Genomic DNA, 144,179 nt, shown 5'->3' on the forward strand with positions numbered 1-144,179 from the left:
CCAGCACCCTGAGACTGTATGCAAGCCGAAAGGAAGGAGGCCAGGGACGAGTGAGTGTGAGAGCCACTGTCCAGGATGAAACATCCAAGCTCCATGAATACATCAAGGAGAAGGCTCCAACGGATGACGTACTCAGAGAATGTCTCAGACAATGGGGAACAGAGGATGAGGTGCTGGAAGAGGGACCATCATGGGAGGACAAGCCGCTACACGGGATGTGGCTAGATCAGTGGCTAGAGAGGGCTGGCCTGAAGGACAGCACAGAGGCACTCATCCTGGCTGCTCAGGAGCAGGCCCTGAGCACCAGAGCCATTGAGGCCCAGATATACCACACCAGACAAGACCCAAGGTGCAGGTTGTGCAAAGAGGCACCTGAGACGATCCAACACATAACTGCACGGTGTAAGATGCTGGCAGGGAAAGCCTACATGGAACGCCATAACCAGGTGGCTGGCATAGTCTACCGAAACATCTGTGCGGAGTATGGACTGGAAACCCCAAGGCCAAAATGGGAAACACCTCCGAAGGTAGTGGAGAATGACAGAGCGAAGATCCTGTGGGACTTCCAGATCCAGACTGACAAGATGGTAATGGCGAACCAACCAGATATTGTGATCATAGATAAAGGGCAGAGGAAAGCTGTTGTAGTGGATGTAGCGGTCCCAAGTGATGGAAACATCAGAAAGAAGGAACACGAGAAACTCGAGAAATACCAAGGGCTCAGAGAGGAGCTGGAGAGAGCCTGGAAGGTAAAGGTGACAGTCGTGCCTGTGGTGGTCGGAGCACTCGCGGCAGTGACCCCTAAACTAGATGAGTGGTTGCAGCAGATCCCGGGAACAACATCAGACATCTCAGTCCAGAAATGTGCAGTGCTGGGAACAGCAAGGATACTGCGCATAACCCTCAAGCTTCCTGGCCTCTGGTAGAGGACCCGAGCTGAATGAGGGACGGACACCACCCGAGGGGTGAGACGAGGATTTTTATATATATATATATATATTTTGTAACTAGCATCTTTATTATTTCAACCACACATAGGACCATACAAATCTGAACATATGAATACAGAGGACGTCGTACATTTCCGCCCGTGTTCAGTTTCCACAACAACCCTTTAACATAGGAAACAGCAAATGACGTACAAACATATTTGGGGAAAAAAGGAAAAAGAAAGAAAAGATAAAAAAATAAAAATAAACAACACACCTACAAATAAAAATAGCAGAATATTGTGAACAACAGTGACAAGTGTCCCTTTTAATGGATTTATATCCGTAATCTATAGTGACCTCTCCCGACTTGTGGTGTCATTCCCTCCTTCATTTGTTTTTGTACTCCTCCCATTTTTCCCATCTCGTTTTAAACTTCCCTACTTGGACCCTTAATATGTATGTGAATCTTTCCAACTCAAATATTTCTCCCACTATTTCCAGCCATTGGTTCTTTGTTGGCGGGTCAGTTTTAAACCATGTTCTTGTTATGGCTTTCTTGCTGGCACCCAGCAACACTTTTACCAGGTACTCGTCACTCGTCAGTACATTTCCTTGATTTATATCGCCCAGATACATCACTAAGCCGGTCCTTGGTATTTCATATCCGAGTATCTTCTTCAGTTCTCTCCAAACCCCTTCCCAATAACCTTTCAGCCTTCGACATTTCCAAAATATGTGTGCATGATCTACAGATCTGTCCTGTCCACATAACCGCCAGCACTCACTCTGCCCTTGTTTGTATTCCTCGGTCATCTCTGGGGTTATAAAAAATCTCATGGTATTTTTCCAACCAAACTCCCGCCAACGTCTCGAAGCGGTTGTTGATTGTTGTATCCTGCACATATTTAACCATTCTTCTTCCGTTATCTCGGTTTGGAGTTCTTTTTCCCATTTCTCTTTTACATACAGAGTCGAATTCCCCTTGTTCAACAGGAGCCCTTTGTAGAGGGACAAAATCACGTTACTCTTGCCCCCGTTATATGCTTCCATCATTATCTGTATCACATCATGTCTTTCAGTTGTCGTACCCATTTTTATTTCTTTTGTATAGTAGTCTCTAACTTGTAGATACCTGAAGAGGTCGCTCCTTTCTAGATCAAACATTTCTTTCATTTTTTGAAAGGTTGGCATCTCCCCCTTCTCTATCATCGTACTCATCGCTGTGATACCTTTTCTTTCCCATCTTTTGAAACCATAATCTTTCCCTGGTTGAAAGTCCTCATCATGTGATAGCCACCTTAGGATTTTCACCTCCTTTTCTAATTTATTTTCTTTTACTATAGTGAACCACGTATTTAAAGTGAATTTTGTTATTTGATCTACCAAAATACTGTGCATGGACCAAAATATGAAAAAAAGAAGCAAGCCTGTGTCCATGTGGAATCAACCTGGCAATACCCCTAACTCAGCAGGTGCAGTGTGGCCAGTAAAAATGAGCACATATGGCCTTTGAAAGGAGAGACGAGCATCATTTGCATTGACTATAACAAAATGAGATCTATTCACAAACACTCACTGATGACACATGTTGAGATATTGTACATCAATGGTGTCAAACATACGGCCCGCAGGCCGGAACCAGCCCCAAGGAGGTTCGATCAGGCCCGCGGGATGATTTAAAAGTGAAAAAATGCATAGAAGCCACGGAATTAATAATTTTAATAAGGTGCAATTAATGGAGTAACCTCTAGGGGACACAGTTTTGACCAGAGTAGAAGACAACATTGTTTTGATCAGAGAAGACAACAGCAGTCTCAGTCTGTTACTTAGACAGACCCAACACAGCAGACGCTACCAAGGACATGTGAATACTTTATTCTTTGCACATTTAATAGCAATCTCCTTACTTTGTAGGGAGGGATTACATTTATATTTTATATGCACATGTTAAATGGTTTGAATATTCCTTTCTTTATAAATCTCATTTCACCTTAAAGTGCATTACTATATTTTTCAATACCAATTACTTGTTAAAGTTTTGTACCTTTGTACAATCAATGGGGTCAGTTGCAATGCATATACGTGAATGATAAAAGTAAATTGCACATTTGATTCAGGAAATCTAAGGTGCTTCATGAAATGTTTTTTAAAAATATATGTTCATTAAACTTGAACATTTTCCTCATGTTATTTTGCTTCTTTCGACCAAAACAAAGGAAAGACCTATTATATCAACACTCAGACTCGGACTGTGCTCAACCACAAACTGTTGCGGTTTTGGAGCGTCTCTGCAAGATGGTCAAGAACTTGGAGAAACTGGAAACCACAAACTGTTGCGGTTTTGGAGCGTCTCTGCAAGATGGTCAAGAACTTGGAGAAACTGGAATCCGTGCTCAAATATTGACTGAAATCACGGATTTGGCTGATCGACGCCACTAAAGAGACATAAGCCACGGACTCAAGGCTGTCTTAAATTCTTGGGCAGCCTGCTACCAAAACAACATCTGCTATCTCGACCTTCCCCTGATGAAAGTATGCACGGAAGCTAGTCCCCCACCATCACCCCCTCCTTCATACATTTCCTTGTTTCACCGTCTTCATTGTTTATGTCTTGTGACCTGTTGTAACTGTCATATGCTTGTGCAGGAGTTTTTTGCCTAACTCAAATTATCCTCAAAATGAGGGTAGTTCGAGCGTGGTTTTTTTTCTCCCCCTCTCCCTCCCTTGTGGTTTCTTTCTGACTTCCGGGTTGAGTGAACGCTGGCGCGTTTTGGCTGCCGCTGCTCAACCCGTATTGTTTTGTGTTTTTTGTTATTGTAAAGTGTCATTGGGTGTCTTGAAAGGCGCTTATAAATGAAATGTATTTTATGTTATTTATAGCAGAGTGTGGTATCATTTTAATGGTCCGGCCCACTTGATATCTACCGAGGCCGTATGTGGCCCACAATGTGAAATGAGTTTGACACCCCTACATGCTAATGTAAGATGTCTGCCCACTACACTACTTTCAAAGAGTAAATCCTGTGTGTGATCAGATTGATTCGGATGTCTTTTTAAAAGCCTGCTGATTAACAGGACCTGCTTTGTTTGTTTCATTGTTCTTCACCATCCGACACACTTAGCAGCGTCCAATGATAAAGTAAACAATGTACTGTTTTTGTGTGTTAACTGATGCTGTTGGGGAGGGCAAAACACATGGCAGTCTGGGATCGAGCATTTAACGCCACGCCAAGCTAATCACTCACCAACAGCAAAGCAATATGATCGGAATCCATGATGAATTTGGATGATTATAGCAATTACTATGTCAGTAGTTTTGATAGATGCAGATGCAAAATACTTTGTGAAAATGTCTTTAGGATTCTGGCGCAGTGGTCAGCAATGATCTTGATGATTGCATTATCATTTAAGAAGCGATGAGTATTTCATCAATGTTGAGGAAGGAGAACGGGCCCTTACTACGTGTCAGTGCTTCTACCCGCCTACTGTCTGTTTGGCACCGGGCTGATTAATCATTAATCATAGAATACATAGACTTCTCACCAGGGAGCTACATACCCTCAATGCGAATAACTGCAGAGGGACGTTCAAGGTCAAATAAAATGGGTTGCGAGGAGAAAGACAAAGGGAAATTACCTATAATTGGTTTAAAAAGACTGCCTTTGTGAAGGCGCCGCACACTCGCCCTGCAGCCATTTTCGCTTCTTTTTCCGGTTGAATTTCAACACCAATAATCAAACTTCACTAAACCATCGGGGATACATCTTACGCTCAATCAAAGGCTTACCTTTCTAATCTATTTTGAAGCAGCTGAAAATCAGCAGAGCCAATTTATTCCACTCCCTTCTCAGCAGTCCATGAATACCACATGGCCATCGTTCCAGCCAATGCCCTTTCATCGTCTCAAACTGAACATTTTTAAAAAGGGGATGCATGCGACCTCGCAGGAAACACATCGTGCTGTGCTGTTCTGTCTTTTCTTTTCCTTCTTTAGGCTTTCTTTTCCATTTGTAGCATCACAAATACACATGGTAGACCCGAGGTTCTGCTGGTTAATGGGATCTGACCCCTGATGGTTAAATTATTTGAAGAAAGAAAGCTACCCTAATTAGTGTGGCCATGCACAAACATACTGACCGCTGTGTAAAAGGTGCGTGGACCCTCACGACTGCAGCAGCAGCCTTGTAGCTTCATTGTCATACTTCTCCAGGCACAGCAGAGCTTTTTAATGAGCGACCGCCCTGGCTGTGGGATATTATGTGCTGCACAACTTGTCACAGTTTGACTAACATCAGAAAAACCTTTTCAATAGAATTTACCAGTCAATTAGAGAAGCTGCACTGTGATAAGTTCTCTTCTTTTTTTTTGCCTATCAAATCAGCTAAAACTAGCGTCAATGCGCACATTCACACTTATGGAAAATGTGGAGTATTCATTAAACCTAACAAATGTTTTTGTAATGTTAGAGGAATTTTAAGTCCCGCGAGAAAATTGACAATGCAATATGCTACCATGCTGCCACTTTCCAAGCCAACATGAAAAATGTAAATCCAACTCTACGGGGGGGGGGGGCGCACACATCATAAACGAGCACAGGGTATGTACTTACCAGCATACAATGGTTTTGTTGTGTTTTCATGCTGATCTTGCTTGTCACCAGCAAGACTGGCATGCTGCTGTTGCCCCTCCTGGTAGCTGGTGACACCAGCAAGACCAGCACGAAAAGACATCACACTCTGGCCGAATCCTCATACTGTACTGTCAAACTACTTTTCAGGAAAAAATAAAATGATGCTTGCTCGAGATGACAAGTTGTATTAAACCTTATATTGGTATGGCATTGCACACTCACATCAACACAACACCAAACGAAAACAATACTTTCAATCGAGAATTTATAACGCGAAAGAAAAGTGCTATTTATGACGCTGGCCCTGATTAAAATAACACAAACAGAATCAGTGGCAGCCGTGCACTTCAAAGTCCGCGGTCATGCTGAGCCACCACCATGCAAAAAGCTTTTTAATACTTCACAAAAGCAAACGCCTGTCCTATGTCATCTTCACAAACTCCTTATGAGAGGTCTTAAGCCCTGCGCAATGCAATAAATAAATCAATGAGCCAACTCACCTTCTGTATTAAGCGCATATTACTATGCAACAGAGACTTACCTTCCCGGCTCATGAGCGTCCTTCTGTACGAGTCATTACAGCCATTGATTTTAATAAAATAAGCAAACTCAAAATATTTCCAACCTTACAATTTTCATTTATCTCGTCTAAAAAATTTCCAGACTGAAAATACAGGTAAGAATTACATCACGCAGCTTTTGCAGAAAAAGGAAATTGGTGGCGTTGCAACACCTTTCAGTCATTAATTGCGTTGAAGGTGGCAATTCATATACACTTTCAAGCTATTTTCACCACTTCAAATTGGTGAGGGGTGTGCCGTTGTTGGTCATGCTGTCAAATACCACTCACTAGAAAATCCATAAGATCTGACTTCAAGACAGGCTGTGACTAAATTGACCATGACATCCATTAAAAACAATGAGATCTGACTTTAAGACACTGTGTGACTGAATTGACAATGACATCCATTAATATATCATACATGTCATAGCAATCGTCAGATTACATGCAAATATCCTCTGTAGGAGTATTATCAGGGATGACATTACAGCAAAATGATAGCACACTTAGGTATTGCTATGACATCAAAGCTTTTCTATCTTTGACTTGGCCTCTGATATTCTTCCTAAAAATCCATCAGTTTGGAATGGTCGCATTTGGGATAAGTAACTCATCGATGCGGCTCAATTTGGCACTGCCGAATTAACATGAGTGGATTCATATTTGTTAGTGCACATAGTGGTAATGATTTGAATTCCTGTTGAGAAATACTACAATAATAATCAAGCAAGCTCATGTGTGGGGAACAAAATGCTGTTTCATTCTGTTTTTTTAAGCAAACAGAGAAATGGATAAATTATTAATCACAGAATTCCCAACCATCTCAGTGCTCTAATCTAGAGTTTTGCTGGACTAAATAAACGTCTAATGACTTCAGTGCATCCCACTGCCATTTTATAAAATAGCTTGGTCTTGGAAAAGTGAAGTGCTGAAGGTGGCGATTGTTCCCACTTGAAAGCCGCATTATGTCATCAACAATAAATCAAATTAGTCTGACACAACACTGTTATTCTGCCTGATCGTTTGTCCAGATGAAACACTCAAAAACGAGCAGCGAGCTATAGTGAGCCGGATGCTCTTTGTGAACTCCTTGGTGCAGAGGTAATGACATAATAGCATAATAGCTACAATTTGGGGGTGAAGGAGTGTGTGTGTGCGTTGGGGAGGGAGTGTGTGTGGGGGGCGGGGGGGGGGGGGGGGTGAAAACACAATGTTCACATTGTCATGTTTGACTTTCGAGTGAATGCTCGAGGCATTAAAGAGACCAATTTGGAGGTTTGGCCTCTAAAACTTAATTTAGTACTTGCATAAATCTGGGTGTATAATCTGTAAAAAGATCTGTATAACCTTGGATCAGTGTGCTTTCTCAGCTGTGCTCATTTTAATCATTTAACGTGTCAATATGAACCTCTCAATCATTTGTCTTGATCGTATAGTTTCAAAATACATATAATGTGTTGTGAAGAATCATCACATTGAAGTACATGCTACTTCCTCAGGCACCTTAATTGACTTAAAAAAAATGAAACAAAGCAAACATCACATAATTTCTTGAAATCACTAATTACTAAGGGGCATATTCTCCCATTGGCAGGTATGTGAATTCCTTATGCGCATTTTTTACATCTGTCCCATATATGCTCGCCAACTGCACATCGGCTGGACCTGTGTCCCTACATTACAATGACAGGTGAGAGTCGACATTATATCACATTATGGTGAAAAAAAAGGATCATTGCCAGTGGCTTTTTGGCATCAGGAACTGCTCCTCACAGTTGAGGAAAACAAGTCTACTGGCGCTGATGTATGGCCATCACTGTATTGTCGTGGCCAAGTAGGCTATTGACAGTCATTAGGTCGCTGTGAGATGACTTAAAACTTGCAAAATGATGTTTTGCATTCGACTGACGTTTGACCAGGGGTAACCACCGTGGTGCCTGGGAGCACCTGGTAGCCCATAAGGACCATATGAGTACCCTGCTGGACTGTTCTAAAAATAGCTCACTAGTGAGTGGACATAGTGATTTTCAGGTAATCTTTTCGAAGTTATCATTTAAAAATGTGAACACTAACAGAGATTTATGATTATTGCGAGAAATCATTAACATGGATAAAAAAATGGAGCAGCAATTTGGCCCACTGGCTTTCACATACAGCAATTTTGTTTTTCATGGACTCCATTTTGACTCCAACTGTCAGGAGTTCTGAAATACTCGGACAAAATGTTTATTTACAATATTGCAAGACTGAAAAACTATAACACAAGGCACCGGCAACAAAGAACCAGGATGGAACAAGACAAAACAAAAATGCTTGCAAAAACTACCGACAATTATAAATCGCTTGTCAATAATGGGCAAGTACATCCAATAAGATAATAAAACCTTTATTTGTCTCACAAAATCGTGAAAGTCCGAATTTGCAACAGCAAAATTATGAAAGGGAGAATTAGACGAATAAAAAGTATATATACTGTATATAAATATAAATGATAAAATATGGGCGGCCCGGTAGTCCAGTGGTTAGCACGTCGGCTTCACAGTGCAGAGGCACCGGGTTTGATTCCAGCTCCGGCCTCCCTGTGTGGAGTTTGCATGTTCTCCCCGGGCCTACGTGGGTTTTCTCCGGGTGCTCCGGTTTCCTCCCACATTCCAAAAACATGCATGGCAGGCTGATTGGATGCTCTAAATTGTCCCTAGGTGTGAGTGTGGGCGTGGATGGTTGTTCGTCTCTGTGTGCCCTGCGATTGGCTGGCAACTGATTCAGGGTGTCCCCGCCTACTGCCCGAAGACGGCTGGGATAGGCTCCAGCACCCCCCGCGACCCTAGTGAGGATCAAGCTGTTCGGAAAATGGATGGATGGATGGATGATAAAATATAAATATAAGCAATACTCGTATAATACAAACTGAGAATCATATAACTGCTGACAAAATACTACAAAAACGAGACGAGAAAACACAGGCACATGGAAACGAGAGTCGTGAGCAAGGCTGAATAATCCGACATCAAATTGTTTGCGTCGCTGAGCTTTCAAAGGCAGATGGATAACGAAGAGATTCATGACTGTTGCGGCTCTGGAGGGAACACCCTCCAATCTTGCCAGAGACTAAAACACAAACAAGAAAGGATCATGACACCAACAATGCACGTTGCACACACGTTTTTCTTCTTTCTTAAATAAAAGCATTTCAATATGAAGATATACTTTCAAGGACCAAAATAAAATCAGAGAAATAAAAATGTCACTCATCATCAGCTACCCTTCACGGAGCAGTGGCCATTTGGCTATTCCAAATTTGTATGCTGACACTGACAGTATAACAACACAGTGCAGCGTGATAGCATTTTTGTATTCTATGATGGGTAAAGTTGTCGTTAGTACACAATTGTTGTCTTAGCATTAATGGACATAGTAATTTGCCATTTGCTTAAGAGTGGACATTCTTTTTTTTTTCAATGCACATGCAATAATTTTAAAATTCAATATAAGGACCATTGACGGAGACCGGCGCCAACATCATTGTTTGTATTGTCGATAGTATGTGACATCTGAATGTGGTTTTGTAGTCCAAAAACTTTACTCGGTTTTCAAGTCAAGTGAAGAGCAAGGTGGTGGAGAATAAAATCTATCATAGCTTTCATGTGGGTTAAAAACATAAAAGCATCATGAAATCCCTGAAATGATTCTCCAGCACTTTTTTTGTTTTGTTTTTGTTTCTTTACGAAAAAGTTTTGGTCCGTCATCAGGTTAGCTGATCAAATTCAAATGTTTCAGCTCCCAACTCTCTGTGGTTCTCTTTCCGCTGCCAACTTTTTCCTGCAGCGTGGACACTTCCACCGTGCACTGACTCCCCACTATCAAAACAACTGTCACAAGGCAAATTTGCTTTGGTGTAGGATGATATTCATTATTCGCGAATTATTACTTCATTAAATCAGACAGAACTATATTATCCCTGATGAAACGGATGCAAAATAAGTATGTAAGGACTACGACCCCCCCCCCCCCCCCCAAAAAGAGGAATAAGTAAAGTGAAGCATTGCGCAAAATGAAATCAGCGAGTTTCATAGAGTTAGCCCCTCAGAGACATTATAGCACCACATATGACAGGGCAAGTTTGGCGCTCTAGCAAGGGAGACCACCTACCTCTTTTCGCAACTCAGTCCAATTATACTCCCCAAACCAGAGGTTGTACATTTTCTCTCCAAATTGCAACAATCATTAATCATGCCAAATACCAGTTTTAATGAATGTCTGCATCTTCGCATTAATGCCACCCTTTCCCCAGGCTTCCGTGTGTGCATTCTCAAATGATAATGATTAAAACACGCTGAATCTAGTTTTATGGTGCCATGCATTGTTGCTTGGAAAGCACATTTGTACTTGGGAGAGAAATAAAGTCAGATCAGTCGTGCAGACAGATCTGCACAAATAACAACTCTCTCTTCTATGCCTCGATATAACTGCAGAAACCAGGCCTCCCGTTGCCCCTAAGCCACCTTTATGAGCAAATTGGGAATGATTCAATCTTTGGGGTGTTCAAGCAAGCTTACTCACTATTGCACATAAAATAGTTTCTCACTCCATTTAGTTGTTAGTTTGATTCAAACAACTGGTGTGTATTACTGAGCGTTGTCTGCTACAGCAGTCAATGCTTTTAGGAGTCCGAGCTGCTTGGAATTGATTGAAGCCTCCTTGCTTCAAGTTCAACAATCTGTCAGAACCTTTTAATCAATGATTGACTTTTGGTAGACACGTGAAACATATTTCTTTTGGGGGACATCTTAAAAAAAGGCACTATGAAAATTGTTTTCAGTTCCCAGGTATGTTCATAACATGTTTATCACGTGATTTCATCAAAGGATCAAGAGATTTTTTTTTCTCCAACGGGATATCCACCTGGTTGGGACGACAACAACCTCCACCCTTTGCCCCCCATCACCCCCTACCCCCGATTGACAGAAAAAAATCACTGAGCTGCAAAGTGTTTTTTGCCAGGCAATTAACAAGACAATCATTTATTGGGGGGCATGAAACCATATGAAGGGGCATCCATATTGGAGAGATGAGCATTAAGTCCGTTATTCGAGGTATTGAACAACGAAGTGCAATACTGAATAAGTGAAATCCATCCATCCATCTTCTACCGCTTATCCGGGGCCGGGTCGTGGGGGCAACAGCTTTAGCAGGGAAGCCCAGACTTCCCTCTCCCTAGCTACTTCTTCCAGCTCTCCCCGGGGGATCCCCAGGCGTTCCCAGGCCAGCTGGGTGACATAGTCTCTCCAGCGTTTCCTGGGTCTTCCTCAGGGTCTCCTCCCGGTGGGACATGCCCGGAACACCTCACCAGGGAGGCATTCAGGAGACATCCGAATCAGATGCCCAAGCCACCTCATCTGGCTCCTCTCGATGTGGAGGAGAAGCGGCTCGACTCTGAGCCCCTCCCGGATGACCGAGCTTCTCACCTTATCTCTAAGGGAGAGCCTGGACACCCTGCGGAGAAAACTCATTTCGGCCGCTTGTATCCGGGATCTCGTTCTTTCGGTCACGACCCATAGCTCGTGACTATAGATGAGGGTTGGAACGTAGATCTACCAGTAAATTGAGAGCTTTGCCCTTTGGCTCAGCTCCTTCTTCACCACGACAGACCGATACAACGTCCGCATCACAGCAGACGCTGCACCGATCCGTCTGTCGATCTCTCGCTCCCTCCTGCCCTCACTCGTGAACAAGACCCCAAGATACTTAAACTCCTCCACTTGGGGCAAGATCTCCCCCCCGACCCGGAGGGGGCACTCCACCCTTTTCCGACTGAGGACCATGGTTTCAGATTTGGAGGTGCTGATTTTCATCCCAACCGCTTCACACTCGGCTGCGAAACGCTCCAGTGAGATTTGGAGAGCCCTGTTTGAAGGAGCCAACAGCACCACATCATCTGCAAAAAGCAGGGATGCAATACTGAGGCCACCAAAACGGACCCCCTCAACGCTTCGGCTGCACCTAGAAATTCTGTCCATAAAGGTTATGAACAGAATCGGCGACAAAGGGCAGCCTTGGCGGAGTCCTACCCTCACTGGAAACGATTCCGACTTACTGCCGGCAATGCGAACCAAACTCTGACATGAGTGGGATGGTGACCGAACAGCCCGTATCAGGGGGTTCGGTACCCCATACCCACGAAGCCCCCCCCCCACAGAACTCCCCGAGGGACACGATCAAACACCTTCTCCAAGTCCACAAAACACATGTAGACTGGTTGGGCGAATTCCCACATACCCTCGAGGACCCTCCTAAGGGTGTAGAGCTGGTCCACTGTTCCACGGCCGGGACGAAAACCACACTGCTCCTCCTCAATCTGAGGCTCGACTTCCTGATGGACCCTCCTCTCCAGCACCCCTGAATAGACCTTACCAGGGAGGCTGAGTGTAGTTGGAACACACCCTCCGGTCCCCCTTTTTAAAAAGAGGGATTACCACCCCGGTCTGCCAATCCAGAGGCACTCTCCCTGTTGACCACGCGATGTTGCAGAGGCGTGTCAGCCAGGACCGCCCCACAACATCCAGAGCCTTGAGGAACTCCGGGCGGATCTCATCCACCCCTGGGACCTTGCCACCCAGGAGCTTTTTAACCACATCGGTGACTTCAACCACAGAGATAGGAGAGCCCACCTCAGGGTCCTCAGACTGCTTCCTCCAAGGAAGACGTGTTGGTGGAGTTGAGGAGGTCTTCGAAGTACTCTGCCCACCGGTTCACAACGTCCCGAGTCGAAGTCAGCAGCGCCCCATCCCCACTGTACACAGTGTTAGTGGTGCACTGCTTCCCCCTCCTGAGATGTCGGATGGTGGACCAGAATTTCCTCGAAGCCGTCCGGAAGTCGGCTTCCATGGCCTCACCGAACTCTTCCCACGCTCGGGTTTTTGCCTCGGCGACCACCGAAGCTGCGTTCCGCTTGGCCAGTCGATACCCGCCAGCTGCCTCTGGGGTCCCACAGGCCATAAAGGCTCGATAGGACTCCTTTTTCAGCTTGACGGCATCCCTTACTGCTGGTGTCCACCAGTGAGTACGGGGGTTGCCGCCACGACAGGCACCAAACACCTTACGGCCACAACTCAGATTGGCCGCCTCAACAATAGAGGCACGGAACATGGTCCACTCGGACTCAATGTCCCCTGCCGCCCCCGTAACATGGGAAAAGCTCTGTCGGAGGTGGGAATTGAAACTTCTTCTGACAGGGGATTCCGCCAGACCCTCCCAACAAACCCTCATAATACGTTTGGGTCTGCCAGGACGGACCGGCATCTTCCCCCACCATCGGAGCCTACTGACCACCAGGTGGTGATCAGTTGACAGCCCCGCCCCTCTCTTCACCCGAGTGTCCAAAACATGCGGCCGCAAATCCGATGATACAACCACAAAGTCGATCATCGAACTACGGCCTTGGGTGTCCTGGTGCCAAGTGCACATATGGACACCCTTATGTTTGAACAAGGTGTTCGTTATGGACAGTCCGTGACGAGCACAGAAGTCCAATAACAAAACACCACTCGAGTTCTGATCGGGGGGGGGGGGGGCCGTTCCTCCCAATCACGCCCCTCCAGGTCTCACTGTCATTGCCCACGTGAGCATTGAAGTCCCCCAGTAGAACAAGGGAGTCCCCAGCAAGAGTACTCTCCAGCAGCACACAGGACTCCAAAAAGGGTGGGTATGCTGAGCTGTGCCATGCGACCCTTGATTTTTGCGATATAGCATTTTTTTATTTATATTCCCTGAAATGTGCATTTCATTATGCCTCACCCTCTTAGGACTGTTTTAGGCACATACAATAGAAAACCCTGACGGTGAACAGATATACGATAAATTTCTCATTTTATTTTTCTCCCCTCAATAATGATGTAACCGCCTGGAGCGCTGGTCCCCTTAATTTTTAATCATTGAATAAATATATTTCGATGGCAACATTATGCAGTCGTGAGGGGGGTCTTGCTCTCCATTGCTCAGCATAATCCACAGATGTGCAGTCGGAAATAAAGTGCCCCTATTAATACTGCTTGGAAGAGAGCATTGTGGGGGAATTTTGATTTGCATCTTTTTATGTAGCAAATTGTGCCTGAGCTTTTATCTCCTGAATAATGTATTCCATCCCACATTCTGTGTCGTGTGACAAAAACAATGAGCTTTTTCCCCACCACCCATTTATGTTTGAAGTGTTTGTTGATATGTTGCTTTGATTTTTTTTTCTTTAGGACTGTCAGCGATGTCATGCTGATTGACTTAATGAGGTCTGACATTTTTTAAGTGGTAATATTTGCCTGTCAGACTAACATCCTGTCTCTTAATGCTCTGAAACAATTGTTAGATGCATCATATTGTCACACAAAAGCAGAAAATCTGGCTTTTTAAATGGATTGTTAGTTTGTATCGCATGGTCTGTTTGCAGTATTTGTGAAGTAAAGCCTCCAAGTACTTTATAATCATAGTGTTGTTGTATCTTTTTCTGGTCTATGATCAGAATATCACCACCAAAAAAAAAAACCCACCCAAAAAAAGATGTAAGTCAAGCCAAAACTGCTTTGTTTTTGTTGTTTTTTTGTGTGTGCAGGTAATCCACAAGGGCTAAATTTGAAGATGACATTTGTATCCATGTAGACATGGATCCATGGAACAGCTAATATATGTGATTCAGCAGCAATACTTTGCATTTTTCATGACTCAAAAGGAAGCTCCGATGCTCGCCATCCTGGTAATGAATGCCGTTGGCCCAGCAATAAAGGGGGCAGAGTGAGCAGTGGTTCATTTGCATGAGTCAGGAATACCCTTCCAAAAAAAAAAGTATTTTCAAAGAGGCCTGAAAAAGAATGTGCGAAAATTCCTGACCTTTGGGTTATTTTGACAAAAAATATGCCACAGGTCATCTTATTAGTCTTAAAAGATGAGTGCATAATGCAAAGGAGATTCTGAGTGTACAAAACTCAATTTTAAAACACTATTTTAACATCAATTGCCAAAACGTGATTGCGTAATTGTTTAAAATGTTAACAACTGTAAAGTGTAAACACAGAAAAATTTACTTCCCTAACAAGAGAAATGTATGCAGCATGTTCATTAACTCATCGGCCCCTATTTCATCGACACAGACACATCTTCAAGTTCGTGCCTGGCCAAGTCAAGTTTAGCATGTTTGGGAATTTGGCAGACCGCATTTTGCCTCGCTGGACGTTCTGCCAGATGGATCTGGCAGCTTCAGGCACACCTGACAATTTGGTGACAGACTGCGCTCGGTGTAAAAATGGGAACGCCATTTTTGTGGCAAGTCTAGTTCAGCATTTTTATGAATTTGCTCGACCACTTGCACGTCCCTGGCGCATCTGAAAATTTGGTGACCTAAGGTAGACTCCATTTTAGACTACTTAAAGGCAGGTCTAAGTTGTGGCGTGGGTGATGTAATGCAATTTTGGTTGATTTGATCAGGGTTAGGCAGACCAGCTCTGAACTCTGCAGACATGTGTGGTGGATGCCATTAAATGTCATTCATAAATGTGACAACAGCGTTCATCAATCCCTCTGAATCATAGTAGAAATCAATTAATTGTCAATTGTTATCATTATCATTTTAAACATGTTTGTAATAGTACCTCCATGTCTGTGCAGCACAGCTACGGGTGGTGGCGGGGTGGGGTGGAGCACACATTGATACACGATCAGGGGTGGAATACGGTTACCAAGTGCTAATTCACAGCTGCAAAGTTTATATCATCCGCAAGTGAAGATATTATTGATGTTCCTTTTACATGTAATTTGCCCTCGCCAATTTCCTGCATCTACATCCCATGGAGACCCCGCAGCTCTCTCTGAGCTGAATTTTATGACTATGTTCCACTTTTTCACTGTGCAGTCTTGACACAGTATGCTTACCTTGTAGTTGAAACGTAATTCCTGAGAGAAAGAAGGTCTGTTGGAAATTATGAATGATTTCATCTGAACCCCTTCCTCGGCTATCCTAGACAGGAACGCTTTAAGATATGTACTTGTACTGCATTGTAGAGGAAAATATTCCTCCAAAGTTCCTTTGTAACTTGTGTCCAACAGTTTGTTGACTAAGGTCAGGGTAAAATAAATAAATAATAAAATAAAATAAAAAACTATTCATAGCATTGCACTGCAAAAACTACAATACCATAACCTCCTCCTCCGCCTCATGTTGGATTGCAACATGCTGCTGGTCCTCTGCTTGTGTGCCAGTGGAGGGTTGTTATGAAGTACACCATTGAAGCTTGTGCAGCACTAAATCCCATGAGGAAGTACTCGTTATGGTGGCATAAAGCTCCATAAACATGCTCCTTGGCTTTGGAAATGTTGCAAGCTGTAGCTTTATTACAAGCCATCCTGTTGAATTTGAGAGGCTCCCCAGTGTGTCGGCAAGAGCGAGGTTCACAGTGACTTACATCCTCCCCACAGTCCCCTATTGTTGGCACCATTACTAATGCCTTCTATTGTTCGAGTTTTCAGGGGCACAACGTCACACCGGGCTACTTATTCTTCATGAGGTCACTACACGTATTCCCCAAGGTCTCGCTTGGACTCCTCAAAAAATTGTATGGTGGGGCCGCAGTGAGAAAGGAAGTGAGAATGCAACTTTTCAAAAACATTGGAAAAGAGGGGGATGGAAAGGTGGTTTAACTTAACGTATTTTTTTTTAACTACCCGTATTTTCCGCCCTATAGGGCGCACCAAAAAGTCTTCAATTTTCTTAAAAGCTCACCGAGCGCCTTAAAATCCGGTGCTTCTTTTGTATGGTCATTACGGTAATACATTGACTCCAAGATGGCTCCTTCCTGGAGACATTCTTCCAATGTTATAACTTGCTGTTGGTTCAGTGAACTGTGTTGCTGCTTGATTAAATAAGTTTTTGTTGCAGCTCCGAAAAAAGGAGAGCTGTGGTGTTCATTTTTTAAAACAGTCACAACAAATACAGGTACGTCTTTGTATGTCTACGTGCCTTCTTCCGTTCTACTCGAGAGGCGTTCAAGACCGCCTCCGAAAAACGTAAACTCATGATTACTTCAATGAAACAACGAAAATTGAAAATAATACATTATAACTGAAAAGTAAGCGAGGATATCACAAAATAAATTCTATAGCCACCCCTACAGAATTTATATTGTGATTTCATCTTTTGTGAATACACAAAGGAATAAATAACTACTACTGACATCTGATTGTCATAGTCGTGGCGCTATGATCAAGGAAATGCCAATGCGTTTTTCGGAGGCCGTCATGAACGCCTCTCGAGTTGAACGGAATAAGAGAAGGCACGGAGACGGACAAAGACTCACCTGTATTTGTTGAAAAAAGGAGAGCTGTGTTTTTCTTTTTCTTTTTTTTTTTTTTTTTATGCAGACTTTATTAATGGTTTTCACAGTCTCAACAAATACGGGCGCTGTACGTCTTTGTCCGTGTCCGTGCCTTCTTCCGTTCCCCTCGAGAGGTGTTCATGGCTGCCTCCGAAAAACGTAAATTAATTATTACTTCAATGAAACCACGAAGAAAATCAAGCGAGGAAATCACAAAATAAATTCTGTAGGGGGGATATAGAATTTATTTTGTAATTTCCTCGCTTGATTTTCTGTTTTGATGCATTATTTTTCGTAGTTTCATTTAAGTACAGTAATAGTTAATTTACATTTTTCAGAGGCGGTCATGAACGCCTCTCAAGTTGAACGGACACCCCTCGAGTTGAATGGAAGGAGCGTAGCACCATCTAGTGGAGGCATTGTAGATTGCGCCTTTTAATGCGAAGCGTCCAATGTATGAAAAAAAAAATGCAAAATAGACATTCATTGAAGGTGCGCCTCATAATCCAGTGCGTCTTTTTGTGCGGAAAATACGGTAATCAATCGATGAGAAACTAGATTTAGAATCAAGCGGGAAAAAACGGGTGGCCAACAAACATTTGGTATATTTTTTTGGAGACCCGTGACTTATGCATGGACTACAATTTTGCCGAAGATAATGGAAGGAAGGGTGGATCGATGGATAAGCATATGTATACCACTACAGCATGCACAGTATTTATCACTTTAGAAAATAGAGATTTTATCTTTGGAAAAGAGGAATTCTGAGAACCATTCCTAACTTGATTTACATGCACATAACTTAAAATGAGATATGTTCTTCCTTTGTTTTGGAAGTTTTAAGATATAAATGACATCTTCAAAACATGTTCCCATCTTGTCAGACCTGCGAAAATCACACTGAAATATGCACGCAAAGCCAAAAGATGTTGATGTTACTCAACAACTCAAAATCTTTTCTTCTGGCCTTGAACCATAACAAACTTCCCAAACACAAGGTGGAAGGAATTATCAACAGTTCGACATGGCTACAATGATAGCAAGAAACCTTCATGCTCCTGCTAGAAAGCCAGAAGAATGCCAGGAAAAGTTTTTACATACAATGGTATCGTGATTATGTTGTACTTTCTTTGCTTGGCTTGTTTCTCCGAGTATTCATGCTCAGTATTTGTCATGGTCAGACAAATCACATGCGCATGACCGGCAGTGCAAGTCAGAGTGAGCAATGGAGCATTGGCAGGAGCCAAGACAGCCCCAAATATTTGCTGCTCTGAACAGGGCTGTTTAGAAAGCGCGATGAGCATGCTGCAATTATTGATTATTTTGACCAAAGCATTTCGCAGACACTATATGAAGACACATGTTTAAAATTGTCAAAAAAATGGCATAATACTGTGCGTCAGCTTTCATGCTTACCAAATGTGTTCTGCATTTTGCCAGATTCGATTCAATCTTAAATAGAGTTAATTATGTCGCATTGGAATTGAAGTGATTCGAATCCTGTCAGAATAGCTTAGTCAGAATTTAACGTTCAGCCCTACCTCACGGGCAACTTCATTGAAAATAAGCATTTTATGTCAGTCTAAAATATTTAAACAACACAATACTCAGCATGAGTTTACACTGCAGTACTGTGGCATGCCTTGTACAAAATTACATAATCCGCCTCCAAGTGAGCAAGTGAAAATGTATTTGTGCTGAAAAAGCCATAAGCCAACGTGGCCGGAGTAGAGTTGTTCCCTTACAACACAATTCTATGATTTCCCTTTTGTGTTGTGGAAAAAAAAAATCTGTCTCGTACGATTTGGACAATTTAGGCGAAACAATTTTTTTTTTTCCACCAGCTGCACTGAAAGCGCGCACACACACACACGCACGCACACACAGACACCTATAGTTGAAGCAAAGCTCTGGGCAATCCATTCATTTTTGTTCAGTGATTTAAATAACATACAGAACAATAAGTTGCACACTTTCAACACACAGACTGCTCCAGTTTCTGCATAGCATAATCTCTTATTCTTCTCTGCAGAGTGAAACCCATTCAACACTCTTCTTTTTCACAGCCTCTTATAAAGACAACAATAGCAGTTATTTACAGAACTGTTGTATGGTGTGATTTTACATGTAACTGTGTTACTGTTTGAATTTAGTGTTTTTGGTATGACTTTAGAAATGAAGATTAAATGAGTGACAATTTGTACATTTTTCATTGTAAAATGTGTCCTGAATACGGTCTTCTCTGTCCAAATCCAATAATGATAAAATGCCACTGAGCAATGCTTTGAGGAACGAATATATATCGAGTATACTAGCTATACTATCCATCCATCCATCCATTTTCTAATCTGCATATCCTTACAAGGGTCGTGGGGCATGCTGGAGCCTATCCTAGCCGTCTTTGGGCAGTAGGCGGGAGACACCCTGAATTGGTTGTCAACCAATCGCAGGGCACACATAGACAAACAACCAGGAACAAATAGGGACAATTTGGAGTGTTCAAGCAGCCTGCCATGATGTTTTTGCAATGTGGTAGGAAACGAGTACCTGGAGAAAAATCCCACGTAGGATTTTATATATATATAAAAAAAAAAAATCCTCGTCTCACCCCTCGGGTGGTGTCCGTCCCTCATTCAGCTCGGGTCCTCTACCAGAGGCCAGGAAGCTTGAGGGTTCTGCGCAGTATCCTTGCTGTACCCAGCACTGCACATTTCTGGACTGAGATGTCCGATGTTGTTCGCGGGATCTGAACCACTCATCTAGTTTGGGGGTCACTGCCCCGAGTGCTCCGACCACCACAGGCACGACTGTCACCTTTACCTTCCAGGCTCTCTCCAGCTCCTCTCTGAGCCCTTGGTATTTCTCGAGTTTTTCGTGTTCCTTCTTTCTGATGTTTCCATCACTTGGGACCGCTACATCCTCTACAACGGCTTTCCTCTGCCCTTTATCTATGACCACGATATCTGGTTGGTTCACCATTACCATCTTGTCAGTCTGGATCTGGAAGTCCCACAAGATCTTCGCTCTATCATTCTCCACCACCTTCGGAGGTGTTTCCCATTTTGACCTTGGGGTTTCCAGTCCATACTCCGCACAGATGTTTCGGTAGACTATGCCAGCCCCCTGGTTATGGCGTTCCATGTAGGCTTTCCCTGCCAGCATCTTACACCCTGCAGTTATGTGTTGGATCGTCTCAGGCGCCTCTTTGCACAACCTACACCTTGGGTCTTGTCTGGTGTGGTATATCTGGGCCTCAATGGCTCTGGTGCTCAGGGCCTGCTCCTGAGCAGCCAGGATGAGTGCCTCTGTGCTGTCCGTCAGTCCAGCCCTCTCTAGCCACTGATAGGACTTCTTGAGATCAGCCACTTCAGTTATGGTCCGGTGGTACATCCCGTGTAGGTGCTTGTCCTCCCATGATGGTCCCTCTTCCAACGCCTCATCCTCTGTTCCCCATTGTCTGAGACATTCTCTGAGTACGTCATCCGTTGGAGCCTTCTCCTTGATGTATTCATGGAGCTCGGATGTTTCATCCTGGACAGTGGCTCTCACACTCACTCGTCCCTGGCCTCCTTCCTTTCGGCTTGCGTACAGTCTCAGGGTGCTGGATTTGGGATGGAACCCTCCATGCATGGTTATGAGCATTCGGGTCTTAACGTCTGTGGTCTGAATCTCTTCCTTTGGCCACCTTATTATTCCTGCAGGGTATCTGATCACTGGCAGGGCATAGCTGTTTATTGCCTTGGTCTTATTCTTGCCATTGAGCTGGCTTCTTAGGACTTGCCTCACTCGCTGGAGGTATTTGGCCGTAGCCGCTTTCCTTGTTGCCAGTTCGAGGTTGCCATTGGCTTGTGGTATACCGAGGTACTTGAAGCTGTCCTCAATGTCTGCTATTGTTCCTTCAGGGAGTGAGACCCCTTCAGTGCGGACTACCTTTCCTCTCTTAGTCACCATCCGACTACATTTTTCTAGCCCGAATGACATCCCGATGTCGCTGCTGTAGATCCTGGTTGTGTGGATCAGGGAGTCTATGTCCCTTTCGCTCTTAGCATACAACTTTATGTCATCCATGTAGAGGAGGTGACTGATCGTAACTCCATTTCTAAGGCGGTATCCATAGCCTGTCTTGGTGATTACTTGGCTTAGGGGGTTCAGTCCAATGCAGAACAGCAGTGGGGAGAGTGCATCACCTTGGTATATGCCACATTTGATGGACACTTGGGTAAGTGGCTTGCCATTGGCTTCAAGTGTGGTTTTCCACATCCTCATCGAGTTCGCAATGAAGGCTCTTAGGGTCCTGTTCACCTTATAAACTCCAAGCATTCAGTGATCCATGTATGTGGCATCAAGTCATAGGCTTTCTTGTAATCAATCCAGGCTGTGCACAGGTTGGTACGTCGGGACCTGCAGTCTTGTGCGACTGTTCTGTCAACCAGGAGCTGATGTTTGGCTCCTCTGGTATCTCTACCAATGCCCTTCTGTGCTTCGCTCATGTATTGATCCATGTGTCCACTTATCTTAGCCGCAATGATGCCTGACATGAGCTTCCATGTTGTGGAGAGACAGGTTATTGGCCGATAGTTGGATGGGACTGCGCCCTTTGAGGGATCCTTCATGATCAGGATTGTTCGCCCTTCGGTTAGCCATCCTGGGTGAGTCCCATCCCTCAGCAGCTGGTTCATTTGTGCTGCTAGGCGCTCATGGAGTGCTGTGAGTTTCTTTAGCCAGTAGGTGTGGACCACGTCCGGGCCTGGTGCTTTCCAGTTCTTCATATCTGAGACTCTTACCTGTATGTCTGCCACTGTTATGGTAACTGGGTTCTGTTCAGGGAGGTTGCTGTGCTCCTCTCTCAGGGTCGCCAGCCATTGTGCACTGCTGTTATGTGCAACCTCCTTCTCCCATATGCCTTTCCAGTACCTTTCAGTTTCCAGTCTTGGTGGGTCAGCTCTGTTGTTAGCACCCTGCCACTGAGCGTACACTTTCGCAGGTTGTGTTGCGAACAGCCTGTTTATTCGTCTGGCCTCATTCTCTTTCGTGTACCGCTTTAGGCGGCTGGACAGGGCTTGGAGCCTTTGTTTGGCAGTTTCGAGTGCTTCAGGTATGGTCATCTGGATGTACCTCTCGGGTATCGGCCTTTTCATCACACCTCTCTGGGCCTCCGTCAATTGACTCACATCTTTCCGACCCGCCTTGATCTTAGCCTCCAACTGTCTTTTCCATGGTGGGTAATGTATCTCATGGCTTCCATGGTTGCTCTTATAGCCAAACATCTCTAGGATCGCTGATGCTGAAGCGTATATCAGCTCATTGGTTTCCGTGATCGTTACGGTAGGGATCACCCTCAGTGCTACATTCACACTTTCCATGAGACTTTCAGGTGGTACTTCACATAGCCGTTGTAATCGGTTTCTAGGTTGCCCAGCTTTCATTCTCGCCATGATCTTAGCTTTCAGGTCAGTTGCTGCCTCGCTCAGCATTTCATTCATTGGGGCTGGCCTTCCAATCTCATCATCTGCATTCATTGGGGCTTGCCTCCCAATCTCTGGTATGACCTCCTCCTCTGATCTGGCAGCCTGGGGCCCTTCACCATGGAACCTGCGTTGTACCTCATCAATCTCAAGTTGTGACAGCAGTTGCTGTTTGTGGATGTTGGAACACTGAGCTACTAGTTGTTTCGTGGTCAACCGTGACTGTGGGTTTCGAAGTAACCATTTAGCCCACATTCTCTGCATGTAACCCATCTGACTAGGGTTGCTTGAGTAGTAGCATTCCAACAGAGCCATGTTATTGCATCTCGCCCATCTCCGCTTTGTTCCAGTAGTCCATTTTTCATCGAGGTGCTCTGGTTCCCCAGCACCTGACGCAGACCTTGTTTGGCCAGGCGACGTCTGAGCCGGCATGTCATTCATTTTATTGTCTCTCATCATTGCATGAGGTAGGCATTAGCGTGAGGGATCTTGCCCAAGGACCCACACTGGATGGTGTTATGTGCTCATTTTTTTTGCCCCAAGCGGGATTCAAACCACCGTCTCCCAAACCGATGCAATATATATATATATATAGATATATATCTATATATATATATATATATATACAACTGATTCAGGGTGTCCCCCGCCTACTGCCCGGAGACGGCTGGGATAGGCTCCAGCACCCCCCGCGACCCTAGTGAGGATCAAGCGGTTCGGAAAATGGATGGATGGATATATATATATATATATATATATATATATATATATTTTTTTTTTTTAAATATACTGGCTGAGCACTGCCGGTGGCCATGTTTTTTGTTTACATTTGACTGACATTTGAAAGCTTTGTGTAAGATATTGCCCATTTCTCAGCAGTCAACAATGCAGCATCAGTATCACAACAGCAATTTTTTTTAATGGTTTTTAAATTTTGTCTAACCGAGAACCTTGTTCAATTTAAATATGTGATCACATATGAGGTCTGCGGTGGTTGAAATCATCTTCTTCTCCTTCTACTGCTCAAATAAAGATGAATATAAATTAAGTAAGTGAAGCAGATATTGGTTTCTCTGTGCAGCTTTTGTCAGGATAAGCCTACCAAATACGCAACGGATGTTTTGTTCCCAAAAAGCTCTCATGTTGTGTAACAACGGAACATCACAGGCAAAGTAATAAGATGAAATTCATAGCAGTGACATTGGTCTTTCTTTTTTTTGTCTTCCTTTCATCTTCCAACTGTCTATATTACTTTGTTTCCTCTGTTGGACGGAAAATACAATTTGTCATTTATTAACCACCCCTATGTGTTTTTCTCTCCACTATTAGGCAAGCAAATCAGTGCCACTAAAACAAGATAGATGTGCGAAACAGAATTGCACGGAACAAATGATGATATGGCAAGAAAACCAAAGCCTCATCTGGTAACCACGGACAGACATGACTTCATTTTTTGGTCCACATCATAAATGAATCCACCACTTAACCTCTAATTTGGCATGAAATAAAAACTTGTCTTCAATGATATCTCATTCCTCACCTGTTTTCTGAGTTCGTGAAATTTGCCGTGGCTGGTCATTTCATCAGCAGTGACCACAATATTAAGCAGAATGTGTTAAGACTAATGTGCTGCATATTTTGTATCGACAAATTTAATTTGCCAAAATATTCCATTGAATTTTCAGTAGGATGGTGTCTCAAATACTGAAATATTCAATAGCCGCAGCCCTACATTCAAAAAACCTTTGCTTCAGGTCCCTGGGATTAATCTGCAAAACGTTGCTCCGTAAAATTAGTAATTTGATCCTCAAATGAAGTTACCGATTAGCAAAATTGTTCCTCTAAGAGAAAAAGTTATTTTGATCACTGGGCTTCAATTACACATGGAATTTTTCTATTCACTTATCAAGGTTAGATTTCCTAAACGTGACATATGCACGGTTTAATAGTTAAGACTTTGCTGCTGTGAATCGTGAATTTCTCCATTGCGAGACTAATAAAGGTTTTCTTATCTTATCTTATTATTCTTTTGGTCATCCGCCATTTTGAGCATTTGTGCAAGTGTACACTTTTAGTTAGAATCCTGTGCACGATTTGCTAAGCAAGGTTCCAAAACCTTGAAGATAATCTTCAGAGACTGTGCAGCTGAAGGGAATGTTCTTTATGAGTGCATATCTACTAGTGCTGCTTTTTTCTTCGACAAGAAGCAAAATAAGGGCGAAGTGGCCCTGAATGTGTATTCACTGATTTGCTTGGCTGAACAGCAGACTGCACAGCTCTTTCATTGACTCCCTGCGAGTAATTCAATTGAACACGTTGAATAGGCAGGACGGCTGCTGATGAGGGCCAGCGACAGCCAAAGCTGTCATACAAAAAACAAAACAAAACAAAAAAGCCTTGCCTTGTGATGACCTTGAGCTCATTATCATTCACTGTATTAGCGTCTGTATTTGTCATTGTATAGAGCTTTACTAGCTTTGTGGAGAAGCTTTTTTTTTTCTTTTATTACTGTGGCACAATATTTAATGGAATAATTTGTAATGCAATGAAATATATGAGTCGTTTGAAATATATTGTGCGATAAGTCCAATTTCAATGTTTTTTTTAAAAGTTTGGGACCATTTTACATTTAAATAGTTTTTCATGTCTGTAACTGGCTTTGAGCTTGATTGTTTTGAGCTTTTATAGACAGTATTTCTTTCAAATTGAAGTGCAATGTAATATTTGCTGTATGTGGGTTCACATTTGAAAGCTATAATTACTTTGTATGATGTGGCCCTGGACAAAAATGATCTTTGACACACCTGATCGAAACTTTAGGTTTTTTCTCAGCTAAACATTTAATGTTTAAATGCCGCTGGAATTTGCTTTTGCACGGCACAACATGGTTTTCTTTACGTTGGACTCATATTTGCAATTGTGTGATGCTGGGTCAACTGTTCAAATTCACGCAGTAGAGCCCAAGGTTGTTTCTTACAGGTACGGCCGCTTTTTATTTATTTATTTAGTTATATTTACGCCCCCCCCCCCCCCCCCCCACTCCCACCCCACACAACCCTTGGCAAAAATTCCACCAGCCGCCGCTGATGAAGACTGTGCCTTAACAGACAACAATCTGATACGCGGTAACATCAACATTTTCCAAGTGCATTGCTTCCCTGTCTTTTCTAGAGCAAAAGGAGCGAAGAGCATATACCTGCATCAGGGTGAATAAAATCAATGGTGGGTCCAATCATCACCAGTTCCATAATATACGCCCATGGTGAGATCCAGGGCTCCTGTTGACAACAAAACAGAGGATTTCAAAGGCTGCCACACTCCCTTATTTCTTCTTGCCATCAGCCCATTTATCCCCCTGTGATTAGTGTGTGTGTGTGGTTGGGGGTGGGGTGGAGTGAGGGGTGGGGGTCATATGCCCCCATATCGGGCATCCGAGGCTGAGGTCAGGCTAGTAGCCCTAGGGGTCCCTGTTGGCTCTTCAGTCCTATCTCAGACAAAGCTGCTTTATGGTGCTGTGTTCTATCAGGGCATCACTAATGGTTATGATATGATCTGTCCAGCATCACATCTAATTAAACACTGCTGAGGGAATGCTGAGGCAAAGGCTGCTGCTGCTCCACCATTCCAGTGAGGCCTTGGTGGCCCAGTGTGAATGAAGACTATTGTCTGAGTTACTCATTTCACTAGTGATCAAAGATCCTTTGTGGTCGCCACAAAAGGAAGTGGTCAGTAACCGGGACGGGCAGATATGTAGCTGTGGTTAGAAGATGGAGAGCGTAATCAGTCTTCTTGCTGATAGCTATGAGCAAGCCACTTCGCATTGTGACAAAGACTAACCTTTTCAATACAAAACAAAGGTCTGACAAAAGGCAATTCTTCTTGTGTGGAAAGTCTTGCCTGTCGGACAGCAAGAATCCATCCCCAAGAGTCTTCATAATTTCTACCAACTTTCTCCTCCATCGCCTAATAAGTCATCCTTAGTCATCCTTTCCAACACAGAGTGTAGCTACGCTGTGGGAGTACCAAAGTGTTGTAATCACTTGCTGGTCCAAACTTGACTGGGTCTCGGTATTGGAGCTGTGCAGTTGAAGTGTGAGGACTCACGCGTTTCTCGGGAGACAATTTGATTCCCATCCAGAAGGCATGATAATCGCTTCGCTTTCAAGGTGTGGAAATATGAAGAAAACTAAACCACAGTGTCTTTTGGGCTGTGGCGGATATTATTATCCCTGTTACAGCTTATGGAGGTTGCTGGTGAACTAGCTAGAGTAGATAGATCCAAAGTAGCTTGTTTTTGTGTTTTTTTTTTGTTGTTTTTTTTTACCACAAGAAAATCAGCTTTAGAGAGGTGGCTGGATAGCTTGTGTAGATAATGCAGGTTGCTGGGTAACAAGATCGATAACTAGTTTTGTATTCAATTTTCTTTGCGAGCAAGACAATTGGCCGAGTTCTTTATTATTCCATTGGTTATTAGCTTCGATAGTTTGATGGATGATTTTGTTAGTTAGTTTGATGTTTATGATATTTTTGTTTCTTATCACACCGGAAAATGACTTGTTTGTTTTTAAATGTGTTTATCAATCCATCCATTTATCAATTTTCTTATCTGCTTTATCCTCACAAGGGTTGCGGGGCAAACTGAGCCTATCCCAGCTGTCTCCAGGCAGTAGGCGGGGTACACCCTGGACTGGTGTCAAGCCAATCGCAGGGCATGCATAGACAAACAACCATTCGCGCTCAAAATCACACCCAGGTACAATTTAGAATGTTCCATTATCTTGCCATTCATGTTTTTGGAATGTGCGAGCAAACAGCAGTACCCGAAGAAAACCCACGCAGGCACAGGGAGAACACAGGAAGGCTGGAGCTGGGATCGAACCCTTGCACCTCTGCATTGTGAGGCCGACGTGTTAACCAGTTGACCACCGTGCCACAGTCAATCTTTGTTTTTAAATGCTTTTAAAAGTTGTGTATTTAATCATGGGTTGTCTGAATTGAATTGTAAACAAGAAACTTCTGTAAACTGTCACTTTGACTTTTGGATTAAAAAAGTTTCTGGCTTGCAAGCTATTTTTGATGGGCCAGTTCTTTTAAGTGTACTGAATCATCAGAATCAGTTCATTTAAAAGACATGTTCCAAAGATGCGTTCAATGAATCATTTATTTTTCTCTGAATTGTGTACTGTTCCAGTGGTAATTGAACAAATGTAAAGGACCAAATCTCAGATTTTCCTTTATTGTATTTTTAATTGGAAATTTTTTTGTGGATTTATGAGGGCTCTTAAATGATGAGCCTTTTCATATCGCACTAAGATTGCAGTGGTATCTCCTTTCAAGTCGCCGGGCGGGCTGTTATTCTGAAGTGAATCGGGTTGCTGGCTAATCGTTTAATGTGCAGTGCTGAAAGAGCCTTCAAAGAGATGGTTGATGTGCTTAAAAGTGGAAGAATCTCACATCCGCTGAAGATTTAGAGCTCGCCAGTAAATCTCCACTAATTAATACTCTTAGGTATTTTTGTGTGGGGTGTGTGTGCGTGTGTGTCTGCTGCCCCCGCGACGCGACCCCGGACAAGCGGTAGAAAATGAATGGATGGAAAACTGAGTATGGCATGAATTAGAGTTTTCTTTGACTAATGGTACCAATGGTAGATAAGCAGTGCAACCTCTGTCAAGCATGCTGTTATTTAAATCTTCAGTAACCGGCCATCAGCACCGAAAAGTTGTTTTCTGTCAGGAAGGAGCAGCTGCGAGGTCTTTTGAAAGAATGAGTTCACCAACGAGGCAGAGATCAGTGGTTTGAGAAAGGGGAGGGTTTGGTTGAGTTTTTATTATGTGGGGTCTTATTCAAAAGAACCTTCAATCTATTCCGTGTTGAAGGAATGGCAGGCTGCAGTATGCTCCGCTTGTGCTTGTCCCGGTCATAAATAAATCACCCTAATTGTTCTCTGATTCCCCCTCATAACACGTGATAATTAAAACATTAATAGGACGTTAATAGGATGTGTGTCCCGATTACCTTTGATATAAATCTCACTGTAATGGGGGGAATACTCTCCATGACCATTGTGAAATAGGAGCGATTAAATGTGCAAGCACCGTTTTGCTGGGGCTCTGTAACATGAACGCAGACCTCCACCAAGGTGGAAAGACTGCAATGTGATTCAATAAATATAAAAAATACAGTACAGTACATATTTTTTTATATAGGGCTTTCACAAAAGTTGCAGCAGTAGCAAAGTGCTTTGTAGAACATTTAACGTAAAATAATAAAAATAATACAACAGAAAGCATAACTGAAAAATACTAGAATTGCAACAACTCTCCTGTCATGCAAACACATTTTAAAGAATGTGAAATACTTTTACCAGTTTCTAAACAGATTCATAAATGGTGGAGAGTAGGTACAGAAAAAAAAGTGTCTTGATAAACGTGTCTTGGCAAAAAAAACAAAAAACAAAACAACTAAAATATTCTTTAAGACACCGTGTTTAATTGTGTAAACCCTTGCCTATTGGCCGACAGCATTTGCTTTCATAAAAGTATTTTGCATTACATCATAATTTGTATTGGAAACAACTGAGAAGAAAAGCCCTGAGCAGTTTTCTGTTTCGATATATCAAGTGCCAACATTGGATTAGTTACGTTATGCTTTATAATTCTATTTGTTTTGGAGTGTGTCAAAGGTGTTTTTGTATTTTAACATTGTAATTTTTTTTGTTCTGTCTTGAAATTAATTTTAAGACAGAACCTCCCCCCTACCTATTTTTTTTTAAAATACTTAAACGCCATGACACATGTTGACCCAAATGATTCCTAGGAACACATTCGTATTCTCCATGTCAAGGGAAGTTATAAAACTAAAAAAGAAAAATAAATGCACACAAGATACCACAAATGTAAGTAATTTTTACCTGGAAGAGATGTGTGTCGAGCCAAATATCAAGTGTAATTGCTCAGTCAGACTGAACCATTTGCATATGATGCCAGGTGCAATTTCCATTGAGAGCAAAATGGTGGAGTAATAATACACATGTATTTTTGGTTTGTTTCCCCCCCCTACTATAATTTCAAATCACCTTTTGCTTGACCACTCCTCTGAAGTGGCAACTTTATCAGCTCCAAGAGGACAAATAAACAAACAAACAAATAAATAAATAGATGTGGGCGGCCTGGTGGTCCAGTAGTTAGTGCTTCAACCTCGAAGTGCAGAGGTTAAATTCCAGCTCTGGCCTCCCTGTGTGGAGTTTGCATGTTTTCTCCGGGCCTGTGTGGGTTTTCTCCGTGTACTCCGGTTTCCTCCCACTTTCCATAAACATGCATGGCAGGCTGATTGAACACTCGAGATTGTCCCTAGGTGCGAGTGTGAGCGTGGTTGGTTGTTTATCTCTGTGTGCCCTGCGATTGGCTGGCAACCGGTTCAGGGTGTCCCCCGCCTACTGCCCGAAGACAGCTGGGATAGGCTCCAGCACCCCCCGCATCCCTTGTGAGGATAAGCAGATTGGAAAATGGATGGATGGATGGATAAATAGATGCTTTCAAAGTATTTAAAAAAATGCTTGCTTATGCTGTTGTTAGCTCATTAACAAAATTGGTAAGGTTATGCTGCTGATTTGAAGCCTTGTGACCATTTGTAGCACTAGCGACCTTCACCAGCTAAGCTAACGAGGTGAGCTACATGCTTCTGTTGCAATATTTCTTTCAGCCTACTGCCTTTGGATAACTGTCATACTACTTGAAAGATAGCGAGCTTCAACAATGTTGGGCCTTCCAGGTTGTCAATCATTTGTTAGTTTCCTATGTGCCAGGTTTAATCCCTTTTTTTCTGTCCATCCCTCCAATTTCTAGTGTTAGTCCTTCTCACTTGGGAGGAAAGTGGAGTCTACATCTCCTGACTGTGAGACGAACATGCCAACTAATGCCATTGGGCTGCCCACTGAAATGCCCCTTCCCCCCCAAATTTGATAACATTTCCTCCACTGGAAGCATCTTGTGTAGCTGACACACAAACAGTAACTAAAGGGGGATAAATTCTGTGTGGCTAAGTTATTTTTCCAGCCAATCATAATGATATTTTTTTAATGCACATTTTGCCCTTTAGCAGGAGGAGCGGGCTATATATTAGTTTGTTCTGTCTACTTGGGAGTCTCAGCCCTCCAGTGGTAATTCATCTGTGTGGTCAAATGTAGCCTACAACTTAGCTGGGAGAAACAAGATCCGCCTTATGGATTTAATGGCCGCGTTATGGCAAGAGGGCTTTCAGACCAGCTTTCATGTTGGCTCCACCAGAGGCTATATAGAGGCAATGGCAAATTAATTATAGAAATGAAGAGAGCCTCTTATCAGACAGGGCAGCTTCACGTTTCCTGTTGCTCATTCTCCTCCTGCGTCCACTCACTAGCACTGGAATCTGCTTCTTCGTATACATATATATATATATACATGTATATATATATACAGTATATATCCTTCATAGTTGCGCTGTGTGTGGGAGAGAGGTGAAACTTGGAGCATTTATTGAGTGGGAGCATTATAGAAAAGGTAGTAGACTCCTCCACCCTTCCACTCAAAGTCAACAAATAAATCAATAGTGTACAAGAGTCATTAATGACATCATACTGCTGGCTGAGAAGGAACATCAGACTCAACACAACACAGGCCTCATCAGTTACTTTGTTGTTTAGTCTCAGAAATGGCACCTTGTGACCTACTTTGGGAAATAAAAAGAACACTTCCCACCATAAATAGACACACGCAAGCACTCGCCTCACTTGTTGGAACTTTCCCCCAAAGGTCCGCTAAGGAAATAATGGGAAATGGCAACAGCGAGTGCTGTGAATAGTAATGGTGAATTGTGGAGCCAAGTGCCGACTCCAACTGTTAATTTCCATTTTATTATAGCAAAGAGAATGGCCTATTTTACCGATGATTTCAAGGTGGCATAGGTGTTACACATTGTCAATAAATTGTGCCAGGATGATGTTCATTTGGAAAGTAGGTGCAAGTAGGTGGAAAGTAGGTAATTTCTTAAAATGAGTTTGATTTCAGCACTTGTTTAGAACCTGGAACCTGAATGAACAAAATATGAAAACGTTGATAAACAATTATTGCCTTACATTCAATCTTTGAAAGATGAGACATTTGTTGTTCAAACTAGTTTGAACTGCTCTGATACAGGTCGTGCATACACATACACAAACACGCACACGCACACACACACACACGCGCGCGGAGAGAGAGAGAGAGAGAGAGAGGGAGAGAGAGAGAGAGAGAGGGAGACACTGACTGGCGACCAGTTCAGGGTGTAGTGCGCCGTAGCCCTGACTACAGAACAGGGATGCTGATGTGCTAAGCCTGTGCTGCATGTGTAAAAATACAAACAAATGGATTAGTAAAAGTATTGTTTGCCCTTATATTTGACCCTGTATATACACTTTGTCTTGTACACAAGCTTTTAAAAAAATCAACAATGTTCTTACTTTCATATGAAACTTACTGTAATTCCCCAAAAGAAGATAGAAAAGAAAGCAGACACGAACAAATGAGAGCATTTATTTTTTTTCCTTTGAGGGGCTACAAATCCGAAGTAAAGTAACATGACAAGCGAGTTGAATATTTGTGTACATTTAGCTGTGAGTAAAGTGTAGGCCTACAGCAGAGGTGATTGCTCTAAGACTGCAAGGGAAGCTCAGCTTCCCCTAAAATGTCCTAAAATACATGTGTGTACATACAATAGTGTGGACATGTCATTGACTAAATATGCGCGACAACGCGCTCAACTTTTTTCAGAATCAGCTTGTTATTACTGGTTACGACGCGACTGTCATCTCATTCATTCCCGCAGCTTCACTGTCCTTTAAACTGTGTGGACGCTGAGCGTCTACAGCGTGGACGCTGGGCGTCTAGAGAGTAGTCCCAATGCATTGAAACGAGACGAGTCATTGGATAAATGCTGGTTTGTCCTGCCCATCAGACGCTCAGCGTCTCTGGGAGTCTATGGACAGTGAGCGTTTATGGTTTGGCCCGGACGCTCAGCTTTTCTGCATGATGATTGGATGATCTGTCTGAGGCTGAATCTCTTTTTGATTGACAGCAAAATGAGCCAATCACCGATCTCTTGCTGTAGGCATCGTGGGAGCATTTTTCAATTCTCATTCTGTTCTGAGTTGGACTGGAGACATCTTCCAATCACCTGAGCGACACTCTCTTTGTTGAAAACGACTAGCGACAAATTAATCTTTTATTTCTGGTGGGTTTTATTGTAGTTGGTGTAGTTGTAAGACACTAGTTAAGTCTGGAAAAGACGCCTTGTTGGTATAACAGGGTCACAGATAATTTTCTTGAAAAGGAACAGAGAGTAGAATCCACTAATAAATAAACTGACATTTTAAGATGTAGGCCGAAATTGAGCTTCCCCTCCTTGACAGACCAGCATCCACCACTGGCCTTACAGTAGGTCCAGTGTTATTAAGATGCTTGAACCACAACACAAAGACACCAACATATTTCAGAATTGTCAACATGAGCTTCTTGATCATCCTCACGATTTGGTTGCCTTTTATCACAGTTTGCTGGCGAAGCAGAATTCATGCACTGCTCTCGTAACACCACCAAATTTGACTGAAAGATTCTTCCATGATCAGCTCCCTTGATGTACACTAAATCAAAAGTGTTGCCAAGCCAAAATCCTCACTCGGTGACTTGACGCTCAGACATTGTTTCCTAATGATCAAGTGCAGTTTGGGACTTGTTTGTGCAAGAAAGATCAGGCAAAGAAGCAGAGCACATTTAATAGTTTAATCATAAGCTGCTGTATACATTCAGTGATTATTCTGATGTTCATTTTGCCAGAAGCCAAGGGTGAGACCAGCAAAACATTCAGTTACAAGATCTAGATTTTTTTTTTTTGTATGCAGTCTGTCCACTTTCATTCACATGATCCACATTGTACATAGTTTACTGCAAAGCAATATAAAACAACATTGCTGATGTGCCTCAGATCTTTGTCATGTCAAACATGAGTCTGCTGCTTGTAGGGGCTGGGGGTCCTGTCTTATACCACTGTGATCAAAACCTAGTGTCAGATCAATAGATGTGTGACAAAGGTGCTGGGTGAGCCCAAACTCTCAGTGAAAGATTTGTGTAGCTGAAACATTTTTGGCCCAGTATAATGCCAGGTGGAACCCCAATTATCAGCTTGCCTTTGAAATTACACATCTTTTGTTCGCATCGTGACTTTTTATTTTTATTTTTTTGGTTTCTTTTTCTATCTCATTCTAATGCTCATTGGACGGACACACAAATGTTGGTGTTGAAATCTTTTTGGTAATTTTTTTTCTTCTTCTTTATTTATTTTTTTATTATTTTTTTTGTTGTTGTCCACACTGAAACTTGATGGCACAAGAACAGACCAATAAGAAACTCTTTACAACAAGGTAGACCACAAGTTAACAGTTGCCAGGGGAAACACAGTCAAAGAAAAATAATAATCCAAGTTCATTTTGAAAATTAAAAACAAAAAAAAACAGTTTCGATATAAAAAGCAAAAGACAAAAAAACAAAAGCAAGTTAAGTTCAAGTATAACTTACTCATAGAATAACTACACAGCATTAAATATTCTCATTATACATTTTTAAATTATCTATAAAATATATTTTGGCATGTGATTTTTTTTTCATTTTTATGTTTGTGTTACAAACGCTACTGTAACTTCAGTTGAACACCAATGTTTATGTGTATTTGTATTTTTTTTTTTAAATCTGTTGAAACAAAACATTAAAGGGATTGTCACATAACAACAGGTTAAGAAAAATGATAATAGTAAACTCTATACAGAGTTCCACAGAGCAAGACAAGAGTGACGATCCCTTCTATCCTAGCCCCATAGTCAAAAGTCAGAAAAAAAGGTACAAGACTCCACGGAGCACAGGATCCTAAATTGTGCTCCGCAGGCTACAATCAAGGTTGGGTGTCGCAGAGGCGACATCATACAACCGGGTGTGAACGCATGGCTCTGTCTGCTCCAATTCCATTTTTTTTATTTTTTTTTTTCAGCGATGCTCAGGCAGACAGCCACAGTTCACTTAGCTCCATCTGTGACAGAGTATAAATATTGTAAAGAGGTCACAGTCTGGTGCCGCTCGTAGATCCAGCGAAAGATCCTCGCAGTAGTCTGGGATTGGTGCAAACGAGTCGGATAGGTCAGCATTTTACATCTCACCCAAATACATTTTGAGATATATCCTGTGTATCTTGTTTATTACACGAATGGAGCTCACTGTACAAAGGAACAAAGAGCAGATTTTGGCAGCTTGAAACAAACTGCGAAAACCAGAGAAGGCAAATATCGAATGGTGATACAAAAAGTCGTCGAAAAGGCAGAACTGTACTCTGGTGTCAGCACCTCGGGTGTCGGGTGTCCCATGTGTCTCGCTTTGGCGTGAGAGCTGGAGTGCTCCGCTTAGCCATGTCCGTGCAGTCAACAGTAACCCACCTGTCCTCTTGCTGCTTATAGGAAAAACAAAACAGAAAAATAAAAAAGCGAACAAGGAGAAAAGACCGCGACTACAACAAAGCCACATCCACTACCTTGGCATGAGCACACGACTAGCTGCAGCACACTCTTGAATATTGCTTACTGCAAATGGGTGTGCCTGTTCAAGTCCCACGGCCGGACTCTGTTTGTGTGAACGCACAGCTATTGCAGGATAGACTGTATATGTATATATGGTATGTGAGTTTCACGCTGCATGAGCTGTTTGCGTGTGGCGGAGAAGCTCGTTAAAGCACAATGTCCTTCAAGCGCTTGCTGCTGGGGGACTCTTTGTCACGGCCGTCGTGCAGAAGCGTATTGAACTCCCGCACGGAGGGCTCACTGTCTTTGCCCTCCGGTTGCCGGAGCAGACTATGGTTGGCAATGCGCTCTGCATCGCGGCATTTCAGTGTGTTGTAGGCGGACGAGGGCTTGGACATAGGGCTTTTCAGGTGCACAGGGGACGTGATGGGACTGGCCGCCTCTCGCCCGTTGCCAGCTTCGCGTACGGCACCGCCGTTGGCCTTGGGGCTGCACACCTGAGACTCGTGAGTCCGCTTCCCCTTTACGTCGGCCCGCTCCACGTCCTCTGGCCCATCCTTGCCGAAGGTGGCAAAAGTCCTCTTAGTGGTGCCGTCCTCATAGTGGGGTACATCCACTGTGGTGGCCTCGATTGACAAAGCGATGACGTTGCGGGAATGCTCGGGCGATTTGACGCGTGCAGGCAGGGGGACGCGAGGCATCCAACAGCGGTCGGAGTGTCCAAGGATGCGGCACTCATCTTGGCAGTGGAAGCCTTCAGCAGGCTCTCCAGCTGGAGACACACAGGAGAATTGATTGTTATAGAATGTTAACGTCTTATGTAAATAACCAGAGGAAACAAGACTGTAATTTGTAATTTAAATGTTTTTTTTTTTTTTTAATCAAGCTGTTATGTTGTTTCTTCGGGCAAATGATCACAGAGTACTTCCTCTAGAATGCCATCACATTTCATGAATATAACAAAAACGCTATGCAGTTTCAAAACGGATTAAGGTGTATCATTTTCATATTAAGTGATGAAACTATACTCCGCTATAATTTGTTTTGGAACAAATTATACAAAATATCTTGTTCAGTCTATTTTTTTTTCCGCCCAAACAACAATACCGTAGTTTAGCGCAAGGAAAATCCAAAACGCACTTTAGGAATGGGATATTCCAAGTGCTGCAATTTTCCATGTCACAGCGGTCAAATCATACAATCTTTTAATTATCAAATATATACTTGTTCATCCAAATCATTTTCAAGTAACTGAAACCATGAGTCGTTCAATCAGGATGGTGTCGTAGTTGGCCACTGTCTGGAAGAGCTCTTCAAGAGCTCTGCTTTTTTGGGTGTTGTTTTGTCATATTAAGGTGTTTGTTGTCCTTCCTGTTGTGCACTGTTTTCAGCGTTTTGGCCACAACATTCGTCGAAGAAGAAGAATCTGAGCTAGATGGTTCCACCTTCCTCGGCAGCACACGTGTACCAGCACTGATTTTAATGGGGAGGAATGTTGGCACTATTTGACTGTCGCCGCTGGAGTGCCCCGGGGCGCCTGTGTTTTTTGTGCCTGTAAAAGAGAGCATTTTTCACAGCCTTGTTTTGTCCAGCGCAGATGTCGGCGCTGTTGTGTTAGTGCGGCTGGATGGGTGGCTGCTGGAGCTGATGATGAGGAAAGAGGAGAGTCGGCGAGCAGAGCGGATGCGTATTTGGAACTGAGAGTCGGCGCTTGGAATTGGATTTACTGTACATGGGACAGGAGAAGTGAACCAATCTCTTTTTTTTTTCTCCAATGGACACTAAACTGTAGCTTTCTTGTTTACTTTCAAACTTAACATGTAAAAGACGTGTGCACAATTTGACCATGATGCCTCTGATCCACTGGAGAAAGGACACTTTGATTTTCACCTTTCATCTTTAACTGCTTCAAACAACAAAGTGTACGCTGGTATTTGGTTATCATTGCATGGCCATCAATGTCTTATGTGTTTTGTTATATTACCGTTTGTTACCCACCTGATACCGGTTCTGGATCAGTACTTGCTGCTTAACAATTTCGAAGGAAATGTTTTGCCGTAAATATGCTAACACACCCATAAACATAGCAGAAAGGCACCTCATTTGAAAATGCATCTTAATTTTTTGCGAATTCAAAGCTTTTTCAAATCATAAACCACATTTCTTCTAAAGACTATCCATCCATCCATCCATTTTCTAATCCGCTATCTTCACAAGGGTCGCGGGCGTGCTAGAGCCTATCAAAGCTGTTTCTTGGCAGTAGGCGGGAGGCACGCTGAAGTGGTTGCCAGCCCATCGCAGAAGACGTGCATTATTTGTGCAAAGTTTACTACATTCGTGTGACAAACAACCCATGCAAAATCGTTTCTAGTCCAGTATAATCTTTGACGAGGTGATCCAAAATCTCTAACACACATCATAAAACCAGAACAAAAATACCATATTTTGCTACCAGGCACTATAATTTTTTTTTTAAAACGGGCATAAAGAAATAGTTGTACATGATCCAAAACAGTGAGTTCAAAATTATGGTCACCACAAGACTATTTTCAACCACATGGGCATTAATCTTAAAACCACGGAAGAAAAAAAAAATGGAGTGTAATAAATCTAAATTCTTGTCAGAAAGAACTTGTTCCCACTTTAGGGCTCAATGTCAGAATCTGTTGAGGGCTGCGACAACTGCTGATTAATGTCATATTTGCTTGTTTAAAGTTTAAAGGATGGGATGCATCATTTCATTTTCAAGGGGGTCCTCCTGTATGCTGTTAATCAACAGTCTTTCAACACTTTTGTGTAATTCTTTCTTTTTTTGCGGTGGCAACACGAGACCATCAGAGGCCGCTTGAAGCAGTGCGATCAGATATGTCACAGAGACACCAGAGAGGTTCCGGTGTTGTCGCCCTGGTTCCTCCCTTTCTGTGCGCCTGTCATCTGGCACCGATTCATAAATATGTAATAATGTTTTACTCTGTAGTGAACATGAGATTTGTCTGCAGTCTGTATGGACGGACTTTCTCATCCTTTTCATCTTCAAAAAAGGGGAGGAATTTCAGAGTAGCTCTTCAGCGCAAAGGTGTCATGCTATTCCGCCGTCTGCAGATTAAATGACCTCATAGGAGTGATGACAGAATGTTGGCCGCAGCATGTCTTTTCAAAATAATTGAACCCTATAATAGATGACAATAATCTCCAGTGGGCTGCAGTTCGCCGTCCTGCCACACAGGTATGCGCTGACACATTTTCGCGCTCCAATCTGCTCATTGAGCATGAGCCAACCTCCATTTGAAGAGGCCCAAGGTGACAAGGCAGGATCTTAGAGGGGGGCGGGGGGTGTTGCAATTAATCCAAATACATTCACTTACATCTGACAATCACCGCCTGACAGATCATCAAATTAAATTCATTAATGATCAGTTTTTCTTCCTTTGTTCCTTGCACCTCAGCAGAGGCTCTGGGATTGATAACTGAAGATTGGAGATGTGACTGTGACAGTTTGCAGTTTCACACTTACATTACTGTCCAATCAAACTGACAACACGGGAATGTGCAAGCAACTCCTACATAAGTAGAAATGTCACTTGTGGAGTGACGGAGTTACCGATAAAACCAGACTAGCACTTAGAAAGACCATGAGTGACCATTGTCCAAAAGATTATGTATTTAGATTGCGTCACCTCCATATCCGCAATGCACCAGGAATAATGTAATACTCACCAAAAGTGAAAAAAAAAAAAAGGTGCAGAATGAGAAAATTAAATACATTTTTCACAACTTGCACTCTTAACATTTGCATGGATGCTGATTGGGGCTGCTGCATTGGTGGCAATCAGGGCGACGAAGATGGGGTTGTTGTTTCGCAACGCGGGATCCAATCAGAACATAAAAATGTAATCACAGCCAAAAGTCTCTCCAGTGTTGCTTGAGCTACAATAGCGGTTGATTCCTAAAGCCTTGATCAGACAGTTCCTTTAATTGGCTATCTGGCTCAAAAAAAGCAACCCTACTCCTTGGAGGGAGGTTTTGTTGGATGATTAGCACTTTGTCTATTGGCAAGACCAGTCAGTCACCCACGAGGCTGTTGTTAAGGTCTTAAACAAATAGTGGTGGGGGCTAAAGTAGACTTAACCCTGGTTATCTAAACTGGTTGTTGTCAGGTTGTTTGGGCAGGGGCTGGTATGCCATGTGGAGATACACTAAATGAACTGGATAGTTGTGTTTCTTAACGCAAGGTTCTTGATCTTGTCTTGGGTTCAGGATGACGGGTTCAATGTTGCCGCTGCAGGGAAAAGGCATCTGGACTGCTGGCCAGTGTCTGCTGTGTTTTTGACCGCATTCAAATAGTAGGGGGTGGCTGGCATGAATGGGAAACGACATGCTGATATAGCCAAAATAGAGTCTCATTTGAAAAAAGTCAAAATTGTTCGAAACATGTGCGGGAATATTCGTGGATGTTTTTTTTGTTTTTTTTCCCCCAACCCTGTGACAATAACATCACCCAGTTCATTGTTTTATCCAATTCAAGGTCTACCTTTAATTATGAGAAATGTCTTTAGAAAAGTCTCCTGTGACATGGTTGACAAGGTAAATCTCTCAGCTGCTAAAAGATTTGCAAGCTTCTTAGTAATTAATGCCGCATCCGCCGGCGACTTTGGCTTTTTTCAACAGCCTGAAGCATTTTCAAAAGCATGAAAAGCCTTTGGGGCACAAAGAGAAACATACAAGTTGGATGCTCCTTACTGAGCAGTGCATGCATTTACAATGAATGTTTTCTTTTTTTTAACCCTCACTCCCATGGTTCCTTTGGGGTCTACGGGAGAGCAACTGGGCTATAAATGGCATTGTGAAAGCCAAGTGCTATTAACGCTCACAGATGCCGTCTCTGCATGGAGCTTCATAAAACGCAGATGTTGTCCTAAAGAGCCGTGACAAATTTGAAGAGGCAGAATTTAAATTTAAAAAAGTGACCTCTGACAAAGCACAATCTTCTCCTTCTCTCACCAATAAACGTGCTTATCAGCGATGAATTTCAAGAGTCAAAGAGCGGTGCTCAACTTTGAAAGCCAACCGGTGCAGAAGCATAGATGGTGAAGGCAGCTCCTGCTTGGATTTTTGAGAAATCAGATCAGCTACAAGTTCAAATTTGTTAGGAGACCACAAATCACAGCATTGGAAACTACAATAATTTCACAGAGACCTCTGACGGGAGCAGAGGGACTGTTGTCGAATGGCCACTTAATACTAAAGCGCTCTTAATGCAAGTGCATACAGTAGGTCGCATATAGTATGGCATCAAACTTTGAAAGAACTATCGTTCATTGAACCTCTCACAATTCATTCTGGATGAAAGGCAGACTTCACACTGCAATGGTCATTAGCCAGTCAGGGGGCACATTAGGACAGAAGGCTTTTCACAGGCACAGTCACACCGTCACTGAGAGGGAACTCAACATGTGGTGTTTTAACCAAAACCGGGTGAATGGACAACTTGCACCATCAGCAACACCAGAAGAAACAACTCAATGCAAATTGTAATTCTAGTTCTGGCCAAGTAGAACAGTTTACGGTGGCTTAGAAGAGTATCACATGAACATTCCCGAACTATTTCTTCCTCGTAGTTTGCCCCCATGCTCATTAAATTCTGAGCCTCCCTCTGTCTGATGAAGACGTCTTAACTTCCTGGCACAGAGATTTGAGGAATCCCTCAGCCCCGACAAGCTCATCGCTAAATTTGCCGTCGCCTTGTGCGGGCACATAATGATCCCCTCTTGTCATACAGCTGGAGGTGATGTTTGTGTGTGGCTAATGGAGAGAAGCGAGGGGGAAACAGAAAAAAAAAAAAAAAAACGAAATCAGCAAAAGACTAGAAATCCCCCCTGACGGGAACAGCAAGGGGATGCGTTCACTGTCAGGAGGATCTCGTCAAAGAAACTCCCAGAGCTTTTGCAAGTTATTTTACATCAACTTTGGCAAACACACTGGAAGATCTAGATCCGTGATGGCATCCTATAAAATACACCAAAGAGACGGGTGGTCATTTTGAAGGTCGAATTGAGATACTAACATTTTATTTTAAAAGAATCCACAAGGCAATTGGGTGATGCAGGAGGACACACTTTAGTCAGTCTGCTCTCACAGCTTGATGAACCCAAAGGGAACCTGAAACAGCACTGCGGTGAGATAAATCACTTTATGAGGAGAATGGCTGCCACATTGGGCTCTAAACTACCTTTTTGTCTTCCCCACTTTGCACTGACACTTTTGTTGTTGGCGCGGCGAGTGCCCGCTTTGTGCTTGTCATATGAAAATACATGCTTCGCAACTGACAGGCAGACATGTTGATGCCACTGTGATGTCGGCGCTATGAAAGGGAATAATTAAGCGCAATTTACACCTCGATATCTTATACGTGGGGTGAGAACGAAGCGGCACTTTGCTTTGATACGCCACTTTTCTCTTCTGCCGTCGGGGCTTTTGAAATTAAACTCTGTCAAATCAAACTGCTTCGACAAATCTATCGGACCATTTGAAAAGACAATTATTCGACAGAGGGAACAAAAAGCTCCCCTGTCAACAGGTAATATTGGCTGCATTTAAATTGCACTTTTTGAAAAACAACCTCATCATCGACTGACAGTGGTCCAGGCGGCCGGTCAGGCTTTCCTGAAAGAGAAACCGAGCATCACGTAGCATTTAGCCACATTGAGAGCGAATGCATTTCTCAGCTTGCCTTCTTTAAATTTTTGAACTTTTTCGATTATGCTACGGCAAGCTTGATTTTGATTCTAAAAACAAAATCACTGAGATGAAAAACAATTTTGGTACATGTTCCTGAGCGGTCTACTGCATCGAGCTTTCAAACCACCACCCTTAAATTCCCAGGGATGATGGTGTCCATTAGTATTGAATGATAGCTGACACAAGTTGGTCAACACTTTCAAGTTAATGCTCAGCTAGATATGGGATAATCACATTTACAGTTCTCAGTTTTCAAGTCAGCCTCTCAGGAATGAGCTAATACTTCAACTCAAATTGCACCCAACACAAGAAGGCCACAGTGGTGGAGTCAAGGGACAAATCTGTCCGTGCCGCCCCTCTTTAATATTCTTACATATCCAAACTGTGGTGCACCTCATTTGAAGTGCAATAGGGGGCTAATACCATCATTACATAATATAAATATTATCAAACACATACTGAAAACTTGCCATATATTGCTAGATTGTTCACATGAAGTTAATGAGGCCTCTGAAGCCAGGTGTGTTATTGTTTTGCTGGTCGGGATGTGCAATGTATCTGGGCAGTTGTGAGAGTGCACCAGCTCTGCTGGGATTGGAAGGGTGGGTGGCTTAAAAGGTTTCAGTAAGGCATATTTCATGGCACGAGTGAAGTACTTCATAAGGTGCTTTTATTCAGTATCTGATCCCTTCATTTGATAGCTTGTAATTTTTCCTCCCAAATCAGTCGATGAACTGGGACCGACTTCACTCTGTTGTATTGTTATTTGAAGCTGTGTAGAATCCCTAAATCTTTTCAAAGAGTGTGTCTTGCGGTGCTCGTGGTTCTTATGAGAACATGGCAGCCGGCATTCGCTGCCATGTCTCCATGAAAGGGCTAAAATTTGCTGCTCGACAGCATCCACTCGCTGGTCTCATCACGTCGCGGCATTGTATTTTTGACAGTGAAATGGCTGTTTTGTAATTGCACTCCGTATTAATTTTCCATTCTGGCAGCCGCACGGCAAAGATTGATTAAATCCAAATTGTTACTACAGGGCCTTGATGAAGCTGTTACTGTACCACAAAAGCAGAAAGAAGAATCATATGGGAGAACAATTCAAAGGGGGGTAAAAAAATGTCAGCAGCAGCGCAGAGACAGGAGAGAGTGGTCACCAGTTTTGGGAGTCGAGTACACGCTATAGTCAGTCCTCACCACAGCGGTGGAACCGGTGCCAGCTTTGTCTCGGACAAACAGCCTCATCCACCACTCACCCGAGAGAGAGTCCGAGCCTTGCTGTCATCCCAGCGAGCCAATTCAGTGCGCGCGCCATAAATCAGCCCGCAGGCTCGGCTCCAGCGGGAGCGGCAAGATGGAGTGTGATGGTCTTGTTTTTACAAACAGTAGAGGGGCACCCTTACTGCGCCGGGCAAGCCATCACTCTCCGCACAGCATCAAGCCCTCTTCTTCTTCCCATAGCATCTGCTTCTTTCATACGAGGCTTAACCCACCAGCACCACCAAAACACCCCCCAAGATTCATCGCTGGCAGCTCCCCCGCCAAAGCCCATCCTTTATACATCTCCTCCTCCTGTCCTCCCCTTTCATCTCATCAGCGCTTCCGTCTGACATACATTGCTGTAATTAAATTTATCCCTCATCCAAAATTCTTTTCATTTTTGCCTTGTATGACTTCAAGCCAATATTAATTGTGAAAGAAATTGGAATCTCTGGGCGGTCTTGTTAGCACCTCGATATGAGCGGCGAAGCCAGGGGTTCACGCGCTTCTCGATTTTCACGTAAGCAACAGTCACTTGATGAAGAACAGATTCAACGTTGAATCCATCACATGGCAGAATGTCTGACAGCTTGTCACTTGCCGCACGCATGGCTGTGACCTCCCCATGGCTATAAAAATATGTCACTTCAGCTTAATTCCACGACATGCATGCCGTTCTATGGCACTTGCAGGATTGCTTGAAAAGAAACGGGACAAGCCGTACTTGAGGTTTTGAACTTGGCCGCCGGTAATCCCGAACCAGCAGGTTGTGGTGTGAGGAATGAATGACCTAATCCCTGTGAACAAACAATGCACTCGCGTCTAAATCGGTACAAACAGCAGCTGTTTAACAGCTGTGTAACAGCGCCGGGCGGGTGAAACAAACACCCAACAATGGACGCGCTGTTAATAAATCATTATGTCATTGTTAGGTTCAAAGGCAGGACCGTTGGCTATTGAACTGCTATGTAGAGTATAAATGACATGTTTTTTGCAATGATACGTGGATGGGCGCTTTCTAATGTTCAGGCAATGATGGGATTCATTATTATACCTAGTGAAGACCATCTGTAGTGCGGGCCCGGAGTAGCTTTTGTTCAGTAAAGAAGGTATTGCTAATAAATGGCTAATAGATAACCAGAGAACAGTGCAGGTCATGTAGCTATTTGAATTTCCAAAATTAAGATGTTAATTATCTTTTTTAAAAAGAAAGGTAACAATTAACTGTACATAGTTCAAAGGTCTAAAAAATGCAACACTGCTGCCCAGTTGTGTCAAGCCAGCTAAAGAAGAGAAAAATAATTTCAATCAGCATAAGGGTTTAGTCCCAACATATGATATTTAGTAATTACGAATGGCGCGTAATGCACTGGTTTTGCAGAGCAGCTTTACAATATGTCATCATGCGGCACAAGAAGTCATGCTCAGTTATGGTTGTACCTTCTGTTTTTCATCTTCATTAGGGTCAGAAGGTGAGATGATGGAGCATATTCCACCTGACTTTGAGCTAGAGATGTAGTCCACTCTAGACTGGTCACCGGCCGATGGAAGGGCACATCGTCAAACAATTTAGAGTCTTCAAGTAAACGAGAGTGCAAGGCGAAAACAGACACAAGCGCAAGGAGAACATGCAAAATCTAAACAGGATGACCGTTCAGATTCGAACCTAGAATCTAAAAAAATGCGAGGCAGACCTGCTAACCACTAGTTCAACGTGCTGAAAAGAAATCCAATATAATTTCGTCAGAGATTCCAAGTCCATATAAAATTAACATTTTGGGTATTTTTGACCCTGCAGTGAAACGTCATTCACCGTGGGAACATTTGCCCAGTCGGATTTTTTTTTTGTTCTCTTTATCACAATCTTGGCAACTTGTGCACGACAACCAAACTTTTGTATTGACCAATCAAGGCAACGAATGAAAATGTCCACGAGTGGAGCAAGCTGGTACATCAAACTCTTGCCAAATCCTGGAGGTAAAAAAAAAAAAAAAACACAAACATTTTTACCAGCTAAAAAGGCGCCAAGCGCCTCTCGATTTTTGGTTTGTTTGGTTCCTCTGGGTTTTGCGAACCCACAAATACCACAAGAATTCAGCTTTCAGGCAAAGTTACCGTTTAACTTCTACCAACAAATTCTGTTATTGGACAAGATCTGCGTTGATCAGCCCAGCTGCGTTATTGACCTTAATGATACATTCAAACAATAACATTGAAAGTTGGACAAAAAGATCATTGTGAACATAAACGTTTTCTGTGCTTTTTAAGGGCGAGTGCACAAAATAGAGAAATCCATCAAAATTAATGTTAGAAGCTTTCTGTATACTGTAATTCGTTTCCAGCTTTTGCAATGCAATATGCAATGTGGTGTTTGTTTGCTAGTCTAACTAAACAAATGTTAGTTACCCTTGCCAAATGACAGCTTTTCCAAATTGCCCCCCAAAAAGTAAGCTTCGCAATTAACCCATGTTCTGGCTCTCCTGGTCCATGTCGAGAATACAGTACAACACCCTCCCTCAAAACTCCCCACAGCGGGCGCCTGGCATCCCAGCTGCGCACCTGCCAACCCCACCATGACAGCAGAGCAGACCGCCCGCATTTTAACTCCGCACAGCTTTTGGCGGAGGACATCTTTAAATAAAAACAAAAAGAAAGTGTTCAAGCCACCCTCGCAAGCTCCTTTGCTCCAAAACCCCTGAGTCTGAGGGAAAACATAAAGGAAGGTCAGAACCAGAATTTTAAATCACATCAGTGGCCAGCATTGAGATGGAGATGAAAGCCAAAGGAGGTCTGTAAATGGGCTAAATCACCTGTGGAAATGTTTGACATTCAGACAACTTTGTCAAAATGGCTTGAAATGCTGTCATATGTATGCTGGACCAGAGGTCGGCGATGTCACTTTGAAAAGAAATGGTTCTTATCCTAGATGGTCTTTTGAATCCCCTTTCTCTGTGTATTTGAGTGGCTTTAGGAATGTGCGCCGCTCCCAAACTTATGTTCATGTAGTTCCTGTGAGAGGTCAAATTGTGTGACGGTTTTGACCAGGGTCATACAAAGGGAGGGCCGTGGTGGTGGTGCGGGGGAACTACCCTAGGGGAGGGGCAATCCCCATGCCCCCCCCCACCCTTCAATGTCATGGAGCATCAAAAAAAAAAGGGACATTGTGCTGTGATCCACTGGCATCAAGGTAGGAAAAGTTCCATCCGCAACCACCCTTCGACAATAAATTTCCAGGTCATGGTCTGTGGCAACCGTATATTCACGGGCATGCTGAAGTGCCTTACCAATGTGACAGAGGGGCAATCAACCTTGGAAAATGTATTTTTCAGTACACAAAACCAAACCAAACACATGTTTGTGCTTTCAAGGAGTGGTGCAAATTTAAATCCGTTAAGCCATGATCCATCACGTATATGACAGCCAGCAAGAGCAACATATCCATTTTCTTTCCTTTCTGATTATTTCATTGCTTTGTGGAATGTGGAATAAATGCGCACAAAACCTCAGTGCCACGAAGTGTCTGGACTTCACGCTAAGCAAAAATCCGAACCTTTCTCTTTCTCTCGCTGTCTTTCTTTCTGTCTCTCTGCTTCCGACTTGCCTCAAAAAAGCGGCCTTACATAATTAATACAATGTGCCTTCTCATTCAGTCACATTCACTTTGTGTCAGGCAGGGCTATGCTTTTAATATTCCATTTTATCTTGTCACCGAGCCCCGGTGAGGTACCCGCTCTCTCATTTCCCACTCTACCTTCCGCCTTTTCTTTCCTCCGCCTTCCCTTGAAAAGTCTCTTCGAGGTAATTTTAACAACCTCGGCAAGTAGGGCATTGTAATACGGTGAGTGGCAGTATGAAGTATGAAGGGCAGCTTGAGCTCTGTGAGCAGAAAGGTACACAATGAGGTGGAGTGGTCCACTCTGGATTAGCCATCAGGGCTCAGGAAGATACTTGGACTGTTTCTTCAAGAACTCTGAGGCAGACAAAGCATGTTTGGACGGCAGAAATTGCATTGCTCCAGCCTTCTGGATATTTACATGCCGCAAAAAATGCATCCATAACTAAGACTTAATTTAGGAGGGAGGAGCAGGATGAACTTGGCAAACTGTATTCACAAAACACGGAGAAAACTAAATCCAGAATAAAGTCCTGAAAACAACAAGAATCCAAAGGAACGAACAAAAACCCATGGCAGACACAAAAAAGAGGTGGAAGTACGACAAACAAAAATCCATGGCAGTAAGGCAGACATGCACCAATAGAAGCAGTGACAGCAACCCTGACACTGAGTGGTCGGGCCAGGGGTCCTTTGAACAGAAAACCTAATAATGACATGATGACCAACAGGTGTGCCGCTGTTGGAGGAGCCCCACAGAGCCACCTGTTGGTCCCAAACAGATCAACCATGACAATCGGAAATACCGGGCTGAGATTTAATTGGGTCAAGGCTCAAACTGTGCAAGCCTTTTTCCAAGAAATGAAAACTCTTATTTGTCATATGTGCTTTTGTTGACACTTGTTTTGATTTGAATTGATTTCATATTTTCCCCGTGTCCCTTTTTCATTTCCTGTCAACTCATTTTCACTCCACCTGTTCTCCTCAGCCCTCTTTTTTGTGTCAACCGTCCGCTCCCTCCAGCCACTTGTGTGTTTTCCAGGTGTACTGTATGTCTGGTTCTAATGACTTGGCTGTACAGAATAATCCACTTTTCTCTCATGCCATGTACACACACCGTCTTAGCTCTGAATGAAAAAAAAAGATATACAGTTCACAACGTGCAATGATTTCTCATCAGAAAGGCTGTCCTTCCCCATGATGTCTGTCAAACAGCAAGAACCATGCTGAACTCTCTCTGCCTCCACATTATTCACCACAGCGAGAGCGGCTCCACGATACCACTTAATATGAGTCAGAATGAATAGCCGCGGCATTACCACCTGCCATCTACTGCTGCACTCTACAGTGTCCGGGTCCACAAAAAGATCTGCACATGTACATAGGGAGCAAAAGGGGGTGGCGGCCAGTAGGAGACGGGGAACTAATCGGCACATCTTTTTTAATTTCAGTTACATACATAAGCATGATTGCAGGGGTCTGACAGAGTGGAAGTAATTGGATTTCCCTGCATGCGCCCACTCATGACAACATGCTGAGCTGTGACACGCAAACGTCCTCATGCATGGCGATGGGTGATGGGTGGGCAAGAAGGAGGGGGTGGGGTGATGGGGAGGGATGGGTGAAGCAAGGTGCAGCAGAGTGGAAGTGGCAGGTGTCAAAGATCCAATTCCCGCCATCCGCTTCTTTCTCTCGGAAGACGAGAGAGACGAGCGGCGACCTTCCCTCACACCCCCAGCAGTAAAGCCGCGCAAGAGGCTTTGCGTGAATTTCCAAATGCAAGGTGGCTGAACCTGTGTTGAGGAATGAAGAGGTCATGCCTGATTTATTTATTTCCTGATGTTAATGTAAGCCGAGTTGGTGCACACAACACACAAAAGCCCGCAGATCCTAGACGGGGGGTTGGAGGGGGTAGCAGAGCTGTGGGCCTGTCCTCTTCATGCATTTTGGCCTCGTCTTTAACAAGCGCGGCATGAGAAGAGGCACATCATTAAATAGCCCCCTCTGAGACTTGCCTGTCTGCCATTAAACTTAACAGCCGACCTCTCCCATTACCTTTTATCCTTCCCTTTAAGAGGCAGGGGACAGAGGGCCTTTGAAAAGTCAAATTTGGCCACCATCGATTGAGTCCCCGGCTTAGTTATATGAAAGAAAGGACAATAAAGCCACTGCAGTGCACTTTTTTCCCTTCACTAACTCCTAAACCAAGACTGTAAATAACCAGCAACTGATCTGCCTGATTTTACATTAATGCGATAATTATGCTCATGCCCAGAAAGATTTGCCTAAAGGAAATATCCCTTTTTTATACAAATGGCTCTTTGTGAATAATGTTGTTAATGTTGATTAATTCACTTAATTTGCGTATGCACCACCGCTGGCCACGATGCAGAAAACACATCCATGCGTCGCATTCAGCCGCTGACCTTTTTTCACGCTTAAGTGGGCGAAAAACAAGCGCAAACTAGCATATAGCACAACACACTTCAGAGCGACTACTGGTAGTACTCATCCAGGCGGGGTTACAAGCATTCACGCTGCACTTCAGATGTGTATCATTTGCATGCGGCAACGCCAACCACAACAAAGACACTTACGTTAGGATATAGCAACCCCAGTTTTCACTGGACTGAAACCAAATCAAACAAAATGTCTGGTTTGTTCAAAACAGATGTGTGATTTTTGCCAGCCCGAACACATTGCTTTCAAGACTACTGAGTTTTTCTGCTGGACGGCGACAGAAAATTGTGTCAGGGCTTTGCAAAAAAGATCAAAGCAAAGACTGAGCATCCAATCTGATTGCACTGATATTGTCCCCGACACGACGCACAAGTGGAAGGGAGGGTTGTTGTTTTTTTTTTTTACGTGAAGTCCATAAATACAAGCTTGAATAAGTATAGTGTGGGACGAAGGGAATATGTTCATTCAACATTAATGTTAAAAAGAACGTGACTAAGGCAGTAGTCACAAAAATCCAAAGTGAAACAAACCCCCGCCCATTTTCATTAATTATGATGATTCCATGTTTGTCAAGCTCCCTAACTTAACAGCAAAGCTTGGAATTCTACATTTTCAAGGCGCTTCATTTTCAATGATTGAAGTATGTGATCAAAATATGACATTTTAAATACATATTCCCATGAACAATGCAAGGCTTTTTCCGATACAAATTTCTGAGTCAACTGCAATTTGTAGTTCACGGTGTGAAGCGGTCCACTTCTGCGTCCGTCTGTGACTTGAGTGAACATTCAAGGTTTCTTGAATAATCTCGACCAAGAAAAAAAGGTCCAGGCCCATCAATAGTATATATTGCTTGCTGCTGAGACCGAATGTTGAATTCAAGAATGGCTCGCCAAGGTCACTTGGGGGACAGCGGGAGAGCACAGACGCTGATCACTGAATGAAAGCCCGTCAAGATTGGATGGCTTGCTTTTCACCTCCCATTATTGTCTTCACGGCTGTGCTGAATAGTTAAATGTGTTAGGTCAGTGATGAAATTAGGTTTCTCAAATTGTAATGATTACTGAATCAACATGAAAGGAACAAATTACAGGGGACCTCGGTGACTCTTTGAGGTTTGAAACAGCGTGTGAGGAACTAGCGTAGGAATACTTTGTTACGACTGGACTTCTATTTTTTTTTATTGTTTAATATGTACAGTATGTATTCTGCAAGTGTTTTTCATCCAAATATTGACTGTATTTATGACTTTCATATTGCGTTAGTTAGTTTTCAAGTTACGTTAATACTTAATTGGAGATGAATTTGTCTGACTGTTGTCTGACTGACAACAGTCAGACATCACAACTGCTGAACCCAAGAGGCAGTTAACAAGACTACAACCGTATTGTGAATAATAATAATAATTAATAGAATCACTGAACAGGACCTACAAGGAACTGTTTCAATTTACTGGTCGGATGGTGTACAGGTATGCAGTCGATACTATCGGAGCGACGCAAACTGTTGGTTGCCCAATGGTCAGGCAGATTTGTTGTCATCTTGCCCTTTTGCCGTGGCATAGCTCCACAGATTTATACTCCGTAATGTCCACTTTGCTGCAGTGCTTCCCTGTGTCTCCTCTCGGATAACATTTTCCTCCCCATGAAGAGCAAAAAACAAACAAAAAGAAACCCTTGTTCTCTGTTGTTTGGTTCGCTCCTCTCGGCTGAGGCATTCTTGTTCATTTTCCGTCCCAAATCGCGGCATGAACTGCGCAGGAGAAAACACGGCACTTGCTACTCCATCCGGACAGATGAAATGGGAAAAAAGTCAAATGGATTAATGAGGATAGAGGTGTAGCTATTTTTTTCCCCCACGGTAAAGGAAAGAAAGTGTGAGGGGTTAAAAATGCCTGAAGGATACCCCTGACACCCCTTCACTCAACCCCTCCTTCCTCCTTCCAGCTGCAGTGATAAGTGTCTCTTTGTATTCTGGCCAGAAATCTGCGAGCTACAATGTACTTATCTGCGGCCGATGATTCCTTTTGATTTCAAGAGAGCATTTAATTTATATTCTTAGGAGATAAAATACATGCCTTTTCTGTGCCTCTGAAGAGTGCAACTCTGGGCGTGCATCGGCTTCTCGCGTGTTAACACTACTCCGGTTCATCCTTGTCTCATGACTTCACCATGAGAGCTCCTAAATGTGAGTCAGTGCTACAGGTAATGGAGCTGATTATAGCCGGCTGGGCCGCCAGCCAGCTGCCTTGAGGGAGCGCAGACCGACCGGTCAGTGTCTCATATCCTGGGATCCCTGTAATACAAGCCTGGCTTGGCAGTCTCTCGGCGGCTATCCTGCCCACTCACGGGTCTCCTCTGGACCATGTGTGCCTTCATATCAGTTTGTTTACTCCTCCAGTAACAATGATGCCACGAGTCCATTGTGACTCTGTTTACAACTCAGCTTTGACTCCAGAGTCAAACAAACTGCTATTTTCTGTCCTCACGGGAGGTGTAGGCAGCGAAGGCGCTCCCCAACCTTTTTTTTTTGCGGCATGGACCAGTTTCACATGAAGCAAATTTTAGCTCAAACAATGGATTATGCTGAATGTCGCTGCAATTACTGAGGTGCCAAATGTGAGACAATGCCACCAGCAGTCAGTATTGACGGAAGTTCAGTCAGCCTATTTTGTTGCTGATTGACGAATGATGGGATCCAGTTAGTGACGATTACATTGACGGATAAAAATTCACTTCTGTCAGTCTTTGGTCTATCTGTTTTCAAAGATAGTCATCATTCGTCAAAAAAATCAGTGACGGACTGACATGCCTTCCATCAGTACTGCAGCCCTCTGTAAAAAAAACCTGTAACTACAATGTGACCTGTGACAATCATTTGGCACCCCTGCTCTGTTGTTGTTTGGCCTTTTTCTCATTCGGAAGAATCTCTCGGAAGTTGTGGTCTTACCTCTTGATGACCATATCGTGTGTCGTTATTCACGTAAAACTTTTGGGGAAAAAAAATGACCTTTGTGTTATTCTAAGAGAAAAGAAAATGGCTTAACAACACTGTTTTGTTGCTGGAACCACTACCTCAAGTGCTAAGCCTCCAGCCCTACTCTCATCCTTTGTATTGCCTTTGCTCTGACTGTCTCTATTATAAGCCGCTCTCGCACAACTCTAATTGCCCCATGGGGAAAAATAAAGTTTTCTGAATCTGAATCTGAATTAACTGAATTGCATGTTCGTCGCTTGGGTCCACCACAGTGTCCCAAAGAGTAGAATAGAAAAGTGCGCTCACAGCTTCCTGTGACAAGTAGGTGGGCGGGAATCAGGTAAATAAGCCGCACGGCACGGCCTGCCATCTTAACCTCTCCTTATGCTGAATGTGCATCACGCAGAGCATTCAAATCGCCACCCGGAAGTGGCAAACATTGCTCCGCTCCCCCAATGACCCAAACTAATGTAATCGTACTGTATGTGCACAAGACGCGGCACATGAGGCTGGGATGGTAGGTGTGAGCATCTCTAGGATGAGGAAACATGAAACAGCAAGGTTATGGCTTCGTAGAGTCCACGTATTAGCAATACATGGCAATTTGATCTGAAAATAACTTTAAAATCATGTTGCCGCTCATGTTACAAATGATGAAATAAATCAGTGAGAATAAGCATCTAAATAATCAATTGGAATATACTTGTCTCTTATTTATTGATTTATTTGTATTATTATTTTTCTCCCTGTAGCAAGACATGTTTTGACTTTGACGTAGGAGAAGGCCTTTTTCTGTGTTCACAAATCAAGATCCATAAAGGCATGCTTAGATGAGTGTGGTGTGGAAGAACAATGCCAACGTTTTTACAGAGCTGTGGAAACTATCCACGGAAACATGGGATTTATGGGAATCAATAAACGGGAGAGGTATGTGTTCAATTCACCATTTGTGTTTTTGGCCATAAACTTGATTTATGTTCAGCGTTGTCATTTAGTATCTCCTGTTGTTTCTTGGGTGAGTCCTAAACTTTGCCTGCTAACTATAATTGTGGACTTCCTTTTCAATTTTGGGCATGGGTCGTTGAGACATTTTTTTTGTTTGTTTGATGATAGATTCACACACAAGTTAGTGTTTTCAATCTACTTTTCAACATGGTGCTAATTAAAAAATAAAACGCACTTACGAGGACACACAAAAATTGGTGAGTTTTCGGGCATGTTCAGGCCCACAAAAGGCCTGATTCATTTGCCGCATTTGAACTGCTGCAAATCCCACTTCTCAATCATTCCTCTATCTCCTCATCTTTCTGTGATTAACCTTTAAAAACAGACTCTCCAACACTCCAGGCAGTGTTTGCGCACTGGCCGTTTTAACATTCCGCTGCCGGCTCCCGTCTTCTAATCCAATCAACTCCTTCCCATCAAACTCCAGACCCTTACCTGTTTTAATCCGCCCCCCAGCCCCCGATCAAGACTCGTTTCCCCACATGCCATCCACCGGGGCCCGGCTTGACGAGGTGTTCGACAAACAAGTGTGATTCACTTTCTTTCTGTGTGGATTATTAACACACCTAGCATGCCACAGCATCATGAATAAGCAATGGAGATCCGGTAGCCTATTTTCCCTCTCTCTCGCTCCCTCCTCACACTCACACAGCGAGCTGAATACCAGGATTGTGTGGAAAATGAGCTGTCAGCACAGGGCCCTCTACAAGATACATCAGACTCATTGTGAGACCGAGAAAATAATGAACTATTCCCATTTCTCACTCTGATATGTTCGATACGCTATCCATGACAAGTGCATGGAGATAAGCAGTTTCTTCTTGAGCTGAGTAAAACACATGGGCTTTATTCAGGGGAGCTTTGCGTGGATCAGGTAGTTCTCCCACCGAGTTACGACATTTTGTGGCCGAGACAAGACCGACAGTCTTTGTTTGTCCCCGTGTGCAAAACCCAGCAGCAAAAGACGCTTGTAAAACTTAATGCGGCATCAAAACACATCAAGTTTGTTTAAATCCATCCTCACATCCTTTGACTTATTCCCGCTTGGAATTAAGCCAAGAAATAACGGCAAAAGGAGGGGGGAGATTTTATTTTTTTTTTTTAAGAATGTTTTGATTTACTTATGCAAGTACAGCAAACAAACACTACTACCAAGAGACTGTGGCTATTTTTAAACATGAAAGCAGTGTACACGCTTGCTTAACATATTCAGATGTGTAAAAACAAAGAAAGTGATGGCAGCCTCTTTTCCACAGGGTAAAATAAACGCCAGTCAGCTTTTTGTTTAATAATGAGTTATACAGTTCACGATTTACATCAAGAGATGGGTAGCTCAGACACATCCTCATGCTGTTAGCATAAGCATGACACTAGTGTTACTGTTTAGAGTGTCTTGCAATGCTGTACAAAAACATTGCTACATATGCGGGAATGGGGGTAGAAGTTGGTGAATTTGCAGAGTAGCAACGCTGCCAAACGTGTTTAACAAAGCAGAGTGCCTGCCAACAAATGTTTGCATTGAATGCACTTGTCACCACGAACTCAGCATGCATTTATTTGACAGCACAAGCTGCAACGGTTGTGTGAAAGCACAGCAGCGGTGTGAAAATGCACTTCAGCTATTTAGTAATAAACAAAAATGCATATGCCTGAATTTGTTATAAAGCTCGTGCATTGTTTGATGGCCTATTCGGAAAAAAAATATATATACAGTATATATACCTCAAGCTTCCTGGCCTCTGGTAGAGGACCCGAGCTGAATGAGGGACGGACACCACCCGAGGGGGGGTGAGACGAGGAATTTTTATATATACCTCACAATGCCTCAAAATGTATGTTCATTACATGATCCAAAACAAAATTCATTGGGTTTGATGCCCTCCAAGTAGATTTTGCCTAATCCTCACTCAGACGCAAACATTACCCGCTTATCCGAAGTAAAAATTGTCACATGCTGTACAAAATGTGCATTTTCAAGCCCGGTTTTCAGTCGTCTAACTCACTTTGGAATTGGGTCTGATTTCAGTTACATTCAGTGTGTTGTTAGTCATTAAAATCAGGAGTGAGTGAGCAACTCCGGAGTAATTAGTAACTGCTAGTTATCACAGATAATTTGAAATTCATTGGATGAGTCCCACAGTTGATGCCTGAATGATCAAAGGAGCATGTCACTTTGTTGTTCACGTTATTTTGGGTGTGAAGGTTTCTACTCAATGGGTGAGAATAGACTGAAATGTTCATTACTGCCCTCCACAGGATTTAAGGGGAACAGCACCAACATGGATTTACAGCGTGAGCTCTTTGTGTTGTTTCGGCGATTAAAGCATGCAGTGTGGAATTTAAAAAAAAAACAGTTATTGCAAAATTGGGTATGCTCATCTTAACTCCACTAATGATTCTTCATCAGTTCCTCCTATGATGGAGAAAACCGGAGCCCAGATGGACACAGCTTGAAATTCCAATTTATTCCCCTTCATATTTCCTCAAGTCGGACTCGTGCTCTGTGTGGCTCTTCGTCTTCCTTAACTCGTATTGCACCTCCCCACAGTTCTTTGTCACTGTCGGCCATTTTAGCTCCATGGCTCCCACATTAGATTAAGCAAATCAAAATGGATGGTACCGTTATGGAGTTTAGATTGTGGATGTGAACATAAAAATATCATCATGCATGATTTGTTGGTGTTGGCACGCTTGATCCGATGTTGTCAAAGTTGTATTTACGGGGGGGAAAAACCAAAACACTTACCTGTCAGATCGATTGTTTCTTCCTTTTTTTCATTTTCCCTGGCTAAGACCGCTTACTATATACCCTCTGCTCATCTCTCCATCTCTGTCTGCCTCACGTTGCCTGCTCCTCCTCCTTTTGCTCTTCCTCCCACTGCTGTCAGCACAGCCCCGCCGCCTCGCACACTCTGACACCTGTCAGCATTTTTCTTTGGAGATCACAGAACTGCAAACTAGAAATGTTGAATTTAGGGCAGGTTTTGCAGCAGAAACATTTGAGCTGCTTTTACTCCCCCCCCCCCCCACCCTCCATCCCCTTCAAATTCAACAGGGAAAGGGAAGTGCTTGAGTGGCACAAAGTTTAAGGGAAGATAGAAAAAAGACGCTTGCACTGAGAGAGCAAGGGGGAGACGCTAGATTCAATTAGGAGCAGCGAGACCCAGTGGATCCCGCTGATGGAAGATGGGAATACGGATGAATCTGTGGCCAATCGAAGGGACTTCCATTCCTGGGCTCCGGGCTTCAGGCACACCCCCACAGGGAACTGGCACATAGATGAGAGATATTCTCCCGGGGGGAGGGTGGAGCGAGGAATATGTCAAAAATAAAAGAGGTCTGTTCCTTGCTCGAGCTAATTGAACAGTCTCACTTTCCTCGGTGTGTAAAAAAAGCCAAAAGGGCTGATTTTTTTTCTTTTTTATTCCCCCACTCTAATGAACTTGAAATAACCGCAAAACCACAAAATCCAACAAACGTCACACTGCCCACTTTACTCCTACATGGAGAAATTTGACAAAACATGCATGTTAATCCCTAAAAACACAGCGGCTCATCCACATTCGCCAGGAATTACGTGAGAACGCTGACAATCAAAGGAAAAAGTCCACACACACAGAAAAAAAAAGATTTAGTTGACTGTTAGCTGGCTTCTATCACGACAGTAACGGCTCGGCACTGCTTAAGCTTCATTCAAGCAAATCCCTCCAATTCCCAGTAGAAAAATAAAGAACTTATTTCATACGTCCCTCGAGCAAAGGTTACGGTCTTAGCCATATCATCCGTTCATATTGCAGTGTTTCAGATAGTCCTTCCTTTATAGATTTTGAATAGATTTAATATCATTTGTTCTGAAAAGACTTCAATTATCTAATGGGGCAGAGTGAGGGTTTCAAAAAAAGAGCTCCTCTTAAGATTCTTGGCCGGGATTTTGAGCAAATGATTAAAACACATTAGAACGTTGATCCTCAGCTGGTGGGGCACTGACGGCATGTCAAAAAGGAATTAAAATATATTTTTTTAAAAACCCAAAAAACTGATTTAATCTGCATTTGATGTTGGGCTTTTCGTTTGAAAATAATTCTACTTTGAAAGAGTGAGTGAGACAAGGAAAGTACAACATATTTTGAGTTTGTGGTGGCAAAGCGAAAATAATAAACACACAAATGATATCTGTATGTTGACAATGAAAAGGAGCAGTGTGTGTTAAGGGTTGAATTGTTTTTAATTCGTGCAGTTTTTATATTGAAAGATTTGAAGACTTTTGTGGGGTTTCTCCAGGTAGTCCAACTTCCTCCCACATTCCAAAAACATGCATGGCAGGTTAATGGAATACTCTAAATCGTGTGTGTGTATGTGTGTGTATATATATATATATATATATATAATTCTTTTTTCGGGCCACATAAAATCATCTGGTGAGTCGGATCTGGCCCCCGGGCCTTGAGTTTGACACCTGTGGCCTAGATCAAATCAGTTTTACCCTCCGAAAAGGGAAAAAGGGTGCAAACAAAAGTGATTGAGAGAGAAGGATTGTCCATTGTGATGGAGAGCAATGCGGGGAGTTGACTGAGCACAAAGGGATTGCCTTGTGAAAGAAAGTTTTTATGGTCTTTGTGAGAAGGTAACTCTTGTCTCCCGGGCAAACAGCACCTTTGCATAATTTCTGAGAATGGTAAACATTTGCTCTGTTCACGGCTGGGAGTTTAACCTGCGCTCCTTCCTGCTTGCTTTGTTCACGGCCCTCGTCAACCCAAGAAAACATGACAATACAAGCATATATGAAGAGAATGACTCCTCAGCGTTGTCTGGCATTGTGTGTTGTGCTGCGGCTGCGATTCGAAACAGACCTGGAAGATTGTTTTGGTGAATCGTCTCGCAAATATCCCCTTCCTTCACCAAATACAAACTGCTTCACACTGTCCAATTTTTTTGTCAATTAAATGGATCTCAGACCTGCCTCGACTGTTGTATTTCTGCATTTTCCACGACTAATTTTGTTGTTCTGATGACTTGAAATAGACTTGATCACAGACGTTCAAAGAGATTTAGACCGGGGTTCTTCAGATGTGTCCGGTGTTTTATTTTTATCACTTTTCAAATGTTTTTTATCTGTGTCTTGAGGGTCTTTATCCTGCTGAGCGACCCACCAATCTTTTTGACACAGAGCAGGCCCATGAAAGCCTATATAGTCTTGAGATGTTCATTGTACGCTGCGCCTTGTGCTGGATGTCGAAAAGCAGCCTTGCAGCACAAAAACACGTTTCATAGAGTGTTTATTGCCTTGTTTGCATTATTATGGTTTCGCATACTGTAAGATTGATGTGACTTGTCAAAAAATGCCAAGGAAATTCTCCCTGAGGCTTTGTGGCCTGTCAATAGGCATTTTAGAAAATTCCAGGTGGTCACTTGGGTTATATTAGTGACCCTTGGGTCATTTTCTTTCTTTCTTCACAGGAAGGCTACCAAAGACGATAATGTAAACCAGGAGTTCCCCACTGTGGTCCATATTTGTAGAGCCATGTTTGGTCCCTTTAATAAACCTATTCCTCACAATTCACTTGTGACTTCTACCGTGTATTGACAGAGGAAAAAAATATATATATTTTTGGGGCAGTAACGTGAAAAAAACAAACAAACAAACAAAAAAGATGACCTGATTGTAATTACAAACAGCTCTGTTGTTATTAGTATTCCATTATGCTTAAAAGGATGAACAACACTATGAAATGACACCGTTTAAGCGGGCCACACATTCCAAATACTCTAACATGCATTTGACGTCAGGCGTGTGTCTCGGCCAAGTTGTTACAAATGACGGGCGAGCGGCCAGGGAGGCGCCGGCGGAGTCCATTTGCATGGCTGTCATTAAGTGTGTCTCCTAATGTTATTATTCCCCACTTACAGACCACCTTCAGCCAAAATTGCTCCCAGCTACATCAACTTTAAGGAAGCCTTATTATTCCTTGACATAAAAGCATATTTTTGTTCAGTCGCGCTCATTAAAAATTGATTTTGTACGAGAGCAAGGGGGAGAAGAAAAGCGAGGTGCTTATTACGGTTGGGGTTAAAATAACACCACCGAGGGAAGGCACAGCTATTTATAAACCCATTTTGCCGAGCTAAAAGAGAGAAACGCGGGTCACCCTAAGAGTTTTCCCCAAAGCGGACTCGTGTGCACCTGTGGTGCTTTCCTGCAAGCCCGCAAGTCTAAAATAGCTCGCAGGTGAACGGCAACATCTGGGCTGGCTGTAGATGTCTTCATCCTCCTTTTCCAGTGTGAGTGGCAGCAGTTAAGCACCGACACGACCCCTTAAACTGACTCCTGCCAGACGACGGGATGTCTTTTTAAACGCTGCAGTCAGATATGAAACATCCATATTAACTGGCCGGCTAAATGATCCCTCTGAATAATGGATCAGGGCTTGTGGAGATATGTAAAAGTCCACCTTTGTGAGCGTAATTGCTGGCACGCTGGCTCATGGGGTTTCAACGAACCTTCAAACGCAAACAGAGCTGCCGTCAATCAATGTGTGTTGCCTGAGGTTGCGTCAGAAGGGTACAAGGCAGTTTTTGTTTTTTTCAAGTTGTCAAAAGTTGGGAGGGTACATTGAGGGTACCAAAATAACGTAGATGAATAAATTATGGAAATTCCTTTAACCATTTCCAACAGACATATTCGCATCCACAAATGACTATTCCTCATCCAATTATTTGAGGCAACAATTATACTTTCAAGCAACCTCAAGAAATCATTTTGAAAGGACAACAACAGCACTGAAAGCAACAACAAGCAACCATTTGAACAGCTTCTGAATGACACCAAACCAATTTGTAAGATGTGAGTAGAATAGTAGCTTTCATTATCACGTCCCCGCAGCATCACTTCAAGCAGAGGAGGCCTGCCTGACGAGCATAAAAAAGACAACCCTTTCCGATCCAGTTCCGCAAACTGCCACCCAACAACTGGATGACCACACTTGCAATGTCTACCCACAGTATTAGGTGCACCTCTAAGCTCAGCCATCGAGTTTCGCACAACAGGCAAATTACAGCTCAACTGGACTTTATATAGAGAGCACTTTAAAAACAAGTGCAACTGTATTCAAAGTGCTGCACAAAAATTAAAAATCAGACATATAAAAACAGTTAAAACGATAAATTAATAACGTAAAAACAGTCAACACAATACAACATTAAAACAATGCCGAATCTCATCCTGAGTCGAAAGCTTCGAAAGCCAAAAAATAAAAATGTGTTTTAAGACGAGTTGTAAAGCTGGACAAGGAGCGAAATTGCCTAACTTTTAGTGGAAGGTCATTCCAAAGGGAGAGCACACAGCAACAAATAACAATAGCAGCAAGCTGTGTCTTTAGTTGGACAAGCCACCATTTTGCTGCAACACTTACACAATTTGTGTTTGCTTCAAAAACTGGCAACAGCATGGCAGTATTGACACACTCTCATTACAGTAAGATTGTTTCCGGTATGCAAATATGTTCATTTGTTTCAGTATTTCCATTGAGAAAGGGAAATTCATAAATTAGACTGAGGAATACACTTTTTTTTTTAAATCATCAAAATGAGAAAATCATCAAATATTTCATTTTTTGTCTTCATCTTTATACTACTCATGTTTGTTTTTGAATTGAACTATTGAGTAATTTCTTTTTTCACCCATGACACTTCTGTCGTTGTACATTGACTGGAGGTATTTTTTTTCAACTTCCTCATGATTGTATGAACACACATTTCCTCGACAAAAGCGACTCGATGAGCCACAGAAGAATTTCTGTTTATTCACAGTTGTGAATGCTACCAAAATAACTGCTCAGTAGACTTGAAGGTACCCCTTCTGTCATGGTACCAATCACATTGCTAAAGAATGAGTTCTGTTGTCATTGTTGTTTACTGCCTTATTTCACTCCTAATTTAAACTGATCCAACTGGTATGATTCCTCACTATTTTTCATCACACCCAACGGTAGAAACACAAGCCAGATCAGAAGTTACCATTGCAAGTTAAACTGAACTAAACCATCAGGGATGCTTTGGCCGTTATGTTGTAGTACAGCAAAACGGAGGTGGTTTTACCTTGCTCAGGAAGTTGGCATACATTGGGAGGCACGGTCATGTTGAGCATGTCATTGACAGCCGTGTCAACATAGTGTCCTCGCTGGACGTCGTGTTCGCTGTCAGTCTGGTCGCTCTCCTCATGGCCGCTGTCCTTCAGACTGTTCCCCTCCAGATCTTTGAATGTCGATGTACTGCACAAGGGAGGACCGAGAACTATGTTGATTAACTGTCACATCACCTTCACTCACATGTTCGCCTTGAAGGTGTCCATCGTTTTCTCTGGCAGGCATTTTTGTTTGCATTTTTTTGTGCCCTTAATCTGTCTTTTTTTTTAGGTCATTTCTCTGTCTATTGTGGACATAATAGACATATATGATATAAAGAGCTTGGATGAATCTCCCCAGGGGGAAAGACAAAGACATTTTGGATGGACTCGCTGCCTTCAAGGGCATCTTGAACAAATAGGGAGGCGCTCACTCACTTCAATCAGACAAATACTGCAGTAATCAGGAATTCCGGGAAGGAAGATGGATGTCGGAAACGCCGGAGGCATACAAACGGAGCATCTGCCTTGCACTGGAGGCTTGCAGTCAATAACGCGTGATGGGGAGGGGAATGGGGGGAACAATCAACAGCTGCACAGTAACAGTGTGATTTCCCCTCATTTGAATATCATCCCACTGGAACAAATTCACATTTATAAACAATGCTCAAGAGCAGGGGAATAAATCAACAAGTGTTCTTGGAAGAAGTAGGAGGAAGAGGGTGGGAGGTAGGAATAAAGGACATTCCAAGGTAGCTGTATCCTTAAACACTGGCCGAATGTTCCCCATTGCAGGGCTCCGGCGGCAGCTAATGCTGACCTTCTGATGTTATCACTGTAATTACACCTGTACCAGATCAGGGGGGGATCACTGGGCTCCTGGGGGTCTTGTTTTGTGGGAATCTGCACTTCAATGCCCTTTGTTTACATAAATGCAGGAAGTCTTTGGAGGGGCAATTGTCATAATGGGACTTGAGGGAGGGAGCACAACTGGGGGCAAACAAAAGAGAGTCTCCATTGTTGCAAGGCTGCAGGTAACAAAGGGACAATTGTGGAATCAAAAGAAGCCCCTTTGCAAAACTTTTCCACAGCCGGAGGGAATTATTTTGACCTCAGTGCCAATTTCCTAATCCTGTTTCCCATGTTTCTATCCAATTTTTGGGGCAGCACATTGGACTTGTGAATAGAACATGTGCCTCACAGCTGAAAGAGGTTCGGCGTCTGAAACTCTGCTCTGTCCTTCCTGTGTGGAGGCTGCACATTGTGCCTGTGCTTGCGTGGGCTCTCTACAAATACTCCGGCTTCCTCCCACATCCATGCATAAAGACTATAGATTAGGGATGAACAAATGAAATGCTGCAGAGGGCCACAATTTTTCATCAGTGCTACTGAGGGGCAATTAGGCCACACACTTCCTAACCCCATGGGTTGGCAACACGCGGCTCCAGAGCTGCATGCGGCTCTTTAGCGCCATCTAGTGGCTCCCTGGAGCTTCATAAAAATGTTTGAAAATGGAAAAAGAAGTGGGAGGGAAATGATTTTTTTTTTGTTATGAATATGGTTTCTGTAGGAGTAAAACAATGATACTGTACAAACATTCTTAACATTTCCCAATGCTGTAAAAATGTGTAGAATAAATATTACATTTCAACGTTTCTGTCAACGAAGATTTGCGTCATAGCCTTTGACACTCATTTCTATTTGCAGGGCGGGATGCAAGGCAGGTGGCTGTTGCAGAAAAAATAAAGTTCATGTACAATTCACCGAGGGTACTGGCAAAGAGAATCTGGAGGGTCGTGAAACGCATTTTTAAAATGGTACACGTGAGCTACGATAGTCAAAAACGCTGCAAAAGTGCGTCCCATGCCTCCGCGTCAGATCTTGATGAAGGCATGCGTCTGTAAGTGTGTTGTGTATGCGCGGGTCGATCGCAGTAGGTTGGTTGAACGAAAAGTAGATCTTCGGTCAAAAAAGGTTGGGCACCCCTGCTCTACAGAATGCACTGCACGAAAAAAAAAAAAACATTTAATCATGAAGGCTCATCGTGTAATTGTAGCAAACGTAGTCATTTTGGTAGTAGGCTAATAGAGCTCATATAAACATAGATACATGTAGCTCTGAAAAAAGGAGTGCTGTGGTTTTTTTTTTTTTAAACGTGCACTTTATTTATGCTTTTAACAGTCTCGAGAAACACAGAAACGTCTGTGTCCGACTCCGTGCCTTCTCTCCTCTCTTCAACTCAAGGCGTTCAAAGACAGCCTCTGAAAAATGGAAATTAATGATCACTCCAATGACACTAAGAAAAGCGAAAATAATGCACCAAAACAGAAAATCAAGCGAGGAAATCACAAAATAAATTATATGGGGGCGTTTGTGAACACACAAAAAGAAATGAATAACATAAACAATTCTGAGACAGTCCAGTCTCCTACATACATACAGCATGTTTTTCCTTCATTGTTAAGTTTTATAGAAGGCTTTTATTTTTTTGCGGCTCCAGACATATTTGTTTTTTGTTTTTTGTCCTATATGGCTCTGTCAACATTTTGGGTTGCCGACCCCTGTCCTAACCGGATTTGTGAAAAAAATGCTATTTTAAATATGGAATGCAAAATACGTGCTGTTAATACATTTCATTTTTGAAAATACATTTAATGGAAAAGGCCCACTATCTCAACTCAACAACAACTCAACAAAGAGTTTGAAGCAAACAGCACACTAACTACATACTGTAAAAAAAAAAAAAAAAATCACTGCAACAGGATGTTAAAAATTACCATTCAAGGATGGCACAAAACTGCTGAATACGAAACCAATTCTAGGTGCTCATTTTGTGCAGTTTTGTTCACAAAAAACAACTCACTCAAAAATTTTAATATGACTGACGTACTGTTTGGCCAAGTAAGTGCAGTTAAGTCTGAATGGTTGCATATAAGCGCCTTGCGATTGATTAGCAACAGGGCGTACCCCTCCACTTCCCCAAAGTGACCTCAATGAGGATACGTGCTCGAGAACATAAATGGGGTTTTGAGTCCACACCTGCATGACAGTTTTAAAATGTCTACTCGATAGCCACATAAAAAAATAGATGGGCCAGCTGTTATTTAGCTAAGCAGAAGCCTTCCAAAAGCATGGATGCCTGATGTATTCTGACACCTCCAATCTGTAGTATAGTGAGAGATAATATTCATATTTGCACATAAAGATGCTAAAATACTTGTGAATCAAGTCAGCACTCATGTGTCGCAGAAATGATATGACTCAGGTACAACAAGGTCATTGAACCTTCTGTTGTTAAATGTAGTAATAAACTAGTAAAAAACAGAAAATCAGAAAAAATAACGTTGACATTTTGATTTGAATATCAAATAAGAGGCCATTTTTTTGCAACATTTAAAACACTCTTTTTAATCAAATGTATTTATAATATCTATCTTTTCAAAAGCAACTATATATCCTTTTTTTTAAGTTTAATTTCTATGCTGATGGGCCATTGAAATCCAAAAAGTTGAATCGAATCTCTCTTCTTCTCTGAGGGTCGTTTAATATGTTGGACTTGGATCGACACTTTTCATATTCGGTGCTGCAGCAGAATTTTAAAAAGATCATGATCAAGCAAATTATTCTATAACTTGTATTCTTCACAGCTATGGGGAGCACAAACATGCTACTTGCTAAATACCGTCATCTGAAAATAGTCCTTATTTCAAGACCCTTATGGTATGGCTTATATTAACCCAAGAAACATTGACTTCATAACTACAGGGATAAGCCCGTGAATGTAAATATGACTTACTTCTGCTTTAAAGACTCGGGTTTGAATGAAAAGTTGCTAATGTATTATGTGACATCGGATTCACATCAAATAAAAATAGATTATAAAAAAATATATAATATATAAATATTAAAAATATCATATAATAATACAGATGATTAATATGACGTGTCGAGTAGGTTTTAAAAAGAAAAGAATATACAATTTTGCAGTGCCGTGCCATCCCTGGATCTCCTAATCAGGGGTGTGGGGTCTATGATATGGCGGGCCTGCCTGGATACCTGGCATGCTTTGTGAGCAGTTGCGACGCTGCTATCTTGCTGCAAAGATTACAATCGTTCATTGTAGCCTATGACTTGTATTCTACTTCCCGACAAAAGGGAGAGCAAAAACATTCCTTTCAGTTACTTTTTGTTACAGCTGCAGCTGTTGTAAAAGTGCCGCGCCATACAAATAATGATGCATTTTATTGTATTGTGTTAAAACTCTGCTTTACATCATGTGTTGCTTCAAACGATTCCTACCAAATAGATGTACTGTTTATTCTTATGCTTAATGTTTTCCTTTAATTTTTTTTTTTTTTTTACACATTCTATTTCATTCCCTATTATTCCCAGTCCAAAACAAGCTCCTACAAACCACCGCAAGGATTCCTGTGCTCTCATTAGATGAAACAATTACGAACAACAATGGTAACAAGGTGCTCGAAACAAACCCAAAAAATAAATAAATAAATAAAAGTACCTTTTAATGAGGTGGGCTCTGCTGTTCACGTAACTGGAGTCAATTGAATAATTCTCCGTCTGTAAGACAAATCGGGTTTGGGGTGGGGTGGGGTGGGTTGAGTAGGCGGTATGGGTGGGGAGGGTTGGGAGAAACAGAGAGAGAGGTGCTTTCAATAGGAGAAGAAACTATAACAATGTTTGCAGTAATTGCTTTTCGGAAGGAATGTTATGTTACACAAAGAAGAGCATCCTGTGCCTCTTTTAAAGCATGTACACACATTGAGGCCGACTGGGAGTGGAGTGGTGCGGTGAACGCAAGCTTTGTCAACCCTGGGTCCCCCTTCACACACTGGTTGGTCAGCCCACCACCGTTAAAATGAAATCATTAAAGACGGACGTAGAGGTGGCAGAAGGAAAACTGCCCCCTCCCATCCAAAAATGTTTCCCTCCCCTCCTCTGGTGCGAAGGGCTCACTTCTAACACATTTGAGAAGATTACGCATTAATGTGCAGAAAATGAAATAAATAACAGCGAGAGAAGGAGATGAAATTAAGAGTGTACCGGGGGGGAATCTTAACGCCGCAATTGGAGATGAAAAGACTTTTTCAGAATATGCATGCGATAGATCTCTGACCCACATTGCAGCGTAAAGTTCAAAGGCATCCCACATTCAAGTTTCACCCAGCGTTTTTATTTGGTGAGGATCTATGAACCGCTCGCTGCGTTGTGTTTTATCAAAAAAGTGGAGGCTTCTAAAAAAAAAAAAAGCCTGGCAGTCCATTGAAAAGCCAGGATGTGACCCTTCCCTGCAAAGTGTGATCAGATGCAGGTGTTTTCCGGGGAGAGAAAGCAAAGGCTTTACTTCAAATTCCAAAGTGAAGTTAGCAGGCGGTGATAAGACGTTGCGGGTCGACCCCTTGACTTCCGCGTGATGGCAGCTATGTTGAAATAATAGCAAAACCCAAACAATCAAGTCAATGCAGGCATTCACACAATCTCAACACCTCAACCTTTAATCTTGATTATTTTACCAGTGAAAAAGTGTAAGGATGAATCCAAGGACACGTACTACATTATGAATCAGTGCATTTGCTGTGAAGGTTATCATGATTGGGCGGCCCGGTAGTCCAGTGGTTAGCACGTCGGCTTCACAGTGCAGAGGTACCGGGTTTGATTCCAGCTCCGGCCTCCCTGTGTGGAGTTTGCATGTTCTCCCCGGGCCTGCGTGGGTTTTCTCCGGGTGCTCCGGTTTCCTCCCACATTCCAAAAACATGCATGGCAGGCTGTTTGGACGTTCTAAATTGTCCCTAGGTGTGAGTGTGGGCGTGGATGGTTGTTCGTCTCTGTGTGCCCTGCGATTGGCTGGCAACTGATTCAGGGTGTCCCCCGCCTACTGCCCGAAGACGGCTGGGATAGGCTCCAGCACCCCCCGCGACCCTAGTGAGGATCAAGCGGTTCGGAAAATGGAAATGGTTATCATGATTCAAACTCTCTTTATGCTATTTAGTACGAATTAAACTTTGATGAACAGATCATTCCTTGAAGAAAAAAAAAAAGAAATGGTGATTAAGGTTTCATCGTTTGCCCCTAATTTCTTTCCCTGAAGGCAAACATATGGACACATAATGAAATAAGCAATCAAAATGCCATTTCACAAAGAGATATGCAAAAAGTCGTACAATTGGACAAACAACTCAAATTTGGGAGTAAAATATTAAATCCATTTCAAAAAGTCTCACAAAAACTTGGAGGTGTATCATGCTCGACCTAAAGCGAGACTCCATCAAATCCATCCAGACTTCAGCGTTCCTCCCTCAAGCTAAATGTCAGATCATATCAAATAATTAATTCAGATTGTGTTAAAGGATATGAGGAAACGGATGCTGAAACTCCAAAAAGTCTAATAATTTGGCAACCACTTCACATTTTTTTCCAGAAAAGTATACCTGAAAAATCCCACAAAAACTTTGGCGGCAATGCGTGAAGCAGCGAGTGCAGCATTCCTCTCTGGAGAGCAGTTTAGCTAGCATCAAGGATTGTGGTTGGCATCTGCTTTTAATTTGGAAGCCAAAAGGACTTTGCACCCAAATATGTGCAAAACTCTGGCGGTCAAGAATGTGTGACATTGCGTGAGACTTGAGCAAATTTCACTCCAGACTTTCTTGACTCGGGCTTGGTTCAGCGAGCATCAAGGATTTACCTGGAATTCATTTGGAAATGATGAGGAAAATGTACAGTGGAACACACACACACACACACACACACACACACAAAAAAAACCTCTTCAGCACATCTGGCAAGAGTTCACCATTCCTCACTCAAGTTAAAAAAAAAAATCAAATTTACTTCAATTATTTCCTATCGGATAAAATCACCAGGACAAATCAAATCTATTTATTTCTAGTGGAATATCATCACATGGCAATAAAATGTAATCTATTCTCCTTAGTGTTGCAATTTACAAGCAAACACGCAAGTTAGAGACGAATATAAATGCAAATTTGCAAGCAAGCATGCCAGTGAGAGACTAATACAAAGACAAAGTGTGACTAACAAAACAAAACATAATTTTAAAGACCAGACTGAACACATCTTGGCTGCAGTAGGATGGCACTTTCACTTTACACAACTTGAACAAATAATAAGTTATTTCTTCATCCGATTCAGTCACTCGCTAATTTCAAAACTGAAAAAAAAAAGAGTCTGTTACACAGCTCACACATGAATTTGGCAAGCAGAAACAATCCTTCTTGCTGCAAAGTTGCAACATAGCTTGTTGAATCAAAGAATACAACAGAAAATGAGCACAGTCACCTTCGTCTCGAAACAAAAAGGAGCAACCTTGTTGAGTCACTCATTCCGACGAAGGCGGAACACAGAAAATCACCGCCTCCTCCCACGTTCGTGACCGACCTCAAATTGGAGGGCGTATCGATACGTCTTGCTGAGGGGGGTCAAGTTGCAGCCGAAGAGGAGGAAGAGGAGAAGGAGGCCGCAAATGGCTCCTTAATCAGGTTGGACAATGTGTTGTTGTGATACGAGCGGCCCCGTTTTAGCGGCCAGAGCCACTCTATTCCCATAATTATTGTTCCGTTTCATCTGGAGGACTGCGGGGAGGAATGTGACTGATCACTGTGTCACAAGGAGTAGGGAGGGAACTTGAGGGGGGGAGGAAATGGGAGACAGTTGACCTGCAGGACACAGGAGCATCACCCTCCACACGCCACCTCCTCCCTGTTTATTTTATTTTATTTTTTAGCCTTTGCATCTATTTCTTCAATAAAAGTGGGGTCACCGGGACAATGGACTGGCCTTTTGCCATCGAGAGAAAAAGCAATCTCCTTCGAAGATTTGATTTGCCTTCCTTGCAGCGCTGGACGCACGGTCAGAGAAGAGTAAAGGTGGGGTGGGCGGTGCCGGATCTTCTACCAGTAATCACTCAACAAGCTCAGCAGATTTCGCAAAAAGATAGCAAGGAGAAGAAAAGATAAAGACAAGATGTCATAGCTGCCTCGCTCGATGATTTACCAAGGCGGCGGTGGCAAACTGCAACGCTTAAGTCGAGGCAAACATGAGCAGATGGTGGAATAGGCACTAATAAGGTGCTTAAAAAAAATAAAAATAAAAAAAGGATGCATAAAAGGTGTCACCGCCAATCTGTTCAATTTATAGGTAGAGACATTTCTGCAGTGTTCTCTTTTGTCCGACCGTGACAATTTACAGTTTAAAAATAAAGCGGTGATAAAAGGGGACGTTGTGATGCTGATAAACAATCATTTGGCAGACGGCATCTCCCCATGGATGGGATGCTCGCATATAATTAACGTTATCACCATTAACCTATGTGTTGATAACACTGCAATGAAGGGTAGCTATTGGAAATGCAGATACCACTTTCGTATGAGTAAGGGTCTCTCGGTTGTTTACAAATAGACTATTAATACTTTATTAAAACCCGAAACCCTATAAAACAATAATAAACACCAATGACGGCTCACTATTAGGCACGTGTAAGTCATTTGAAACATCAATATTATGGCTGACAAGAGTGAGTAATGACTCTCCAGTTTACAAGTGTATTAATTGCTACAACAAACAACACTGAATCAGCATATATTAGGCATTTTCCCAGAATGTTCCTATTGCAGGGTAAACGCAGATACCTTTGAACTGTAAGCATTAGGACACTATTTGGTAAAAGTTTGTGTATTTCAAAAAAAGTAGAAAATCACTTTCATGACTGGAAGAGCTACAAGAATTTAGTCATCAATTTGGCGGAAAAAAAAACATCCAAGCTAAAAGGTGCATTTAAAAAAAAAATCAAACAAGACCGATTCAATCAAAACACTTGAACTGTAGCTGTGGGTTTGAATGTCAGCACAAAGAGCCTGATTATTTTCTTAACAATTGGCAGGCAATGTCATGGAATCTTATGGCATTTCCCCATATTGGGACTTTTAATTATTGACCTAGAATCTGTTTTTGATGCAGACGCCTCCCTGACTGCAACTAAGCTTAACTTTGAGTCTTAATGCACATTTTTGCAGAGACAGACACTCCCCCTCGTTGAGCTTTTCTTGTACAAAAATCCCCCGATCTGGCGGGAATGCGTTTCTAAAGAGGCGACCGGCTCACCCGTAGGTCTGCCCCCGCCGCTGAGCTGCTGAGGCACATTGTGGTGACTCAAAGACAAAGATCCCCCCAACTCAGTAAAGAGGCTTTAGATTCGGTTTACCCCAGACCGCTGAGCGACCATAACCCCCGGCAACCTTTGGCCACTCTTTCCCGGACACGGCAACTACCTTATTCCCGATAACAGAATTTCCCATAGATCCTCCGCCATCTGATGGATTATAGATTCCTCTCTTCCTTGAGACAAGCCAGGACCCCAGAGGGAGGATCAGTGGCGAAAAAGCGTGGAAGAGCGCTTTAGGCCATAGCCATAGTTGCGGATGAGATTACATTTTCTATTCATGCTTGCAGCGGGGAGTCGGCCCTGATGAATACGCAGCGTTATTACCTTTTAATATCAACAGGGCTCCCCACACGCTCAAATTATATTCGATCAATTGTGACAGAGGGGTACACGTGTGACAAACAACCTGCCACATTCGCAGCATCATTTCACTCCATCATCCGCCAATTTAGTCCAAACCCAGCGGGCCCGTCGGGGAATCAATCATGCTACCAAAAGGAATTATTGTGGCGGAGAGATCGTGTTAAAAGTCAGCTCTTTTTCTTTGGCTTGAAGAAGAATTGGAATCCAAAAAACCCCAAAAACAAACCAATGGTCATCACTTTGATAGAGGCGGTACATGTCGAGTATTGTCTCAGCAAAGCAAATAATGGCCCCTCTCACACACAATGACACGGGTGCGTAAACACAGCACCACTTCCCGCTCACATTTCCGTCTCTGTCGTTTAGCCTTCCTGTGTGAAGGTGGACAAATCCTCACCACTACTGCCAGAGAGCCAATTGTGAAACTCGTAAAATGGACAAGAAAGGTGAAAGAAGTCAACCTTATTTTAACCTCCTATCATTAGCGACGTTTATTTGCCAGTGTTTCTCAGACAGAGGGATATCGAGGTGTCCATAGTGCGTCTTCACGCATTCAGGTAATGTGTAGCAATGTCAGGGGAAAGTGACAAGTACTTTCATCAGAAATGGTTACCGTATTTTCCGCACGAAAAGGCGCACTGGATTATGAGGTGCACCTTCAATGAATGGCCTAATTTGTATTTTTTTTTTTTCATATATTGGACACACTGGATTATAAGGCGCACTCTACAATGCATCCACTAGATGGGGGAACGCTCCTTTCCGTTCGACTCGAGAGGTGTTTATGACCGCCTCCGAAAAACGTAAATTAATGATTACTTCAATGAAACTACCGTACGAAAATTGAAAAGAATGCATCAAAACAGATCGTCTACGTCCTTGAGCTTGGACGATAAGATGTCAGTAAAATACAGGAGACTGGACTGTCTCAGAAGTGTTTGTTATTTATTCCTTTGTTGTGAACTGTATTCACAAACGAGGAAATCACAAAATAAACCCTCTACGGGGGCTATAGAATTTATTTTGTGATTTCCTCGCTTGATTTTCTGTTTTGATGCATTATTTTAAATTTTCATTGAAGGAATCGTTAATTTACGTTTTTTGGAGGCGGTCATGAACGCCTCTCGAGTCGAACGGAAGTTAGAGAAGGCACGGACATGTACAAAGATGTACCTGTATTTGTTGAGACTGTGAAAACCATTAATAAAGTGTGCGTTTTAAAAAACAACACCACCGCTCTCCTTTTTTCGGAGCTGCAACAAAAACTTATTTAATAAAGCAGCGACACGGTTCACTAAACCAACAGCAAGTTTTCACATTGTAAGCATGTCTCCAGCAAGGAGCCATCTTGGGGTCGACATATTACCATAATGACCATACACAAGGCGCACTGGATTTTAAGGCGCGCTGTGAGCTTTTAAGAAAATGGAAGACTTTTCGGTGTGCCTTATAGTGCGGGAAATACGGTACATTGGTCATTCACCATTTAAGCCTACGGTACTGTAAGATTCCACACCACATTGGTAACTTATACTTACTTATACTCTTAGCTGGCTAGCGTGAAAGGGGTTTGTGGGACGGGCATTTAACCGAACCTCCTCAGTGAACTTTTCATGTAGCACAACTTCCCAAATTTGACATTTGTTCTTCTTTTTCAGACCAAATATCGCACCTGCATATTTTCGAGTCAAGTAGTGCACTCAGTTTTGCTGTTTCACCACTGATCAAAATTCAATTCCATATAATGGACAACATTTTTTACGATCATTTACGGTAATCGATTAATCAGTTACGACACCCATCTGTACCATCTATGGAGGGAAAAAGCCTGCGATGCCTACTTGTCCTTTTTACTGTCAGACTCAGACAATAATCCAGACTTGTCTCCATGTCACTCAGGCCGAGAGGCTCCATAGACGTCCAGTTGGAAGACATGTGATTAATTATACATACATTGATAGAAAGGGCATTCATTATTCATGTCTTTTAGAGCCATTTCCCTCCCTTTCAGAGTGATGAAAAGATCTTAAATAATAGGCCCCCCTCTGCAGACATCTGCATTCCAGCGTAGTTGAGCGACGCTTAAGCAGCTTATGTCTGTTGTCTTTCTGGGTGGGGAGGGGGTCGCCGCTCACCTCTGACATTTTTTTCCCCCCAAACTTTGGTGGCCATGTGACTTCCTGCGGTGGTTGTTTTGTGTTGCCTTTGTCCCGAGTGACAAGGCTGGTCGGCGTTAGTTGAATAGCGATCTTGGTACCGTGTCATCAAACTCCTGAAGCGGCGAAAGGGTTTCATTGAACACCTGTTCAGCATTCATGGCTGCACGTGCCCATGGACTCAATCCATCTCAGAGTAAGAAGAAAGCGTATGAGATAAAATTCTACAGTTCTACATAATAATGAGGCGGGAAGGTTTTGGGAGAAAAAAAAAATAATTGTTGCTGTTTCCTATGAGAAATCAGCTGAAGAATCCCCCTCCCCCCCCCCCCCCCCCCCCCCCCCCCTCAGGGCAGATCTTTGGTGATTTCATTACATTTGGATCTCGGGCCAAAAAGTTTTCAGTCATCTCATCCCTACCAGAAAAGGTGTAATTTGGCAAAGAGGAGGGCGGTTTGGAAGAAGGAAATGATGAGCTTTTCTTGAAAGGATTTGTGCTTCTGGCCCCTTGGGAATAAGCACTACTACACACATAAAACAGTGAGCAGTCACTTTTTTTTTTTTTTTTGGGTGTGAGAATTATTCGATAGCGTTGAGTCCTCTCAATTGTGCCCTACATTAGCCAGTGTTGTGGGGAGAAGTGAGGCACACTAATTTAGAGCATGACATATTCCCAAAGGTTTACACCCCTTGGGCCAGGACTTACAAACACACATTCAGAAAGAGTGTATATTACGTAAACACTAGCAACAGAGTCAACAGCGTAACTTTTGCTGAAAGAAGCGGTACAGAAATTATTAGTGTGTAATTAACCCAGGAAACCAGAAAGAGTTAAATTAGCCAAAAGAGAACTGATGAACCTTCCTCCTCACAACATGATGGAGCATCATTTTGTTTTCCTTTTGGCTGGATTGACTAGTGCACAGTTCTGCGGTCTATTTCTGTCCATTCACCAAACACCTGAAAAAAACAGAGTGCGCTAACTATTCAGGTGTCAACAAGCAATATGGAATTGGAATGGCTTATGTGGATATTTAGCATGTATTTATGTGGTCGTAGTAACTACCAGAACAACACTCACATATACGGCTGCTCCCAGTACCCTAAACTCAATAAATCTAAGCAATGAATAGCTCCTCGCACCATCATGTCCGTCCCGGAAACGACAAAGTTTTAGATTGCGCAAGACAGAGGATTCGATGTGAGTACTGTAAACACTATTTCTTCAGAGCCGGACATGAGGTCACACTTGAAAGTTGAAGAGTTGAAGGAATGAGTTTTATGAGGAGTTATCATGCTCCACCCACGCGCAGTGACAACAACTTCCTTTTATTTAGCGATTTCCTCATCACCCATCTGTTTGGACATCTCATTCAGAACTGATTTTATCCACATTTGGAAGAAGCCTGATTCTATGCCACAGCCCAATTTTGCTACTTGGAGGCAAAAAGAAAATGGTCAAAGGGTGCAGCGAAAATCTGGTATTAAAGGTGGGCAGCAGTCCCATCTTTCCCTGCATTGCCTTTCCACCCGTACTGTGACAAGGCATCTTTCCAGACATTTCAGTCCGATGGAGATTTTCAGCAGCTCATTACAGACAGCCAAGACTCAGCCAGCGGATGCAGTCGCTCACAGATGGATTGAGTTGGTCTGTTTATTGACATGCCTTAATCTGACACTGGGTAAAGGGAATTAGTCACCGCCTCTAGACATACTCCGGCCTCACGAACCACTCCGGCAAATTGGGAGGCAGCGCCTAGGATACAAGTGGAACTTCATCAGCATTCATTAATCCCACCACCCCAGGCCATTCTAACAAACAAATCCTGTTTACATGATGGGGCTCAGGTGAAAGGGTGACATAGCTTTTAAAGAGCATATAGCACTCAGAAATGAGTTGCTTTAGTGTGTTTATTTAAGTGATTTACTCCATTTGTATGAACCTTTCTGATATAACATAATCATTGTGTACAAATTATTTTGCAGAGCCCCAAATAACAACCCGCAGACCCACAGGGTCCGCGGCCCCCAGATTGAGAACCTTGTTTTATATAACAGCAAAACAGGGCCACGGCTATCAGTGATCCGGATAAGCAGCTACTGCGCTATGATTCTGATCTTGTTTGCAAGTAAATCAATGAGATGCACATCTGTTTAGTCATCTCCAGCGATGGTTTTACTAGGCAGCTGTCAGAGTATTAGCTGCTTTCTCACCATCGCCGCATCTGTAAATCCAGCTTCTTAACAGGATCGGGCACTCTCCAATGGAAATAACATCCTTTGCTATGCTTTACCGAAATACAGTGGGTGAAAGAACAAATAAAGAGGGAGGGGATAAACAGTGTGTATTCCCCGTGAGTCAGGAGGGGAATAACGCAACAGGAATCTGCAGTGAAACATGTGTTGACCCAAACACACACACACACACATACACACACAGTCACAGTGGGAATGAAAACTGGAGCAGTTGTCTCCATCAGGGAAAGGCAACCTAGCAGCATGCAAGCAGGGGGCCGCTGGAAGAGAAAGAGAGGGGCCAGATGCAGTTGGCTTGACCCCTAGTGGGGGAAGTGATTGTCTGTTTGTGTGTGTGTGTGTGTGCGTGTGTGTGTGTGTGTGTGTGTGCGTGCATGGGGAGGCGGGGGGGGGGGGGGTGGGGGGGATTAACTGAACTGACTTCATTTAATTGAATTTGTATTTTGCCCGACTTTGGGGGGCAAACTGATTTTCACCGTGGGGGGATCTACGGGGGTTGTGGAAAACAGCAACAGACGGTGAATCTGCGCCTCCTTCCCCCTGCGGTGCATCGACGGGGGGAAGCCGAGGTGCTGCTGTCTTACCGCACACACATACACGTATCTTGTTTCCCTGTAATTATGTCTCCATTATGAAGTCTAATCTATCCCATTGAAATTCATCTTTCCACCTTTCCGCAGCTTTGATTTCTTAAAATGATGTCCTTTTTAATCCTTTTGTTCCGCCACCCTAAACAACATGTAGTAATTTTGGGTGCTTATCAAAAACACCGATCCGTGCGCACTCGTGTTTGTATGTCAGCGTGTGTACTAAGCCGTTATCTTGCAAGAACATATCTCCGTGCTGGATGTTTATCTGGGCTGATTGGAAGAGTTCGCCTTGTCCCAGCGTCAGCGTACACAATATTATCTGTTGTTTTTCATCATTTCATTTCTCTCAGGCCCTGATAGTTTGTTCATCGATGGTAGAGAAATCCCTTTAGTCACCCCCAGGCATCTAATGTACTTTTACTTGTAATCTGTGAGTTTAATAAATCAAATGGGGGAGGAAACAATCCGTACACAATCGAATGCTTCAACTCCCTTTTGTACTGCAGCAAGGGCGAGGCATGGCTGTCACTATTAGGCGGAGGAGAAACAGCTGCAGCGAGCAAGTACCGTACACAACAAACACAACACGCCTTCCTCCTGACGGCTTTAAAGAAAAATAGCGCAGGGCTCGGCTATCAAGCCGCCGTCCTTTGTAATGCGGGCAGTCTAAGCAGTACTGTACTTTTTATCACAAACAAATTATTCCAGTTGTTTTTGATCACATAGTACACTATCTAACATGGACATGAGTTAATGTCAAGATGTAGCCACAGCCTTAGGAAAATGAAGCCGAATGGCCTAGACAAGGTGTCAGAAACCCACAGCAGCTTGAAACAAATCATCCGAAGTCCCCCCCCAAGCGAGCTACTGGAGAAACAGAATGTAAAAAGAAATTAATATATTTTTGTTTGGGGCCATTTCGGACTAAAATATGGCAAAACCTTAATATGGAAAAGGAATGGAGTGAGCTTTCATATTTCAGAAAAGTTAGCATCTGGATGAAACTGTGAAACTTCAGTCGTTTTTTTTTTTTTTTTTAACTTTTGCAAAAGTAACAGGTTGTGCACATTATGAATAAATGACAATGATTACAACTCTATAGTTTTTTTTTGGGGGGGGGGGGGGGTTCACGTTTACTTGTAAATCATGCCAAACGGATGAATCCATGGATCGGATGGAGCATCCAAATGGACGCTCCAGCTTCGTGTTTGCTTTCAAAACTTAGCTTGTAGCAGACGTGTGCACATTTTCAGCATGACGTCTCTGATCCACTGGTGAAAGGACACTTTGATCCTCTCATCTTTCATCTAGAACTGCTTCAGACAACGTGTATGCAGAAAAGTGGTGAAGATTGCACGACTGTCTGTGTCCTATGTGTTGTGTTGTGTTATTTTTGTTATTTTGACTTCAAAATGGCACCGCGTGAGTGGCTGCCTTTCCAGCAGCTCCTATATTTTTTTGTTCTACTTCTTCCTTTCATAACTTTGCTGCTGTGAATTGAGAATTTCTCCATTGCGAGACTAATAAAGGTTTTCTTAACTTAACTTAAACCATATTTGTTTAAAGTTGGTCAAAGTTACCCTGGCTGACAAAATTAATCCATCGACATGTCGACATCAATTTCTTAATCGTTTTTGGAAAAAAATGTTTTGCTCATCCTGTATTTCTCAAAAGTAAGAAGGAGCATGATGTACTTGAATCACGTACGGGGGTTTAGCTTTAACTCTCCTGGTGTTCCGTTTGGCTATTTTGTTCTTCTGTTTAAAAAGCCAGTTCGTGTGAAATGCACACTTTCATCACACAGTATAAATTAGGCTCAGCGTAAACTGAGCAAGGCCCCCCCTGGCTTGCAAAATTAGCACATTGGTATATCCACAGTAAGCATTTTTGTATGCTCACACTTCACAAAAAGTAACAGGGAGTATGGATTATTTAGTAAAAAACAGTTCTTAGCTCTGAGCTTTAACTGCACTGTCATTGCATGTTGTTATTATGTGCAAATATATACATATACATACAGTATACAGTATATATATACTGTATATATGTATATATATCGGGTTCTCTTGCTAATTCACTTGTGGAAACACTAAAGAATTCAGTGACAAAGTTAAACATGTTTTTGGTGTTTGTGCATATTTCATATTTGCTCTTCATAAAAATGTAACACGCTTCCTGAGTTCCTAAATTGGCGACTTGACTTGACTGCAAAGAGGTTTAGCACTAAGCTCCAACTTTAGAAACTTTCTGTTTCACCATGTGTTCTTTTAAACAAGGCAATTATCGTATCATAAATCATTAGTCACACACCACTGGGAATTGATCTTAAAGAATGAACACCGAATGCCTTTTTGGGGTGAGGCGTTAATGGCCCATTCCTACAGGAGAATGCAGAAATGAAAATGTGAGTCACAACATCTTATTTTGTCCTAATGCAGAGGACAGAACTGCCTGTTCGAGACTATCTGATGCTCTCTAGAAATCATATTTTTTTCCCTTCCTTCCCCCCAGCCCCTATCAAAAGATGTTACTGTGCAAAATGTCAGGGAGAGAGAGCGGGGGTTGGGGGGGGGGGGCAAGAGAAGTAATCTCCATCTCCTTTCTGATCACAAGTGGAATAATTGGAAACCTCTTAGGCTCATTACACAAGTTGCCCGCCAGCCAAAAGATAGCTCCAGCTGCCCCTCTCCATTCATGTCGAAGCTTTGAAAAATACTGCTTTCTCCAGTAACAACTCTTCACAAGATGCAATGACAAGAGGTCCTATATTAAAGGGCGATGCCTTTTTTTTTTTGAAAGGGGAGATACAGCTTTCAACATGCACAGTCAAACATCAGTCAAAGGAGTCGAAAGAGGCTTAAAAACAAGAGAGACGATATAGACGGCTTGTTAACAATTGAACCCTGTGACTGATCTGCTCTGTGCTGCTATCAAAACTATGTTTGTCATGATTATGATTCTAATTACTACTACTGTGTTACCCAGATTAACCTTAGCGGCGGCTTTAAATCACCTGCTCTGAAGGCAGGCCAGTCATGCCTATGAAGAACGGCGCCAATGTCCCCTCAGATAAATCCAGTCTAATTAGCCGTGTGCATTACAGGGCCTATCTGCTGCGAATAATTAGAGCTACTGTAGCAAAGGTCATGCAAAACTATTCAGAGAGGATGCGGACAGCATGGATAATACAATACAAAGGGGAGGGGGCAATAGGATGGCATTCTTCTTTTTTGCCACCTTTGAGAGCTCCTTTTCAAATCGATTTAATTGCACGGTGCATCGCTGAACTCCTATTGACACAAAAGCTATAGGGTGTGTCTTTGTACCTTTGGAGGTGAGATCGCTGCCCCCACTCTCACCTCGTGGTTGCGTCTGATAATTATCTGCCGTCTAATGTGTTTGAGGTAACCCTTTAAGTCCCATTATTAGTTGTGAAGGAGCGAGGAGGTTTGTTGCGCCAACCGCAAGCACGGCTTAATGAGCTGAGACAGAAACACTGAGGCCGAGGTAACAAGTCCCTCCGCCGAGGTCCCTCCATTTCGCCGCCAGCCTCGCCTCCCCCGTGTGATTTTGGCAGCATTTTAACTCCCAGGCTGCCTCCCGAGATAAAAGCTCAGGGTTTTACGGGCGGAATCCGCAAGGAATTCAGTCACCTTGTCACCATTGCACCTCCGACAAAATAAGCAACAGCCTCACACTTACACAAGTATCTCAAACAACACATCACCTTATGTGTGCTAAATCGGTGTCTGCTCACTGTTGTAAGCATCAAAATCTGAAAATCTGTACCAAACTTGCCATTTTTATTCACTTATTAAAATTATGGAAAGCATTATTTCTCACCGATACATAAAAACAGAGCATGGAGTTAATTTGGGGCATTTTAATTTTACACATTTTACAATTAAGACAGTTAGGGTGTACCTGCCAACAGCACCTGTACAGTTAATAAACACATCCACTTTGAACATTAAACACATTTCCACCCTGCAAGTTCCTGCTCGTGCAAGTCATTTCCTGACAGGGACAGTACAACAGAAACCATGTAACACGGCTCCAGAAACTCAGTTGTCTATATGTGTGTCAATCAATGTGTGCTCATAAAGCCTATGCGAGCTCAAGCTGTGCTCACTGCTGGGTTCAGTGCACTCAAGTTCAACTGAGATGAACTTTGAAATTAGTCTTTGGAGCACTGTATTTGCTTTAGCTGCTTTGGTGGGATGTACAATGAATCAACGCTCTTTTGGTAGGTGGAACGTTGGCTTCACTAACCAAAGAAAACAACTAAGTACTGTATATCTGATTGGGAGCATTTGTAGATATTCATCCATCGGTTTTCTAAAGCGCTGGGGCCCATCCTACCTGACTTTGGGTGAGGATTGGTTGCGAGTCACTCACAGGCCACATCTATGGACAACTTTATGACTTCAATTGTCCAAAGAAACATGTTTTGGGGATGTAGGAGGAATCCAGAGTCCCAGTGAAAATATATGAAAATAACCGTAGACGTGCTAACCACTATTCTAATGTGCTGCCCATGACCAGAAACTACCCATAAAAAGGTGATCCCTCACCTCCCCGACAATTTCAGTGCATGTACAGAAGTAATATCATATATTCGGGAATATAGTCAATTTCTCTCAAGACAACAAAAAGTTCTTTGACAGCAAAACTAAACGTGAGCAATTTGGTTCATTTCTTTTCAATGCAGCTCTGATCAGTTTGTCACATGCTTTGATCATTGCTGCAGTTTTTCCAGCAGACTCCACTGTGGTGTTAATAAACCAGTGAAAGGCACACACCAAGCTCAACAGGACATCTCATTTTATCCTCTTCCAGTCTGTTGAAAAACACTAAATGAAATTCACTTGGATGGGTGGGAGTGGAAGCATATGCGTTTGTGTCTGTTGGTGTGTGAGGAGTGGGTGGGGTGGTTTAAAAACGGCAAATTGTGATTACCATTGATCTCGTTTGTCAGATGCCTAATCTCTGACTCATCTCCACCCCGGCCACATTGGGTGACGCCGAAGAGCCTTCCCCCGCTTCATTAAATCCCAAACAAGTGTTGAGGGAAGCAGCGATAAACAGGCCCTTATCCTTTTAAAGACACTCCCGTAATCCGACTGTGGTGGGAGGAGGGAAGGGGCTTCATCCTTGAGAGATTTTGTCTGGATTAGAGCTAGTCCCCCAAATTAAACCAAAAGTGTCTCTTTCCCCCATTCGCTAATGCAAACTGGGTGACTGGCTTCCTACCAGGATACAAGATGGATGCCTAGAATTGGAAAAATGTTCTCGTTCAGCCGACATACTTTAATTCTGACCGTTGAGCAATTCCCAGAGTGTCTTGCATACGTCATATACCTGATTCTATTTGCCAACCAGCTGAGCCTCACACAAGCTCCTCGAGCCAAGCTACCCTGTCCCCGTTAACACGACTTCCCATGGCAAAAACAAGGCCAAATCTGCAGCTTAGAGGCTCAAATAATCATCAGTGAGTAGCGTACAAATCAAGAGTCCAAACACCACAACCATGTTGTTTGTCCCCCATCGCTCGAGTTCTCCATTTTGTGTGTGTTGGATTGATTATTTTTAGTCATCATACATTCGCTTATGCCTGACATGATAAATTTATTATGCTTGCAAAGAAGAACGCTTATGCTTGCAATCATTAATTGACTATGCCTGCAATGAAGAACGCTTCTGCTTTTAATAAAGATACATTCTTTATTATGTACTCACATTTTATCCATTATATACTCACTTTTATAATCAAGAATGCTTGGTGCACTGTGTGGAAGTTTAGGGACGCAACCACCTTTCCGAGGACGTGGTTGGGACGAGATAAGTGTTAAGACTAAACAGTGAGCAAGGGTGAACAGTGAATGGAGCCATCAACACCAGCTGCGGCGTGATGTTTTTGTGACAATTGCACACATGTACGTAATTTGCACTCACATACACACACATAGTCAAACAAGTTCAGTGTGTGTTCAACAGCCCCCACCCTTTAGGTTGGACACACCTATGTAGTAGCTTTCCCAATAAATGAGGAGGTGAAGGGGGAGATCGTTAGGGTTACGTGCGGAGAACTGAAACCGAACGCTTCTCCTCGTTCCCTCCTGGTACCAGAATCGAGTCTCCTTGTCTCCTCCTTTTGTTTATTCCTGAGTGTCAAATTGGACAAACCTGACAGTGTGCTCTCAAAGTAGGCGACCACGCATGAATATGGATAAGGGATGTTTTTATAATAACACATTCAGATATTGGCGACTAGACAATACGAGGATTTCTACAGTAAATTGGACACAAACGAGCGCTTGTCATGGGGATTTCTGGCCAATACTGGTGCCAACAGTTAGAAAGTAGGCTGTGAACAGCACAGCAGCCAGCGAGAACACATTAAATATATACTGTATGTTAAATGTTTTCGTATTTCATTGTTTTTTTTTTTCCTTTTAAGGTTATCATAGCAATATATATATACAGGTATATATATATTTTTTAAACAACACAAGGATGTGTAAGGGTGGTCCAGTGGTTAGCGTGTCAACCTCACAGTGTAGTGGTTGTGGGTTCGATCCCGGGTGCGGCCTCCATGTGTGGAGTTTGCATGTTCTCCCCGGGCCTTCTTTGGTTTTCTCCAGGTACTCCGGTTCCTCCCACATTCCAAAAACATGCATGGCAGGCTGATTGAACACTCTAAATTGTCCCTAGGTGTGAGTGTGACCGTGGATGATTGTTCGTCTCTGTGTGCCCTGCGATTGGCTGGCAACCAGTTCAGGGTGGCCCCTGCCTACTGCCCGACGATGGCTGGGATAGGCTCCAGCATGCCCCTTGTCCCTTGTGAGGATAAAGCGGTTCAGAAAATAGATGAATGGATGAACAAGGACGTGTAAATTGACTACCAGTAAACACATTCCTTACCCATACACAAACCCCCGAATAGGATGAACTGTATAAAAAAAAAAAACTCAATAAAATTAAAAGTATGATGGTAACTGCTACCATATGTGTGAGAAAATGCTCTCCCAGAAAGAAAATAATTAATAATACAAGTTATATACCTTTTTCAAAAGTATTTTTCAGACAATCAGCCATTTTGGGATGATAATATTAGCTTGCAGCAAAGCTGTTCAATACATTTTGGTTCGCCCTGATGCGTTTTTGTTAATTAGGCAAAACGAGGATTTGTAACTTTTTCATAGTCCTGATCGTGAACAGGATAAGCGGTATAGAAAAGAGATGGATCGACATGGTCGGAAACTGCTGGTTGAACATAATTGTCTGAAAAGGCTCTATTTGGAAGTAAATATTCAACTTTAATGTGCATTTTTGACAATGAGGGACAACTGGCATGTCAAATATTTCACAACAGTTTCCTTTTCAGCATATTAACTTCAAATGGTTACCTTGCTGTCTGTTGTGTGTTTAAGAGGGAGGAAATGTCATCTGTGCTGTATGTTACACATACAGCAGGGCAAATGTGCTGTATGTTACAAATACAGCACATTTGACAATAAAGTTGTACTTGATACTTGAGCAATTTTGGGACCCTTAACATTATCTGACAGCTAAGCCTTGCCTTTCATGAAGCAATGTTCACTTGTAAAGCCCTGATTCCGACACGTGGTACTGTTTAGTTCACAGTTGGGTAAAACCTAATTAGGCTTGCATTTCCGTCTGCCACGTGAATAGCATTCATAGCATTGCTATTGTTCATGAGTCAGTTCATGAATGCAGTCAAATAAATTACCATACGAAATGAATTTGTATAGCAGCCGGTACCAAAATTAAAGCGTACCAAAAAGTGACACTTTTTGCCGGATATCTTGGAACCGCTTCCAATGCAGAAAACGTGATTCAAAATTATACAATGCCCGCACTCAACAAGAGTTAACATAGCTCAATGATGACCTTGCTGCTTTGGTCGCCAAAGGAATCATCAACCTACATTGTTAAAGCCCAGAGATTATAAAAGGAGGCTTTTTTTTAAAGGAGCACCACCGCTTTACCTTTCTAACTGGAGCAAGGAGCAGATCTCAGGTGGAACTAAAGAAGTTAGCGTGGAAAAAAGACGACACTTAAAGCCGCCTTAGTGAGGCCAAGTTCTTTTCGTTCATTAAGTTGGCTGTCTGGGCTGTGCTATGTCAAACGTTGGACGTGAGGAGAGAGTCAAAATGCGGCAGCCCATTGTGCACCACGGCCTGAATATTACTTCCTAATGCCGAAAGCGAGCCACATGAGGAGGCGGAGTCATTATCAATTTCAAAGCAAAGCAGTCATAACTATTATCATTAGTGGTGTTTTCATCCTCTGCGTCTTCCTGAGCCCAGAAAGAGATGATATCATCTATTCCTGGCACACATTCCTGTCTTCGCAACTTGACCTGGTATTACTCAAGCAAAGAAATGGATTCTCATACCTCTTCAAGCTGCCATTGGGTGTAAATAATACGCCTAGGCCCTTTTCTGGAAACCTTTAATCCCAGGAACACTAGCCTGGGCAGACAGCTGCATATCTGCGTGTGAATGCAAAAATGCAAAGCACTCTTTAATGGAAAGGTGAGACTTCCAAACAGCAAATCCCTGACACCAGACATCAGCAAAATTCTCTCCCAGAGCCTTCATTGTGCTGCTTAATTCTTAATGTCATCTCGCAGCTCCTCCGCTTTATGTCAGGCTCAATCACACCGACTGCTCTGAGATTTGCACAAATCATGAATGGGAATAGCAGCTAAACACACAGAGTGGTGGGGCAACAACGGCTGAGGGAGAAGTGATAAAGGAAGGGGATAACAGGGGTGATGGCGTCAGGTGGGGGGGGGTGAGCACGGGAGAAAAAAAAATGGCAACCACACAGGGCAGAGGGAACGTGAGGCTTCCACACTCAGTCATAGCCCATTAGGCTGGCTGGCTGCAAGTGCTGCAGCTCATTACATGCTCCACCTCTGTTGTGTGGATTCACAATGCACAATTACGCCACCCCGCTGCTCCAACGGACACGTCACCCTGCGCCTCTGAGGCAGCTGATTTCTGCCACCGCTACAGTCAAAACCTCCATATATTAGTCCCTGATGCAAATGCAGGCTTATGTCTTGAAACAAAAACACCATTTGAATGTTCTCAAATGAAATGAAGGGCCTCTGCACCAGTGGAGCGAACAAAACAATGCAGCATTTGCCTGTCTGTTTGCTACTTCAGTGCCACTCTTATAATACTTTCTTCTTACTCTTAAAAAGCATGAATAACCAGCCACAATAGCAGTGCCGTGGCAAAGCGCGACAGCATATCTTCAGTTGGATTTCTTCCACCCGTGCCGGCAAATTGTTTGATAAGTCTCCGTGCTTACTATTCTACAATAATGCATGCAGAAGTTGACATTTGATCTGATGGAGGGAAATGCTAACTAACATCTTCCCGTTACCTCCTTGTTTCAAGCTTCAGCAAAAAGGTCACTCTTCCCTGGTGTCAGAGCTGTTTGCTCGAGGAACTTTCCATTCACAGCAAGTATTAAATATGTGCCTGTGCCCCTACGTTGAGGAAAACAAGTCATTAGACCATCCATCCATCCATTTTCTAATCCGTTTATCCTCATGAGGGTCGCGGGCTTGCTGGAGCCTATCCCAGCTGTTTTCGGGCAATAGGCGGGATACACCCTGAACCAGTTGCCAGCCAATCGCAGGGCACTCAGAGACGAACAGCCATCCGCGCTCACATTCACACCTAGGGACAATTTAGAGTGCGCCATGCATGTTTTTGGAATGTGGGAAGAAACCGGAGAACCCGGAGAAAACCCAGGCAGGCGTAACAGCTAACAAAGTGCTTTACTCCAGTTAACATAAAATAACAAAATAATATAACACACCACATAACATATGACACGGACAAACATTTATAAATTCAATTCATGAATGTCATTTGTTTCTTTTTTGTCTTGAGTTTCTTAAAATCTGAAATAAAGAGACCCGCTGCTTATTTGGCAATATTAGAGGAGATTAATTGGTGCAGAAATTAGAAACAAATAATAATGAAAAAACAAAAACACTGTACGGATTGCAAACACATTCCTCCCTTGGCCATATCAAATCTTTGGGTTTGTGTTTTTAAATATGCAAGCTGACCTTTTCTCCCTGACAAAAATGCAGGGCATTCTCAGAGGCTACACCGAGGCCCATTACTGGAATATGAGCTATTTCTTTGTCCGTAATATCCTGCTTGAGTCATAAGTTTTCTTGAAAGCTTAATAAACCTTTGCGAGAAACAATGCTGATAATTATGCGCTTGATGGTAAACATTTGCATATTCATGTGCTCTGATGGGACTTGAGACAGTCCGGTGATTTCCATGAAAGGAAACACAATGTGGCATATTTATGTCTGAGAGTTTAATTTGAGAAATTAAAAGCGGGAGTGGGGCGGGTGAAAAAACGCCACTGGATACTCATTTAAATGGATAATTACGTCCATGCAGCATCGCTTGCGGGGCTTAACAAGGTGCGTAATGATGTCCTGTTCCCCAGTGATAAACATCAACACGATGTCCATTTCCTTCACTCCATTTAGCCTTCTCCAAATTACATGTGGACCCATCAACCTCGGTCCAAAGTTCTTGTAGCCTTACTTGCGTTCGCATCCACAAAAAGTCTTGAGAGAGATTCATGCTGCCGTGTCGCTGATTCTGCAATGAATCCCTTTTTTATGATGTATAATACAAAATATGTCCTCATTTTCCTCCTTTTCAGTGCTTTTGAACAAAGCTGGATAAAAAGTAGATGATTATGGTAACTACCTTGTGTCTGCTGAATAAGATATATTGTCACACACAGTGTAAAATCCACTTAAGCCACTATCCGCACTTCATGCCACCATCTGTGATGCACTGAAGTAATATTTATCTCCAAGTACAAAGTAATCCATTCTGACATTCTACCATTAGAAATGTGACATTTCCTGCCATTGTGGTAGTTCGAAGTAGTCAAGGAGTGAAAAAAAAAAGTGTCCTTAACTGAAGGCCGGGTTTTATAGAAAGAAATGAATAGCAGCCTGTAGGGTGCAGACCTTTGCTTGGGCAGATGGGCAGATGGATGGATGCATGGATAGACAGATAGACAGTCAGTGAGACAGATAGGTATTTGTTATCATAGTTTCAAAAATGTCACTCATAGCAAGTTGCCAGTTGCCAAAATGTTACCAGAGGTCAGTTACCAAAGTTATCAAAAGTTAGTAAAAAACATTATGAAAATACAAACAAAGATTCATTTCCAAAAGTTACCAAAAATCTTCCCAAAAGCTCGTCATAAAAACTTACCAAAGTTGTCACCAATATAGACAGCATTTTACCCTTAGTTAGTTAACAAAGGTGACAAAGCAAAGGCTATTCAACAAAACTAAATACCAAATTATTTCCAAAGTTGGTTTATATCATACACAAAACTGTTACTGCGTTTAGTTGCCAAATGCTACCAATAGTGTTACCAAAAGTTATATGCCAAACTTGACCAAAGGTTACAATAACCAATAATGCTACCAAAAAGTTTCCATAGCTTCCAAAAATATTAACAAAGATTCCATAATGTCACCTTAAGTCAGTTACCAAAGTCACCCAAAATGTTACCAAAATATCGCCAAAGTTTAGTTGTCTAAAGTTAGCAAAAATATTTCAAAATGTCCTCTCCGTGAGCCGTCACCTTACCGTGGTGGAGGGGTTTGTGTGTCCCAATGATCCTAGGAGCTAAGTTGTCTGGGGCTTTATGCCCCTGGCAGGGTCACCCATGGCAAACAGGTTCTAGGTGAGGGACCAGACAAAGCACGGCTCCAAGACCCCTTATGATAAAAAAAATTAAAGGATCTCAGTTTCCCTTGCCCGGACGCGGGTCACCGGGGCCCCCCTCTGGAGCCAGGCCTGGAGGTGGGGCTCGTTGGCGAGCGCCTGGTGGCCGGGCCTACACCCATGGGGCCCGGCCGGGCTCAGCCCGAAGAGGCAACGTGGGTCCCCCTTCTCATGGTCTCACCACCCGTGGGAGGGGTCAAAGGGGTCGGGTGCAATGCGAGCTGGGCGGCAGCCAAAGGCGGGGACCCTGGCGGTCCGATCCTCGGCTGCAGAAGCTAGCTCTTGGGACATGGAATGTCACCTCTCTGGCAGGGAAGGAGCCCGAGCTGGTGTGTGAGGTAGAGAAGTTCCGACTGGATATAGTCGGACTTGCCTCCACACACAGCCTGGGTTCTGGTACTAGTTCTCTCGAGAGGGGTTGGACTCTCTTCCACTCTGGAGTTGCTCATGGTGAGAGGCGCAGAGCAGGTGTGGGCATACTCATTGCCCCCCGGCTCAGTGCCTGTACATTGGGGTTCACACCGGTAGACGAGAGGGTTGCTTCCCTCCGCCTTCGGGTGGGGGGACGGGTCCTGACTGTTGTTTGTGCATATGCACCAAACGGCAGCTCAGCATACCCACCCTTTTTGGAGTCCTTGGAGGGTGTGCTGGAGAGTACTCCTGCTGGGGACTCCCTTGTTCTGCTGGGGGACTTCAATGCTCACGTGGGCAATGACAGTGAGACCTGGAGGGGCGTGATTGGGAGGAACGGCCCCCCCGATCAGAACTCGAGTGGTGTTTTGTTATTGGACTTCTGTGCTCGCCACGGATTGTCCATAACGAACACCTTGTTCAAACATAAGGGTGTCCATATGTGCACTTGGCACCAGGACACCCTAGGCCGTAGTTCGATGATCGACCTTGTGGTTGTATCATCGGATTTGCGGCCGCATGTTTTGGACACTCGGGTGAAGAGAGGGGCGGAGCTGTCAACTGATCACCACCTGGTGGTGAGTAGGCTCCGATGGTGGGGGAAGATGCCGGTCCGTCCTGGCAGACCCAAACGTATTGTGAGGGTTTGTTGGGAGCGTCTGGCAGAATCCCCTGTCAGAAGGAGTTTCAACTCCCACCTCCGACAGAGCTTTTCCCATGTTCCGGGGGAGACGGGGGACATTGAGTCCGAGTGGACCATGTTCCGTGCCTCTATTGTTGAGGCGGCCAATCTGAGTTGTGGCCGTAAGGTGGTTGGTGCCTGTCGTGGCGGCAACCCTCGTACTCGCTGGTGGACACCAGCAGTAGGGGATGCCGTCAAGCTGAAGAAGGAGTCCTATCGAGCCTTTATGGCCTGTGGGACCCCAGAGGCAGCTGACGGGTATCGACTGGCCAAGCGGAACGCAGCTTCGGTGGTCGCCGAGGCAAAAACCCGAGCGTGGGAAGAGTTCGGTGAGGCCATGGAAGCCGACTTCCGGACGGCTTCCAGGAAATTCTGGTCCACCATCCGACGTCTCAGGAGGGGGAAGCAGTGCACCACTAACACTGTGTACAGTGGGAATGGGACGCTGCTGACTTCGACTCGGGACGTTGTGAACCGGTGGGCAGAGTACTTCGAAGACCTCCTCAACTCCACCAACACGTCTTCCTTGGAGGAAGCAGAGTCTGAGGACCCTGAGGTGGGCTCTCCTATCTCTGTGGTTGAAGTCACCGATGTGGTTAAAAAGCTCCTCGGTGGCAGGGCCCCAGGGGTGGATGAGATCCGCCCGGAGTTCCTCAAGGCTCTGGATGTTGTGGGGCTGTCCTGGTTGACACGCCTCTGCAACATCGCGTGGTCAACGGGGAGAGTGCCTCTGGATTGGCAGACCGGGGTGGTAGTCCCTCTTTTTAAAAGGGGGGACCGGAGGGTGTGTTCCAACTACAGAGGGATCACACTCCTCAGCCTCCCTGGTAAGGTCTATTCAGGGGTGCTGGAGAGGAGGGTCCGTCAGGAAGTCGAGCCTCAGATTGAGGAGGAGCAGTGTGGTTTTCGTCCCGGCCGTGGAACAGTGGACCAGCTCTACACCCTTAGCAGGGTCCTCGAGGGTATGTGGGAATTCGCCCAACCAGTCTACATGTGTTTTGTGGACTTGGAGAAGGCGTTTGACCGTGTCCCTCGGGGAGTTCTGTGGGGGGTGCTTCGTGGGTATGGGGTACCGAACCCCCTGATACGGGCTATTCGGTCACTATACCACCGATGTCAGAGTTTGGTTCGCATTGCCGGCAGTAAGTCGGAATCGTTTCCAGTGAGGGTAGGACTCCGCCAAGGCTGCCCTTTGTCGCCGATTCTGTTCATAATCTTTATGGACAGAATTTCTAGGCGCAGCCGAAGCGTTGAGGGCGTCCGTTTTGGTGGCCTCAGTATTGCATCCCTGCTTTTTGCAGATGATGTGGTGCTGTTGGCTCCTTCAAACGGGGCTCTCCAACTCTCACTGGAGCGTTTCGCAGCTGAGTGTGAAGCGGTTGGGATGAAAATCAGCACCTCCAAATCTGAAACCATGGTCCTCAGTCGGAAAAGGGTGGAGTGCCCCCTCCGGGTCGGGGGAGAGATCTTGCCCCAAGTGGAGGAGTTTAAGTATCTTGGGGTCTTGTTCACGAGTGAGGGCAGGAGGGAGCGAGAGATCGACAGGCGGATCGGTGCAGCGTCTGCTGTGATGCGGACGTTGTATCGGTCTGTCGTGGTGAAGAAGGAGCTGAGCCAAAGGGCGAAGCTCTCAATTTACCGGTCGATCTACGTTCCAACCCTCATCTATGGTCACGAGCTATGGGTCGTGACCGAAAGAACGAGATCCCGGATACAAGCGGCCGAAATGAGTTTTCTCCGCAGGGTGTCCGGGCTCTCCCTTAGAGATAAGGTGAGAAGCTCGGTCATCCGGGAGGGGCTCAGAGTCGAGCCGCTTCTCCTCCACATCGAGAGGAGCCAGATGAGGTGGCTTGGGCATCTGATTCGGATGCCTCCTGAACGCCTCCCTGGTGAGGTGTTCCGGGCATGTCCCACCGGGAGGAGACCCCGGGGAAGACCCAGGACACGCTGGAGTGACTATGTCACCCAGCTGGCCTGGGAACGCCTCGGGATCCCCCGGGGAGAGCTGGAAGAAGTAGCTAGGGAGAGGGAAGTCTGGGCTTCCCTGCTAAAGCTGTTGCCCCCGCGACCCGGCCCCGGATAAGCGGTAGAAGATGGATGGATGGATGGATGGATGGATTTCAAAATGTATTTACCATTGTAACCAAAAGTGACAAAAAATGAACTTGGAGTGAACCCGGGCACTAAACAAATAAACACGAAACACACCAATAATCTTCCAAGCTGCGATAAAAACATGTTTCACGTGCAAAATCATTGACTTTGTATCAACAGATTCATCTTCACTGTTCTTTGAGCCCTGAGAGCTGCATGTCACTTGCGCACCTTTTTTTCTACGCCGCAACTGACTTTCCAACCACAAGTCCTCAACATCCACATGAAGGGCTGCACCGCTGTCGGGCTCTGACTGTGGAAGCAGTGCAACAGAAGAATTAGCAGCATGTGTGTGTGTGTGTGTGTGTGTGTGTGTGTGTGTGTGTGTGTGTGTGTGTGTGTGTGTGTGTGTGTGTGTGTGTGTGTATGGAACCACGGCCAAACTCATTTAGAGAGGGCACTAAGTGCATCTCTGTCACCCACTGTTCATTCATTTCTGACGGTTGGGGCTTTGTTCGGCCTTATAAACCCTGACACTTGAAAAATAGTGCTGCCTTTCTCAAATCTCAGCCTCGAAAGCGACTAAAATAATGAACAGGATCATTCACCAATCAATCAGGAGGACACACTGAAGCTTTTGTTTTCTTTTCGCGATGGGGTGTTTGGGGGTGGTCGATGAAACTCTTCTTTAAGTGGGAGGAGACTGAAAAGGCTGCCTCACAAACATTTGATAATAGCGTACACGCTAGTCGGAAAAGTATCCCTTTGCTTGGTCAATGATTTGAGTGAACATTGGGTTTTAAAAAGCTAATGGCTTTTTTAGGCTTGTTGAGGTAATAAGCAAAATGTATATATTTTTTTCTCAGCCCATGAATGGGAGAATAAGGTTGTTTTAAAATGCCAAAGTCAGAAATATTGAGCGAATAGGTATTATTGCAATTTACAGTAATATAATGCCTCCCCCCCCCCCTCTCCCTACCCAGTCTTTTCCTTTCTGAATTCTGACTGTAATTTCCCCATTGCGGGACAAATAAAGGATATCTTAATCTTAAAGCAGTATGAAGCACACCTGAAGTAAACCACATATTCTCAATCACACTGCTCTAAAGCTCTGTGCAACACATCATAACAGCCAACATTTATCGCTAAGCGTATATTAAACCCAAAATTACAACTACAGTAACATTAAAAGGCCACTCTAAATGCAGGATCATTATGATGTCCGATGATTGACAATGCCTCTCCTTCCCAAGTCAGCCTCTACGATGTAAATGATAATCTCACAGCTCATGCTTCAAATAAAGGAGACAACCCATAGGAGATGTTTTGTGTGAGGGTTTTGTGTGTGTGTGTGTGTGTGTGGGTGTATGTGTGTGTGTGTGTGTGTGCGTGCGCACATGTGTTTTCATCACAAATGTAGAAGGCCACCTGCAATGATGCGAATGATGGCAACACATTTGCCTCTCGCTCATTATGACATGTTTGGCTGTAGCCATGCATCTTGGTATGATGTTGAGAATCTGTTAGAATGTAGGCACCAGATTTGTTCACATAATGAATGCCATGACATACAGTAGGAGCCAGGTAAACCATTTTTATTTTATCATAATCAATCGGTGAGTAAGCCAGTGATAACAATAAAAATGCAGATAATAAATGTGCCGATAATATACACTACCGCATTGTGTTTTCATTTACAAATGTGCGATCATATTTATAAAATCTATACCTATGTAGATTGTGCTTATTCATTAATTTGAGGTTTTGATGTTCAGTGTACATTATATTGAGTATATTAGGAGTCAACGTGTGCACTACCTAATAACTGCATAATTCAATCCAATGTGTATCTGGAATGAAATTGTGAGGATTGCAACTATGAAATGGTGCATAGTGCCCGAGACCTGCATTGATTATCAGTCAGCTAGAGACGTCCTAGTTTCTGCCTCATTTGTCACTCTCTCTCATTAATTACCAGTATGAAATGGGGGGGGGGGGGGGCTGGCTGAGATGAATCAATACAGTTAGAATAACTTATCTTCCCACTATGTGCTAATTAACTGGAATCACAGGTGTAAGAAGCCTTCTAACATATTCATAAACACATTGTAGCCAAAGGCCATTCTTTTACTGTATAATTGTCTTTCTGAGAAAGTGATAAACTATAATTAAACTATGGGAAAGACAGCCCTATGTTTGTGTTGAGCATCCGCATCCAACACATGCAGTTCCAACAGCCATGTCACAGCTGACATGCTTAAAAACAATGGACGAGAGGGGATGTAGAAGTATATACTGGTTCATCTTCTCACCAGAGAGAATACAATATACACAACTGCAGGTATGAGGCCTTGAAGGAGACCTGTCACTGTCACCTGGTACTCTCTTGGTCTGGTCTGTTGTTTGAGTCCAGGATGTGTATTTGTGTGATGTGGCAATCCTTTGTCTGAAGCAGGAAAAGCTTTGTAACCAGCTGCAGTGGCATGAGCAGGATGCTCACTAGCTCACATCAGCAAACAATTGAGTATTTAATATGTGCATTGATCACAAGCAAAGGCTGCGATGAATGCTTGTCGCCTCCACTGGCAAAACCAGATCAGACCACATAGCCACATGGTGACTGATCAAAAGAACATGAGTGGAAAATAACTGAACCATGGAGTAAGAACTTTGGAATGATTGCAATTTTTGACCATATTTTCCCACTGGCTTAACATTCTTTTTAAAATGAGAACATATTGACTGTTGACTTTGTTCATATCATTATTTTTTTCATTATTGACCATTTTTCAAGATACCCTTCCAAGTTCATTCACCAAAAGTTGACAAATTGTTACCCAAAGTAGGTACATAAAAAGTTACCAAAATGTTCGTTACTACAGTTTCCAAACATGGTGCCAAATGTCAGCATGTTGGTAAACAAAAGATTGCCTTTTTTCCCCAAAATTTCAGTTCGCAGTTTTGAAAAATTGAATAATACAGTGACAAATGTTTGTCACGAGAAGGTATCAAAAATGTATTAAAAACTAGTTTCCAAAACTGTTCCTCAATATTCACAAGCTTTTGTCATGTTACTGAGCGAACGGTTGCCAAAACAAAAGCTCCTTTTGCACAGGGTGAGTGAATCATTATTACAGAAAGCAGCTATCCTAATCATGGAGGAGTGTCCAAAGGGAGAGGGCTGACTCAAGCGGTTTTCAGTTCAAGATGTCTCCTTATCATTTCTGATACATTCCAACGCTCTTTGCCAGCATTACAAATGGTGCTGCAATGATACCAACAGCATTTCTTATTTAAGCGCAACATTTGCTTGTGCTGCGGGATTTCTGTCGACGGCAGATGTCGCGGCGGGAAGTAGAGAAAACAACAGCAACTGTGCCGTCGAGGTAAACGCAGTCGAAGGTTAAAGCGCGGTCTTGCTGGCATTTCCAGACACAGGGGCTGGCTGGCTCAAAGAGATGCTTGTCAACTTCAGGAGAAGTGGCCGGCTATGAAGCCTGCGTGCTAAGCAGGCCCGGCCTCCATCAAGCCAATCAAGTGACTCCAAGACAACATTGGCCCAGGCACCTGGCACTGGCACTCATTCACCAGTCTTCACTCCTTTCGCTCGTCTCTGTTTGCCCTCACACGGCTCCATCAAGGCGGCTCAGAGCTTTGCATACAAGATTATCGGAATCAATCGAACCTAATTTGTCTAACTCTTTACTTTTTCATTAGGCCGGGCAAATCAAGGCTCGGCTAATCCGGTAGCAAATGTGCTTTTATGGAATCATTAAGACACAGAGGAAGGATGCTTCAGGAGCTTGTGCGAATGCCTCGCCAGGTTTGTGTGTTTTTTGAGGGGGGATAAAGATTAAAGTTGCAGCCAGCTGACAAACATTTATAACAGCATTTCCCAACCTTATCGAGCCAAGGCCTGTTTTCCATTTGAAGACTCTCACAGCACACCACCCAACAAAAATGTCACTTATAAGTATGTCTAATATTATATAATAATCGATTTTTCTCTGAGGCTGTTTAGTTGAAAAAAACAACACAACTATTCGTCTGTTCTATGAATGGCAAAATGTAGCCGCAAAGTCAATTGTACCTTCTGCCATCTAGTGGAAGAGCATTTCACTGTACTGCCTGTCACTATATGTCAAAAAAAAAATTCATTTTCGGACTAAATTGGGTAGGTTCCTAAGGCATCTGTGCCATGGCACCAGAGATAAGAATCACTGATATGATGCTCTCTGTGTTTTCCTGCAATGTATAAACGAACTGATGAAAACATGACACTATGATTTTTAACAGTATTTCAGCTGATTGCGGATAGATGTTTTTTCTATGTATGCCTTGCGATTGGCTGGCAACCAGTTCAGGGTGTCCCCCACCTACTGCGGAAAGACAGCTGGGATAGGCTCCAGCATGCCCGCGACCCTTGTGAGAATAAGCGGATTATAAAATGGATGGATGCTTTCACCATGAGGTAACATTTGATAAGCATTTTTAGAATTAATGTTGCCTAAAAATGGGATTATTCATCTGTATCGCATTGTGTTTAGGCACCCTTAAATGGGAAAGTGACTTGTGTTGTTTCTCGTGTACAGTAGTGGTCGGATGGAGCGAGACACAATCTGTTGATTGGTTGACCAGAGATAAAGTGTTCCAAAACACTCAAGGATTCAAAGCCATTTGTTTCTTGGCTATGAAAAACAAACTATCTTTGAATCTTTTGCAAGCTGTGTCCCACTACTATGATGTCACACCAGTGATGTGCGAAATGTAGGTATCTCACAAACATACCGGTAATCTGTTTACAGAGCCGACATGGATATCTTTATATAAATGGGGTGAACAAAACTCTTCTGTACTATTTACTGGAAATGTGGTTGTAGTGGGTGACACTGTCGATCCGCCAAGCATCGCCAGGCATCGCCAGGCATCATTATGTCTTCCCTATCTTATTCATGCACTGCATAAGAACCAGCTCAGACAGGCCAAGTAAATCAACATGCCTGTAAGTAGGTCTCGTTGACCTCTCCGGATCCATTGCTGCCGGAATATCTCTGGATCATCTGCTCAATATGCCAATATCCATCTGGTGTTTCTTGCTGTAAGACCCCAACACCCCATCTTCCTCTCCATGAATGTCAAAGAGCGATTGGAGTCATCAATTTTGCCGCCCGGTAGCGCGTGTGGACGCAGAACCTTTCCTGGTGCTGCCTTTTGGAGTACGTGTTTCGCAACGTCCTCCGCAGACAAAGCAAAGACTTACATATGCAGTCACTCACGGAACTGTTGCCTGCTCTGGCAGGATTCAGGAGAAGTGGGTCATGACAACGGAGAGGTGTGTTGCACAAGAAATCCAATGAAGCAGTTCATATATTGGAAAGTGTATGAAATAAAGATCAGCTGGTCTGCATATGCTGTCAGTTCAAATAGTTTTTGCCGTCAGACCTTCTCTGCTCTGCTGGAGCCGTGCATAGTATGTCAGGATAATTCAATGGCTGGCTGCACAGAGCAACCATGCACTCACACTGCACGCCCGCTCCGCCAAATGGACAGTGGGCAGGCAATTTAGGCAATGATTATTCTTTCCGCTCGCACCTGAAATTATATGTGATGGAGCTGATTAGCTGGATCGATAGATCATCGCTCAAAGAGGGTTCTCTTTTTGCAGCAGCGAAAGCACAAAAACAAGAAAATGTAAGAAGAAGGGCAAATCATTCCTTTCATCCAGCCTCCAGGTCGTGCTGGTAAAATACGTTCAGTGTCAGGTCAACTTCAACATCTCTTGAAATGCCTTGAACATTTCACTCAAACGGACTGACAAAATGGTCACACATGCCATTTCAAATAGCTTGACCTTCCATCAATGACGGGCAGACATTTCACTGACAGCACCAGCTTTCCTGTGATGGCGTGCTAAATATCACCACAACTTGAGATGTGTTGAAATGTGTCAAATAGTGCCTTGCCGTCCCAATCAGACTATCAACGGATATCAGATGGGTCTTTCAGACACTTTGAGTGAAGACGAAAGTCTAACACCACTTGGGTTTTGGTGATTGTTCACCCAAAATCACTCAGCTTTGCTCCGCGACCTTGTCGCCCAACATAGTCCAGAGCTACCGTGCGCGGTTTCTCACCTCAGGCAGTGGCATGCCGTTGATGATGAGGTCTGGCTGCTGGTGGGCCTGCCCGGTGAACGGGTGCTGATAGCCGTGGTTGGGTGCGGCATTGCGCGAGTTCTGGTTCTCCACGTTGAGGAAGGTGCTCTCGGAGCGCCTGCAGCCCAGTGGCAGGCTCTGCTGGTGGTAGTCGAAGTAGTTGAGCGAAGAGGTGAGTGACGAGCAACTCACCACGTTCATCTTGTCCGTCTCCTCGACATCGCGAGGCACCAGGCGGATGTCGCTCTTGTTCAGCTTCTTCTTCTTGCTCGACTTCTTCTGGTTGCCGTAGGAGTACTCAGCCACCCTACGCAAGTAGAAGAAACTGAACAGACTCAATAAAGCAGTGCTCTGTCTTGGCTTTCCCTTTGCACACAGTCAAATACGTGCTGCCACCATCATGCCGACTACGATGACATTTGGCGCCATGGGTGCCAAACAAATGCTAATTGCCTGTGTCCAGCGGTGGAAAGACCCAGTTAAGGGACTCGGCACCCTGAGACAGCAAAGGAACTGACCTGTTTTTGTATGTCTGGATTTGCATGCTCAACATTGGACATGTCACAAACAGGCAAACAATATGCAAACATGCCAAAAACCACAGATACAAACGACACTGGTTCAACGCAGCACCACTGGTATGTGCAACCATATTCAAAGCACAGAAACCACACTTTTTTTACTATCAAGCAAGCACACAAGCAATATGGAGTTGGTGGTGGGGCTTGAATGGTCGAGAGGACGGGGAGGAGGCGGCTGCAGATTGAAATTCGTTTTGCCTCTTTCTGTGTTTTCCATAGGCTCCAAGAGACAATTTAGACTGAAATAAGAGCGAATGAGCCACAGACTTGTGCTATGTTTCATCAAAGGCTTCTCTGGGAGTGGGAAATAGAAAATTCTTCACACAGGCTTGCGGATTTCCACAGGAGAACAGATGCTATGTCCACATGTCACTCGACACAATTACTACAAATAATTTGTTCTATTTTCTTTTCTTTGCAATCCTTTTAAACAAATTTTATAATCACTCTGAGGAGCATGATTTTTATTGTTCAAATGCGAGTTGGTCCTCTCCAGTCGTGTGTGGAATATCTGAGTGATACTCGCCTCTGATGTGACAATGCCCTCTGCATCTTCACTAAAATGCAGCTCTAATCCTCCCAACACTTCTACAATAGCGCAAGCTAAGAAGAAGCATTGTTTTTCCCTCACTTTTGTTTTTCTCTGAGACTGCATCTTGAAAAGAGCTACCACCATCCCCCATCCCTTGATTTAGAGGAAATAAAATGGGCAGCCGCAAACAAAGAGCAGAATGTTCTCCACCTTGTTTTCATTTATCATTTAGCATGCTGCCTTCCGCTTTGCGTTGCTTCCAAATGCAAATCGTGGTTTTCGAGTCAGACGGGCTGGCTGAAAACAAGCAATCAATTGGAGATAACGGCTCCTCATCGTCAAGGTGGGAGACTGAGTAAGAAGGGCACACATCCCATCACTGCTGATTATAGCACCCAGTGGAGGGGGGGGGGGGGGTCTTGTGTTTTAGAATCTATAGCTGGTAATTGTTTCTACTCTGAGCAATATTTTTAAATGAACAGGCACAATTTCGACCTCCAAAGCCCTTTACATCAAGCTTCTGCCACAGTTGCATCCATCTGCAGTAAATCAGGCTTCAATTTAAAACACTTTGTCTAATGTTAACCGCTTCAAAGCTGCTAGGAAGAGGATTATATGCACTCAGCAGCTACAACATTAGGTCCACCCATATCAACGAGTGATCTCCAATGCATAAGCATAGATAATAATAAACATACAGGTATATCGCACAGTGTGAATCAAAACGTTATCAGCTTTGTCAGACATGTGAAGATGCCTCTTGTATCCAAAACTCCTTTTATATTGTGTAGGTGTACCTAATGATGTGTCCAGTGAAGATATTAAACCGGCCGATGCACAGCAACAAGTAAAATTAGTGAGGTACTATTTTAGAATGATGACAGGCCGAGTGCTTGAAAAAGAACGTCCAAACTTGACTTCCAATAATATTTGAAGCAAAATATGATTATGGCATTAGGTGAAGTCTCAAATCCAATCTATATGTAAATGTATAATGTTAATGTGGCACCGGGGCTGATTGGAGATTGATGAACAAAAACACAGCGTTCGATGTGCAAAAAAAAAAAAAAAACTCATGATGTGCCGCTTCCGAGTAAATTCATTAATTTTGTGACTTGTGTGCTATTTATTTGAGCTCATCCAGACCACATTTGAAATTATTGGTGATTTATTTAGCTTGTACATAATGATACCAATATTAAAGGTGGAATACACCTGACCAACGCTATAATCACAGATCACGGTAACTAGTATCGACCAATCAGCCATGGTTATATAAGAAATGTCTGCGACTGTCACCAAATCAGCAGGGTGTGTTACTTGTCTGGCAACAAGCCCGCAAATTGAACATGACACTCGTACTTATGAGCCAATTGGTCACAAAGGAAAGATTAAATCACTCAATCAGAAGCAACAATGCTCTTCAGATGGACTAATTTGATTTCAAAAGCAGCCTAAAACTACAACAAAGAAGACAAATCTGCAGGCCCAGAATACTGCACAAGGGATTGCAACACACACACACACACACACTCACACACACACTCACGCGCACACACACAAGTGGGTCAGTACCTGCAGTTGTAGGTCCGGATTTCCTTGTTGTCCCTCTTGCACTTAACCGCCACAAAGATCATGGTGACAAAGAGGATGGCAGCGATGGAGCCCAGGGCGATGATGAAGATGAGGGACAGGTTGACGGGTCCGATGGATTCCTGCGCGTTCAAGTCCGGCGACAGGTAAATCATGATGTAGGCCGAGGCAGACAGCGAGGGCTTGCCGTGATCCCGGGCCACCACTGTGATCTCGTAGGTGGATTTGGCGTTCTCACTGAACATGCGGGTGGAGTGCACCTCTCCGTTCACTTGGTTGATCTCGAAGAATGCCCGGTCGCCCTCTGAGATGGTGTAGGCGAGCCGGCCGTTCTCGCCTTCATCGTAGTCGTCAGCCTTGACCTGGGTCACCATGTACCCAGCGCCGGCGTTCCTGGGGATTGACACCTCGGCGGTACCGTTCACCAAAGGCGGGTTGGTCATGACGGGCGTGTTGTCGTTGACGTCCAGCACCACGATTCGCACGGTGGCGTTGCTCGACAAAGACGGATTGCCGTTGTCTCGGGCGAGAACTTTAAAGTCAAAAGTCCTTGTGTACTCATGGTCAAAGGACCTCATGGAGTAAATGCGGCCCGAGGGGTTTATGCTCACGTACGTGTTAACGTCCATGTGCTTAATCTCACCAGGGACTATGGAGTAGGACACGGTTCCGTTCATGCCCAGGTCAGGGTCTTCTGCGGAAACCGCCAGCAGGCAGGAGCCGGGCAGGTTGTTCTCCATCACCATCTCTTGGTAGTGCGGCTTGAGGAAATGCGGCGGGTTGTCGTTCTCATCCGCCACTTTGACCACCAGCGACTTGGTGGCACGCAGGGGAGGGACGCCGCTGTCCTCGGCCTGGATGGTCAGGTTATACGTGTCCTTCTGCTCGCGGTCCAGCCGACCGTCTACCAGGATGGTGGAGAAGCTCTCATACTCCTGCAGCCGGAAGGGGACGTTGCCCTCGAGCCGGCACTGAACCTTGCCGTTGGCCCCTGCATCCTTGTCGGAGACACGCACCAGGGCGATAACGTACCCGCGCTGCGCATTCTCACTCACCTCCACCATCTCTGTGTTGAGGGAGAGCAGGCTGATGACAGGCGGGTTGTCGTTGGTGTCCATCACATTGACGGTGACTTTGCAGTGTGCCGGTATGGAGTTGGGACCCAAATCTTTGGCCTGCACGTCAATCTCGTATATCTGAGCGGTCTCGTAATCCAGAATCCCATTGACGGTGATGATGCCGGTCCGGGGATCAATTTTGAACGCATCCCTCGTTTTCTCGGTGACATAGCTGTTGAAGGAGTACACTACCTCTCCGTTGGTGCCCTCATCGGGATCTGTTGCGTTTAAATCTATGACTAGTGTGTTGGTTGGCGAGTTCTCCATGACATTAACAGTGTACACAGGCTCGTCAAAAACAGGGTTGTTGTCGTTGGAATCAATGACTTTGATGTTTAACTGAACCGCGCCTATTTTTGGCGGGTCTCCTCCGTCCTCCGCGCTGATCTCATAAGCGTAGTGGGACTGGGTCTCTCGGTCTAATGATTTTTGCACGACGAGCTCCGCAATTTTGGAGCCGTCCCCTCGCGTTTTAATCTCCAGTCCGAAAAGCTCGTTGGGGGTGATTGAGTAGGACTGCACTCCGAAGACGCCCGAGTCTGGATCGCTTGCCCCCTCCAGGGGAAACCTGGTCCCGGGGGACGCGTTTTCCGAGATCTCGATGTCAATGTGGCTCGTCGGGAACTTGGGCGCGTTGTCGTTCAAATCCTCGATTTCGACTTTGATGACGCAAATCTCCATCGAGTTGGACATCACTTCAAGAGAAATAATGCACTTGGGGTTCTGGCGGCACACAACATCCCGGTCGATCTTCATTTGCGTGGTAAGAATCCCGGCCGGGCTGAGTTCCACCCAGCGCGGCTCCGAATTGGAGATGACGCGCAAGTAGGGCGGCTGCGGCGCGATTTGGAATCCTTGTTTGAGTGCGTCCTTTGTCACGTTCCCAATCACAGAGCCGGGCTTCATCTCCTCATTTATTCCATATTTGAGGTTAATGACAGCCTCGGCGCCGACCCAAAACAAGAGCTGCAGCGCAATTACATGGATGAATTCCATTTCTTTCCGGACCTGTTGACTTCACCTTAATGAAAACGCTTGATTACTCACTCACCTCCAAAATCATGGCAGGTATAAAATAACGTGTAGAGACAAATGTTTGTGGGTGTACGCACATTTGACATCTATCGGAGTAGTCCTCCCTGCAGCGTAAAACTGCGAAGGGTGACGGCGGGGCTATGCACCGCGCACGGTGTCCGGGCAGGCTGCAGTGATTTAACCGTGCACGTCTTCATCCAAGTGCTGCTGTACATGTCCTTTCCGAGGAGAATTGTCTCACAGGAGCAAAGTGAATCATTGATCCAAATTGAAGGAAAAATCCAGTGAGAGGCAAGTCCCTCAAAATAAAAATAAATACATATATCTATCTATAGAGAGAGAGAGAGAGAGACATGTGCGTGTTAAAAAAAATCGCCCAAGCGATGGTGCTCAAAAGTCCGTTCTTGATTCCCGCATACAGTATATTCTACTTAAATTCGACTGAAGTGCTCAAATATCTGCAAATTAAGCAACAGCTCAAGTCCTATTTTCGTCTCCTGCTCCAGGAATGTCTCGCCACATCAGCAAAGTCCAAGATTGGTTTTTAATTCCAGCACTTCTTTTCCCTCTTACATTCCCTCCTCAAGTCTTGCGGATGCCACTTTCTCCTGCAAAGCACTTGGGGGAGGCGGGGTGAAAGCGCCAAATATCCACGTCATTAAAGAAATCCGTGACAAATTAAAAAGGAAAAAACCACACACACACACAAACAAACAAACGTAGCGACTAAATTGCTCAACTGTGAAGCGAGTGCTCACTGGAAGACCCAGCATCTCCTGTCATCCGAAGTAAAAGAACTCGGAGTCGGACATGCGCTCCTCTCGCTCCACTGACGCACACTGGCAGGCGCGCAGTAGCTCTACAGTCGGGCGTTCAGTGCGTGCGGACCCGCAGTCCCCCCCCCACACCTCTCTCTTCCACTCCCCTCAGCCAATCAGGGGTTACACAGCCAGGGCTGGAGTCACTTGTGGGTGGGGCAAAAAAAAAAAAAAACATGCACGACGGCCAGCAGATATATACTGTACCTACTCCACTCCGCTTTGCAATAACATGCATGCTCCAACATTGCTTTCATACTACAGCTAGCTTTTCCCCCTTTCTTTCAATATTTAGGTACACCTGTATGGTCCAATGACAGCCAATACAAGAGAAGTATGTAAAAATAACAACAATAACGTTCCTTTACTCTCATTATAACGCCATTAATTTGCAACAATATTTAATAATGTATTTCTTGTCTGCAGTATAATGGTCCGCCGCACAAAATAATACATGTGTTGTTCAAGTTCAATACTTATTTGACAGCGTTATGTGTCTTGAACACAGATACTGTATTGTGGATGCACTCCATTTCACATCTAAAACAGAATTGCTACTTCTTTATCTCTTCTATATTCCATTTTAAATTTGTGTATTTGTTGCACGGGAGAGAGAAGTCACATTTCAATTGTTACTGTATCTATATCCTGCATGTTGAGAAAAAGTCCAAGAATAATTGATTTTCTAAGAAGTAATGAATATAGCCGACTTCCTGTGTCAGCACATCATGACCGATAATGCTTGAAACTAAGGCCCCCAAAAGAAGCAAACGTTAGGTTTCTATTCAATAGGCTGTTACAGGAAAATACAAAGCAGTGCTGGATTATTCGGTCTCTGGTCAAGCGATTGATTTTGGCGCTTTTGAGGCATGTAAAAAATGACAAATCCAAATTCAGTGCAGGGCTCATATGCGTGAGATACCAACGCTGTCTCGTCTTAAGTCTGACTTTGAGGAGGTTAATGTCGAATTCCCCTTCAGGCCACGCGCACACGATCGAGGCAGACCATCTTCAAAGTCACAAGGGTGACACCTAGTGTACGCAGCTGCATGCACTGCAATTTCACCCTCTGCAGAGAGAAAAGAGAGGAAGGAGAAGACAGTCTTCCAAGCCAAAGGAATAACAATAGCACAATCAATTTGCCCTTGATATTGAAATGGCATAGGACAGTTGAAGCCCAATTAATGTGCTGTTCAAGATGCGATTGAGGACTGAGCCGCAGCCAATCATTGTTCATCAATGGCGGTGGGAAAAAAATCAAACAAGGCTTTGAAATACTGTATTGTATTGTAAAAATACAAACAAGGGTGCTATCATGAATACTTCAGTGTGGTGGATTTACACGCAAAGGACATGTAATAGTGGAGGATGTAGAACCATTGATTAACAACTAATGGATTTATGAATTGATTCAATAATTATTTTGATAATCGATGAATTGTTTTTTAAAAAATATTATCTAAATGCTGTAAAAAGTGACCAAACCAGTGACTGATCTTAATTTATATTTCTACATGATCTCAACTGTCAATTTAAAATAATTTAATATTGTGGAATAACGAGATGGAAATTGAAACATGTATTTTTTCATCTGACTCATTAATCGAAGAAAAACTGATTATTTCAATAATCATTACTACAGCCCTATTTACAATACAGTATAACACACGTGAAGAAAATAGGAAGACTGGCCCAGCTCTGTGCTGCAGACACAATGTGACATGAAATCCTCTTGTTGCCAAAAACACACAGGTATATAAACAGTACAGAATTTGTCTTATTTCTTCCACCACCTCAACAAACAAGCAGGTATCAAAAGCAATTTGTTTGCTTCTCCATAACACTTTTCGAGATGTGTTGCTTTCGCACAAGAGAGAAAGGAGCACGCCGCAGGAATCTTGAAGCTCATAAATTCTTAACGTAAGCAAGTTAAATAACCGTAGGCGGCAGTTGGGGACGTTCCTATTTCTTGATGGGGGGGGGGGCACTTTTTTTTGGCACTGACCCAGTGGCTTTGAGCTAATGAATGTAAGAACAGCACTAGTGCTAATATTGTGGCGATCTGATGACAACCGTTACAGGTTTTTCGATGGCCTTAAATAAATAAATATATATATATATATATATATATATGTGTGTATATATATATATAAATATATATATGTGTATATATATATAAATATCTATAGGATGGCCCGGTGGGTAGTGCATCGACTATACTGTACAAAAGTTCCCGGGTTCAATTCCAGCTGTGGCCTCCCTGTGTGGAGTTTGCATGTTCTCCCCGGGACTGTGTGGGTTTCCTCCGGGTACTCCGGCTTCCTCCCACATTCCAAAAACATGCGTGGCAGGCTAATTGAACACTCCAAATTGTCCCTAGGTGTGAGCGTGAGCGTGGATGGTTGTTCGTCTGTGTGTGCCCTGCGATTGGCTGGCAACCGGTTCAGGGTGTCCCCCGCCTACTGACCAGAGACGGCTGGGATAGGCTCCAGCACCCCCCCCCCCCCCCGCGACCCTTGTGAGGATAAGCAGATCAAAAATGGATGGATGGATATATATATATATATATATACAGTGAAACTCCTCAACGAAATCATGTTTGCAGCCAGAAATCTTTCACAACAGGGGGTTTTTCACCGTAGTAAATTTGATCTCAGATGTAAAAACACACACCCAAACACACACACACAAACGTACGTGTACACGCACACGCAATCGTATGTGTACTCTTTATTTTTATTTCAATAGTGCATAAGTATGAGCGCACACTTATTCGACATTTCATATTGTCAGTATAGAAAGAAATAAGGGAAAGAAATTGCGAAATTTATGATCAGCATTCACTTTCACTTACATCAATTTCTTGGATAATGTCTTTTATTTTGCTTGCTCCGTCTTTCATTTTGATCACTTTTACCCTCTCTTCCAGCATCAGAGCTCTTCTTGTCTTAGCAGCTAAGACTTAGCTGCTTGACATCCAAAGGTCCGTTTTGTAGCCATTTTAGCAATGCAATGTCAATGCTCGTCTGAATCTAACAATAACAAATACTTCCTGGACCCGGTGGCTTTTCTTTCCACCATCTCACTGTCTCTAACTCGACCTCTCCTCGATCGCCACCCAAGACAGCGTTGCTCAGCTGATGTCATGCAATGAACTTTTAAGCCAGCCATGGGACGCTTCGTAGTCCTCGATGGCCATAGTTAGCTCTCGAAGAATAAAAACCTTACGCTAACTGGATCACTTCTCTCTCATTAGCGCTCCAGTTAGCGTAAGGTTTTTAGCATGATAACAAGTAAAGCATTCGAGGAAACGTTCGTTTATTTGAATGTCCGTCGAGCCATAAGCAATTTACTCGCGCTGCCGTGGCTGGCAAAACAGACATGGGCGTGGACCTGTGCGGTGCGCTTGTTGTTTTGTTTCCAGTTTATTTATAGAGCAACGTAACATCCGCTGTGACGTGTGCCACGTTAATCTCGCGAGAAAAGATTTAATCACGTTAAAATTCATTTAAATTAATGCCAATAAAAACGTGCTAAACTGACAGCTCTAATATATATATATATATATATATATATATTTTTTTTTTTTTTAAAGAAAAATTGAGGGGTAGGACGTAACATGTCCTGCAATTCTACGACCCATGTACATTGCAAATTGTTGACCGGTGCTTAATGTTGAAAATGGCTTGCTCTCTTTGGCGAATGGTTCAACAAAATTGCAGTTTTTTTCAGTTTCCTGAAAAGTGATGATTTTGGATATGCAAGTTTTCCACCCAATGTCAGCGATACATGCGAATGGTTATTTGTTAATATGTGCCATGTGATTAGTTACTGACCAATTCACAGTGTTACATTGGTCCTGTAGCTTGTTTGAATGTGCATATTTGAGAATGCTGAGATTTTCATTCAGTTAAAAAGTAAAAATCATCGACTTATGAGATTTCTTGTACAGGTACTCCACTTCATTGTCTCATGGGATGCCCCCCCCCCCCGCCCCTGTGGTCCGAATATTTAATTCTAAGGTGTTTTTCCCAAACTTCATCCCTGGCAAAGGCTGGGTGTTGTGAACCAATGTATATTGTCCTCGGGGGCCAAGCTGTGGTCTATAAGTTTCTACCCATTTTGAGTTGCTCCAATGCATGAGGAGGATCAAAATGTTGATTATATTTATATATTTACCCTCACAGTGGAGTACAGCCTGAAAGAAGAAAAGAAAAAAAGGCAGCAGTCTTGCCTGCAGCGGCAGACTCAAACATAAACTAGTGCAATAATTTAGCCACAATGTGTGTTTCCCCTCGCAGAGAAAGTGGTCACATATTTCATTTATGAGCTACAATCTAGCTCGGTATACTTCCTCCTTTTGACGTGCCTTTTGTGGCCTTTATTGATTGGAGCACCACAGTCGAGGTCCTGAAATGTCATGCAGAGAAGGAGTGGTGTCACACTGACTTCAGCACCGCCGTTTGATTTCCAGCCACCATCCCTGAAAGCATTTGCTCATCTTGTAATTTATTTCTATACTCTATTATTCATATTTATCACTTCTATTCCAAACAGAGTGGATGAGCAGTTTGCACGTCTGGCTCACATGTTCTCACGGTGCGTCTGTGGATTTTCTGCTGGTCCTCAGACGTCCTCCAACATTCCAAAATCATAATTATGTTACCATACCACAAGAGTGTGCCAGTGAATGTTAGGATGAAAACATGTGACAACATCCTTGGTAGGCGTACTGAGATATAGAATAGCATAGCCTGTTTTTATATGTCCTGGCTGCTTGGTACAATATGACAATGATAACTATATAATAAACGATGGAGAGCAGAATGTCCATCAGAAAGTAAGACAAGGTTGATGGATGTCACACAAGCTGAAGAAGAAGCGATACATTTTGGTGCAAATTTGGTTGAAGATGCAGAGATGGGGTTTTATGTTTTTTGTGCAATGGGGCCAAGCGGGCAACTGACCAGATCCAGGAGCAACTAAGGTTGCTTGTTGAGTGTGGCAGTTGGTATCTATTCATGGCCCTTTTCCATTGCAAGGTCCCACCTCCAAATTTGATTTCCCCATTGACAGTTACCAGAATATAGAAGGTGTGTCACTGTTCGAGCTGCTCAGTTCAGTATGGCTAAATCAACCGCAGTACTAATAGAAAGATCAAAGTAAAGTAAGATCCATTTTGTGATGAAGATGTTCGTTACCTTATTCGTGCTAAATTCAGTTTATAATGAATGTCCTTGTTGTACTGTTGTTGTTTAAAAAAATGTATTATATGGAGAGTTAAAGGTTTTACTGTGACTACAGTGACAATTGTTCATTTTATTTGTACGGGGTACACGTTTTAATATTTTCTAACTTTAGACAATGAAAACAACATGAAACAACATATGGACTACAGTAATCAAAAATAAAGAAACCACAGCAACTAGTGAAACATCAAAACTGACATTATTGTCCAACAGTGGACTGGGAATAAGTAAAACACACACTGACATAACAAGAAGTGAATAATTAAGTGCATTCCCTGACACACATATTCCACATGGTGATGTGTGCACTCCAAGGTTTGTTCTTTAACTTGAAGGCAACAGGCAGTGCGAGGCTATTGAAGTCCATGGGAATTTCACAAGTTTGCATGGTGTTTGAAGCTATTTGAACCACTCGTGGCAGAAATCTTGAACCGTTGCAGCTGAAAGTACACAGAGAATTTGATCTCGTATCGCCTTTTTTTTTCTGTTCTCCTGCCTCGGTTTGGCACACACTGACACGTCTTGTCCCTGAAGCTTTCTGGGGATGGAATAGCTGAGCCTGTGTGACAGATGCTGGCGTGATCACCCCTGTGGCCCACCTGGCAATGGAACTTGGCAGCCGGACAAGGGACATCAAACACGCACGGGGGCGTACCCCACCTCTCACGCAAAGTCAGCTGTGAGAGGTTTCAGCACACCTGCTACTTTTAAGGGGAAGCCCATTCATCCATCCATTTTCAACACCACTTGTCCTGTACAGAGTACGGGGGGTGCTGGAGCCCATCCCAGCTGTCTTCAGGCGGAGGTTCGACTACATCGTGAACTGGTCGTCAGTCAGTCGCAGGGCGCATATCGAGATGACCCATTCACACCCAGATCTACACTGTCACAGAGATGGAACCGATCCCACGCTGCACACACACAAGCCAGGCAAGTGTACCACTATACCATCAGTGACTTATAAGGGAAGTCCAAAGTGTAATTCACAGTAGCATGTTCAATGCACCCCCATTAGTCTGAACACGGCAATATTGCGTTTGTGGAATATGAATTAAGCTCAACTCAACTGTATTTATAGAGCACTTTAAAACAACCATCGCTGTATACAACGTGCTGTACATGGAGCAAATATCATATATACAACAATAAAACAATAATTTTAATAACGAAGACAGCAGAAGAGTAAAACTAAGATCAAGTCTGAGTCAAATGCCAAAGAATACAAATGAGTTTTACAACAAAATCCACTCATTTATATCCATCCCAAGAGGCGGCCATTTTGCTGTCAAGTGAAAATAACATCACAGTGTCGAAGGGATCAGCTAACCACCAATCACGGCTCACCTGTTTTCCGGGTTTCGTCACGTGACCTTTGCAAGCAGAGATGTATTAAAAAAGGGTGGATTTTGCTGCTTAATTCATCTTCCACAAATGCAATATCAATTACAATACCATGTTTAGACTAGCGCGGCCACATAGAACGTGTTATTGTGAAGACAAATTGTGATTTCACTTCCGCTTTAATGAGGACAAGTTGAAAACACAAATGGCTCATCTGTCTGTTTTTAAAATGAGATTTCGGCCATTGACTGAGCTCCAGACGCTTCATGTTATGTTCATCAGTCTCCCCTATGAGCACGATTTTTGTTTGCTGCCTGCGCTCAGTCTGCTATCGAATAAAATGCCCGCATGCAAAGAAAATACAGGCGATCTTCGTTCTGCTCAATTTTTGTTTGTTAGCATGTCTCATTCAGAATGATTCATTCATTGCAGTACTGAATGGTTTGACTTGGAAAAGCAACAAGCTCAAACTCACACGAGGAAAAAAAAATAGCCTGTACTGCACTGAGCATTTCTAATGTGGGTTACCGCCTTCTTCATAGCTGGTGTGGGAACGTAATGACAAGATCATTATTTGATTTGATTGAACAAGTTGGACAGACATGATTGAGAATATGTGGTGTTGTCTGGGGTCTTCACTCCACCAAGTGCCATTCTTGCTCGCGCAATGGAATCGCTGAGCCTGTGTGGCAGATGTCGAAGTCGTCACCCCTGTGGCCTGCCTGACACTGAAACTTGGCACCCACACACGAGGCGTCAGACACACCTCTTTTAGCCTGAGCTGGAGATGACATTGGTGTTATTATGATCCTTATCAGTACAAATTCTCACAAATTGATCATTTCTACCCATTCTTTGCCCGAGGCGTATGAAAGAAGGGGGAAGTGACATCCTGAAGTGTCAAGGATGATACGTCCTTCACTCCATACCATGTCTTCCATGATGCATCAGTTTCGTATCAATGCTGAACATTCACTTCAATTTCCAATGTCAACCACCTCATGGCGTAGTTACAAAATGGGCATCTTTTCTTTTTGCAGCTTTTCTTTCTCTCTTTCCTTTTTTAATTATTGGGCTGGTGCCTGGTGATGTGCCACTTTTAATCTGGTCCTGTTTTTAATCCAAATCTCCCCAAAGCACAAGTCTGATGGGACTGGCTGCACTGGAAAAGAAATTGGGTACATTTGCTCAGCTTTGTGTTGTTCAGTCTATATCACTAAGACTCCATTCAGTTTCTTTTACTTTGTGATACTTTTGCTGTGCTTGGGTGAATACAAGATGGATGCACATGTCTTGTTGGCGGACGCTGTTGCGTATACTCTTCGGATATATATACAGTACACACACACACACACACACACACGCACACACTTTAATGGCCAGTTCAGGGTGTAAAGGCTTAAGCTTGACACGTATGTTCCGCGCAGAGGGGCGTTGTGGCTGAAATAACATAATATCCACGCGTGGAGCCATGCGCACCTTGTGTAACCATCAAGCACAAACCCATTTTAACTCTCAACTTTTGCCCAATGTCCGCTGGAATAGATTCACACCCATGAGGAGAGGCACAATAAATGGTTGGGTGGATGCTACCCGTTTACCCCTTTCCTGCACTCCGGAAGACGAAGAGTCTATATACTCCATGATCTCCACTTTGCTGTAGCCAGCAGTCCGGTTTCTTGCTGCGTCCTTTAAAAAATTTAAAAAAACGTCACATGCTTTGAAGTAAATACAGAAGATCATCATTATCCTACACGCAATTGTTTGTTTGCGTGCCTCAAAGAATCCATTAAATGGGTTTTAGTAGTGCTGAAACCCGTTTTGAAGTAAAAAAACCAACCATCCCAAACTGATGCAAGTGATACTCAGGTCAGGGGAAGAGTAAAAACATTTTTGGTGTTTGGTGAACAACATGAATAATTTGAATCAAAGGAGTTGGCTGTACATTTTAGAGAAGTTTTGCCTTGAAGGAGGTTTGCCCTCTTGTCACATTCCTGTCCATTTTCATGAGAGGTGAAGGCTTTGCACAATTGTAACATTGAAGCAGTTTGCTCATTGTGCAACAAATAGATGCAGATGTCCTTGCATTGATTGGCTGTGCCATACAAATGCTCAGAGAGCAAGAGGAATATGTGAATGGGCTCGTTTGAAGCTGTCCTGTTGGTGGGGCCCATAAACATCAAAAGGCTTCTCTCATTCAATATGCAGTTTGTTGACATTCAAGCAATTAATAATTAGTAACCCAATGACCCATTTGCCTCTCCAATGAAAACATGTTTTGAGACAGCTTAGTCCAGGGGTGGCTGGTTCAATGCGACTCCCGGGCTTTCACAAGACAAGTCTCAAAAACGCCTCGTCACTGGCGCTGCCATTCATACAATGGCGCTAAATACATAGAACGTGCTACGTTAGCCTATCATCAATCCCGTTACTTGATTGACATAGGGGGCAACCAATCAGATGACAGAATCACCACTCAAGCGCAAACAGCGGTGCTAAGTGCGAAGCTATTCAGCTAATTACCTCTGATTTTAAGGCAGAGGTGCCCAATACGTCGATCGCAATCGACCGGGAGCCAGCGGACTGGTCCCAAGTAGACCGAAAGGGGTGGGAGGAGTAAATGGGTGGTAAAAAAAGATTTGTGTGTTCGTGTCTTTAGCTTTCGTTCACGTTCGGGCCGTTCCGACTGTTGCTCATCGTGGCGTGTGTGCATATGTGTGGGCCGTTCCGACTGTTGCTCATCATGGCATGCGTGCATATGTGCGCGAGTGCATGTTTGGGCACCAGCGTGCGCACACGCGCGCGCGTGTGTGTGTGTATGCTTGCACGTGCGCGATCGGGTCATGTCGCTTCAAAAGTCGATCTTTGGGCAAAAAAGTGCGCGCATGTGTGCGCGCGAGGACGGGATGCCCATGTGTATGATGTGGCTCTTTGCAGGAACACAGCAAAAAAATTGGCTCTTAGTTTCTGACTGGTTGGCCACCTCTGGCTTCGCTTTTAAATGACAATTAAAGGACATTGAATGTCAGTCACTCCTCTTTCACTCTGGTTCTCTTTGTCAGGTTCAGACCGAACTGAATGTTTTTGGATTCCATCTATGCAGGCTCAGACAATGTGCGATAAAAATATTTACTAAAGAACATTGCACCGACAAAGTATAGACTGAAATGGAGCCAGGAAAAACGATGCATGAAACAAAAGCCCTTGCATAGGCAAGGTTCAATACAACACAGAGAATACACAAGCAAAATATCAAAAGTCCAATCACATGAAAACAATGATCAGGAGCGAGAATTGAATAACAAAAATACTTACAAAGATTTATGAACAAAACGAGAGAGACTATAAATCGTATCAAGAGGTCTGGAAAATCACACTTGAAGCACAACAGTGAGCACGGTCAAGACAGAATATGACACTATTTCAGCGATGACTCTTGCATCAATTGACATTTTTTTCTCTTTCATTTAATTCATGAATGCTTTTGGCTTTGTATTACCATAGACTGATTTCCTCATCAACGTGTGCCTAAAAAACTATCCACTACACTTATTTGTTGCATAGGGGAAAATAAAATCAAACATATCAGCACATTTTTTGCTCTTGCGTGTACTAAATATTAGATATTGAAAACCCTCTGTCATATTACTACTGCATATTGTTACTAACCAGTGCATCTTGGCCAAATCATGAGCATAGGTTTTATGTGTACGAGTCTCAAAAGATGTACATTTAGATGACTAAAACCTGTGTGTTACCATGCTGGTCAAAAACACGTTTAATATTACATGAGGCTAATGTGGGGCAATACATCTCAAAAGATGTATTTGCCTCACTTTCTTGTCTATATGTATCATGAATATATTGAATCATTGAGATACATATCATCTGGCCCTTAGTGATGGAGATATGCAACCCGAATATACACAAACTGAATAACAATCACTGAAACACCCATCCATCAATTTTATATCCCCTTTGTCCTTATTAGGGTCATGAGTGAGCTGGAGCGGCAGTGTACAAGCTAGAGTGATCACTAGTTAATCACTCGGCATATATAAACAACACACACACACACACACACACACAGTACTTTACATTGAACAATTTCAAGTTTGCAATGAGTCTAACATAGATAGCCCATTGAAAGATGTTGGCAATAATGCCACCATCACCTTGCTAAATTGGCCATGACTGACAAATGATAAAACTACTTCTCGTTCATTTTGTTTTTTTTTTGGTTTTTTGCCTTTCACCGGCTCGATTTTGTGGGAGTGCAGTTTTCACATGCTCCATCGCTCATAGAATGTATGCAACGCTTCCTTCATTTTTCCCTTTTCTTCCAAAGAAAAACTGACCCCAGGACAGTGTTCTATCAAACGTTCTTGAATTGTGAAAATTGAATATTTTACCAAGGCGATGATCGCTTAAGGCAAGCCTGTGGAAATATACATATTATTTTGCCTCACAGAGTGAACATTAGTTGAGCTGCACGGTTTCTCGGCAGCTTGAATATCATATTGAACTTCACCCCACCCCATCCCTCAAAAGGTGGTGCGAAGCACAATTGGTCAAATCACTGACATAATGCCATGCTGGAGTTTTAATACAGAGCTGAATACCTTTTTGTCTCCAATCAGTTGTCTTTGTTATAAGGCCAGCCATTCAATCTGATGACATGCAAAACACCCCCACCCCCCCCCCCCCCCCAAAAAACCCCCAGCAAAAAAAAAGAGGCCAACCTTAAGTAGACAACAAATTGAGGTTTACCTTCGAATTCAAAAGCCAGTACGATAGAAGTGGCCTGGTGAGTGTGCACTTAATTTTATTTCAGATTCGGTGAAATAGTGTGACAAGTGTCTCCGGTTATTCCATTGTTTTAACATAGTAACAAATTTCTGTAGTGGTGGACTTTTTTCCGATTTGTGCGGGGAATGCTTTCATCCATCCATTTTCTTTGCACAACTTTCTATTTTCTTCAGTAGGTTCGTGGTGAGAGGTGTGGTACATCATGGACTGTTACATATCAAGATCCGTTCACAATCACATTTATGACAATTTAGAGTCTTCAGTGAATCAATCAATGTTTTTATCATGCAGGAGAAAGCAATTGTATATTACCAAATCAGTGCGTGTGCATTTAATCATGGTTCTCTGATGGTGACAGCGTGGTTAAGTCCATTTTAATTCTTGACGATGGGAGAATGACAACTTTGTTGCCATCTTACAGCATCTCTGCCACGTGGTACATATCTCAACAGCGACCCCTTTGGGAGTTTTTTTTTTTTACAGCTGTTGCCTCATCAAGACAAATGAGAGTGACCTGCGTATGTACTGTATTTACTTCAGTGAAGCGAACTCTGGAACTCACTTCCACCCAACATCCGCAATATTCCCACATTCAAATCGCATCTCAAAACCCACCTATTCAAACTTGCATATTCAATTTAAATCCATATCTTCTTTTATTTATTATTTTATTGTTTTGCTCATGATTGTAAAGTGTCCTTGGGTGTTGTGAAAGGTGCTTCTAAATAAAATGGATTCTTATTTTTATTATTGTATTGTTGCTTTGTCCAGTCTATTCATCTGTCTGTCCATCTGAATGGGCCCAGGCACCTCTGCAGATATATACTGTATGCTGGCTGCGTGATAAATTCAGCAGCATAGGGGCGGCGTTATGTGAATTGCTTTTCATGAGGTCCTCCTTGCACACGAGGACGTTGCGTCACAATTGAGCCATTTAAAATGTCACACTTCATCACCACATAACACTTAGGAACATCTCATTCAAAGGGCTTGAATTAGCGGATGTCAACACCTCGTCATGATTTTACTTTTCCGCCTGCAGCAGATTGTTTTGGGATATTGTGTTCAAGGGGAGAAAACAGGGGAGAGGTTTCGTCTGCGTATTTGTGACTACGGTGCAACGCTGTTTGAGTGTGCGTGCATGTCAGCATCATGTGTCGAAAAAGCCATTATCCTCCTCTGAAAGATGCGAATTCAAAATAACAGGCACATGGGCAGAAATACAGAGAGAGAACGAGAGAGTGAAAAATAATAATCTTGTGCTATGTTATCCCTGCAAAAACCTGACAAACCACCCCCGAGACTGATCTGGCTTAGCATTCAATGCGGTTAGGGGCTTGTTTGTGTTTCCATGATTGCAGCAGGCTGGCTAAGTTGGCCTCATAATAGTGCAAGCACAGTGAATCCCCAGAGGAGTCGGGCTGCCTGGGGATGACACTTCTGTCTCTGTCTGGACGCTGCAAAGACAGCAGTGCATCTCTTGGCTGGACACTCCAACACCCCCCCCCCCCCCCCCCCCCCCAAGAACGAGGCTTATTAATTGCACCGATGCTGCCTGCACACACAACATTGTGAATTCCAGGCGTGTATCCCAGAATGCAATTAGACCTCAGCCATTAGATCGAGCGACACATGTCTCCCCGCCTCGTGCCTGGTCTGGAATTACAGACATGGGAGGGAGAAAAGAAAGAAATTAGCATGGAAATTAGCTCTATGCTAAGCCGTTGGCGTTGCACGTGGCGTGAGTGGGTCGGTTTGCTGATGTTCAAAGTGAAAATGTAGAAGGACTGCTTAGTTTCATGACGAAATTGTGCCTCTTTCACAGTGTGTGATATGATGTTGACAATACTAGAACACTATTTACCGTAAGGCAGGCTGTAGATGAAAATATGTTCCCGACTTTTTATAATCAGTCCTGTTCGTAGTGTATGAGTTTCTCAACTTTCCTGGTGCATAGCAAACTCGAAACCTGAAGACGAGGTATAGAGTGACCGCATACCAACCTATTCCAGGAGTATAAAAAGTACGGGGACAGACAAAGTGGGATTGCGGTGTGCTACACAGAGGCTTGGAAAGAAGCACAGTGAGAGAAAGGCATATACCGTATGGTGCACTACATGCAAAACATGGCTAGAAGTATTTAAAAATTCAGAATAAGAGAAACAATCCGGGGTCTCACTGATGAAAGAGTGTGTTAAGATTCAATCTAAAAGTGTATGTACGCACAAAATCTGTAAATAGCCCACGAAAAAAAATCTGACCTATCAAACTGTGCGTGCATGCACTCACCTGTATGTCATTTTCCCTACGGAACTTGAGAATATGCACATATTGCCCTTTATATGGCCAAATCTATCCATATATGGTCCATGCAATCGCAGTACATGAAAATGAATGAGTCATGCTGGCCAACGTTTTGCCAAAGGTGTGTCATGACGACAGCGATTGGTGACCTAAATTGACATTGTACAAAAAAAACACAACAAACAGGACAAGCAGGACAGAAGGAGAATAAGAAAGTGATCGGGCTTAATTCGGACATATACATCGGTTGCACCTCACAAAAATTAACATAGAAATAAACAAGTATAATTTAAATATTTTCAAAGAAAAGAAAAGAAAATTATGTCACTTAACCACTTTTTTAAGCACACAGTTTCCCTCCCCCGCTGCGTGCTAGTGGCCTGTGTCGATGAGGTGAGTTTTTGGTCAACTCGGTGCAGGCTTGAAGATAGCTTTGCGGCCCAATCAGTGCAGCGCAGACCTTTCCCTTGCCTGGATTCAAGAAAGCCCTGAGCCACTGATGACTGAAGGGCAGCATACGCCTTCCTTCCGTCTTTTCCTCTTCACGATCTATCAACTTCAAACTTCAGGCCGCCGCCGCTGAATGCTACCTTTCCTGATGCATGTTTGAAGAACGCATGTGCCATTCCATCATCCGGGCTTTGATGCTAAATACTAACATATTTAGTATGATAATCCTTGGCTTCATTATCTCTCGTTGCTTATCATGTAGCCAGTACGATGGTGCTGCTTATTTTGGCCGTAGGCGATCTGGCCCCGAGGCAGTTGGGATTCCTTTCCCCTGTGTGTCAGCTCATGTTTACCCAGGCCTGAAGACCGAGGGTGGATCACAGCATTTCATGATCCACTGGCCGTACAGCAAAGCGAGGGCGGGAAAATAATTCTCTTTGTGTCAACAGCTATTTCATTCATGGCCGCTGCAGTAGAGAGAAGGAGAGGGATAGAGAGTCGACAGCACGGGGTTAATACCGTTCCTTGATTGGTTTACTATATTTCTCACTCATGCTGTATATTGCCGTTGCATACAATGCGAGCCACACAATGAGTGTGATGTCTGCATTCCTGCACGAAAGGCATCCTTGCTCTTTCTATCTTATGCTGTAGAAATTCCCCTGGGTACACACTGGCTGTTTTTCAAGGAGGTGTTCAAATCAAGACTGAGCATATGAGTTTATGATTTGATGTGCTTCAAAGAAACTCACAAAAAAGACGACATTAGAATAGAATGACAATAGAGTGTTTTTGAAAACAAGGTGAGGTACCGTACATTATTTGTCCAACCGCGCTGAGTCAAAGTGCCTTTTCTACACTGAGCAGCACGCACCCTGACAAGAATGAGGGCACATATAAAATGCACTACAGACAAACATCTCTGTTGCGTTAACACCTTTGACTTCTGGCATCAAAACACAACATAAATTAAAATAAACCGCAAACTGAGCTCAATAAAACAGTTCAAAACTGTACAGATGATAGATAATAGGACAGTAACATTTTTCATTTTGCCGTAGGCTTCATCACAAAAAACCCAAAATGTATTTTGCTTTGTAGAAGTCTTCATTCTGGAACACGTTTACGTTTTAGGGCAAGGGTATTGTAAATAAGTAACTAACCAACAAATGAATAAAAATAAAAGTGATCCTTTTATTCATTTTTAAATTCTTCTTTCCTCAAGAATTTTGTAGTATTTCTTGCAAACACCTTTCTTCTTTTCATAAAGCAAAAACAGACATGTTTGGAATTTAGAATTTGGATGTGTTTTTCTTTTAGAGTTGCTGTACAGTTTGGTGAATGCTCACAATCTTGAGTCATTTGTTAATTCATCCGTACATATAATTTCCAAACACTGGCATATATTTTTCAAAAGTATCTAATTTCAGTCTCACATGCCACAAGAGTGTATGGGTCTTATCATTATTATTATTTTTTTTTTGAGAGAAAATGTAAAGATCCTGTGCATAATTGAAAATTGTTATTTTAGATGAAAAAGTTCAGTTCAAAAGTAATAATTTTACAAAGTGGATTTTAATCATGATGAAACCCTTTGCTTCCCCACCTACCCTCCAGCATCAACAATCAATCGAGGCCATCAATATGATTTTACACAGTTGTGAATGCCGCAAACTGAGTCCACCTGTTCCACGTCCCTCAATAATCATCAATGTGGAACACCGTTGACGGGAGCCTCAACACGGCTCATTGCCTACATCAGGGCCCACGTTCGACACTCACTTTTGCACACTCCGACTGATGTCTGCAGGACGCAGGGCTGCAAAGGCGGGATCATCTTTAGGTGGATAAAGAGCGACTTTTCCAGTCGTAACCCGTTTGGATTAACCGCTGCCTTTTCTGCACTGATAAGGAGGTGAACTGCACATCCTGCGAGGTTCATTGTTGGCCCATGAGGATCAATGGGTGACATTGTGCAGCACTGTGTCAGTGCTTGGTTCGTCAGTTGACTGATATGATGTGGATTCAAGATGTTTCTTTGTTGAAGAAACAACAAAAGGAAGTGACCGTATGATAGTTACTTTCTGGAGTCAAATCGGGTTAAATTGTGCAATAAAGCCACACTCACCCCAAGCTAATTGGTTTCCAAGTGGTGTGACAAAAAAAAAAAAAGTAGCTTTTGATTGAAAACATGTGAGTGCATCGACTCAAACCGAATTCAAACGTTCCCCTTTAAAATGACCCGTCCTTGAAATTACAGATGCATTATCATCATTTCCTTTTTTAAATATAAAAGTGTAATGTGATTAGCTTTTTTTTAATTTTTAAACCATACAAATAAAACAAAAACACCAAACCTGGTATGATCTGTGCACTTCTACATCGGAAAATTGCAATTGTATTCATCATATCGTCACCCTCTTAAAATGATGGCCTAAGTCATGTTTTGACAAAAACTATATTTTCGCCATTATCTGCCATCTTCTCAGAATGCTGGCCACCTCTGCTAAATTCAGCTACATCCCGTGTTAAACAGATCATTCAACTGAAAAACCCCTGAAATGAAATCATGAATTAATATAATAGAATCAGTATTTGGTTCATGTTTTTGTTTTTTTCTGAAATGAATTTAAAAAAATGATTTGGGCCATTACGTTAGGAAGGGGATGACGAAGCACGAGAAAGGCTCCGGTTCGGACTGGCAGTGGTACTGCAGAACAAAAAGAAAAATGACTCAGCATGCGGGTCTTATTTTGCAGCGATGATGACCAAATTAAATTATTTTCATTGGGACTTCTGCCAGCTGGACCTCCTTCTGTTCGAGAACACCAAATAATCCTCGGGGTGAATAAAACTGCCAGCACTCGTGACAAAAAACTCTCGACATTGCAGCCTGTACTTTATTTCCCCTTGAATGTCGTATTTTCCATCAACCTCACCGCAACTTGCAATGCTCACCGCTCTTGCTGTTGAACCGAGGTGGGTTGTGAAATATAGACAATTTGTGTTGTACGCTGAAGCGGAGAGTCGCACGGGTAAAACACGCTCATTGATTGAGCGCTTGTGTACTACGTTTCATTAAGGTTTGCAACAAAATGATTGATTGTAGCACGATGAGATCTGGTTCAACTCATGGTGGGAAATAAATGGTGGGTCGCTGCTTGATAGCCAATTTGTTTGCAGTATGAATTGGGTTTTGTTAATGTATGTGCGTGCTTGTCAAAGTTGATGGCCACCCTGTCTCCATGTCATGAATCCAACAAGCAGTTACATACTGTCTGCAGAAAGGCCAAAGAGACAGACTCCCACATAATGTTTATTCTGTTTGTGCGTGTGTGAGTGTTGTGGGGGGGCGGGGGTAGGGGGGGGGGGGTGGAGGGTAGGTGCCTGCCACGTTGATACACTCAAAGGATCAAAAATGACTAACACGATCATTCCGAGCTGCTGTGCATTTCCACGGACGAAGCGGCCGCCATCCGCCTAACAAGCCCTCGGTGTTAGATGAGGTTGTAATGAGATCGAGACGAGCCTGAGCAACTAATCTGATATTTCACCTCGGCGAGCGATGGGAAAGATATAAAAAACGTATTGGGAGTGGGCACTAAGAGGATTAAAGTATGCAAACGGATGTGTGCCGGCATTTTTAATCCACTGGTGCTTAACCCTATCCAGCTGCCCCCGAAAAATGCCACGCAGTCAACAATGAATATGTTTGAGCCATAATGCTTTTGATGTAGCATTTGCACGCAAATACTGTTGGATTTTCCCAACGAGCAACGGTGGGGAGGTGGTGGGCGAACGTCAAATGATGATAGTCGACGTGATACTGGAGTCGATACAGGAGTCAATTTGTGCTATTATTTCTTTATTTATAGAATGAAATTAAAGCAATGCACACTGTATTAGCACGAACAGAATATTTGAGTGTGTATCATCGTGGTTCACTTTTTTTTTTTCTTCCAATGAAAACTATTTATGAATAATTTGGGGTGATGTGTTTCTTTATATGACCAACAAAAAGGTTTGGCATGGGACATATGTTTAACAATTAACATATTTGAATAATTTGTTGTTAGCTATGAAGACAGTGACAGATTGGAATGGAATGAGTCTTTGTTTATGCGGCCCGGTAGTCCAGTGGTTAGCACGTCGGCTTCACAGTGCAGAGGTACCGGGTTCAATTCCAGCTCCGGCCTCCCTGTGTGGAGTTTGCATGTTCTCCCTGGGCCTGCGTGGGTTTTCTCCGGGTGCTCCGGTTTCCTCCCACATTCCAAAAACATGCATGGCAGGCTGATTGGACGCTCTAAATTGTCCCTAGGTGTGAGTGTGGGCGTGAATGGTTGTTCGTCTCTGTGTGCCCTGCGATTGGCTGGCAACTGATTCAGGGTGTCCCCGCCTACTGCCCGAAGATGGCTGGGATAGGCTCCAGCACCCCCCGCGACCCTAGTGAGGATCAAGCGGTTCGGAAAATGGATGGATGGATGGATGAGTCTTTGTTTCCGTTTTTTTCCCCCATTCAGTATCCATTTTCTGTGATGAGATCAGTAAATTGGTAAAAGTAATTGAGATTCAGATTTGATTTGAAACAGTTCATTTTCCCCCTTTTTATTGGTTTCCAATTATAGGTTCACACGGCACACATTTGCTCCGGCGCTGCACCAATGTATTTTGTTGCGATATATTTTACACCGCAGCAAATTGTGAGCGTTCACACGTACAAAGCCGCTGAGCGTGTCAGCACCGGCACAGCGTCGGTGCAGGCCCACTTGCGTTCACACGGCAGTTTCTGCAGCGCAGCAAAACGACAGAAAACAAATGAGCTGTCGTGTTGGTTCTTTTTAAAAGGTACACACAACTCAAGCGACTACTGGACAGGCATGTCTTTCTCCTTCTCGGTCTCCGTGCCCTCTTATCGAGAGTGACCGCCCCCGAAAACGTAAATCAACGATGACTTCAATGACACTCAGAAAAGCAAACACGTAATGCGCCAAACAGAAAATCAAGAGAGGAAATCACAAAATAAATTATATGGGGGGCGGGGGGTTGTGAACACACAACAAAGGAACAAACTACACAAACAACTCCGAAACAGTCCAGTCTCCTACAAAAGGAAAGATGTTACCAGCCAAGTCTTGTGTCGTTATTAAACAAACACATGACGGAAGTCTGACAGAGCACGAAAGCAACGCATTCTCGCCGTACGTAATCAACTCTTCACAAGCATTTGCTCTGGAGCAAATTTAACCCAGTTGCGTTCACACGTGCAAATTTACATCAGTGCTGCTTCGCAAACGAGCATTTGCTCTGGAGCACCTCCCTGAGGTGGATCAAATTTGGTCCGGTGTAAACTGTTTTCCGGGGCTATGCCGGAGCTAATTTGCACGTGTGAACGCTCTATATGTCTACAAAACTGTTACTCACAAACTAGAAAATGTGTCACACAAAAGTGGTGTTTAACACAAAATAAAAAGAAATTGAGGCATAAGAAACTTGGATGCACACAACATTGGAATGACCACATCACTGTCATTCAACATTGTGGACATACTGTATAGTGGAGGTTGAATAACTCAAAACGTTTTGTAGTCGATGCGAAGATGGTCATAGTGGAGTCGACCAGTGACATTTTTGTCAGTTGTCAGTTTGCTCTGTATGCACGTTCAGCTACGTTCTCCACCGTCCTCGGTTGCACTTCCCCAACCCACCGACTCATTCATCCAATTACATTCAGAAACCCTCATGAACTCCCAGACAGTCGGAACTCCTAATTTCTACCTGCAGTAAATAAGAATTGTATTCAATTTACAACAAAACAAAACATTTTGTTTGGAATGTTTTGCAATAATACATTGTAGGAAACCTTCAGTTGTGATACTTGGAATGTTGCAAGAGTTTCATAAAATGTGACTGCCTGTGAGACCTCGAAAGTGTCTGTGTTTTGTGAGTGGGTGAGTGAGACAGGCAGTGGGACCGGTGGAAGGAGGATGACGGCTGAGAGGATTGCGAGTCATTTTATTTTATTTTTTTGTGTTGTTTCTTTGGGGATTTTAGCGTTCATATTTACAATAAAGAGGTTATTGATTGTCTTTGTTTCATCTTCCAAGCAGACGCAATGGTATTGTCTGTCTTTACACTGTTACAGCTTGGCATTTGGTGAATTTGCTGATGGCTAACCTGAGGACTTAAGGGTTCGATTCTGGCTCTGACCTTCCTGTGTGGAGATTGCATGTTCTCCCCATGCCTGCGTGGGTTATCGCTGGGCGCTCCGGTTTCTTCCCACATTCCAAAAACATGCATTGCAGGTTGATTGGGAACTCCAAATTGTCCCTACGTGTGGCTGTGAGCGCGGATGGTTGTTCGTCTCTGTGTGCCCTGCGATTGGCTGGCAACCGGTTCAGTTTGTACCTCGCCTACTGCCCAAAGCCAGCTGGCATGGGCTCCAGCATGTCCGCAACCCTTGTGAAATAAAGCCGAGAAGAAAATGGATGGGCGGATGGATAATTAGAGAGCACAAAATATTGCAGCTAATTCCAAATATGTTCTTCAGTACCAGCAGCTCCATAAAAAACAAAACATGAACTTGGCTTCAGACTAAATGCTTGGCACAGAATCCCTCTGACAAAATATAAAAAATCCTTCTGAAAGTGCTTTCAACAGGCTCTTTGCGACGAAAACTCAAAAAGCAAGTCAATTCAAATCTGCTGAGCCTGTGAGTGTTGTGAAAATTAGCAAATCCTTGTGTAAAAACAAGCCTTGAGCAACATGCTCAGATAATAGTGGTTTGAGATAGGATTGGGACGGTATGGTGTACCTGGGCTCCAACGCATGAATTATACAGCAGTGCTTGGAATCCCTCATTTTCCATGACAGAATAATGAGAGAAATCTTGGCAATAAATGCTGCGATGGTTTGTAATTCGCTGTGCCTTTTCCGAATAGGCTGGCAGCTTTCCAATTGCTTCCTTGATTGTTCTCTGGCCAGTCGTGTCACTAGTAGCCACAGCAACAACAGCCAGTTATCTCCTTAGCATGACACAGCTCACATATAACGTGGCTCATGTCCACTTCGCTTAAAATGTCGACTTTGTAGAAGCTGAAGTGTTTCTACACGTCTGCATTTAAATTAGAAAGAACTTTTAGGATCTCACAGAGAGGTGGGTGGCGGTCATCAATTTGTGTTTTCCTCTGCATGTGTGTCCTGGAGATGATGGGCACCACACTCCTTTGTTCCGCATTACTTAAAAACGTCTGTATTACCTTAATTAACTTGCTTAAATAATCCATATTTGGATATCTGTGGATCGATTCATGCATCGGCCGTGCATCTAAGAATTAGAAATTTTCCCCACGCCTTGTGATAAAAGTTACACATAAAAAACAAACAATGAGCATGCCCATTTTCCACCCATCCATTTTCTATAATGCTTGTCCTCATTAGTACTCTATCCCAGTTGACTTTGCGCAAGAGGACGATTACACCCAGCAGTGGTTGCTGTGACCGTTGCAGGTCCCATCCAAACAAACGTCCATTCGCATTCACAATTGTGCACAATTTAGAATCTTCAGTCAACCAAACAAGTGTAAAGTGGGCAGAAGACGCAAACTTGACACACAAAGACTAAGGCTGCGATTCCAGTCCCGAAACTCAGAATTATGAGTCCAATGTGATAACCACTTATTCAGACAAACTAACCGCCATGCTGCTTAAAGGGATTATCCGGCTGAGATGGTGCATTTTTCTCCAACAGGCTCAATTTGCTTTTTTTTTTAAATTAGTAAAATTATCTTAGTTTGCATTTTTAGATGAATCAATTTGTTTTGAAGAAATCAGTAAATACCTAATGCCAGTAAAAACGGCCATTAGAAATAAGCCATATGGCCACGCCCCCCTGCCCTCCATCCATGTCTTGGTGAGAATCACGGTAGAGAGCGGAGACAATGGGTCAATTCAAAATAATTGCAAGGAGATTACTAATACTGAAAAAACAACGGGGATCAATGTGCCCCAAAATGTACCGGATGTGTACATCTCTACCTTGGCCCACTTGAACCTCTGAAAATATCACAAAATGATTAACCTTTCCATGGTTGACTTAAAATGGAAAGAAATGAGCGGGTTAGAATTTATGTCTGTCTGTTTTCTTTGACCACAAACACAATGTTTTCCGAGAAGCCTTTCATAAACTGAATTGCTCCTTCCTCATTATAAATTAAATTTCAATCTGCAAGGCTGAGCATGAAGTCCACCTCCATGGGGTAAGCCCTCAATTGCCAATCCAATAATGAGGTACCATAAATGGCCACCCTCAGCTGAAGGGTCGGCCTCATCGTCCGATGCTCAGAATTTTTTAAAGTCTCAACATCCATTTTCTCAAACTGGCCACTTATGTAGCAATGCGAAAATTTCACCCAGTCAACCTCCGGGGCTTAATGTCGAGAACCTGCTTATGCGTAATGGACGCCCACTCGCACCACGACTCCGAGCTGAGTCTCTGGCTGGACCGAAATAGCGTTCGCCCCGCTACTGCTGGGGATCCATGCTGCATGTGCGTTTGTTCTTGTTGAGTGTTTTCCTGCTGGCTGAACAATGGCGCCGTTGAGCTACTCTTACTCGACTGCATGAGTGGTGGCAGGCCTCCGAGACACAGAGCCCCATGTCTGGACAGTAAGAAGCCGAGTTTGTCCTGCTTGGGAAGCGCAGATGAATTTTGGTGGTGATTAATCACAAATTTCAAACATTCAATGACAACAGAACTCATCAAACCAAGTAAGGAAGCAAAACGTATTCCAATGCTTGCCTTGCCCCTATGATGTGGCAAAAGCAAAACTGTGCCAACCATTGGCTTTAGTCATGACAAAAAAAGCCCTTAAATCACTACAGATTGTTTTAAATTTTAGTGCTGACATCATTTATACATACAGACATGGAAAGTTTAATAAAAGTGACAATAATCAGCCTATTCAAGTGTCCCTTTAATAACATCATACACCAGTTACAAAAATATTTCCAAAACTTCTCACCTGCAAGGAAATGCTCCGACTTTGTTCTCTTAGCTAATGTAGCGATGCACAAAGGAGGACTCCAAGGTGACACAAAGCAGGAATCAACCCTTCACAAAGTAGAACGTAATTAATATGGATGTCAAATACCAAGCGCATCTGTGACTTCATTTTTCTTCTTAATTGGGAGATCATTTGGAATTTGGATTGGAAGCAGATCACATGTAATGATGATTGACACCTGTGATTCTTGCACCTGTCTCCACTATCCATTGTTATTAATGTTCTGCCCTTCTCTGAGGTTACTAGTGCCTTTTTCACATCAGCTCTTTCACAAAGTAGAAGAACAAAGATCACACTCCGACATAAATATAAATATACATACATAAATACATTTTTATAGATACAGTATATATATATATATATATATATATATATATATATATATATATATATATATATATATATGGTGGTGGTCGGAGCACTCGGGGCAGTGACCCCCAAACGAGATGAGTGGTTGCAACAGATCCCGGGAACAACATCGGACATCTCAGTCCAGAAATGTGCAGTGCTGGGAACAGCAAGGATACTGCGCAGAACCCTCAAGCTTCCTGGCTCTGGTAGAGGACCTGAGCTGAATGAGGGATGGACACCACCCGAGGGGTGAGACGAGGATTTATATATATACTGTATATACAGTATATATATATATATATATAGCTCAGTTGGTACGGCATCGGTTTGGCGTACGGGAGCAACCATGGAAGCCATGAGATACGTGACCACCATGGAAAAGATGGTTGGAGGCTAAGATCAAGATGTGAGTCAATTGACAGAGGCCCAGAGAGGTGTGATGAAAAGGCCGATACCCGAGAGGTACATCCAGATGACCATACCTGAAGCACTCGAAAATGCAAAACAAAGGCTCCAAGCCTTGTCCAGCCGCCTAAAGCGGTACACGAAGGAGAATGAGGCCAGACGAATAAACAGGCTGTTCGCAACACAACCTGCGAAAGTGTACGCTCAGTGGCAGGGTCCTAACAACAGAGCTGACCCACCAAGACTGGAAACTGAAAGTTACTGGAAAGGCATATGGGAGAAGGAGGTTACACATAACAGCAGTGCACAATGGCTGATGACCCTGAGAGAGGAGCACAGCAACCTCCCTGAACAGAACCCAGTTACCATAACAGTGGCAGACATACAGGAAAGAGTCTCAGGTATGAAGAACTGGACAGCACCAGGCCCGGACATGGTCCACACCTACTGGCTAAAGAAACTCACAGCACTCCATGAGCGCCTAGCAGCACAAATGAACCAGCTGATGAGGGATGGGACTCACCCAAGATGGCTAACCGAAGGGCGAACGATCCTGATCATGAAGGATCCCTCAAAGGGTGCAGTCCCATCCAACTATCGGCCAATAACCTGTCTCTCCACAACATGGAAGCTCATGTCAGGCTTGCGGCTAAGATAAGTGGACACATGGATCAATACATGAGCAAAGCACAGAAGGGCATTGGTAGAGATACCAGAGGAGACAAAAATCAGCTCCTGGTTGACAGAACAGTCGCACAAGACTGCAGGTCCCGGCATATCAACCTGTGCACAGCCTGGATTGATTACAAGAAAGCCTATGACTCGATGCCACATACATGGATCACTGAATGCTTGGAGTTGTATGAGGTGAACTGGACCCTAAGAGCCTTCGTTGCGAACTCGATGAGGATGTGGAAAACCACACTTGAAGCCAATGGCAAGCCACTTACCCAAGTGTCCATCAAATGTGGCATATACCAAGGTGATGCACTCTCCCCACTGCTGTTCTGCATAGGACTGAACCCCCTAAGCCAAGTAATCACCAAGACAGGCTATGGATACCGCCTCAGAAATGGAGCTACGATCAGTCACCTCCTCTACATGGATGACATAAAGCTGTATGCTAAGAACGAAAGGGACATAGACTCCCTGATCCACACAATCAGGATCTACAGCAGCGACATCGGGATGTCATTCGGGCTTGAGAAATGTAGTCGAATGGTGACTAAGAGAGGAAAGGTATTCCGCACTGAAGGGGTCTCACTCCCTGAAGGAACAATAGCAGACATTGAGGACAGCTACAAGTACCTCGGTATACCACAAGCCAATGGCAACCTCGAACTGGCAACAAAGAAAGCGGCTACGGCCAAATACCTCCAGCGAGTGAGGCAAGTCCTAAGAAGCCAGCTCAATGGCAAGAATAAGACCTGGGCAATAAACAGCTATGCCCTGCCAGTGATCAGATACCCTGCAGGAATAATAAGGTGGCCAAAGGAAGAGATTCAGACCACGGACGTTAAGACCCCAAAGCTCCGAACCATGCACGGAGGGTTTCATCCCTAATCCAGCACCCTGAGACTGTACGCAAGCCGAAAGGAAGGGGGCCGGAGACTAGTGAGTGTGAGAGCCACTGTCCAGGATGAAACATCCAAGCTCCATGAATACATCAAGGAGAAGTCTCTAACGGATGACGTACTCAGAGAATGTCTCCGACAATGGGGAACAGAGGATGAGGCGCTGCAAGAGGGACCATCATGGGAGGACAAGCTCCTACACGGGATGTACCACCGGACCATAACTGAAGTGTCTGATCTCAAGAAGTCCTATCAGTGGCTAGAGAGGGCTGGCCTGAAGGACAGCACAGAGCCACTCATCCTGGCTGCTCAGGAGCAGGCCCTGAGCACCAGAGCCATTGAGGCCCAGATATACCACACCAGACAAGACCCAAGGTGTAGGTTGTGCAAAGAGGCACCTGAGACGATCCAACACATACCTGCAGGGTGTAAGATGCTGGCAGGGAAAGCCTACATGGAACGCCATAACCAGGGGCTGGCATAGTCTATCGAAACATCTGTGCGGAGTATGGACTGGAAACCCCAAGATCAAAATGGGAAACACCTCCGAAGATGCTGGAGAATGACAGAGCGAAGATCCTGTGGGACTTCCAGATCCAGACTGACAAGATGGTAATGGCGAACCAACCAGATATTGTGATCATAGATAAAGGGCAGAGGAAAGCCGTTGTAGTGGATGTAGCGGTCCCAAGTGATGGAAACATCAGAAAGAAGGAACACGAGAAACTCGAGAAATACCAAGGGCTCGGAGAGGAGCTGGAGAGAGCCTGGAAGGTAAAAGTGACAGTCGAGCCTGTGGTGGTCGGAGCACTCGGGGCAGTGACCCCCAAACTAGATGAGTGGTTGCAACAGATCCCGGGAAGAACATCGGACCGTTTGCCCGTTTTGAGCAAGGCTGCGGTCTAAGCGCCCCTGATGTCACCATCGTTAATGCAGATGCAGCAGAATCCTTCCGATGGGAGCCCTTACACGAGTTGAGCTCGGACCACTTGCCAATCCTCATCCGGTGGAGACAGAAGACACAGATCGAACATGCAGTGAGACGCTTACGGCGGAACTTCCGGCGAGCCGACTGGGGCCTCTTTCGCTCTCTGGTGGAGGAGAAGCTGCTGCAGACTGGCGACGAGTTCTCGATCCCCCATCGGCTAGATCTGTTTACGGCGGCCCTACGTGAGGCAGCCGACAAGGCGGTCCCGGCGAAGGTCGTCCGCAAGAAGGCCGTCCCCTGGATGACCGACGAGCTGAAGACTCTCATCCAGGAACGCAACCGCCTCCGTCGCAACATGACCGCTAACCGAGAGGCCTGGCTTCAAAAATCGCGGGAAGTTGCGAACCTTACCCGCAACCTCAAACAAACAGCACGGCGGTCTCACCTGGCGGAAGTGGCCACCACTAAGGACGCTCGGAAGACCTGGGAGGTGATCCGGGGTCTCAACGGCTCCCGCCCCTCTGAGACCGGGCGGACCCTGGTGTACAACGGCCACGAATATGTCGGGCACGCGGCCAAGGCAACTGCGTTCGTGCAAGCGTACGCTGCCACGAGCCGGTGCAAGAGTGACCGGGAGACGCGACAAGTACGGCGTGAACTTCGCAAGGAGCTTCAACGTCGTCGACGTGAACCACGGGACGACCTCGAACAGGACTTCACCCGCGAAGAACTACTCGCAGCTGTGAAATCACTCAAAGCCGGAAAGGCGGCGGGCCCGGATGAAGTCGAACCAGACCTCCTACGGCACCTCCCCCCCACTGGCGAGCGATGGCTGCTCAACATCCTAAACCACAGCTGGCATACAGGCTGGTGCCCGCAGACCTGGCGCACCGCCATCCTAATCCCAATCCTGAAGAAAGGCAAGGATCCGCAGTCAGTGGCGAGCTACCGACCGATCGCCCTCAGTCGGTAAAACTCTCGAACGGCTTTCGTGGTGGCTGGAAGGACGGGGACTCTTGAGCCCCTGGCAGGCTGGCTTCGGACGGGGCCGTTCTACGACGGAGCAGTGCCTGCGCCTGTCTCAGTTCGTCAGCGACGGTTTCCAGTCTACTTCGAGAGAGCGCACCGTGGCAACCTTTTTCGACTACAGCCAGGCGTACGACACCGTGTGGAGAAATGGCCTCCTGAAGAAGATGCACCAGCTCGGCATACCGCTTCGAGTCATCGAGTGGTGCTCGGCCTGGCTGACGAACCGGACCGTCCGCGTGAGAATCAACGGCGCGACGGGACGCTGCCGCACATTCCAGGAAGGACTGCCGCAACGTTCAGTCCTCTCGCCTCTCCTCTTCATCATCTTCATCAACGACCTCCTTGGCCGCTTCGACGAGAAGACGCTGGTGCTCGCCTATGCTGACGACCTGGCACTGGCCTGCCGGGGCCGACACAAGAACGCCGCTGCCACCCAACTCCAAGCCGAGGTCGACAAGGTGTCCGCCTGGAGTACGACTGCTAGACTCCGACTCAACGTGGCGAAGTGTGAGGTGGCAGCCTTCACTCTGGACAGCGCTGAGGCGGGGTGGGGACCCCCCATCATCCTGACAGGCACCCGGCTGCGCTGCAACCCGTCACCCACCTTCCTCGGGGTGCAATACGACAAACGGCTGACATTTGGCAACCAGGTGAAGAAAACGTGCCTGCAGATGAGCCGAAGACTCAACCTTCTTCGGGTGATTGGTGGCACCACCTGGGGCTGGCACCTGCAGGACCTCCGAACAGTCTTTATTGCAACGCAACGAAGCCTGGCCGAATATGCCACACCTGCCTGGGTGCCGTGGCTCTCGCGGACGAATCTAGAGAAGCTGGAGCGTGCCCAACTCCATCACGCGACATCTCCAGACCACACCAACGGAGGCGGTTCTCCACGAGGCTGGCCTCCCCCCGTTGACATCACGTTACCGCACGGGTGCGCTGCTCTTGGCGGATCGCTGGCTCAGTCTGCCCCCTGACGACCCTCGAAGGACCCTGCTGCTGAGCCCGGTACGACAGCGCCTGCGCCGGTCCGACTGGCGCGGCGAGGTCACACCGGCCCTGTCCCGGCTAGGACTTCTGGGTGAGCATGAGATGGGTGCTCCTAGACCTGCCCCTCCTCCCTGGGACCGCGCTCCGCCACCACTGGTGGCCATTACTGCTGTGACAAAGACTAACTCCACGGACGAACAGCTTGCTGGTGCCCTGGTTGCCATCGCCGCGGTTGGAGAAACGGACCTGGAGGTCTACACTGACGGGTCCACGCGGGGAGGCGTCGAGGATGGTGGTGCTGGTTTGGTGGTACTGCGCGGCGATACAGTCATTCACCGATGGCACGTGGCAACCGGTCGCCGGAGTAGTTCCTTCCAAGCTGAACTGGCGGCCATGGCGGAGGCTGGCACCTGGCTCGACACCAACCGGCACGAGTGGCTCTCGGCCAAGCTGATCTGCAACAGCCGGTCCCTGGTTGACGCTCTCGCGAACCCTACCACGGCTGGGGATCCCATCCTCTGGCTAAGAGCGGGGTTTGCGGCCCTCGGCCAGCACGGACGGGTGCACCTCCTCTGGGTCCCTGGACACTGCAATCTCCCCGGTAACGACCTCGCGGACGATGAGGCCAAGCTGGGTTCTGAGATGCAGCAGCCCGATGCCTGCCCGTATGCCTCCAACAGAGCCGCGGTCATCCGGCGCGATGGCCGTCCTCCGGGGCTCTCACATCCCCGACTACATGCCGTCCACACGGCGCCTCTCAAACTTGACGAGGAGTCGGCCCTCCCAAAGGAGGATCGGACGAACCTCATCCGCTTCCGCAGCGGCCACCACCCCCTGCTCCGCCACTGGCTACACCGGATCGGTAGGGCGGAGGATGCGACCTGCCGGTTGTGCACGGAGGAGGACGAGACGTCTGAGCACCTCTGGCTCCGGTGCCCGGCCTTCCTGGCCGAACGCCAGCGCTACGGACTCGGCCAGACTCTAGATGAACTTGCGCGTCTCCCACGGGCATTGCTGGCGCTTCTGCGGACTATCCTCAGGCGCTTGCGGTGATACAACAACAACATCGGACATCTCAGTCCAGAAATGTGCATTGCTGGGAACAGCAAGGATACTGCGCAGAACCCTCAAGCTTCCTGGCCTCTGGTAGAGGAGCCGAGCTGAATGAGGGACGGACACCACCCGAGGGGTGAGACGAGGAATTAAAATTATATAATATATGTATACATACTATATGTATATGTTTGTGTGCGTGTGTTTGTACCAGTCAGCCAAGGGTGTTTGAAGTCGTGACAAATAATCTGCTCTTTTGCGAAAATGTCCCATGTCAGCATTCCTATTGATTTTGGATTGCATCGTTATATCAGGGACTTTTTTTAAATTTGGTTTTGTTGACAAAACAAGATTACAACTGATTTTAAATGGCGTTTGATCCAAAACACCCAAGACAGTTGAGGTCAAAGAGCCAAACACAAGCACAGCACCCTGAGTCACATTTCTGTTTTAATTTCGCTTTTTGAACATTCAGGGGGGCGGCCCAGTCGTCAAGTGGTTAGCACGCCAACTTTACAGTGCAGGGTTCAAATCCACTTCCTGTGTGGAGTTTGCATGTTCTCCCCGGGCCCTCCGGTTTCCTCCCACATTCCAAAAACATGCATGACAGGCTGGTTGAACACTCAAAATTGTCCCTAGATGTGAGTGTGAGCGAGAATGGTTGTTTGTTTCTGTGTGTCCTGCGATTGGCTGGCAACCGGTTCAGGGTGTCCCCCGCCTATTGCCCGAAGACAGCCGGGATAGGCTCCAGCACTCCCCGTGACCCTAGTGAGGATAAAGCGGTTCGGAAAATGAATGAATGAATGAACATCGGGGGTTTTGTTGAATGTCTAAACAAGACTTCTATTCATTTTTGAATGATATTTCTGAGGTACCAGGGCAGGCAAGACAAGCAACTTGGTACTATGACATAATAGCCACCTCTCAAAGTAAAAACATCCCCAGACTTTATTTGCCAACAACTGGGAAAAAGACTGCAAAACAAAAGCAGAGCAAAGGGGCATCAGGCAGAGGGCAGGAATCAGAAGTAACACCAAATTAGCAGCATTTCTACTCAACAGGTTTGTTTTTCACCTGTTTTAGATTTTTCATTTATTGTACATTCCCCAAAAATACAACTTCAAACCGATAACATTTAGCGTTATCTCATACCACTGCAAAACAAATAAGTCATGCTGTCAAGATAGCAGGTGTGGCTAATGCCGGCTTGTTTACAATGCTAATACCAGCATTAGCTAGATAGAGATTGCTAGCACTGCTATTTTGTTGAGGCAGAATTCTCGTTCTCTGAGACTATCATGATCGCATGCCATTATGTGTGGCCATGCTCGTGAAGTGAGGCTACAATCCAAACTTCCTCGCAGTTTCAACACTGCAGACTCCCCCTTTATTTCCTGTACATGTCCATTAAAATAAGCGTATGTTCAAACACAGAAATGTCGAGGGAAAACATCACAGACATTGTGCAGTGGGAAGCTACAACAGCTGCAGCAGCAGCAGCAACCGAGCCGGGTGACGACATACTGTAATTGGCTGCTCTGTGAAATGGAAATGGACTTTTATTATCAAATTAGTCGTGATGAATTAAAGTACTGTTGTTCATCCTGTCCTCTCATCTGTTATTCACTTGCCTTGGACCAACCATCTTGCAGATTTTATCAGGCAAATTGAGTCTCACAATCAATCAGGGATGCATGATGGTGTTTGAAAATAGCAAAATCGTAAGGAATAGTCTACAATATATTGAACAAATCCAAAATATGCTGTGCTTCGCGCTGTCCTCGTCCTCACATTCAAATCTCAGACACAATCCTCTTTCCAGGCACAGCACAACAGATTTTGAAATAAATTGTTTCATGTCGGTGGCACCCGTGCCCTTGTGAGCATCGTAGTGATTGTTTGCACCTTTGCAGATGGTCTGTTCCTCCCCAGCAAGACTCCGTCCTTCACAATTATGTCATCAACTTGGCTGCTGTTCGAGCTTGACGTGCAGTTGAAGCATCTCTTATCCGGGCGGAATCGTGTCACTCATGCTCGGCACCAGCGTCTACCTTCTTTCCTTTACGTGCAACTTGTGATGACACATCTAAATAAGGGTGACTAGACGGAGTGACTCTCAACGTTTTTCTTTTGCCTCGACTCATAACAGTGGCATTACTCTTAGATGATGGTCTCAGTCTTTCTGCTTGGCTCTCGACGAAGGCGGACGCTTTTTTGCTCTGCTCCTGCTCCTGTCCCCCCCGCTCTTGCTCGCCACTCAGTCTATGTGCTGTCCTTGTGCTGTCTTTTCCTAGCCTCCGCCGTATTTTTTCATCCTAAAAAACAAACCATGGAATTGGTTGGCTGGTCTCTTGATGCAATCGACAAGATTTTCTCGACGAGAAGAGCAGGCAGTGGGGAGCCTGCTTGCCCCTCGGGACATTTGCTGCTGGGCACACCCTAGATCCATGGAGGAAGCGGAGAATGGTGTGCCTGTCAATACTGTCCGTTGAGGAGGAGGAAGACATCTATATTATCGGCCTTCTGATAGCAGGTATGCTGCTGTTTGGTGTTAGCAGTTTCCTGTTCTATCGCAAAATCCAACCGACGGGAGCAGCTCGATGGTCTAGCGCGAATGTCCAACACTCAGACTCAAGCGGTGACTGAGCTCAACCGCAATTGCGGTTCTGGAGCATCTCCGTCCGATCGACAACAACAGGGAGAAGTTGGAATTCTCGCTTCGAAATGGAATTGAGGATTTGGCTGATCGGCACCAGTGAAGGGATACAGCCACAGACTCAAGGCCACCTGAAATTGTTGGCGGCCGTCCCTCCAAAACAAACAAGGCTATTTGGACCCCTTTCCCTTGGATGGAAGGTATGCACAGAAGCTAGTGCCCCCACCATCACCGCCCTCCTTCTCGGCCATGGACTGATAAGCCAGGACTGCCTTCATGAGCAGACCTTGACGAAGCAGCTGCAGCCTGTTCACGCATACACAACCAGACAATCACACGCGCATACACATCCTCATCCTCACCGTCTTCATCATTCCTCTTCTTTTCCCCCGCGACGTGGAATGATCTGCGGAGCGCACGGCGGACCGTGCAGCTGGTCGGACGGGCCGCGTCGCGGTCACCCACTCCCCCTCGCCCCTTCCCATTCATCCTCCCCCTCATTACATGTTATGTCTTGTGACTTGTTGTAACTGTCATATGCTTATTTATGTGCTAGGGTCTTTTTTTATCCTGGACTTAAATTATCCTCAGAAGAGGATGGTTTGAGCGTGTTTTTTTTTTTCTCCCTCTCCCTACCTTGTGGTTTCCTTTCTGAACTCTTGACTGTAAATTTCCCCATTGCGGGACAAATATCTTAATCTTAGATGGATGTTTCATACAGCTTGTATGAATAGTTTGGCACATTGGGGCCACTCTGTTTTTTTAATGGCCCCAGGAAGCGTTTACATTTTCTATTTGTCTGCAATATGATACACAGATTTGTCGTTTCCCCCTAAACTTATTATTTAATGGATGGAATCATCTTTTATTGTACATTATCAGGATAAACTATTTTACGAACTCATTTGTCTTGCGATTGGCTGGTGACCAGTCCAGGGAATACCCACCTCTGGCTCAAATTCAGCTGGGATAATCTCCAGCTAATGTGCGGCTCTAATTATGTCAAAAAATATATATAGATGCATCCATAATTGCACTAAGAATGTAAATACCATGTAATTATTATATATTAATACCTGATTATTCATATGAGTGCAAATCAGTGATATAAATAGAGAGAGGTGTCTTAGCATATAATATGCATATAAAGTTATATATGGAATGACAATGTTATTGAACATGAAATGATGCAGTGAACCACAACATGTTACTACAAAGCACACGTGCTTTGTACATAGCCTCTCTTCTGTTATTGCTCGGTGTATGAAAGCAGGAAGAACGTTTGTTGTAGGGACAAGTGAGTCAAAGTTGTTAAACAAAAGATAGAGAAGTATTTTAATTTCATAAAAAGCATTGGTTCATCTGGCAGACTATCATACAACAGCTACTAGCAGAATGCAATTTCAATGAGACTCTAAAGAAGACAAATGAACCGCATACATGCCGCTTGGAAGACGTGACCTGAACATACGTTTATCCAAAGAACCTTAACTTTTTGATCTGTTTTTTGAACTTCATGTTCATCGGTACTGCCACACATTGTCTGTCATCTTGCGTCCCAGATTCAACCGCTCGGCAAATTGTCAGACAACCTGCAACGAGAATTATGAGCCCCGAAGGGGTCTTGGTGATTGTGCACCACCGGCGGTTTCAAAGTGGGAGGGCGGGAAGCCGCAGGGCCGAGACAATGCTTCACTTAAGTGTGATAACAGACCAGCGGGGAAATACCTAAGGCCCTTTCCCATAGACTTCACAAAACACTTCACTAAAACCTCCTTGTCTTCCTTGCTGAAGCTGTCGCTGCAGGCCAAAGAGTCATGTACTGTATCTTTAGCTTATGGTTTGCCATCACAAGAAGCGTCTGACATTTATGGGTTTGTTCTATTAGCAAGGGAAATCATGAATGTTCCAGTCTACAGATCCATTATCTTAAGCAGTCAGGTATTGTATGGCAAAATGATCACAAACTAATAACATGGGGACTACATAGACCAATGGTTTTATGCACACAAATAATCTATTTTTTAATTGAGCTCAGAGCTTTCGATAAGCCATCAAAAAAGAACAATGAAACACTCTCAATATCTGGAAAGGGATAGCAGCCCTCCCCTACGGTCAAGATGGGCCGACCAGGTCTCCTCTGTTGTTGCCTTGGAATCCAGTGGACTTGTTTGGATATCAGAGCCTTCTTGTTCCTTGTAGAGTAGCCAGCAAATATATTTCTCTTCTATTTGATTTTATTTGAGCTTCTTGGAAGATCACCATAAAGATCTTTGTGGGTGGGATATTATTTGTAATGTACAGTGAGAGCAGTTCTCACCATCTTGATGTATACCCCATCCCCTGATTGAGCAACCGTAGAGGAGCAGTGACAGGGAAAATGCATAGCTTGAAAGCTCCGATTGTACATCTTGTCTCAGGCTCGGCAAACAACCTTTCAGATGTTAACCTCTTTTCAGTGTTGCCTATTCAGTCCCTGTTGAACTCATCTTCTTGTTGGTCAGTACCGCTGACTCAACTATCGTACCTGCTCACCCCATTTTCGTGCCCAGTGCAAGTCTAGCGCAAAGTGCAGTCCAAATGTGCACGTTGGCGTTTACTTTTGTTGGTATTTTGGTATATGGATGCAGGTAAAAGAGGGCCGTATGTTCCATTGTAGGAGTGAACTTCTCAGCCAATGAACGCTGCTCTCCTCATTCCCTTTAAATTCAGCAAAGGAAAGACGTGCACACAGTCTTTGACATTACTAAAGCAGAAATAGACTCGCTGGAGTCCATGCAGAAGCTCAAAGTACGTTGACTAACTGCAAGCAGACCTCCAATTGTAAAGTTTGCTGCTCTGAAGTGAGCACTTGGAAACGGCCTTCTACCTCTGATCCAAACGTGTGTCCCGTGTGTGTTTAACATGCACCCACCGCTCCCCTTCTATGAACAACTTCACTGTTTTCATATTTTTTTTCCCTGACAGCATTAACTACATCTGCAGGGATTCAAAAAGCTCTTGGGAATCTTAGCAATGTTTCCCTATGGATACATTCACCTGACACAGTCCATATTCAGTGATTTTTATTTTGAAAAAATGAAAGAATAAAAATACAAGTTTGCTGAATGCATGGGATTGGTATTGGAAGTCTATTGAACTTTTATTTGACTGCTAACCCCTCATGCTTCTGTATTTATAATGTATGGCATATTTTAGGACTCAATGTATAAGATATAATATGAATAAATTTGGGAATTCCTAATTTTTAAAATTATTATTCATTGGTTTATTGTTTTGAGTGGGGAAAAATATCCCTAGACCAGGGGTGCCCAAACCTTTTGGACCGAAGATCTACTTTTCGATCAACTAACCTCACGGGATCTACCCTTACTGGCACACGCGCGCACACACACACACACACACACACATGCACACACACACACACGCACGCCATGAAGAGAAACAGCCTGAAACTGAGGCAGGCGACGCACTTTGGCAGCCTGTTAACTCTCGTAGCTCACACGTACCGTTTTAAAGTGCTTCCCTGGGCCCTCCTAGGTTCCTATTCTTTGCCAGTGCCCTCGGTGAATTGTACACGAAGCAAACGCTGAATGAGAATAATGTCGATAAAAGATAGAGCGCAACAGCTCTGATCACAAGCTGCCGTAACTGCTGAGCGCAAACAACTTCCGGTGACGTCATCACGCGCCACCATAAATTAAAGATTTACCTGCTTTATTTTACTTTTTAAATATTTATTTTGTGAAAAGGAGACTGATAGGATGATTATGGTGCAGCGTACATTAACACAAAAAAATATATTACAAACATGTAAAAAGACACACAAATGGTTGTTGTTTTTTTTTCTCCTCGACACTCTTCGGATCTACTTGGGACCTGTTTTAGATCTACCGGTAGATCAGGATCGACGTAATGGGCACCCCTGCCCTAGACACTAGATTTTAGCTCTCGACACAATTCTTTCTTTTTATGTTCTGTGTGAAAATTTGCACAGAATGTCTGAAGAACCCATGCGGGAAGGCGGCTATTTTGGTTTGAAGCCAGATATTTTAATATTTCGCAACATAACACTGATGAACTTTCTGAAAAACTGCCATTCTAAATTGTATCTTGGTCTTCGGACAACCGGCGTATTACCACCAGCGCCCCCTACTCTGCGACACAATGAGCCAGATGATGTGTTACGTGACACGAGCGAGTGAATTTACTTTCCATTTCAGGAACTATTCATTGTTTTATGGGTAAAATTGGCTTGGAAGGGCAATAATCATCATACACCTGGCAACATTGATAGCGATTTTGTTCTTGCATGGAAAATCATTTTTCAACCGAAAAATGCAGACGCTCACGGCAGGTGGGCATGATGTGTGTACGTTTTGTCTGCAGCGAGGGATCTTGAAAAGAGAAGATATACCTCTAAATGCAAGCGCAACACATTCATGGCTATTCGCTTTGATGCACTTATTAATACTCTCCAAATTCCTGCAGGGAAGAAGACAAAACATCTCAAAGAAGCTGGAGTGGAAGTTAATTTTTCTTTCACATGCCCGGTGATAGTTTGATATTGTCCCCGCCTCTGTGTATTTTCAATCCAACGTTGCATGTTGGGGATGAAGAGTGTCGCACACATGCATCTACAACTTGTGCTTCCTCCATGTCATGTCTGTCACATTCGAATATTCATTCCAATTCTCCGACGTGAAGCGGCGACGTGTTTCATGCTGCACGGTTTATCATTAAACACAGCAAAGAAGCTGTGGGCCAGGTGCTTTATCTATAGCTGCACTGAAGCACGCTTGGTGCCAGAGATGGAGAACATTGAAGAAGCAATGTGGCAGATTAGCACTTGAATGAGTCGTGGAGCCTCTCGCTGCGTAATAAATGAGCGGGACAGAGGAAGTTACCATTTGGAGACGGTTTCCTGATGAATGATTACCAGCTCCATTTGGTCTGTATTTGCATAGGAGGTGTAAATGTCGGAAGGAATACACATGGCTGTTGCTGTAGAGGCGCCTCTAATACTTTTGTCTGCTGAGCAGGCAAGTCTTCTAATGTTATAATCAACGAGCTTGGCTGCTCATAAGAGACCGTGCATAAAATGGAATAATCAAAGATGGGTGTTGGCTGTGGCGCATGAGAATACACTTCAAATAGAATGTGTTCGGTTGTTATGCTAATAAATGACTTGTCTGTCGCAGCAGAAACTGTAATTTATGTTTGTAGCATTCTGCACTACTGTTTATTTTTAATAGCATTCATTATGAGGCATCGCTTATTAACGGGAGTTGGTGGACATAAATCATACACATTATATTTTAATGGAATTTTGCCCAAGCAACCCGCTACGTGTAATTTATATGTAACTTTAGACCTGGTGAAGCAGCATGTGGCGCACGACCCACGGTTATTTTTCATGCCTTTATCCAAGTACCGGTAATTATATTTAGGACTCTTTATTAAAACTGTAACAGCAGTATTAGAATAAAATAACATTTTTGCTACGTTAATAAAGAGTTCACTCCCCTCTAGAATGTATTGCAACTGTGAGGCCAATGTCTTCATTTTTGGGTTTATCGTCAAAAGATTTCATTTCATCTTTCATTTCCTGTTATTTACTGTGACATCGACTAAGATGATCGCGGCCTTTGTTTGAACCTACCCATTTCTCATATGAACAAAAGTACCGGAGAGTGATTGATGTGTGTTTTGTTGCCCAGGTGTATCCTTGAATACATGATTTAAACAATAAATAGCACAGAATTTCAATGAACTTCCAGACTTGAGTTTGGCCTATAAAAACAAAATCGAGGTATATCAAATAAGTTCCAAGACTGGTCTAACAAAAGCTAAATTCCGAATCCAAACTACAGGTTTTCCCCTTCAAAGTTATCACCTTGCAGTCTAATGCACTTGTGCAGATTTTCCTGCCATGCCTTCATGTTTTGAAGACTTTGAATTGTCCATACAGTAAGTGTTAACAGTTGTTTTTCTGTATGGGGCCTGCGAGTAGCTGGTGACCACTTGAGGTTGTACCCACCCTTTTTTCCGAAAAATTCCACTGAGATGGGTTTCAGTTCACCTGCGAGCAAAAAAAATAAATGGCTCAATGACAGAGTGGATGGATGGTTAAAAATGTGGATCGACAAATTGGGTCTTTTTGCTGTCCAAGTCACCGCCAATATGGACATTATTTTTTGACAAAAAAACACACAAATAGCTTTGATTTCTCTGTCCTGTGTTCTGTCTGTTTTACGTTCTTCCCATTTAGTTGTCTAGTCATTGGACTGCAGCATGTTTACCCCCCACTTAATTATTGATAGGCACAACACTGGTTTATGCCCAACGAAAATGTGCCAAAAAGAGGACTTGGTGTATTTTACTCGCAAAAGTAGCGATATTGAAGTCAATGTGCGTCTGCAGTGGTGCTGGAGCGTTTAGCCTTCATCTGGAGATGAGGGGTTCCTGTCAATGTCACAACATTGTTTATAACCTTTGCACCCCCCCCCCCCCTTTTTTTTTCTGGCCTCATCATGCAAGATATGTTCCAATCTAATGAGCTTCTTTTTTTTTTGGAAGCAGCCTAATCTTGTCAGGCCTCACAATGACGTCTGATCTCCTCTCTTCTTCTTTGCAGTGGGATCATCCTACAGCTTGGACTATTCAAACAGCACGATTCTCGCGAATCCATAATCATCCGTACCAGTGTTTTTTTTTTTTTTTTTGCTTAATTTTCTTTTTCAGTGAATAAGTGATTTGCATTCATCTCTCACGATCATAAGCCATACTAACTGAATGCAAAACAGACCTGCCAAATTCTGAAGGCCCTCGCTTATAAAAGTTTTGAATAATCTTTTCTACGGCGTTGAAAAGTGACAAGGAGACAAGTGTATCTTAGTGCTCTTAGTTACTCGGCGTTTGGATGTGAATAGATGAGGGAGGAGACACTGCGAGCACAGAGAAGGCTACTACAAATCCTCCACACAGAGCACTTGATGAAATGTTCTTCATGCGTCCTTTTATTATTCATACACAATTTGGCAAAGAAATGAGATAGTGATGTCATAAATTGGCAACTCTCCAAATCATTTAAGATGAGTTGATTACACAGCAAGGTTATGAAGGTGTTATCCTCTCCGTCTGACAGTATTTAGGATTGGGGCTTGAATGCGGTCGGCTCTGGCCTTCCTGTGTGGAGTTTGCCTGTTTTCCCAGCGCTTGCATGACTTTGCTCTGCGCACTCCAATTATCTTCCGCGTTCCCAAAACATCCATGATATGTTTGTTGAAGACCTTAGGTGTAAATATGAGTGTGAATATTTTTTTTTCTCAAAATATAATATCATAGATATAAGACCTGCGTGTGATGGGCAACCACTGCCTCTTGCACTGCCTCTAGCTCAAAGACAGCTAGAATAGGATTGATAGGTGGCTATGGTGCAGATAAAATCTAACACTTACCCACTAATGATTTGAATTAGAGTTGATCCATCCATCCATCCATCCATCCAAAAGGGCCTTATGAAAAACTGGAACGCTTGCCAAGCATCAGGCCACCATGCTGACCTCAGCTTTGTTCTGTAGTTTTTTTTTAATGTATACTATGGTCATCTGTATGCAGGTGCTAGTTGTGTGTGTTGTAATGGTATTAGTTATCTACTGCTGACAATGAACCTGACACCGCTATAGCTAGGACATACACTTGAGATGAAAATGTGAAATAAAATCAAGTCAGTTACAACATCAGCATCAAATATTGAACAAATGTAATGTGCAAACCCATAAAGAGCTATTGTTTTTTTTTTTGGCTTCACAGACAAAAAAACGTGTTTAAGCCGCAGGATGGCTGTTTATCGACGTGAAGGAGCGCATCATCCATCCATTCATCTTCAACATCTTTATCCTGAAGTCAGTCACGAGGAGTTGCTGCAGCTTCTCCGAGCCGACTTCAGGCAGAAGGCAGACTATAACCTCAACTGGTCGTCAGTCAGTCGCAGGGCAGAGATAAAGACAAATGACTGGTCACACCCACATGCACACGTCACTGAGTGGGAACCGATCCCACGCTGCTCACACACGAATCCGTACCACTACACCGTCTTAGCAGCACATCAATTACACTCTATTATCTTTGCTCTGAAGTTTATGTACAAACGAGTGACTGAGACTGGGTGGACTGATGGAGCGGATTGGGGTTGGATGTCACAAGTGCTGCACAGTCTGCATGTAATACGAATTTGACATCTAACAGTGCTAAAATGTATCTTATCACTAACTGTTTGTACCATTGAACGCTGACCAGTTATTTGCAGATAAGCAAAGTTGCTTGCTCATGCGCTACACTTCAGTATGTTATCTGAAGCAGTTGCTGTCCAAGGTGCTGAATCAGCGCCTCCCAACATAAATATATATATAGAGAGTTTTATTTTTTATTTTTTTTACAGATACTTTCGTTGTCTTGGTTTCGTGGGACAAGAAATGCACTCTTCAAGCTTTCAGGTACGGGTCAGTCGAATCATTTCCAAATTGTCTGTGAGTTCAAAGAAAAGAAGAGAGGGGAGAGTGGAGATGAACTCGTATTTATCTCGGCGCTCATACCACACACACTCTTGGAAGCCTTTTATTTGTTTTGTTTTTTTCAAGTGATACTATCTGTTGCTCACCCAAGCACCACACTTGGGACATCGCAGCATGGAAGTATCGTCACGTAATGTACGCTTTCCATTGGAATATGAGTCCTATTTTAGCTATTTAGCCTTGATTATACACAAGTGGAATTATTTAATGCTGTCCTGGATTTCCACATTTCTGCCCGCGCCATTCTTCATCTCTGATTCATCAAACATGTTTTTCTTGCTCATTGGAAGCTCTCACATAGATGCAGACACAAAT

At 43.8% G+C, this 144,179-nt stretch overlaps 1 protein-coding gene and 1 long non-coding RNA gene across 3 annotated transcripts; one reads left to right on the top strand and one right to left on the bottom strand.

Annotated features, from left to right (window-relative positions):
- Nucleotides 1-33,719: 33,719 nt before the first annotated feature.
- On the bottom strand, nt 33,720-103,139 carry pcdh19 (protocadherin 19). 2 transcript variants are annotated; one of them, XM_086133365.1, is made up of 5 exons: nt 100,099-103,139; nt 97,390-97,717; nt 66,199-66,257; nt 61,655-61,827; nt 33,720-36,283 (listed from the first exon to the last, which is right to left on the bottom strand). In XM_086133365.1, the coding sequence occupies exons 1-5, from the start codon at nt 102,228-102,230 to the stop codon at nt 35,718-35,720; spliced, it is 3,258 nt and encodes a 1,085-aa protein (XP_085989491.1). In that variant the 5' UTR covers nt 102,231-103,139; the 3' UTR covers nt 33,720-35,717. The 2 variants fall into 2 exon arrangements, with proteins under 2 accessions (XP_085989491.1, XP_085989482.1); XM_086133356.1 differs by having other exon boundaries at nt 97,390-97,735.
- Nucleotides 103,140-108,615: 5,476 nt separating this feature from the next.
- On the top strand, nt 108,616-109,510 carry LOC147208341 (uncharacterized). The gene is made up of 3 exons (XR_015100283.1): nt 108,616-108,651; nt 108,871-109,022; nt 109,097-109,510. It is a non-coding gene; the product is annotated as an uncharacterized LOC147208341 (long non-coding RNA).
- Nucleotides 109,511-144,179: the final 34,669 nt, after the last annotated feature.

This window comes from Hippocampus guttulatus, chromosome 2 (genome assembly GCF_054856545.1).
Source record: "Hippocampus guttulatus isolate MCC_2025c chromosome 2, RoL_Hgut_1.0, whole genome shotgun sequence".
NCBI lineage: Eukaryota > Metazoa > Chordata > Actinopteri > Syngnathiformes > Syngnathidae > Hippocampus > Hippocampus guttulatus.

Excerpts from the sequence above, each read along its gene's own strand:
- pcdh19 (XM_086133356.1), bottom strand. The coding sequence starts at position 102,230 with ATGGAATTCATCCATGTAATTGCGCTGCAGCTCTTGTTTTGGGTCGGC. Across the intron at positions 66,258-97,389 it reads ACGGCATGCCACTGCCTGAG|ACGGAGAATTATTCAATTGA; the intron begins GTGAGAAACCGC and ends TTTGTCTTACAG. Across the intron at positions 36,284-61,654 it reads ATGCCAACTTCCTGAGCAAG|CTGGAGAGCCTGCTGAAGGC; the intron begins GTAAAACCACCT and ends GTGTGTCTCCAG.